We start from the raw sequence: 138,446 nt of genomic DNA, 5'->3' as shown, positions 1-138,446 counted from the left end.
CTCTCTCTCTCTCTCTCTCTCTGCCTCTCTTTCTCTCTTTCTCTGCCTTCTCTCTCTCTTTCTCTCTGCCTTCTTTCTCTCTTTCTCTCTGCCTTCTTTCTCTCTGCCTCTCTCTCTCTCTCTCTCTCTCTCTCTCTCTCTCTCTCTCTCTCTCTCTCACACACACACTCAATCTTGCTGCCTCTCTCTCTGGGTCTCTCTCATGGGCCTGGATCTGGTATACAGTCAGGGCACCATTACTGCCAGTTCGCTATTTGCTTTGGATACTACTGCTATCGAGTATCTCCCACAAATGGCTAATATTTCTTGGTAATTAATAGCAGCCACTGTTGTACTTGTCTCCAGAGGATGCCCTGGCTTTAACGGAGAAAGGATGAGGAGGCAGGCTTCTTCACTCTTTTTAAATGTATCATTTGTACATTGAACCGGGAGCCCTAACTCTAGATCACGGGCTCCTCACCTGAACACTCTGAAATTGTATTGTACGATACAGTACTGATAGACATTTTGGAACATTTGGCTACTTTAGTCTGGTTAGCATTTGCCCAATCGAGAGCACATTTAAAAAAAAAATGTTTTTCTCCCCAATTGGTAGTTCCAATCTTGTCCCATTGCTGCAACTCCCATATGGACTCGGAAGAGGCAAGTGCCATGCGTCCACCGAAACACGACCCTGCCAAGCCGCACCTCATCTTAACATACTGCTCAGTTAACCCGGAAGCCAGCCGCACCAATGTGATGGCGGAAACATTGTACAACCGGTGACCGAAGCCTGCGTGCATGCACTCTTCCCACCACAAGGAGTCACTAGAGAACAATGGGACAAGGACATTCCGACTAGCCAAACCCTCCCCTAACGACACTGGGCCAATTGTGCGCCACCTCATGGTGCTCCCGGTCACGACCAGATGCGACACATCCTGGGATTGAACCCAGGTCTGTAGTGACACCTCTAGCACTGCAATGCAGTCCCTAAGACCTCTGCGCCAATCGGGAGGCTCCAGGCCTAGCTAGTGATATGGCATGTGACCACTGACCAGACCAACTGCCCTTTCCTTCCTAAATGAGTACATACAGTTTAACCTCACCACTTCAGTGCTCTACGTTCTCTACTCTGTGACAGCCCTCCCTTTGTAGTAACACGAAAGAAGTGATTATCCCCAGTATTATGACTGTCCAGTGTGTGTGTGTGTGTGTGTGTGTGTGTGTGTGTGTGTGTGTGTGTGTGTGTGTGTGTGTGTGTGTGTGTGTGTGTGTGTGTGTGTGTGTGTGTGTGTGTGTGTGTGTGTGTGTGTTTGTTTGTGTATGACCATGTTCTAACCCATAGTCACACTGGCACAGCCTGGCACAGAACACTTGAGAAAGTCCTCCTGGGAGAAAAGACAGTTGGAGGGCTGAAGTTAAAAGAAATCCCAGGTAATAGGAACTGACATTCATGTTGGGTCAGGGGTTCATGGGAAGCATTAAGAAGTAGCACATGCAGTATTCCACTCAATTAAAGCTGCATTCATGGAGCACATATTTGTTTAGAACCGAGTTAAGGTGTTTGCCAGCTTGCTGGGAGAAAATTGCCCGAATATCACCATGGAAACACAAAAATGTGTTATCGCAACAGCAACATAACAGAAGTTGGAGTTAATGGCATCATTGATGACTGCAGAGAGTTAAATAACAGTAGAACACACATCATCTTTATTGAGACAGACAAGGTAGAGGCTGGCAGGCTGCACACTGTGAGGTCATTTTGTCCATAAACCAAGTAACTGGTTCACCACTCAACAAAGGAATGTCCAGTTACAATGCAATTCATATAGCCTTCAAGGAGTTGTAGCAGTAGCCTACATCAATATCTCTACTGTGCAGAACAAACTATGTGAGAGAGGAGTGATATGCCAAGTGAGGAAACATTTTATGTCCTTCATGACAGATGGGCTTCCTCCTGCCAACTGGAAGGTCATACCAGGATGGTACAGTACTGTAGGTATACACTGTAGTGTGGAGAGATGATGAATCCATCCATAGACATGTTTAAAACAACCTCACACAGTGCCACTGTGATTGAAGGGACTGCGAGTCAAACTGAGGGAAGCAGGTAATACTAATTACAGGCAGTCTAAAAACACAACATGACAGGCTCCTGATCTTTGTTATGGTGTCCTATTCACAACACAACACTGACTCAGCAACAGCTGATAAGAGCCTCCTGTCTTCAGGTCATCATCATGTGTGTGTGTGTGTGTGTGTGTGTGTGTGTGTGTGTGTGTGTGTGTGTGTGTGTGTGTGTGTGTGTGTGTGTGTGTGTGTGTGTGTGTGTGTGTGTGTGTGTGTGTGTGTGTGTGTGTGTGTGTGTGTGTGTGTGTGTGTGTGTGTAGGTGTATAGGTGTTTGTAGGTGTATAGGTGTTTGTGTAGGTGTATAGGTGTTTGTGTAGGTGTATAGGTGTTTGTGTGTAGTTGCAGAATGTCCGATGTGACACTAGCGTATCTATCCAATCTCCTTCCTGTGTCTAAACTTGCAGAATCGGTCAGATACAGATCTGCCACATCAGTGGAATCTTCTCCTCTCGTCCCTCACTTTTCTTCTGTTTTGTTTCTCTGTTTTCTCACTCTGTACTTTCTCACAGCCAAGATAGAGAACTTTCAAGGTCACTGGCAGAGTAGGAGCTCTTAAAACGCTGAGATTTTGGCGACTGGCTCATTTGACAACGTTTGTACTGTTTGGAGGTTGTTAAATCTTCACATCCGGTATCCCTGACAGTTTGCTGACACTTTTCAACATCAACCGAGCTCCAGAGGCTGTCACTGTCAGGTATTCATCTGAGCGGAACCTTCCAGCCCACCAACACCATGCAGAGGTCAAAGTCACCAGCAGAGGTCACTCTAATGATGATGATGGTGTGTGTGTGTGTGTGTGTGTGTGTGTGTGTGTGTGTGTGTGTGTGTGTGTGTGTGTGTGTGTGTGTGTGTGTGTGTGTGTGTGTGTGTGTGTGTGTGTGTGTGTGTGTGTGTGTGTGTGTGTGTGTGTGTAGATGTTTCTGGTGGGAGGACCTATAGCAGGACGGGCTCATTGTTAAGACTAATAGTATAAACGGAACGGTGTCAAACAAATCAAACACATGGAAACCACATGTTTGACTCCATTCCATCGAGCCCATTGGAGCCATTACAATGAGCCTGTCCTCTTGTAGCTCCTCCCACCAGCCTCATCTGGCGAACGTGCATTAGAAGGAGAAACAACAGGTCCTTGGATAAGACATTATCTCATGGATAAGAAGTTCTCATAGATAAGACATTATCTTATGGATAACACTTTATCTCATGTATAAGAAGTTATCTCATAGATAAGACATTAGCTTATGGATAACACTTTATCTCATGGATAATAAGTTATCTTATGGATAGACTTTATCTCATGGATAAGACTATCTCTTGGATGCGACTTTATCTCATAGATAAGACATTATCCTATGGATAAGACTTTATCTCATGGATAAGAAGTTATCTTATGGATAGACTTTATCTCATGGATAAGAAGTTATCTTATGGATAGACTTTATCTCATGGATAAGACTATCTCTTGGATGCGACTTTATCTCATAGATAAGACATTATCCTATGGATAAGACAGTCTGTTGTACCATTGAATGATATTGGTATCAGTGAAACAGTAAACAGTCAACACACTATTATTTCTCCATAGTTCAATATGTGACACCAGGACACGGTGTTACATCTGTACACATCCCCCCTTTAATCACATACCTTTGGTTCCAGGCACATTCTTTCTGATGACAGAGGCCAAATGTCCTGAAGGAAGGTGATTCACCCTCAACATGATATATTATGCTGCAGTCAAATACCACTAAATAAGTAGTGTTATTTTATGGGGATTCTCCTCTGACATATTTATCCTTTTGATTAAAGGATGGTTAAAGGGTGCAACCTGGTATACAATGGTTGCTTGTTTAACACATTTGATAGTATATGATTCAGTGCTTATGTGTAAACCAAGAAGTTACACGTGGTTTCGTCAGGACAGGGTCAAACATATCCAGAATAGGTTCATTACATTTTTATTGCAACGTCTTAGACTTTCAGTTATGCAAACATGTTCTTGTCAAAATGTGAAGACCCTGGCTATACCTAGTTAGAACCAGTGCCACCAACCAATAACCAGTGAGGATGGTGTGGAGGAGGGTTGAGATAGACAGTAACTAGTGAGGATGGTGTGGAGGAGGGTTGATATAGACAGTAACCAGTGAGGATGGTGTGGAGGAGGGTAGAAAGAGACAGTAACCAGTGTGGATGGTGTGGAGGAGGGTTGAGAGAGACAGTAACCAGTGTGGATGGTGTGGAGGAGGGTTGATATAGACAGTAACCAGTGAGGATGGTGTGGAGGAGGGTAGAAAGAGACAGTAACCAGTGTGGATGGTGTGGAGGAGGGTTGAGAGAGACAGTAACCAGTGTGGATGGTGTGGAGGAGGGTTGATGTAGACAGTAACCAGTGAGGATGGTGTGGAGGAGGGTAGAAAGAGACAGTAACCAGTATGGATGGTGTGGAGGAGGGTTGAGAGAGACAGTAACCAGTGAGGATGGTGTGGAGGAGGGTTGAGATAGACAGTAACCAGTGTGGATGGTGTGGAGGAGGGTAGAGAGAGACAGTAACCAGTGTGGATGGTGTGGAGGAGGGTAGAGAGAGACAGTAACCAGTGTGGATGGTGTGGAGGAGGGTTGAGAGAGACAGTAACCAGTGAGGATGGTGTGGAGGAGGGTTGAGAGAGACAGTAACCAGTGAGGATGGTGTTGAGGAGGGTTGAGAGAGACAGTAACCAGTGAGGATGGTGTGGAGGAGGGTTGAGAGAGACAGTAACCAATGAGGATGGTGTGGAGGAGGGTTGATATAGACAGTAACCAGTGAGGATGGTGTGGAGGAGGGTTGAGATAGACAGTAACCAGTTTGAATGGTGTGGAGGAGGGTTGAGAAAGACAGTAACCAGTGAGGATGGCGTGGATGAGCGTAGAGAGAGACAGTAACCAGTGAGGATGGTGTGGAGGAGGGTTGAGAGAGACAGTAACCAGTGAGGATGGTGTGGAGGAGGGTTGAGAGAGACAGAAACCAGTGAGGATGGTGTGGAGGAGGGTTTAGAGAGACAGTAACCAGTGAGGATGGTGTGGAGGAGGGTTGAGAGAGACAGTAACCAGTGAGGATAGTGTGGAGGAGGGTTTAGAGAGACAGTAACCAGTGAGGATGGTGTGGAGGATGGTTTAGAGAGACAGTAACCAGTGAGGATGGTGTGGAGGAGTGTTTAGAGAGACAGTAACCAGTGAGGATGGTGTGGAGGAGGGTTTAGAGAGACGGTAACCAGTGAGGATGGTGTGGAGGAGGGTTTAGAGAGACGGTAACCAGTGAGGATGGTGTGGAGGAGGGTTGAGAGAGACAGTAACCAGTGAGGATGGTGTGGAGTAGTGTTGAGAGAGACAGTAACCAGTGTGGATGGTGTGGAGGAGGGTTGAGAAAGACAGTAACCAGTGAGGATGGCGTGGATGAGGGTTTAGAGAGACAGTAACCAGTGAGGATGGTGTGGAGGAGGGTTTAGAGAGACAGTAACCAGTGAGGATGGTGTGGAGGAGGGTTTAGACAGACAGTAACCAGTGAGGATGGTGTGGAGGTGGGTTGAGAGAGACAGTAACCAGTGAGGATGGTGTGGAGGAGGGTTGAGAGAGACAGTAACCAGTGAGGAGTGAGGAGGGTTTAGAGAGACAGTAACCAGTGAGGATGTTGTGGAGGAGGGTTGAGAGAGACAGTAACCAGTGAGGATGGTGTGGAGAGGGTTTAGAGAGACAGTAACCAGTGAGATGAGGATGGTGTGGAGGAGGGGTTGAGAGGGAGACAGTAACCAGTGAGGATGGTGTGGAGGAGGGTTTAGAGAGACAGTAACCAGTGAGGATGGTGTGGAGGAGGGTTTAGAGAGACAGTAACCAGTGAGGATGGTGTGGAGGAGTGTTTAGAGAGACAGTAACCAGTGAGAGACAGTAACCAGTGAGGATGGTGTGGAGGAGGGTTTAGAGAGACAGTAACCAGTGAGGATGGTGTGGAGGAGGGTTTAGAGAGACAGTAACCAGTGAGGATGGTGTGGAGGAGGGTTGAGAGAGACAGTAACCAGTGAGGATGGTCTGGAGTAGTGTTGAGAGAGACAGTAACCAGTGTGGATGGTGTGGAGGAGGGTTGTTATAGACAGTAACCAGTGAGAATGGTGTGGAGGAGGGTTGAGATAGACAGTAACCAGTTTGAATGGTGTGGAGGAGGGTTGAGAAAGACAGTAACCAGTGAGGATGGCGTGGATGAGGGTAGAGAGAGACAGTAACCAGTGAGGATGGCGTGGAGGAGGGTTGAGAGAGACAGTAACCAGTGAGGATGGTGTGGAGGAGGGTTGAGATAGACAGTAACCAGTGTGGATGGTGTGGAGGAGGGTTGAGAGAGACAGTAACCAGTGAGGATGGTGTGGAGGAGGGTTGAGAGAGACAGTAACCAATGAGGGTGGTGTGGAGGAGGGTTGAGAGATACAGTAACCAGTGAGGATGGTGTAGAGGAGGGTAGAGAGAGACAGTAACCAGTGTGGATTGTGTGGAGGAGGGTTGAGAGAGACAGTAACCAGTGAGGATGGTGTGGAGGAGGGTTGAGAGAGACAGTAACCAGTGAGGATGGTGTGGAGGAGGGTTGAGAGAGACAGTAGCCAGTGTGGATGGTGTGGAGGAGGGTTGATATAGACAGTAACCAGTGAGGATGGTGTGGAGGAGGGTAGAGAGACAGTAACCAGTGTGGATGGTGTGGAGGAGGGTAGAGAGAGACAGTAACCAGTGTGGATGGTGTGGAGGAGGGTTGAGAGAGACAGTAACCAGTGAGGATGGTGTGGAGGAGGGTTGAGAGAGACAGTAACCAGTGAGGATGGTGTGGAGGAGGGTTGAGAGAGACAGTAACCAGTGAGGATGGTGTTGAGGAGGGTTGAGAGAGACAGTAACCAGTGAGGATGGTGTGGAGGAGGGTTGAGAGAGACAGTAACCAATGAGGATGGTGTGGAGGAGGGTTGATATAGACAGTAACCAGTGAGGATGGTGTGGAGGAGGGTTGAGATAGACAGTAACCAGTTTGAATGGTGTGGAGGAGGGTTGAGAAAGACAGTAACCAGTGAGGATGGCATGGATGAGCGTAGAGAGAGACAGTAACCAGTGAGGATGGTGTGGAGGAGGGTTGAGAGAGACAGTAACCAGTGAGGATGGTGTGGAGGAGGGTTGAGAGAGACAGAAACCAGTGAGGATGGTGTGGAGGAGGGTTTAGAGAGACAGTAACCAGTGAGGATCGTGTGGAGGAGGGTTGAGAGAGACAGTAACCAGTGAGGATAGTGTGGAGGAGGGTTTAGAGAGACAGTAACCAGTGAGGATGGTGTGGAGGATGGTTTAGAGAGACAGTAACCAGTGAGGATGGTGTGGAGGAGTGTTTAGAGAGACAGTAACCAGTGAGGATGGTGTGGAGGAGGGTTTAGAGAGACGGTAACCAGTGAGGATGGTGTGGAGGAGGGTTTAGAGAGACAGTAACCAGTGAGGATGGTGTCGAGGAGGGTTGAGAGAGACAGTAACCAGTGAGGATGGTGTGGAGTAGTGTTGAGAGAGACAGTAACCAGTGTGGATGGTGTGGAGGAGGGTTGAGAAAGACAGTAACCAGTGAGGATGGCGTGGATGAGGGTTTAGAGAGACAGTAACCAGTGAGGATGGTGTGGAGGAGGGTTTAGAGAGACAGTAACCAGTGAGGATGGTGTGGAGGAGGGTTGAGAGAGACAGTAACCAGTGAGGATGGTGTGGAGGAGGGTTGAGAGAGACGGAAACCAGTGAGGATGGTGTGGAGGTGGGTTTAGAGAGACAGTAACCAGTGAGGATGGTGTGGAGGAGGGTTTAGAGAGACAGTAACCAGTGAGGATGGTGTGGAGGATGGTTTAGAGAGACAGTAACCAGTGAGGATGGTGTGGAGGAGGGTTTAGAGAGACAGTAACCAGTGAGGATGGTGTGGAGGAGTGTTTAGAGAGACAGTAACCAGTGAGGATGGTGTGGAGGAGGGTTTAGAGAGACGGTAACCAGTGAGGATGGTGTGGAGGAGGGTTTAGAGAGACAGTAACCAGTGAGGATGGTGTGGAGGAGGGTTGAGAGAGACAGTAACCAGTGAGGATGGTGTGGAGTAGTGTTGAGAGAGACAGTAACCAGTGTGGATGGTGTGGAGGAGGGTTGAGAGAGACAGTAACCAGAGAGGATGGTGTGGAGGAGGGTTGAGAGAGACAGTAACCAGTGAGGATGGTGTAGAGGAGGGTAGAGAGAGACAGTAACCAGTGTGGATTGTGTGGAGGAGGGTTGAGAGAGATAGTAACCAGTGAGGATGGTGTGGAGGAGGGTTGAGAGAGACAGTAACCAGTGAGGATGGTGTGGAGGAGGGTTGAGAGAGACAGTAACCAATGAGGATGGTGTGGAGGAGGGTTGATATAGACAGTAACCAGTGAGGATGGTGTGGAGGAGGGTTGAGATAGACAGTAACCAGTTTGAATGGTGTGGAGGAGGGTTGAGAAAGACAGTAACCAGTGAGGATGGCGTGGATGAGGGTTGAGAGAGACAGTAGCCAGTGAGGATGGTGTCGAGGAAGGTTGAGATAGACAGTAACCAGTGAGGATGGTGTTGAAGAGGGTTGGGATAGACAGTAACCAGTGAGGATGGTGTGGAGGAGGGTAGAGAGAGACAGTAACCAGTGTGGATGGTGTGGAGGAGGGTTGAGAGAGACAGTAACCAGTGAGGATGGTGTGGAGGAGGGTTGAGAGAGACAGTAACGAGTGAGGATGGTGTGGAGGAGGGTTGAGAGAGACAGTAACCAGTGAGGATGGTGTTGAGGAGGGTTGAGAGAGACAGTAACCAGTGAGGATGGTGTGGAGGAGGGTTGAGAGAGACAGTAACCAATGAGGATGGTGTGGAGGAGGGTTGATATAGACAGTAACCAGTGAGGATGGTGTGGAGGAGGGTTGAGATAGACAGTAACCAGTTTGAATGGTGTGGAGGAGGGTTGAGAAAGACAGAAACCAGTGAGGATGGTGTGGAGGAGGGTTTAGAGAGACAGTAACCAGTGAGGATGGTGTGGAGTAGTGTTGAGAGAGACAGTAACCAGTGTGGATGGTGTGGAGGAGGGTTGTTATAGACAGTAACCAGTGAGAATGGTGTGGAGGAGGGTTGAGATAGACAGTAACCAGTTTGAATGGTGTGGAGGAGGGTTGAGAAAGACAGTAACCAGTGAGGATGGCGTGGATGAGGGTAGAGAGAGACAGTAACCAGTGAGGATGGCGTGGAGGAGGGTTGAGAGAGACAGTAACCAGTGAGGATGGTGTGGAGGAGGGTTGAGATAGACAGTAACCAGTGTGGATGGTGTGGAGGAGGGTTGAGAGAGACAGTAACCAGTGAGGATGGTGTGGAGGAGGTTTGAGAGAGACAGTAACCAATGAGGATGGTGTGGAGGAGGGTTGAGAGATACAGTAACCAGTGAGGATGGTGTGGAGGACGGTTGAGAGAGACAGTAACCGGTGAGGATGGTGTGGAGGAGGGTTGAGATAGACAGTAACCAGTGAGGATGGTGTGGAGGAGGGTTGAGAGAGACTGTAACCAGTGTGGATGGTGTGGAGGAGGGTTTAGAGAGACAGTAACCAGTGTGGATGGTGTGGAGGAGGATTGAGAGAGACAGTCACCAGTGAGGATGGTGTGGGTGAGGGTTTATAGAGACAGTAACCAGTGAGGATGGTGTGGAGGAGGGTTGAGAGAGACAGTAACCAGTGAGGATGGTTTGGAGGAGGGTTTAGAGAGACAGTAACCAGTGAGGATGGTGTGGAGGAGGGGTTAGAGAGACAGTAACCAGTGAGGATGGTGTGGAGGAGTGTTTAGAGAGACAGTAACCAGTGAGGATGGTGTGGAGGAGGGTTTAGAGAGACGGTAACCAGTGAGGATGGTGTGGAGGAGGGTTTAGAGAGACAGTAACCAGTGAGGATGGTGTGGAGGAGGGTTGAGAGAGACTGTAACCAGTGAGGATGGTGTGGAGTAGTGTTGAGAGAGACAGTAACCAGTGTGGATGGTGTGGAGGAGGGTTGATATAGACAGTAACCAGTGAGGATGGTGTGGAGGAGGGTTGAGATAGACAGTAACCAGTTTGAATGGCGTGGAGGAGGGTTGAGAAAGACAGTAACCAGTGAGGATGGCGTGGATGAGGGTTTAGAGAGACAATAACCAGTGAGGATGGTGTGGAGGAGGGTTTAGAGAGACAGTAACCAGTGAGGATGGTGTGGAGGAGGGTTTAGAGAGACAGTAACCAGTGAGGATGGTGTGGAGGTGGGTTGAGAGAGACAGTAACCAGTGAGGATGGTGTGGAGGAGGGTTGAGAGAGACAGTAACCAGTGAGGATGGTGTGGAGGAGGGTTTAGAGAGACAGTAACCAGTGAGGATGTTGTGGAGGAGGGTTGAGAGAGACAGTAACCAGTGAGGATGGTGTGGAGGAGGGTTTAGAGAGACAGTAACCAGTGAGGATGGTGTGGAGGAGGGTTTAGAGATACAGTAACCAGTGAGGATGGTGTGGAGGAGGGTTTAGAGAGACAGTAACCAGTGAGGATGGTGTGGAGGAGTGTTTAGAGAGACAGTAACCAGTGAGGATGGTGTGGAGGAGGGTTTAGAGAGACAGTAACCAGTGAGGATGGTGTGGAGGAGGGTTTAGAGAGACAGTAACCAGTGAGGATGGTGTGGAGGAGGGTTGAGAGAGACAGTAACCAGTGAGGATGGTGTGGAGTAGTGTTGAGAGAGACAGTAACCAGTGTGGATGGTGTGGAGGAGGGTTGTTATAGACAGTAACCAGTGAGGATGGTGTGGAGGAGGGTTGAGATAGACAGTAACCAGTTTGAATGGTGTGGAGGAGGGTTGAGAAAGACAGTAACCAGTGAGGATGGCGTGGATGAGGGTAGAGAGAGACAGTAACCAGTGTGGATTGTGTGGAGGAGGGTTGAGAGAGACAGTAACCAGTGAGGATGGTGTGGAGGAGGGTTGAGATAGACAGTAACCAGTGTGGATGGTGTGGAGGAGGGTTGAGAGAGACAGTAACCAGTGAGGATGGTGTGGAGGAGGGTTGAGAGAGACAGTAACCAATGAGGATGGTGTGGAGGAGGGTTGAGAGATACAGTAACCAGTGAGGATGGTGTGGAGGACGGTTGAGAGAGACAGTAACCAGTGAGGATGGTGTGGAGGAGGGTTGAGATAGACAGTAACCAGTGAGGATGGTGTGGAGGAGGGTTGAGAGAGACAGTAACCAGTGTGGATGGTGTGGAGGAGGGTTTAGAGAGACAGTAACCAGTGTGGATGGTGTGGAGGAGGATTGAGAGAGACAGTCACCAGTGAGGATGGTGTGGGTGAGGGTTTATAGAGACAGTAACCAGTGAGGATGGTGTGGAGGAGGGTTGAGAGAGACAGTAACCAGTGAGGATGGTTTGGAGGAGGGTTTAGAGAGACAGTAACCAGTGAGGATGGTGTGGAGGAGGGTTTAGAGAGACAGTAACCAGTGAGGATGGTGTGGAGGAGGGTTGAGAGAGACAGTAACCAGTGAGGATGGTGTGGAGGAGGGTTTAGGGAGACAGTAACCAGTGAGGATGGTGTGGAGGAGCGTTGAGACAGTAACCAGTGAGGATGGTGTGGAGGAGGGTTTAGAGTGACAGTAACCAGTGAGGATGGTGTGAATGAGGGTTTAGAGAGACAGTAACCAGTGAGGATGGTGTGGAGGAGGGTTTAGAGAGACAGTAACCAGTGAGGATGGTGTGGAGGAGGGTTGAGAGAGACAGTAACCAGTGAGGATGGTGTGGAGGAGGGTTTAGGGAGACAGTAACCAGTGAGGATGGTGTGGAGGAGCGTTGAGAGAGACAGTAACCAGTGAGGATGGTGTGGAGGAGGGTTTAGAGTGACAGTAACCAGTGAGGATGGTGTGAATGAGGGTTTAGAGAGACAGTAACCAGTGAGGATGGTGTGGAGGAGGGTTTAGAGAGACAGTAACCAGTGAGGATGGTGTGGAGGAGGGTTGAGAGAGACAGTAACCAGTGAGGATGGTGTGGAGGAGGATTTAGAGAGACAGTAACCAGTGTGGATGGTGTGGAGGAGGGTTGAGAGAGACAGTAACCAGTGAGGATGGTGTGGAGGAGGGTTTAGAGAGACAGTAACCAGTGAGGATGTTGTGGGGGAGGGTTTAGAGAGACAGTAACCAGTTAGGATGGTGTGGAGGAGTGTTTAGAGAGACAGTAACCAGTGAGGATGGTGTGGAGGAGGATTTAGAGAGACAGTAACCAGTGAGGATGGTGTGGAGGAGGGTTTAGAGAGACAGTAACCAGTGAGCATGGTGTGGATGGATGGTTTAGAGAGACAGTAACCAGTGAGCATGGTGTGGATGGAGGGTTTAGAGAGACAGTAACCAGTGAGGATGGTGTGGAGGAGGGTTTAGAGAGACAGTAACCAGTGAGGATGGTGTGGAGGAGGGTTTAGAGAGACAGTAACCAGTTAGGATGGTGTTGAGGAGGGTTTAGAGACAGTAACCAGTGAGGATGGTGTGGAGGAGGGTTTAGAGAGACAGTAACCAGTGAGGATGGTGTGGAGGAGGGTTTAGAGAGACAGTAACCAGTGAGGATGGTGTGGAGGAGGGTTTAGAGAGACAGTAACCAGTGAGGATGGTGTGGAGGAGGGTTTAGAGAAACAGTAACCAGTGAGGATGGTGTGGAGGAGGATTTAGAGAGACAGTAACCAGTGAGGATGGTGTGGATGGAGGGTTTAGAGAGACAGTAACCAGTGAGGATGGTGTGGAGGAGGGTTTAGAGAGACAGTAACCACTGAGGATGGTGTGGAGGAGAGTTTAGAGAGACAGTAACCAGTGAGGATGGTGTGGAGGAGGGTTTAAAGAGACAGTAACCAGTGAGGATGGTGTGGAGGAGGGTTGAGAGAGACAGTAACCAGTGAGGATGGTGTGGAGGAGGGTTTAGGGAGACAGTAACCAGTGAGGATGGTGTGGAGGAGGGTTGAGAGAGACAGTAACCAGTGAGGATGGTGTGGAGGAGGGTTTAGAGAGACAGTAACCAGTGAGGATGGTGTGGAGGAGGGTTTAGAGAGACAGTAACCAGTGAGGATGGTGTGGAGGAGGATTTAGAGAGACAGTAACCAGTGAGGATGGTGTGGAGGAGGGTTTAGAGAGACAGTAACCAGTGAGGATGGTGTGGAGGAGGGTTTAGAGAGACAGTAACCAGTGAGGATGGTGTGGAGGAGGGTTTAGAGAGACAGTAACCAGTGAGGATGGTGTGGAGGAGGGTTTAGAGAGACAGTAACCAGTGAGGATGGTGTGGAGGAGGGTTTAGAGAGACAGTAACCACTGAGGATGGTGTGGAGGAGGGTTTAGAGAGACAGTAACCAGTGAGGATGGTGTGGAGGAGGGTTGAGAGAGACAGTAACCACTGAGGATGGTGTGGAGGAGGGTTTAGAGAGACAGTAACCAGTGAGGATGGTGTGGAGGAGGGTTTAGAGAGACAGTAACCAGTGAGGATGGTGTGGAGGAGGGTTTAGAGAGACAGTAACCAGTGAGGATGGTGTGGGGGAGGGTTTAGAGAGACAGTAACCAGTGAGGATGGTGTGGAGGAGGGTTTAGAGAGAGAGTAACCACTGAGGATGGTGTGGAGGAGGGTTTAGAGAGACAGTAACCAGTGAGGATGGTGTGGAGGAGGGTTTAGAGAGACAGTAACCAGTGAGGATGGTGTGGAGGAGGGTTGAGAGAGGCAGTAACCAGTGAGGATGGTGTGGAGGAGGGTTGAGAGAGGCAGTAACCAGTGAGGATGGTGTGGAGGAGGGTTTAGGGAGACAGTAACCAGTGAGGATGGTGTGGAGGAGGGTTGAGAGAGACAGTAACCAGTGAGGATGGTGTGGAGGAGGGTTTAGAGAGACAGTAACCAGTGAGGATGGTGTGGAGGAGGGTTTAGAGAGACAGTAACCAGTGAGGATGGTGTGGAGGAGGGTTTAGAGAGACAGTAACCAGTGAGGATGGTGTGGAGGAGGGTTGAGAGAGACAGTAACCAGTGAGGATGGTGTGGAGGAGGGTTGAGAGAGACAGTAACCAGTGAGGATGGTGTGGAGGAGGGTTTAGAGAGACAGTAACCAGTGAGGATGGTGTGGAGGAGTGTTTAGAGAGACAGTAACCAGTGAGGATGGTGTGGAGGAGGGTTTAGAGAGACAGTAACCAGTGAGGATGGTGTGGAGGAGTGTTTAGAGATACAGTAACCAGTGAGGATGGTGTGGAGGAGGGTTTAGAGAGACAGTAACCAGTGAGGATGGTGTGGAGGAGGGTTTAGAGAGACAGTAACCAGTGAGGATGGTGTGGAGGAGGGTTTAGAGAGACAGTAACCAGTGAGGATGGTGTGGACGAGGGTTTAGAGAGACAGTAACCAGTGAGGATGGTGTGGAGGAGAGTTTAGAGAGACAGTAACCAGTGAGGATGGTGTGGGGGAGGGTTTAGAGAGACAGTAACCAGTGAGGATGGTGTGGAGGAGGGTTTAGAGAGACAGTAACCAGTGAGGATGGTGTGGAGGAGGGTTTAGAGAAACAGTAACCAGTGAGGCCACACACACACACACACACACACACACACACACACACACACACACACACACACACACACACACACACACACACACACACACACACACACACACACACACACACACACACACACACACACACACACACACACACACACACACACACACACACACACACTGCATTTTGAGTCAGCAGTAATTAGGGCATATCTGGGCATATCTGGCCCCAAAGCCATTTCATGGTGGTTGAAACCAAGTCACCCATGTTCTCATGCACTACCTTATGGATTTTAATCAGCACGAAGTTTCCAGGGTTTTCTACAGATGTATGATCCAGTTTGCTACAAAAGGAAAATAATCCTGCAGCATCAGGAAATGTGGATTATAATTCATTTATATTTTTCACAAGGGAAAAACAAATCTGAATCTTCAGAAGCTGAAAGTGAAAGTTCTCTTGCAACAAGGTGATAAAATTAAGATTCTACATCTGTTATCCACATAAATACATAAATTTTTTGTTCAATTTCCAGGATAACTTTTCTTCAGGTATACAGCAGTAAAAGTATCAAATCCAGGTTTCTGTATGTTGAAACTTGTCATCAAACTACAGAACTCCAAAAAACAATAGTGTTCCCTACATCCAGATGAAACTGGAGTTGTTGTTTGGGGGGTTAACGGGTTCAGACAGCCTGACACAGATAGTATGAAATGAGACAATGTTTGTTTGGCTTTTCATGTATTAAAACCAAATCTCAAATGTAGCTATCAATCATCTCATCATGCACCGCCACCAAGGGGAATAGATTGGAGTTGAGGACAACTTGACCACAAGTTCAAAGTTCAGAAAGTGAGAGATAGAACCAGCAGAGCAGTAAGTGATGGGCTCAGCCAAGAAGCTTGTCTTTCCAGTAGGATCCATATTTTCTTGGAAAATCTTGTGACATGTTGGAAAACTCTCTAGACATGCAGTACTGCCTATTCTGAGAAAGCAGTATTTTTTAAATAGGAAGTGAACAGAAATTCAATGTATTCCAAGAGTCTAACATTTACACCCCACTTTGCAGTTCCAAGAAAGAGACAAGTTTGGATACAAAGCATGCCACTTGCAATTTGTCTCTTTTCTTGTTAGATGTTCAAATAATTCTCTCACCTCTCTCTTTCTCCCCTCTCTCTCTCTCCTCTCTCTCCTCTCCTCTCCTCTCCTCTCCTCTCCTCTCTCTTCTCTTCTCTTCTCCTCTCCTCTCTCTCCTCTCCCCTCTTTCTCTCTCTCTCCTCTCCTCTCCTCTCCCCTCTCTTCTCTCTCTCTCTCTCTCTCTCTCTCTCTCTCTCTCTCTCTCTCTCTCTCTCTCTCTCTCTCTCTCTCTCTCTCTCTCTCTCTCTCTCTCTCTCTCTCTCTCCTCTCCTCTCCTCTCCTCTCTCCTGTTCAGATCTGATGTCTAGTTCTTCCCCTGCTGTGCTCTCCTTGCCTGTCCTGCCTGGGCCTTGCGTGCAGATCCCTGCCTTCCCCTGCTGATTTGAGGTCAGTGTTACTGGACTGTAGCTGCCATATTGGCTAATTTAGTACTGTCTCCGTACTATATTTTGACAAGTACACTGCATCATGAGTAAAGTGGACCGTCAATCTAATGAGTTAGTGAATACACTCTCAGATTAGTTCCAGGCATTCTCTTCACATGCACAGTATGAGCGAGTTGTGATACACCCACCAAATATGACTTTACTCTTTAAGAATCAAGAGGGAAAGTAAGTAACTATTGTCTCAGCACATTCTCAGTGGTTAGATCCCAGTAGTGTTGTTTACATTAAGGGCTGAGTGTGTCAGAGAGGAGAAATACAGCAGAAACACCCCTCTGGGCTTGATTAAGAGGGGCCATGATGAACTCATTGACACACACTGAGGGGATACAGTAGGACATAAAAACACCACAGAGCAGCAAAACAAAGGTCCATATGAGAGAGAGAGAGATCCACAAAGAATTCGAAAACAAATCCAATTTTGATAAACTCCCATGTCTACTGGGTGAAATTCCACAGTGTGCCATCACAGCAGCAAGATTTGTGACCTGTTGCCACGAGAAAAGGGCAACCAGTGAAGAACAAACACCATTGTAAATACAACCCATATTTATGCTTATTTATTTTATCTTGTGTCCTTTAACCATGTGTACATTGTTAAAACACTGTATATATATAATATGACATTTGTAATGTCTTTATTGTTTTGAAACTTCTGTATGTGTAATGTTTACTGTTAATTTTGATTGTTTATTTCACTTTTGTATATTATCTACCTCACTTGCTTTGGCAATGTTAACACGTGTTTCCCATGCTAATAAAGCCCTTGAATTGAATTGAATTGAATTGAGGGGGGGGGGGGCGGCAAGACAGACAGAGACAGAGTAAAGTCAAGGCATTTGAGAGAACTGAACCATATCAGGAGAGGGGGATGGTTAGTAGTGTGAGTGGTGGAGGAGGATGAGGCAGGGAGAATAATTATTAGACCTGCGTCTTACCTTACCTTCTGCCTGAACAGCTCACTGTGATCCCAGGACTAAGAGAGGTCCTGAACAGCTCACTGTGATCCCAGGACTAAGAGAGGTCCTGAACAGCTCACTGTGATCCCAGGACTAAGAGAGGTCCTGAACAGCTCACTGTGATCCCAGGACTGAGAGAGGTCCTGAACAGCTCACTGTGATCCAGAGGACTAAGAGAAGCCCCAGAAACAACCAGTATTGGGTGGCAGTTTAGCGCATGAACCTCACAACACACATGCTAGTACACACACATACACGCACACACACGCATACACACAAACACAATCTTAAATGAGCAGAGCTGAGTTGAGCTGTCAGAACAGCACCTCCATAGCCCTAATCCTCAGTCCATGTCTATCAGAACAGCACCTCCATAGCCCCTATCCTCAGTCCATGTCTATCGGATCAACACCTCCATAGCCATAGCCCCTATCCTCAGTCCATGGCTGTCAAATCAAATCAAATCAAATCCAATTTTATTTGTCACATACACATGGTTAGCAGATGTTAATGTGAGTGTAGCGAAATGCTTGTGCTTCTAGTTCCGACAATGCAGTGATAACCAACAAGTAATCTAACTAACAATTCCAAAACTACTGTCTTATACACAGTGTAAGGGGATAAGGAATATGTACATAAGGATATATGAATGAGTGATGGTACAGAGCAGCATACAGTAGATGGTATCGAGTACAGTATATACATATGAGATGAGTGTGTAGACAAAGTAAACAAAGTGGCATAGTTAAAGTGGCTAGTGATACATGTATTACATAAGGATGCAGTCGATGATGTAGAGTACAGTATATACATATGCATATGAGATGAATAATGTAGGGTAAGTAACATTATATAAGGTAGCATTGTTTAAAGTGGCTAGTGATATATTTACATAATTTCCCATCAATTCCCATTATTAAAGTGGCTGGAGTTGGGTCAGTGTCAATGACAGTGTGTTGGCAGCAGCCACTCAATGTTAGTGGTGGCTGTTTAACAGTCTGATGGCCTTGAGATAGAAGCTGTTTTTCAGTCTCTCGGTCCCAGCTTTGATGCACCTGTACTGACCTCGCCTTCTGGATGATAGCGGGGTGAACAGGCAGTGGTTCGGGTGGTTGATGTCCTTGATGATCTTTATGGCCTTCCTGTAACATCGGGTGGTGTAGGTGTCCTGGAGGGCAGGTAGTTTGCCCCCGGTGATGCGTTGTGCAGTCCTCACTACCCTCTGGAGAGCCTTACGGTTGAGGGCGGAGCAGTTGCCGTACCAGGTGGTGATACAGCCCGCCAGGATGCTCTCGATTGTGCATCTGTAGAAGTTTGTGAGTGCTTTTGGTGACAAGCCGAATTTCTTCAGCCTCCTGAGGTTGAAGAGGCGCTGCTGCGCCTTCTTCACGACGCTGTCAGTGTGAGTGGACCAATTCAGTTTGTCTGTGATGTGTATGCCGAGGAACTTAAAACTTGCTACCCTCTCCACTACGGTTCCATCGATGTGGATAGGGGGGTGTTCCCTCTGCTGTTTCCTGAAGTCCACAATCATCTCCTTAGTTTTGTTGACGTTGAGTGTGAGGTTATTTTCCTGACACCACACTCCGAGGGCCCTCACCTCCTCCCTGTAGGCCGTCTCGTCGTTGTTGGTAATCAAGCCTACCACTGTTGTGTCGTCCGCAAACTAGATGATTGAGTTGGAGGCGTGCGTGGCCATGCAGTCGTGGGTGAACAGGGAGTACAGGAGAGGGCTCAGAACGCACCCTTGTGGGGCCCCCGTGTTGAGGATCAGCGGGGAGGAGATGTTGTTGCCTACCCTCTCCACCTGGGGGCGGCCCGTCAGGAAGTCCAGTACCCAGTTGCACAGGGCGGGGTCGAGACCCAGGGTCTGAGCTTGACGACGAGCTTGGAGGGTACTATGGTGTTGAATGCCGAGCTGTAGTCGATGAACAGCATTCTCACATAGGTATTCCTCTTGTCCAGGTGGGTTAGGGCAGTGTGCAGTGTGGTTGAGATTGCATCGTCTGTGGACCTATTTGGGCGGTAAGCAAATTGGAGTGGGTCTAGGGCGTCAGGTAGGGTGGAGGTGATATGGTCCTTGACTAGTCTCTCAAAGCACTTCATGATGACGGAAGTGAGTGCTACGGGCGGTAGTCGTTTAGCTCAGTTACCTTAGCTTTCTTGGGAACAGGAACAATGGTGGCCCTCTTGAAGCATGTGGGAACAGCAGACTGGTATAGGGATTGATTGAATATGTCCGTAAACACACCGGTCAGCTGGTCTGCGCATGCTCTGAGGGCGCGGCTGGGGATGCCGTCTGGGCCTGCAGCCTTGCGAGGGTTAAAACGCTTAAATGTCTTACTCACCTCGGCTGCAGTGAAGGAGAGACCGCATGTTTTCGTTGCAGGCCGTGTCAGTGGCACTGTATTGTCCTCAAAGCGGGCAAAAAAGTTATTTAGTCTGCCTGGGAGCAAGACATCCTGGTCCGTGACTGGGCTGGGTTTCTTCTTGTAGTCCGTGATTGACTGTAGACCCTGCCACATGCCTCTTGTGTCTGAGCCATTGAATTGAGATTCCACTTTGTCTCTGTACTGACGCTTAGCTTGTTTAATAGCCTTGCGGAGGGAATAGCTGCATTGTTTATATTCGGACATGTTACCAGACACCTTGCCCTGATTAAAAGCAGTGGTTCGCGCTTTCAGTTTCACGCGAATGCTGCCATCAATCCACGGTTTCTGGTTTGGGAATGTTTTTATCGTTGCTATGGGAACGACATCTTCGACGCACGTTCTAATGAACTCGCACACCGAATCAGCGTATTCGTCAATATTTCCATCTGACGCAATACGAAACATGTCCCAGTCCACGTGATGGAAGCACGTGGACAGCGTTGGACAGACCTCAGCGTGGGAGCCTCTTGTTTCAGAACAGCACCTCCATAGCCTCTATCTTCAGTCCATGTCTATCAGAACAACACCTCCATAGCCCCCTATCCTCAGTCCATGGCTGTCAGAACAGCACCTCCATAGCCCCCTAGCATCAGTCCATGGCTGTCAGAACAACACCTCCATAGCCCCCTATCCTCAGTCCATGGCTGTCAAAACAGCACCTCCATAGCCCCCTAGCATCAGTCCATGGCTGTCAGAACAGCACCTCCATAGCCCCCTATCCTCAGTCCATGGCTGTCAGAACAGCACCTCCATAGCCTCTAGTTTCAGTCCATGTCTGTCAGAACAGCACCTCCATAGCCTCTAGCCTCAGTCCATGTCTGTCAGAACAGCACCTCCATAGCCTCTAGCCTCAGTCCATGTCTGTCAGAACAACACCTCCATAGCCTCTAGCCTCAGTCCATGTCTGTCATAACAGCACCTCCATAGCCCTTATCCTCAGTCCATGTCTGTCAGAACAACACCTCCATAGCCTCTAGCCTCAGTCCATGTCTGTCAGAACAACACCTCCATAGCCTCTAGCCTCAGTCCATGTCTGTCAGAACAACACCTCCATAGCCTCTAGCCTCAGTCCATGTCTATCAGAACAACACCTCCATAGCCTCTAGCCTCAGTCCATGTCTATCAGAACAACACCTCCATAGCCTCTAGCCTCAGTCCATGTCTGTCAGAACAACACCTCCATAGCCCCTATCCTCAGTCCAAGACAACATTCCAACACTCTCGACGAACACTTACAGTCATCGGCTGCATCCCAAATGGAACCATATTCCCTATGTAGTACACTACTTTCGACCAGGGGCCTTAGGGCGACTTTGTGTCATTATTAAAAGTAGTGCACTACATAGTGAATGGAGTGTCACTTGGGATGCAGCAGTGTCTGCTACAGCATGACAAATTGAGTATTGTGTCTATCAAGTAGGCAAAAACATGTGTACTACTTTACTGTACTCCATCTAAAGTATTTATACAGTAGAAAGAATGGTGGCCCTGGACAGGAAGTCTGACTGACTGTCTTTCGACTTGACACAAGTCAGGCAGGGTGTAGTTGCCTTGTTACTTTCGAACAGGTGCCTTCCCCACAGTCCAAATGCTTCATTTACCATACTGTGTCATGCTTGTATGAGGAACATCAATATTTTGACCAGCCAGGACCACTGGTGCAGAAGAGGCCATCAATGGGTCTTGCTTGGTTCAACAAACATTAGAACATCTACACCAGTTTGACAGAATCTGAAATGGAATGCCAAGGGGTGTTTTGTGGTCTCAATCTATACGTGTAATACTATCTCTCCTAGACACTGAAGAAGGCTGCAAAGCCAAAACGTCTGTGTACGCTATCCCTGATGCAGTGAAAATTTAAAAAATTACATTGAAAAATGAAGAAAGCTTTGAGACATCTTTTTGAGTGCGGCCCAATCACACCTTTTGTTTGTCTGAATTCCGGGGGTTAAGCACCAGCCAGGCTTATGGGAGAGTAGCTCTCCACTCTCATATCAACCTGCGCTATATTAGCTGCCTCGTGTTTCAACTGACACGACACCAGGCGTGTCCACACAGGAACCTGCCCGTCGTCCTCCCTAACCCAATGAACACAACGACAGATTTGATCAATTTAATGTGCTCCACCAGCATTTAAATCTCACTCCTATTTTCAAATCCAGATGAAATGAATAGTGGGTTGGTTGACGTTGTATCTCAGTGACATCCATGCACTCCGGGCCAGGAGCATATTCAAATCAAATCCCCCAAAAAGATTTTGTCAAATTCGCCGAAACCAACAGGTGAAGACGTTAACATGAAATGCTTCCCAACAACCCAGAGTTTCAAAAACAATAGTAACACAAGAGGAATAAAATACACAAGAATGGAGCTATATACAGGAAGTACCAGTACCAGATCAATGTGGAGCTATATACAGGAAGTACCAGTACCAGATCAATGTGGAGCTATATATAGGAAGTACCAGTACCAGATCAATGTGGAGCTATATACAGGAAGTACCAGTACCAGATCAATGTGGAGCTATATACAGATAGTACCAGTACCAGATCAATGTGGAGCTATATACAGGAAGTACCAGTACCAGATCAATGTGGAGCTATATACAGGAAGTACCAGTAACAGATCAATGTGGAGCTATATACAGGAAGTACCAGTACCAGATCAATGTGGAGCTATATACAGGAAGTACCAGTACCAGATCAATGTGTAGCTATATACAGATAGTACCAGTACCAGATCAATGTGGAGCTATATACAGGAAGTACCAGTACCAGATCAATGTGTAGCTATATACAGGAAGTACCTGTCATGCAGGTAAAAGAGGACCCAAAAGCGACTTAACAGAAACAGAGTTTAATAATGTTCAAAACGGAATAACTGACATCCTCTAGATTTGTAGAGGGGAAAACAACTGGAGAAGCGGCCACAGACTGCAGGTCGCTTCGGGTAGGCGCAGGCCGTAGTCGACTGAGACACCTGCTCACACGCAGCGTCTGATGAAGGCACAAAACACGACAGGACAGGGTGATACACAATCACGGCAAAAAACACGACAGGACAGGGCGAAACGCAATCACAACATGGTGAATACAATACGAGGAACCGACGGAACAGGAACGGATCACAAAGGAATAAATAGGGAGTCTAATCAGGGGAAAGGATCGGGAACAGGTGTGGGAAGACTAAATGATGATTAGGGGAATAGGAACAGCTGGGAGCAGGAACGGAACGACAGAGAGAAGAGAGAGCGAGAGAGTGAGAGAGGGAGGGGGAGAGAGAAGGATAGAACCAAACAAGACCAGCAGAGGGAAACGAATAGCATGGGGAGCACAGGGACAAGACATGACAATAAATGACAAACATGACAGTACCCCCCCACTCACCGAGCGCCTCCTGGCGCACTCGAGGAGGAATCCTGGCGGCAACGGAGGAAATCATCGATGAGCGAACGGTCCAGCACGTCCCGAGACGGAACCCAACTCCTCTCCTCAGGACCGTAACCCTCCCAATCCACTAGGTATTGGTGACCCCGTCCCGAGAACGCATGTCCATAATTTTATGTACCTTGTAAATAGGTGCGCTCTCGACAAGGACGGGAGGGGGGAGGGAAGACGAACGGGGGTGCGAAGAAAGGGCTTAACACAGGAGACATGGAAGACAGGATGGACGCGACGAAGATGTCGCGGAAGAAGCAGTCGCACAGCGACAGGATTGACGACCTGGGAGACACGGAACGGACCAATGAACCGCGGAGTCAACTTACGAGAAGCTGTCGTAAGAGGAAGGTTGCGAGTGGAAAGCCACACTCTCTGGCCGCAACAATACCTTGGACTCTTAATCCTGCGTTTATTGGCGGCTCTCACCGTCTGTGCCCTGTAACGGCAAAGTGCAGACCTCACCCTCCTCCAGGTGCGCTCACAACGTTGGACAAACGCTTGAGCGGAGGGAACGCTGGACTCGGCAAGCTGGGATGAGAACAGAGGAGGCTGGTAACCCAGACTACTCTGAAACGGAGATAACCCGGTAGCAGACGAAGGAAGCGAATTGTGAGCGTATTCTGCCCAGGGGAGCTGTTCTGCCCAAGACGCAGGGTTTCTGAAAGAAAGGCTGCGTAGTATGCGACCAATCGTCTGATTGGCCCTCTCTGCTTGACCGTTAGACTGGGGATGAAACCCGGAAGAGAGACTGACGGACGCACCAATCAAACGACAGAACTCCCTCCAAAACTGTGACGTGAATTGCGGACCTCTGTCTGAAACGGCGTCTAACGGGAGGCCATGAATTCTGAATACATTCTCAATAATGATTTGTGCCGTCTCCTTAGCGGAAGGAAGTTTAGCGAGGGGAATGAAATGTGCCGCCTTAGAGAACCTATCGACAACCGTCAGAATCACAGTCTTCCCCGCAGACAAAGGCAGACCGGTAATGAAGTCTAAGGCAATGTGAGACCATGGTCGAGAAGGAATGGGAGCGGTCTGAGACGACCGGCAGGAGGGGAGTTACCCGACTTAGTCTGCGCGCAGTCCGAACAGGCAGCCACGAAACGGCGCGTGTCACGCTCCTGAGTCGGCCACCAAAAGCGCTGGCGAATAGACGCAAGAGTGCCTCGAACACCGGGATGACCCGCTAACTTGGCAGAGTGAGCCCACTGAAGAACAGCCAGACGAGTGGAAACAGGAACGAAAAGGAGGTTACTAGGACAAGCGCGCGGCGACGCAGTGTGCGTGAGTGCTTGCTTAACCTGTCTTTCAATTCCCCAGACTGTTAACCCGACAACACGCCCATAAGGAAGAATCCCCTCGGGATCAGTAGAAGCCACAGAAGAACTAAACAGACGGGATAAGGCATCAGGCTTGGTGTTCTTGCTACCCGGACGGTAAGAAATCACAAACTCGAAACGAGCGAAAAACAACGCCCAACGAGCTTGACGGGCATTAAGTCGTTTGGCAGAACGGATGTACTCAAGGTTCTTATGGTCTGTCCAAACGACAAAAGGAACGGTCGCCCCCTCCAACCACTGTCGCCATTCGCCTAGGGCTAAGCGGATGGCGAGCAGTTCACGGTTACCCACATCATAGTTGCGCTCAGATGGCGACAGGCGATGAGAAAAATAAGCGCAAGGATGAACCTTATCGTCAGACTGGAAGCGCTGGGATAGAATGGCTCCCACGCCTACCTCTGAAGCGTCAACCTCGACAATGAATTGTCTAGTGACGTCAGGAGTAACGAGGATAGGAGCGGACGTAAAACGTTCTTTTAGAAGATCAAAAGCTCCCTGGGCGGAACCGGACCACTTAAAACACGTCTTGACAGAAGTAAGAGCTGTGAGAGGGGCAGCAACTTGACCGAAATTACGAATGAAACGCCGATAGAAATTAGCGAAACCTAAAAAGCGCTGCAACTCGACACGTGACCTTGGAACGGGCCAATCACTGACAGCTTGGACCTTAGCGGAATCCATCTGAATGCCTTCAGCGGAAATAACGGAACCGAGAAAAGTAACGGAGGAGACATGAAAAGAGCACTTCTCAGCCTTTACGTAGAGACAATTCTCTAAAAGGCGCTGTAGAACACGTCGAACGTGCTGAACATGAATCTCGAGTGACGGAGAAAAAATCAGGATATCGTCAAGATAGACAAAAACAAAAATGTTCAGCATGTCTCTCAGAACATCATTAACTAATGCCTGAAAAACAGCTGGCGCATTGGCGAGACCGAACGGCAGAACCCGGTACTCAAAATGCCCTAACGGAGTATTAAACGCCGTTTTCCACTCGTCCCCCTCTCTGATGCGCACGAGATGGTAAGCGTTACGAAGGTCCAACTTAGTAAAGCACCTGGCTCCCTGCAGAATCTCGAAGGCTGATGACATAAGGGGAAGCGGATAACGATTCTTAACCGTTATGTCATTCAGCCCTCGATAATCCACGCAGGGGCGCAGAGTACCGTCCTTCTTCTTAACAAAAAAGAACCCCGCCCCGGCCGGAGAGGAAGAAGGCACTATGGTACCGGCGTCAAGAGACACAGACAAATAATCCTCGAGAGCCTTACGTTCGGGAGCCGACAGAGAGTATAGTCTACCTCGAGGAGGAGTGGTCCCCGGAAGGAGATCAATACTACAATCATACGACCGGTGAGGAGGAAGGGAGTTGGCTCGGGACCGACTGAAGACCGTGCGCAGATCATGATATTCCTCCGGCACTCCTGTCAAATCGCCAGGTTCCTCCTGAGAAGTAGGGACAGAAGAAATGGGAGGGATGGCAGACATTAAACACTTCACATGACAAGAAACGTTCCAGGATAGGATAGAATTACTAGACCAATTAATAGAAGGATTATGACATACAAGCCAGGGGTGACCCAAAACAACAGGTGTAAACGGTGAACGGAAAATCAAAAAAGACATAGTCTCACTGTGGTTACCAGATACTGTGAGAGTTAAAGGTAGTGTCTCAAATTTGATACTGGGAAGATGACTACCATCTAAGGCAAACATGGGCGTAGGCCTGTCTAACGGTCTGAAAGGAATGTTATGTTTCCGAGCCCATGCTTCGTCCATGAAACAACCCTCAGCCCCAGAGTCAATCAAAGCACTGCATGTAGCACCCGAACCGGTCCAGCGTAGATGGACCGACATAGTAGTACAAGATCTAGATGAAGGGACCTGAGTAGTAGCGCTCACCAGTAGCCCTCCGCTTACTGATGGGCTCTGGCCTCTTACTGGACATGAAATAACAAAATGTCCAGCAACTCCGCAATAGAGGCACAGGCGGTTGGTGATCCTCTGTTCCCTCTCCTTATTCGAGATGCGAATCCCTCCCAGCTGCATGGGCTCAGTCTCAAAGCCAGAGGAGGGAGATGGTTGCGATGCGGAGCAGGGAAACACCGTTGATGCGAGCTCTCTTCCACGAGCCCGGTGACGAAGATCTACCCGTCGTTCTATGCGGATGGCGAGAGCAATCAAAGAGTCCACATCTGAAGGAACCTCCCGGGAGAGAATCTCATCCTTAACCGCTGCGTGGAGTCCCTCCAGAAAACGAGCGAGCAGCGCCGGCTCGTTCCACTCACTAGAGGCAGCAAGAGTGCGAAACTCAATGGAATAATCCGTTATGGACCGTTCACCTTGGCATAAGGAAGCCAGGGCCCTAGAAGCCTCCTCACCAAAAACTGAACGGTCAAAAACCCGAATCATCTCCTCTTTAAAGTTCTGGAATCTGTTAGAGCAATCAGCCCTTGCCTCCCAGATAGCTGTGCCCCATTCTCGAGCCCGGCCAGTAAGGAGTGAAATGACGTAAGCAACCCGAGCTCTCTCTCTAGAGTATGTGTGGGGTTGGAGAGAGAACACAATCTCACACTGCGTGAGAAAGGAGCGGCACTCAGTGGGCTGCCCGGAGTAGCAAGGTGGGTTATTAACCCTGGGTTCTGGAGGCTCGGCAGGCCAGGGAGTAACAGGTGGCACGAGACGTAGACTCTGGAACTGTCCAGAGAGGTCGGAAACCTGAGCGGCCAGGTTCTCCACGGCATGGCGAGCAGCAGACAATTCCTGCTCGTGTCTGCCGAGCATGGCTCCTTGGAACTCGACGGCAGTGTAACGAGCGTCTGAAGTCGCTGGGTCCATTCTTTGGTCGGTTCCTTCTGTCATGCAGGTAAAAGAGGACCCAAAAGCGACTTAACAGAAACAGAGTTTAATAATGTTCAAAACGGAATAACTGACATCCTCTAGATTTGTAGAGGGAAAACAACTGGAGAAGCGGCCACAGACTGCAGGTCGCTTCGGGTAGGCGCAGGCCGTAGTCGACTGAGACACCTGCTCACACGCAGCGTCTGATGAAGGCACAAAACACGACAGGACAGGGTGATACACAATCACGGCAAAAAACACGACAGGACAGGGCGAAACGCAATCACAACATGGTGAATACAATACGAGGAACCGACGGAACAGGAACGGATCACAAAGGAATAAATAGGGAGTCTAATCAGGGGAAAGGATCGGGAACAGGTGTGGGAAGACTAAATGATGATTAGGGGAATAGGAACAGCTGGGAGCAGGAACGGAACGACAGAGAGAAGAGAGAGCGAGAGAGTGAGAGAGGGAGGGGGAGAGAGAAGGATAGAACCAAACAAGACCAGCAGAGGGAAACGAATAGCATGGGGAGCACAGGGACAAGACATGACAATAAATGACAAACATGACAGTACCAGTACCAGATCAATGTGTAGCTATATACAGGAAGTACCAGTACCAGATGAATGTGGAGCTATATACAGGAAGTACCAGTACCAGATCAACGTGGAGCTATATACAGGAAGTACCAGTACCAGATCAACGTGGAGCTATATACCGGAAGTACCAGTACCAGATCAATGTGTAGCTATATACAGGAAGTACCAGTACCAGATCAATGTGTAGCTATATACAGGGAGTACCAGTACCAGATCAATGTACAGCGAGATACAAGGTGTTTGAGTAGAAATGTACATGAAGGCAGGGTAAAGTGACTAGGCATCAGGATAGATAATAATAAGGTATTTGAGGTAGATATGTACATGAAGGCAGGGTAAAGTGACTAGACATCAGGATAGATAATAATAAGGTATTTGAGGTAGATATGTACATGAAGGCAGGGTAAAGTGACTAGACATCAGGATAGATAATAATAAGGTATTTGAGGTAGATATGTACATGAAGGCAGGGTAAAGTGAGGAGGCATCAGGATAGATAATAATAAGGTATTTGAGGTAGATATGTACATGAAGGCAGGGTAACGTGACTAGACATCAGGATAGACAATAATAAGGTATTTGAGGTAGATATGTACATGAAGGCAGGGTAACGTGACTAGACATCAGGATAGATAATAATAAGGTATTTGAGGTAGATATGTACATGAAGGCAGGGTAACGTGACTAGACATCAGGATAGATAATAATAAGGTATTTGAGGTAGATATGTACATGAAGGCAGGGTAACGTGACTAGACATCAGGATAGATAATAATAAGGTATTTGAGGTAGATATGTACATGAAGGCAGGGTAACGTGACTAGACATCAGGATAGATAATAATAAGGTATTTGAGGTAGATATGTACATGAAGGCAGGGTAAAGTGACTAGACATCAGGATAGATAATAATAAGGTATTTGAGGTAGATATGTACATGAAGGCAGGGTAAAGTGACTAGACATCAGGATAGATAATAATAAGGTATTTGAGGTAGATATGTACATGAAGGCAGGGTAAAGTGAGGAGGCATCAGGATAGATAATAATAAGTTATTTGAGGTAGATATGTACATGAAGGCAGGGTAACGTGACTAGACATCAGGATAGACAATAATAAGGTATTTGAGGTAGATATGTACATGAAGGCAGGGTAACGTGACTAGACATCAGGATAGACAATAATAAGGTATTTGAGGTAGATATGTACATGAAGGCAGGGTAACGTGACTAGACATCAGGATAGATAATAATAAGGTATTTGAGGTAGATATGTACATGAAGGCAGGGTAACGTGAGGAGGCATCAGGATAGATAATAATAAGGTATTTGAGGTAGATATGTACATAAAGGCAGGGTAACGTGACTAGACATCAGGATAGATAATAATAAGGTATTTGAGGTAGATATGTACATGAAGGCAGGGTAACGTGACTAGACATCAGGATAGATAATAATAAGGTATTTGAGGTAGATATGTACATAAAGGCAGGGTAACGTGACTAGACATCAGGATAGATAATAATAAGGTATTTGAGGTAGATATGTACATGAAGGCAGGGTAACGTGACTAGACATCAGGATAGATAATAATAAGGTATTTGAGGTAGATATGTACATGAAGGCAGGGTAACGTGACTAGACATCAGGATAGATAATAATAAGGTATTTGAGGTAGATATGTACATGAAGGCAGGGTAACGTGACTAGACATCAGGATAGACAATAATAAGGTATTTGAGGTAGATATGTACATGAAGGCAGGGTAACGTGACTAGACATCAGGATAGATAATAATAAGGTATTTGAGGTAGATATGTACATGAAGGCAGGGTAACGTGACTAGACATCAGGATAGACAATAATAAGGTATTTGAGGTAGATATGTACATGAAGGCAGGGTAACGTGACTAGACATCAGGATAGATAATAATAAGGTATTTGAGGTAGATATGTACATGAAGGCAGGGTAACGTGAGGAGGCATCAGGATAGATAATAATAAGGTATTTGAGGTAGATATGCACATGAAGGCAGGGTAACGTGACTAGACATCAGGATAGATAATAATAAGGTATTTGAGGTAGATATGTTCATGAAGGCAGGGTAACGTGACTAGACATCAGGATAGATAATAATAAGGTATTTGAGGTAGATATGTACATGAAGGCAGGGTAACGTGACTAGACATCAGGATAGATAATAATAAGGTATTTGAGGTAGATATGTACATGAAGGCAGGGTAACGTGACTAGACATCAGGATAGATAATAATAAGGTATTTGAGGTAGATATGTACATGAAGGCAAGGGAACGTGACTAGACATCAGGATAGACAATAATAAGGTATTTGAGGTAGATATGTACATGAAGGCAGGGTAACGTGAGGAGGCATCAGGATAGATAATAATAAGGTATTTGAGGTAGATATGTACATGAAGGCAGGGTAAAGTGACTAGACATCAGGATAGATAATAATAAGGTATTTGAGGTAGATATGTACATGAAGGCAGGGTAAAGTGACTAGGCATCAGGATAGATAATAATAAGGTATTTGAGGTAGATATGTACATGAAGGCAGGGTAACGTGAGGAGGCATCAGGATAGATAATAATAAGGTATTTGAGGTAGATATGTACATGAAGGCAGGGTAACGTGACTAGACATCAGGATAGATAATAATAAGGTATTTGAGGTAGATATGTACATGAAGGCAGGGTAAAGTGACTAGACATCAGGATAGATAATAATAAGGTATTTGAGGTAGATATGTACATGAAGGCAGGGTAACGTGACTAGACATCAGGATAGATAATAATAAGGTATTTGAGGTAGATATGTACATGAAGGCAGGGTAAAGTGACTAGACATCAGGATAGATAATAATAAGGTATTTGAGGTAGATATGTACATGAAGGCAGGGTAAAGTGACTAGACATCAGGATAGATAATAATAAGGTATTTGAGGTAGATATGTACATGAAGGCAGGGTAACGTGACTAGACATCAGGATAGATAATAATAAGGTATTTGAGGTAGATATGTACATGAAGGCAGGGTAAAGTGACTAGACATCAGGATAGATAATAATAAGGTATTTGAGGTAGATATGTACATGAAGGCAGGGTAAAGTGACTAGGCATCAGGATAGATAATAATAAGGTATTTGAGGTAGATATGTACATGAAGGCAGGGTAAAGTGACTAGACATCAGGATAGATAATAATAAGGTATTTGAGGTAGATATGTACATGAAGGCAGGGTAAAGTGACTAGGCATCAGGATAGATAATAATAAGGTATTTGAGGTAGATATGTACATGAAGGCAGGGTAACGTGACTAGACATCAGGATAGATAATAATAAGGTATTTGAGGTAGATATGTACATGAAGGCAGGGTAAAGTGACTAGACATCAGGATAGATAATAATAAGGTATTTGAGGTAGATATGTACATGAAGGCAGGGTAAAGTGAGGAGGCATCAGGATAGATAATAATAAGGTATTTGAGGTAGATATGTACATAAAGGCAGGGTAAAGTGACTAGACATCAGGATAGATAATAATAAGGTATTTGAGGTAGATATGTACATGAAGGCAGGGTAACGTGACTAGACATCAGGATAGATAATAATAAGGTATTTGAGGTAGATATGTACATAAAGGCAGGGTAACGTGACTAGACATCAGGATAGATAATAATAAGGTATTTGAGGTAGATATGTACATGAAGGCAGGGTAACGTGACTAGACATCAGGATAGATAATAATAAGGTATTTGAGGTAGATATGTACATGAAGGCAGGGTAACGTGACTAGACATCAGGATAGATAATAATAAGGTATTTGAGGTAGATATGTACATAAAGGCAGGGTAACGTGACTAGACATCAGGATAGATAATAATAAGGTATTTGAGGTAGATATGTACATGAAGGCAGGGTAACGTGACTAGACATCAGGATAGATAATAATAAGGTATTTGAGGTAGATATGTACATGAAGGCAGGGTAACGTGACTAGACATCAGGATAGATAATAATAAGGTATTTGAGGTAGATATGTACATGAAGGCAGGGTAACGTGACTAGACATCAGGATAGATAATAATAAGGTATTTGAGGTAGATATGTACATGAAGGCAGGGTAACGTGACTAGACATCAGGATAGATAATAATAAGGTATTTGAGGTAGATATGTACATGAAGGCAGGGTAAAGTGACTAGACATCAGGATAGATAATAATAAGGTATTTGAGGTAGATATGTACATGAAGGCAGGGTAACGTGACTAGACATCAGGATAGATAATAATAAGGTATTTGAGGTAGATATGTACATGAAGGCAGGGTAACGTGACTAGACATCAGGATAGACAATAATAAGGTATTTGAGGTAGATATGTACATGAAGGCAGGGTAACGTGACTAGACATCAGGATAGATAATAATAAGGTATTTGAGGTAGATATGTACATGAAGGCAGGGTAACGTGAGGAGGCATCAGGATAGATAATAATAAGGTATTTGAGGTAGATATGCACATGAAGGCAGGGTAACGTGACTAGACATCAGGATAGATAATAATAAGGTATTTGAGGTAGATATGTACATGAAGGCAGGGTAACGTGACTAGACATCAGGATAGATAATAATAAGGTATTTGAGGTAGATATGTACATGAAGGCAGGGTAACGTGACTAGACATCAGGATAGATAATAATAAGGTATTTGAGGTAGATATGTACATGAAGGCAGGGTAACGTGACTAGACATCAGGATAGATAATAATAAGGTATTTGAGGTAGATATGTACATGAAGGCAAGGGAACGTGACTAGACATCAGGATAGACAATAATAAGGTATTTGAGGTAGATATGTACATGAAGGCAGGGTAACGTGAGGAGGCATCAGGATAGATAATAATAAGGTATTTGAGGTAGATATGTACATGAAGGCAGGGTAAAGTGACTAGACATCAGGATAGATAATAATAAGGTATTTGAGGTAGATATGTACATGAAGGCAGGGTAAAGTGACTAGGCATCAGGATAGATAATAATAAGGTATTTGAGGTAGATATGTACATGAAGGCAGGGTAACGTGAGGAGGCATCAGGATAGATAATAATAAGGTATTTGAGGTAGATATGTACATGAAGGCAGGGTAACGTGACTAGACATCAGGATAGATAATAATAAGGTATTTGAGGTAGATATGTACATGAAGGCAGGGTAAAGTGACTAGACATCAGGATAGATAATAATAAGGTATTTGAGGTAGATATGTACATGAAGGCAGGGTAACGTGACTAGACATCAGGATAGATAATAATAAGGTATTTGAGGTAGATATGTACATGAAGGCAGGGTAAAGTGACTAGACATCAGGATAGATAATAATAAGGTATTTGAGGTAGATATGTACATGAAGGCAGGGTAAAGTGACTAGACATCAGGATAGATAATAATAAGGTATTTGAGGTAGATATGTACATGAAGGCAGGGTAACGTGACTAGACATCAGGATAGATAATAATAAGGTATTTGAGGTAGATATGTACATGAAGGCAGGGTAAAGTGACTAGACATCAGGATAGATAATAATAAGGTATTTGAGGTAGATATGTACATGAAGGCAGGGTAAAGTGACTAGGCATCAGGATAGATAATAATAAGGTATTTGAGGTAGATATGTACATGAAGGCAGGGTAAAGTGACTAGACATCAGGATAGATAATAATAAGGTATTTGAGGTAGATATGTACATGAAGGCAGGGTAAAGTGACTAGGCATCAGGATAGATAATAATAAGGTATTTGAGGTAGATATGTACATGAAGGCAGGGTAACGTGACTAGACATCAGGATAGATAATAATAAGGTATTTGAGGTAGATATGTACATGAAGGCAGGGTAAAGTGACTAGACATCAGGATAGATAATAATAAGGTATTTGAGGTAGATATGTACATGAAGGCAGGGTAAAGTGAGGAGGCATCAGGATAGATAATAATAAGGTATTTGAGGTAGATATGTACATAAAGGCAGGGTAAAGTGACTAGACATCAGGATAGATAATAATAAGGTATTTGAGGTAGATATGTACATGAAGGCAGGGTAACGTGACTAGACATCAGGATAGATAATAATAAGGTATTTGAGGTAGATATGTACATAAAGGCAGGGTAACGTGACTAGACATCAGGATAGATAATAATAAGGTATTTGAGGTAGATATGTACATGAAGGCAGGGTAAAGTGACTAGACATCAGGATAGATAATAATAAGGTATTTGAGGTAGATATGTACATGAAGGCAGGGTAACGTGACTAGACATCAGGATAATTAATAATAAGGTATTTGAGGTAGATATGTACATGAAGGCAGGGTAAAGTGACTAGACATCAGGATAGATAATAATAAGGTATTTGAGGTAGATATGTACATGAAGGCAGGGTAACGTGACTAGACATCAGGATAGATAATAATAAGGTATTTGAGGTAGATATGTACATGAAGGCAGGGTAAAGTGACTAGACATCAGGATAGATAATAATAAGGTATTTGAGGTAGATATGTACATGAAGGCAGGGTAAAGTGACTAGACATCAGGATAGATAATAATAAGGTATTTGAGGTAGATATGTACATGAAGGCAGGGTAACGTGACAAGACATCAGGATAGATAATAATAAGGTATTTGAGGTAGATATGTACATGAAGGCAGGATAACGTGACTAGACATCAGGATAGATAATAATAAGGTATTTGAGGTAGATATGTACATGAAGGCAGGGTAAAGTGACTAGACATCAGGATAGATAATAATACGAGTAAGAATAAAGAACAAAAAAGCAGCAGCATATGATGAGTGTGAAAGTGTGTGAGTGCGCGTGTGTATGTGTTTGTGTGTGTTGTGTCGGTATGCGTGTGTGTGTTATGTCTGTGTGTGCGTGCATGTGAATGTGTGTAGTGCATGTGAATGTGTGTAGTGCATGTGAATGTGTGTAGTGCATGTGCATGTGTGTAGTGCATGTGAATGTGTGTAGTGCATGTGAATGTGTGTGGTGCATGTGAATGTGTGTAGTGCATGTGAATGTGTGTAGTGCATGTGAATGTGTGTGGTGCATGTGAATGTGTGTGGTGCATGTGAATGTGTGTAGTGCATGTGAATGTGTGTAGTGCATGTGAATGTGTGTAGTGCATGTGAATGTGTGTAGTGCATGTGAATGTGTGTAGTGCATGTGAATGTGTGTAGTGCATGTGAATGTGTGTGGTGCATGTGAATGTGTGTAGTGCATGTGAATGTGTGTAGTGCATGTGAATGTGTGTGGTGCATGTGAATGTGTGTAGTGCATGTGAATGTGTGTAGTGCATGTGAATGTGTGTAGTGCATGTGAATGTGTGTAGTGCATGTGAATGTGTGTGGTGCATGTGAATATGTGTAGTGCATGTGAATGTGTGTAGTGCATGTGAATGTGTGTAGTGCATGTGAATGTGTGTGGGTTTTGTATATAGTGTGTATAGTCTTGTGACTGTGCATAGAGTCTGTGACAATAGGGTCAATAGTCCAGGTAACCATTTAAATAACGATTTAGCAATATTATGGCTATTTAGCAGTCTTATAGCTATTTGGCAGTCTTATAGCTATTTAGCAGTCTTATAGCTATTTGGCAGTCTTATAGCTATTTGGCAGTCTTATAGCTATTTGGCAGTCTTATAGCTATTTAGCAGTCTTATAGCTATTTGGCAGTCTTATAGCTATTTGGCAGTCTTATAGCTATTTAGCAGTCTTATAGCTATTTATTAGCAGTCTTATAGCTATTTGGCAGTCTTATAGCTATTTAGCAGTCTTATAGCTATTTAGCAGTCTTATAGCTATTTGGCAGTCTTATAGCTATTTAGCAGTCTTATAGCTATTTGGCAGTCTTATAGCTATTTAGCAGTCTTATAGCTATTTAGCAGTCTTATAGCTATTTGGCAGTCTTATAGCTATTTGGCAGTCTTATAGCTATTTAGCAGTCTTATAGCTATTTGGCAGTCTTATAGCTATTTGGCAGTCTTATAGCTATTTAGCAGTCTTATAGCTATTTGGCAGTCTTATAGCTATTTAGCAGTCTTATAGCTATTTAGCAGTCTTATAGCTATTCAGCAGTCTTATAGCTATTTGGCAGTCTTATAGCTATTTAGCAGTCTTATAGCTATTTAGCAGCCTTATAGCTATTTAGCAGCCTTATAGCTTTGGGGTAGAAGCTGTCTCGGTGTCCACCCTATTGAAGGCTTATTTCAGCTGTCTGAAGAGAACACAGCCTTTTGACCTCTGATATGTTTTGCATAGTAGCCTGGTGCAGCACATGAACCCTTTGGCTGGAGACAGACATCTAGAGACAGACTAGAGACAGACGTCTAGAGACAGAGGTCTAGAGACAGACTAGAGACAGATTAGAGACAGACTAAAGACAGACTCGCGACAGACTAGAGACAGACTAGAGACAGATTAGAGACAGACAAGAGACAGACATCTAGAGACAGACTAGAGACAGACTGGAGACAGTCTAGAGACAGACTAGAGACAGACGTATAGAGACAGTCTAGAGACAGACATCTATAGACAGACTAGAAACAGTCGTCTAGAGACAGACCAGAGACAGATGTCTAGAGACAGACTAGAGACAGACAAGAGACAGATGTCTTGAGACAGACTAGAGACAGACGTATAGAGACAGACTGGAGACAGTCTAGAGACAGACTAGAGACAGACGTATAGAGACAGTCTAGAGACAGACATCTAGAGACAGACTAGAAACAGTCATCTAGAGACAGACCAGAGACAGATGTCTAGAGACAGACTAGAGACAGACTAGAAACAGTCGTCTAGAGACAGACCAGAGACAGATGTCTAGAGACAGACTAGAGACAGACTAGAGACAGACTAGAGACAGACTAGAGACAGACTAGAGACAGTCTAGAGACAGACTGGAGACAGAGGTCTAGAGACAGTCTAGAGACAGTCTTGAGACAGACGTCTAGAGACAGACCAGAGACAGATGTCTAGAGACAGACTAGAGACAGACTAGAGACAGTCTAGAGACAGTCTAGAGACAGACATCTAGACACAGACTAGAAGCAGTCGTCTAGAGACAGACCAGAGACAGATGTCTAGAGACAGACTAGAGACAGACTAGAAACAGTCGTCTAGAGACAGACCAGAGACAGATGTCTAGAGACAGACTAGAGACAGACTAGAGACAGACTAGAGACAGACTAGAGACAGACTAGAGACAGTCTAGAGACAGACTGGAGACAGAGGTCTAGAGACAGTCTAGAGACAGTCTTGAGACAGACAAGAGACAGACGTCTAGAGACAGACCAGAGACAGATGTCTAGAGACAGACTAGAGACAGACTAGAGACAGTCTAGAGACAGTCTAGAGACAGACTAGAGACAGACGTCTGGCAGGTTTCAGCTCAATCCCCTTATTTAATTTCTTTCTTCTCATCCAGATGGAACGAGTGAGCAGGGAGGAGAGAGGGGGAGAAGAGGGGGCGGTTAGGGGTCAAAGAGAGAAAAGGAGAAAGAAAGAGAGAAAGAGAGAAAGAAAGAAGGCAAGCAGAGAATGGGTTAATATTGCTTGGAGCTGAAAGGACCCGAGATTAAATTTGGCAACATCACGCACGCACACACACCCGCACGCGCACACGCAGGCAATGTTACAAATAATACACAGTAAGATGCCATAGCATCTTCTGGCCAAAGTACACTCTTGTCTACTTGTTATTATCTGACATTGGCAAATCAACAACTACACAATGTACTCAAGGTCACATCGACCGTGGCGAACTATACTGAAGGCCACATCGACCTTGGCGAACTATACTGAATGTCACATCGACCTTGGCGAACTTTTCTGACCATAAGCTATCTTGACCACATGCTGTCATATTACAGACAACCACAGCTCACAGTGACCCCAGTGTAGCTGGGAGAGCTTCCAGGGAACGTGTTGCAGAGGTGGGGCTAACATCATCTGCCAAATATTTAACCTCAGTTGGTCAACTTTTTATCTCCTCAAAGAGTTGCAGATGTTGCTTTGAGGCAGATAACGTTTGTAATGTAGACACAGTCTTGTCCACTGGTCCTAAAATCAGTCCATACAACTCAAGGCTGGATCACTAGTGTTACTTTATTCATTTAAAAAAAACACCTCCCCACCTGATTACACAAAAACATCAGAAAATACACCAGAATAGTGTATTTCAAAGAGAAATTGTAGCCTACAAATAGATAGGCCTCTTTATTCCCTGTCAATGTCCATGATTGATGCAGGGGTCATCCAGCACATGCAGAACCTCCCCAAAACATTGTGGTCCCAGTCAGTTGGTTTTATTTATTTGCCCTCAACATCGCCTTGTACCCAGCGGTAGAAGTCAGGGACTTGCCAGGACCCGCCCTGTACAATCAACAGCACCGCACGGAGTTGACAAGTGCGCCCTCCCACATCAACGTCGTTTGACATATAACCCCATCGTTACAGGATTCGCCTCTGGCAGTTTTTAAAAAGGCAAGCTCAAAGCCACATATTATACTGTATGTGTAGAAAACGTGCGGGGAGGACAGCCTACAGAGATTGGTTCTTCTACAAGACAATCCCTGCTTTCTTCTTCTTCATTTGGAGACAATTGATGTGCATGCGTAAAACGACAATTGAAAGCCCAAAAGGAGAAGACTCGGGTTATTTCGCGGTGGACAATCTAAACTCGAATATAAATGGACATTTGACATAATAAAGACAGAGTGGGTGAAGAGTGGAACCTTAGCATTTGATACAGTGATTCGGGGACTTTTAGGCACTCAGGCAGTGGCCACCTGTGGATGGTGACTCTTTCAAGGACTTTTGCCCCAAAACCCCAATGATCGAAAGCATTGCAAGCGTTCCATGCAGAACACATAGTAGTTGATTATAGTTGTTTTATGTTTGTAATCGTTTTAATTTGAAACAATATGCTGATTAGTTTTTCACTCCTGGCAACGCTTCTCCTAAGCGAGTCGGGTTGTTTGGGCTCGTTCGTACCGTGCGAACCGTGTGACCAGAAGGTTATGTCGATGTGTCCGCCAGTGCCGGTGGGATGCCAGCTGGTGAAGGAGCCTGGCTGTGGTTGCTGCCTGACTTGCGCGCTCCCCGAGGGACAGTCGTGCGGGGTGTACACGGGGACTTGCACGCACGGGCTCCGATGCCTGCCGAAGAGCGGGGAGGAGAAACCGCTGCACGCGCTCCTCCACGGGAGAGGAGTGTGCGCCAACGAGAAGATGTACAAGCCGCTGCATCCAGGCAGGGGTAAATATGAGTCTTCATTTACTGATTTATCATTTTTTACCGTTTGTATTTCTTTAAAATGTTCAATACATATATATATCTTTATTGGAACTACATCGGCAGATTATCCCATTTGTTAGACACACACACACACACACATATAAAAACACCACACCCTGTAGTTGTAGTGTATTCCAAATATACCACATGTATTGCCAAGATTGTTTGATTGATAACACACAGCTGAGAGCTGAACATCAGGGGTTTTCAAGGGCATCATCTTGGCATGAGTAACCTAGTGCCTGGTACATTAAACAAGGTAAAGAATTACAAACATTACAAACATTTTAGAGCCTCCTGAGCTCTTTAGAGGGCTATTTGAGGGACAATCACTGTGTCTGACACATTGGCACTTAGTCAGCGGATTTCTCAAGTGTCATTTTCTTTCACATGGTTTCCCCCAAACTTTAGTTTTCAGAGAGGGATCAGTGTTTTACCCTCCTCCCCCTCAACTCTCCCTCTCTCCATTGCCATGTCCCCCTCCTCAGCTTCACCTGCAATAAGTCATCTCTACATCTTTCTCTGGCTTGATTTCTTCCTCCAACTCTTTCTCACCTAAGTAATTTCTCTCTCCCTCCTTCACCAATATCCTTTCTCTATCTCACTCTTCCTCCTTTAAATCCCATCTCCTTCTCTCCTTCTCCTCCTTCTCTCGATCTCTCCCTCCATCATCTTTAAGCTGTGCAGTGATTCAGCAGAATGTTAGCCAAGCGTGCCTCTCTGACTGCCAGCCTGCTGCTAGATAAGATATACCACCTCTTCTCATTTCCTGCAGGGTGTGAGAATTTAGAGAGGACAGAGGGCAAGGGGGAGGAGAGAGCGAAAGAGATAAAGACAGAGCAAGACAGACAGAGAGAGATGAAGAGAGAGATGAAGACAGAGAGAGAGTGGGAGGTAGAACGAGAGAGGAAGGGGATAAGGAGTCTTTTAGTTACTACTTAATCTGTGGGATTTCGAGAGAATCAAATTCGCCCAGATCAGGAAATACATCATAACTGAATCCCTCAGTCAGCAGCACTGGCAAGATTAGAGAGGGCCAGATTAGGAAGTGAGGACTTGATTGGGTTTTAAACTAGGCTATGCTGCCTACGCGCCAGCCTCGGGAGAGAAATAGTGTCAGTGGAACCGGTGGACTGAAGAGGGAATTCTCTTTTCTGCACATGCAGCAGCTACTCTTCCTTGAGTCCAACTGAAACATACAAGCACATGACAACGTAAAGAACAGTAATAGACGAGAACAACAGAAGATATTACATTCAACCCCCCCCCCCCAAAAAAATAGTTATATCATATTTAACTTTTATAACTTTTATAATATAATATGTAATTCTTATAACTCTCATATATTATAACTCTTGTAACTCATATATTATATATTAAGACACCAAGACACAACACAAAAACAATTTACATACTATTCATATATACATATTGTTAAATACGGTACAGTTAAATTTGAGATATTATATAGCTCTTATATAATATATAACTCTTGTAAATTTTAAATAATATATAACACTTATATAATATGTAACTCTTATAACTCTTATATATTATATACGTCTTATAACTCTTATATGATATATAACTATTATAACTCTTATATAATATGTAAATCTTACAACTCATAAAAAATATCTAACTCTTTGAACTCTTATATATTATATAAGTCTTATAACTCCTATATAATACATAACTCTTCTGTAATATATAGCTCTTATAACTCTTATATGGTATATAACTCTTATAACTCATATATAATATATAACTGTTATAACACTTATATATTATATAACTATTTTAACTCTTATATAATATATAACACTTATGTAATATATAGCTCTTATAACTCTTATATAGTAAGAACTAACTCTTTGAACTCTTATATATTATATAACTCTTATAACTCATATATAATATATAACTCTTATAACACTTATATATTATATAACTCTTTTAACTCTTATATAATATATAACTCTTCTGTAATATATAGCTCTTATAACTCTTATATAGTATATAACTCTTATAACTCATATATAATATATAATTCTTATAACTCTTATAGGATATATAACTATTATAACTCTTATATAATATGTAAATCTTACAACTCATAAAAAATATCTAACTCTTTGAACTCTTATATATTATATAAGTCTTATAACTCCTATATAATACATAACTCTTCTGTAATATATAGCTCTTATAACTCCTATATAATATATAACTCTTATAATATATTACTCGTATATATTATATAACTCTTATAACTCGTATATATTATATAACTCCTGTATAATATATAGCTCTTATAACTCTTATATATTGTATAACTCTTATAACTCTTATATAATATGTAACTCTTATAACTCTTATATAATATATAACTCTTATAACCCTTATATAATATATAACTCTTATAACTTGTATATAATATATAACTCTTATAAGTCTTATAAAATATATAACTCTTATATAATATATAACTCTTATAACTCTTATATAATATATAACTCTTATATAATATGTAATTCTTGTAAGTCTTATATAATATATAACTCTTATAACTCTTATATAATATGTAATTCTTATGACTCTTATATAATATATAACTCTTATGTAGTATATAGCTCTTATTGTAACGGCGTTCTTCGTTTGTCGAAAGAGAGTCGGACCGAAATGCAGCGTGGTGGTTACTCATGTCTTTAATGAAACAAATGACGATACATGAAATAAATAAATAAATACAAAAACAACAAACAGAACGTAAACCTAATAAAGCCTATCTGGTGAACAACAACACGGAGACAGGAACAATCACCCACGAAATACACAGTGAAACCCCGGCTACCTAAATACGGTTCCCAATCAGAGATAACGAGAATCACCTGACTCTGATTGAGAACCGCCTCAGGCAGCCAAACCTATGCTACACCCCTACTCAGCCGCAATCCCAATGCCTACAAACCCCCAATACGAAACACAACATATTAAACCCATGTCACACCCTGGCCTGACCAAATATATAACGAAAACACAAAACACTATGACCAAGGCGTGACAATAATATATAACTCTTATAACTCTTATATAATATATAACTCTTATATAATATGTAACTCTTGTAAGTCTTATATAATATATAACTCTTATGTAGTATATAGCTCTTATATATTATATAAATCTTATATAATGTATAGCTCTTATAACTCTTATATATTATAGAACTCTTATAACTCTTATATATTATAGAACTCTTATTTTATTTGTATTTTTTAATTATGAATTTAATGTAATATCTTCTGTTATTGGAAAGACACCAAGAGACAACACAAAAACTATTTACATACTATTCATATATACATATTGTTAAATACGGTACAGTTACATTTTAGATATTATATAGCTCTTATATAATATATAACTCTTATAACTCTTATATGATATATAACTATTATAACTCTTATATAATATGTAAATCTTATAACTCGTGAAAAATATCTAACTCTTTGAACTCTTATATATTATATAAGTCTTATAACTCCTATATAATATATAACTCTTCTGTAATATATAACTCTTATAACTCTTATATAATATATAACTCTTATATAATATGTAACTCTTGTAAGTCTTATATAATATATAACTCTTATAACTCTTATATAATATGTAATTCTTATGACTCTTATATAATATATAACTCTTATGTAGTATATAGCTCTTATATATTATATAAATCTTATATAATGTATAGCTCTTATAACTCTTATGTATTATAGAACTCTTATAACTCTTATATATTATAGAACTCTTATAACTCTTATATAATATGTAATTCTTATGACTCTTATATAATACATAACTCTTATGTAGTATATAGCTCTTATATATTATATAAATCTTATATAATGTATAGCTCTTATAACTCTTATGTATTATAGAACTCTTATAACTCTTATGTATTATAGAACTCTTATAACTCTTATATATTATAGAACTCTTATTTTATTTGTATTTTTAAATTATGAATTTAATGTAATATCTTCTGTTATAGGAAAGACACCAAGAGACAACACAAAAACTATTTACATACTATTCATATATACATATTGTTAAATACGGTACAGTTACATTTTAGATATTATATAGCTCTTATATAATATATAACTCTTATAACTCTTATATATTATATAAGTCTTATAACTCTTATATGATATATAACTATTATAACTCTTATATAATATGTAAATCTTATAACTCGTAAAAAAATATCTAACTCTTTGAACTCTTATATATTATATAAGTCTTATAACTCCTATATAATATATAACTCTTCTGTAATATATAGCTCTTATAACTCTTATATAGTATATAAGCTCTTATAACTTTTATATATTATGTAACTCTTATATAATATATAACTCTTACTACTCTTATATAATTTGTAACTCTTAAAACTCTTAATAATATAGCTCTTATAACTTTTATATATTATGTAACTCTTATATAATATAACTCGTATATATTATATAACACTTATAACTCGTATACATTACATTACATTTAAGTCATTTAGCAGACGCTCTTATCCAGAGCGATATATTATATAACTCCTATATAATGTATAGCTCTTATAACTCTTATATAATCTATAACTCTTATAACTCATCTATAATATATAACTCTTATAACTTGTATATAATATATAACTCTTATAACTCTTATGTAATATAACTCTCATAATATATAACTCTTATATAATATATGAGTATGTGCTATAATATATGCTTATAGATCTATCCCTGCTGCATATGGTCTATCTTTAGTCAGTGTTAATATCTTTATGACAGATGAAGTGGGTTGCAGAAATATGCATGTAGAGATATGGACATTTGGATTTGGCAAGACCCAGGGATTCTTGACAGTTTTTTAGGAGCTGTTCGCATTTGTCATTCACAGACAAGAGAGAGAGAGAGAGAGAGAGAGAGAGAGAGAGAGAGAGAGAGAGAGAGAGAGAGAGAGAGAGAGAGAGAGAGAGAGAGAGAGAGAGAGAGAGAGAGAGAGAGAGAGAGAGAGAGAGAGAGAGAGAGAGAGAGAGAGAGAGAGAGAGAGAGAGAGAGAGAGAGAGAGAGAGGTGTAGAATGCTGTATGTTCATTGGATGACCCAGTTTAAAAGTCATGCCTTCCATTGCATGTGCCAAGCATTGACTTGAGAGGTCTGTTGCATTGTCATGATAGACCACACCACCATGTCACAGTTTACATTTAGCTCCCTCTTAGCTCCAGCTACATGCCAGGGACTCTGCAAAAGGAAATCTCCACCTCACATGCAACAACTCCAGTGTACAACCACAGTACAAATCTTGTATACATACAGTATTAACTGATTCATGGCATTCACTTCAAATATTATATTGAGTCAATTCAACGCCATAAATGAGAAAATATATACACAATATTTGTAGTTGTCCAGTTTAAAAAGAGAGAGTGTTGGAAGAGAGGCAAGAGAGAGTGAGATAGAGGGTGGGAGCAGTGGTGTAAAATGCTTAATTATTTTTGGGGCATTTGTACTTTACTTTACTATTGCTATTTTTGACTACTTTTACCTTTACTTCACTACATTCCTTAAGAAAATATTGTACTTTTTACTCCATACCTTTTCCTTGACACCCAAAGGAAGTCGTTACATTTTGAATGCTTAGCAGGACAGGAAATTTGAACATCCCTGGTCATCCCTACTGCATCTGATCTGGCAGACTCACTACACACAAATGCTTTGTTTGTAAATTACGTCTTAGTGTTGGAGTGTGACTCTGGCTTTCCGTAAATAAAAACACTTTTAAAAATGTTGCCATCTGTTTTGCTTAATACAAGGAATTTGAAATTATTTATACTTGTATTGTTGATACTTAAGTATATTTTAAACCAAATACTTTTAGATTTTTACTCAAGGACAATTTTACTGGGTGAATTTTACTTTTAAAGGTATCTTTACTTTTACTCAAGTATGACAGTTGGGTACTTTTTCCACCACTTCAATTCACTCACTTCTCAAGAGAACATCCCTGGTCATCCCTACTGCCTCTGATCTGACGGACTCACTAAACAGAGAACATCCCTGGTCATCCCTACTGCCTCTGATCTGACGGACTCACTAAACAGAGAACATCCCTGGTCATCCCTACTGCCTCTGATCTGACGGACTCACTAAACAGAGAACATCCCTGGTCATCCCTACTGCCTCTGATCTGACGGACTCACTGAACACAAATGCTTTGTTTGTAAATGATGTCTGAGTGTTGGAGTGTGCCCCTGGCTATCCATACATAAAGAAATTAAAATGCAAATGATGCTGTCTGGTTTGCTTAATATATGGAATTTGAAATGATTTACAGTTTTACTTTTGATACCTAAGTATATTTAAAACCAAATACTTTTAGACTTTTACTCAAGTAGTATTTTACTGGGTCACTTTTACTTAAGTCATTTTATGTTAAGGTATCTTTACTTTTACTCAAGAATGACAGTTGGATACTTTCTCCACCAATGAGTGAGGGAAAGAGAGAAGAGTGGCGAATAACTACCTTAACCACTGACTGACCATGTGAGAAGTAGGCACACATTGTATGAGTCAGCTGGAGATTTCTTGATTGGGAAAACCTCAAGGTCTCCTTCTAGTGTTAGGAGTGGCTCTGTCTAAACACGCTGCCTCTCTTCAACTCTTTTCATTCATCTGCACTGATGTGGAAGACCTTGACAGTATCCCACTCTTCCTACCTCCTCCTCTTCATATTCTTCCTCCTCATCCTCTTCCTCCTCTTGCTCCTCCTCTTTTGCTCCTCCTCCCCGTCCCCTCTTTTTCCTCCTCCTCTTCCTCCTCCCCTTCACCTCCTCTTCCTCCTGCTCCTCTTCCTCACCACCACAACCACCATCATCATCCTCTCTGACTCTCTGTCTCCCCAGATGGTTATTCTCCAGAGGAAGCTATCTTAGCAGAGGTTCCAGAGTCCCTGCTGCCCCAGGCCAAGGTGCCTCTGTACGGGGGCAGAGACCACATCAGCAGCCGCAAGGCTCAGGCCATGAAACAGGCTAAAGACCGCAAGAGACAGCAGGCTAAGCTCCACTCTGTCAGCAGCCTTGACTACTCAACACTCACCCTGGACAAACTGCAGCCTGAGTTTGTAAGTTGAACATATATACAGTGTATACACAGACAAACACGCAGACACACACACAAACACACGCACATGCCATTCTTGCCCTAAACTATGACCCTGTATGTGTGTAGGGACCCTGCAGGAGAAAGCTGGACGGGATCATTCAGAGGATGAAAAACACATCTAGAGTCCTAGCTCTGTCTCTATACCTTCCCAACTGTGACAAGAAGGGATTCTTCAAGCACAAGCAGGTACCCATGGACTATTGTATCCTATACTATTGTATTCTATTTTATTCTATTCATTTGATCCTATTCTATTCTATTCATTTGATCCTATTCTATCCTATTCTATTGTATCCTATTCTATTCTATCATATTCTATTCATTTGATCCTATTCTATCTTATTCCATTCTATCTTATACTATTATATCCTATCCTATTCTATCCTATTCTATTGTATCCGATTCTTTCCTGTTCTATTGTATCTGATTCTATCCTTTCTATTATAACCTATTCTGTTTTATTCTATCCCATTCTATTCCTATCCTATTCCATCCTATTCTATTTCATTGTATTCCTATCACATTCTATTTTATTCTATCCTATTCTATTTCATTTAATTGTATTGCATCTTATTCCCTGCTATTTCCTCTCCTCCTGCAGTGTAAACCATCACGTGGGCGGAAGCGGGGGATCTGTTGGTGTGTGGACCGTTTTGGCGTGCAGCTCCCTGGCACGGACTACAGTGGAGTGGACATCCAGTGCAAAGACCCGGAGAGCAACAGCAACAAAAACGAATGAGAGATGGCCAATTTGGTCACCTGACATGAGCCAAGGCCCGCCTCCCTTTACCCCTACTCCTGCAAATCAGATGTACATGCAAAATATGCAAAGGCCAATCAAATCAGGAAAGCAGAGCACAGATACAGTACATACACATGGTTTTAAACTATACATCTACCCATACTGAGATGACCTATAACCTCCCTTTGAAGCACATATAACAATGTTCTCTGATTTAAATTATATTAGATTCTGTTTAAACAACAAAATTTTAAGGCTAAAGAGTAAAGCTCATCTTTTTCACCTACTGTATGTTGTTATCGTGATGTTGACAGGAACTCTTTACTGGGGAGCACAGTAATCTGGGGTCGTATTTAAACGTAACTCTGTTCCCTTGGTCCAAATGTTTGTCCCTTCAGAGCACTTCCCCTACAAGAGAACCTCAGTGACTGAAAGTACTTTATTGTCTGAGTTTGGGTCTATGTCCTTACATGTCTTTCTGAGTGCGATGAGATGAGCTTTTTTCAGTCCTGCTTTTCTTCCACTTTGTCTCCCAGATTGTTCTGAGTTGAGGGTCTTAAGAACTAGTAACTGCTCGTATACAGTAGGTTGTTACAGAGTAGTTACAGTAGCTATCTTAATAAACCCATCAACTGCTACTTCTGATGGGTTGTGTCTCAATATAGTTTCATAGGGGTGACTGTATGAAATGACTGTGTGTGTGTGTGTGTGTGTGCCTCCTATACTTTCTCCTTTAGTAGTCTGTATTGTGCCTTACCTTCCGTGAAGTATATAAAAAAGATCACCTCAAAACCACATCATGACAGTCATTTGCGTGTTTTGTCGTTTATAAACGACAGCCAAGAAAGTACAGGTGCTTTGAAAAGTCCAACACAGGCTCAAATCGCATGCAAATGCTGCACAGCGTTTCTATTGACTTCTCGTAGCCTCCTGTCTGATCACAACACAGTCTTCTGCCTAGGACTCTACTGTATGACCCCTGGAAAGGTGTGGCTCTTTGGGTTTCTATGGAAATCTCAGTGCCTTCTCTCTCTCTCATGACTTTGAATCCAGATTTACATCCAGATTATCAGGCCTTGTCGTTGAACGAGGACATTTTAGCAGTATGTGGATGGCCGTGATGATACTTTTTGATCCTACGTCCCGTTTGTGAACATGATGTTAAATCAGACGTCAACTGAATTTATTGAAGCTCAAAACATTTGCCAGATATTTTGTTGACATTCCTTGAAATAGACATCCCTTTTTTCAGCGTATGGTAACATGCCAATAGCTTTGACAGGGGCTGTGTGTACAGCCTATGCCTGCCACTAGAATGCATAGGAGACGTGGAAAGGTTTCTCAACTCAGTCTTAAGCTTGCTTGTATGAAAGACCATGAAATCTCAAACATTCCATATTCGTGATAAAAAAAGCATGTCGGAAACTAATAGGTAACAGTTTACTTAAAGCCAAACGGTACAATGCTTCTTTGCTGCAATTTACTAACAGGCTGAAATTAGCTGTTTAGTCAGGGTCCATAAGAGACGATGGTAAGACGTTATAACTGGGTCATACATGCTTATGACAATTCTTACAATGCAATAATGCAATAGCTGTTGGCTTTAAGTGAAGTGTTACTAACAAATCTATTTATTCACTGTGTAATTGATATATTTTAACCTTGTCTTTTTTGTAACGACAAAGCATTTATTTAAATAAAGTTATGTATTGATGTATGGGAAAGTTTGTTCTGTCTTTTGTTTGCTCTATGCTGTGGAAGTAGGGTTGCAAAATTCCGGTATCTTTCCCCAAAATTGCCAGATTTTCCAGAATACCCAGTTGGAAGATTTCCAGATTCAGGAGGGAATAAGCAGGAAATCCAGAATCCTCCAACGAGGATTTCTGGCAAACCTGCCAATTTTGGGGAAAGTTACCGGAATTTTGCAACGCTATTTGTAAGCCTTAATGCAAGTTCCCTACTCACCTGCTGCTGGCTTCAAATGATTGTCTACCAGAAGATCCAGTTACCATAGCTACCATACCACATAAAGAAACGTAGAAGAATTTCCATACATACAAAGCAGTGTCTGCCAACTGCCATGAAACACCTGAACATAGGCAATCATGTGGGTTTAGTTGTGAACTGGGTTGTACCATGAAACACCTGAACATAGGCAATCATGTGGGTTTAGCTTTGAACTGGGTTGTACCATGAAACACCTGAACATAGGCAATCATGTGGGTTTAGCTTTGAACTGGGTTGTACCATGAAACACCTGAACATAGGCAATCATGTGGGTTTAGCTTTGAACTGGGTTGTACCATGAAACACCTGAACATAGGCAATCATGTGGGTTTAGCTTTGAACTGGGTTGTACCATGAAACACCTGAACATAGGCAATCATGTGGGTTTAGCTTTGAACTGGGTTGTACCATGAAACACCTGAACATAGGCAATCATGTGGGTTTAGCTTTGAACTGGGTTGTACCATGAAACACCTGAACATAGGCAATCATGTGGGTTTAGCTTTGAACTGGGTTGTACCATGAAATGGGTTGTACCATGAAATACGATGGCTTATCTACACCTAGACCTCCAGTAAGAAAATGAGACACAAGATACCAGGGCAAACGCCCGAATGAATACACAATCAACGTACAGGAAGTTACCATCCATTTAATCATGTACTTCATCTTATAACAAGACGTTCTTTATCACACAACAATTCTACATTTCTATTTGTGTTCCTATTAACGATGAAATCTAAAACGTGTATTTGTGTTTGTAACAACAAGACTTTGTCTATGTGGTTTTCCTACAGTGTATAGAAGACGCATGTGTATTCCAAAGGCTATAGAAGGTAGGTTTCATAGTTTTAGTAGCCTACCAACCTGAAGGCGTAGAACACTGTAAAACAAACAAACGGTAGGCGGAGTTGAGTACACAGCCACCAAACATTTGACATGTTCACTTCCCAGCACCAGAAAGTAAGACACTTGGGCTGCGTTTACACACGCAGAAGATCTGATCTGATCGGTCAAAAGACGAATCGGTGGCAAAATATTAGAATTGGGCTACCAGTGTAAACACAGCCATACAAACATTAAGTAAGACACTAACCCCTTAAAGCGTCAATTTGCCGTATTGTTTTTTGCTTCACCTTTCAAATAAGTCAAATCATTTGTTCATGATAACATCTCTCTAGATACCCTACAACAGATACATTGAATACAAGAGGTCCATAGTGGTGAATACTAATTGCCAAATGTGCATATAATTGGAATTTACGTGCAAATCGCCCATTGACATCAATGCTTGAATTTTACACAAAAGTCTGAGATGGACACACAGATTTCTAGTTAGAATTCAGTCCATAGTAAACATTCTTCTCATTAGACTTTGTTCACCACAGAAAAGCTACGAGAGGAGGGAAAGAGAGAGAGATCAATGAAAATACCAGTTAAACACTGACTTCCTTTGAAATTGCAAAGAAGAATGGGTTTCATCTTTGTTGCCTGTCACATCCTATGTCCTTGCAGTGGAATTTGTTCTCAAGCCAAGACACATTATGGTGGTTACATTGTACGATATCGCTGAGAATTGATTTAATACCAAACAAAACTATACACAGAAACAGACGCACAAACATTTTGATAGCTTACTTAAGTGTTTAGAGTACTGCTTCCTCTGTTGTGTTTTAAGACTCAGGCCGATCAAAGGGAGAATCAGGGCCATACTATTTCTGGGCTGAGGCGAGGGTGTCCATCTCTGGTCCTCTAAGGTACTGGCTGCAGTTTGGGTCTCCCCTCACGGTCGGTGCTGATGGGATGGGCCGACCGGTGTGTGGGTTGACGCACCAGCACTCCCCCCTCTGGCCGTGCAGAGACATCTTACACTGAAACACAGAATGAACATGTGTTTGTGTGTGTGTCTGTGTGTGTGTGGATGCTCCTGGGCCATGGAGTTAGAGTGAGTAGTCACCTGTTCTGTTTGAGATTATACTGCCCCCTCTTGTCACAGTTGGGGATGTGCAGGGTGTAGTCACCTGTTTGAGGTTATACTGTCCCCTCTTGTCACAGTTGGGGATGTGCAGGGTGTAGTCACCTGTTCGAGGTTATACTGCCCCCTCTTGTCACAGTTGGGGATGTGCAGGGTGTAGCCATCTGTTTGAGGTTACACTGCCCCCTCTGTCACATTTGGGGATGTGCAGGCTGTAGTTACCTCTTTGAGGTTATACTGCCCCCTCTTGTCACAGTTGGGGATGTGCAGGGTGTAGTCACCTGTTTGAGGTTATACTGCCCCCTCTTGTCACAGTTGGGGATGTGCAGGACATACAGGTCTTCCAGTGGGCCTCGGTTGTCTCTGAAGGGCATCTTAGATATCCTCTCCAGCACCTGGTCCAGCTCCTGCTGACACTGAATCTACAGTACACAACAGGCAACACCATTCACATGATTAATAGCCTGAGAAATATCAGACCTTGGAACAACAGGCAACACCATTCACATGATTAATAGTCTGGGAAAGCTCAGACCTTGAAGCAACAGGCAACACCATTCACATGATTAATAGTCTGGGAAATCTCAGACCTTGAAGCAACAGGCAACACCATTCACATGATTAATAGTCTCTGACTATTACACTGGGGCCGAGCTCCCTGCCATCCAGGACCTCTATACCAGGCGGTGTCAGAGGAAGGCTCTAAAAATTGTCAGACTCCAGCCACCCAAGCCATAGACTGTTCTCTCTGGTACTGCACTGCAAGTAGTACCGATGCACCAAGTCTGGAACCAACAGGACTCTGAACTTCTACCCCAAAGCCATGAGACTGCAAAATAATTATTTGAATAGTTAACCAAATAGCTACCCGGCATTGACCTTTTTTGCACTAACATTTTTGACTTATCACATACGCTGCTGCTACTGTTGACTATCTGTTAGCTTAATTCTAGCTATATGTACAGTGCCTTGCGAAAGTATTCGGCCCCCTTGAATTTTGCGACCTTTTGCCACATTTCAGGCTTCAAACATAAAGATATAAAACTGTATTTTTTTGTGAAGAATCAACAACAAGTGGGACACAATCATGAAGTAGAACGACATTTATTGGATTTTTCAAACTTTTTAAACAAATCAAAAACTGAAGAATTGGGCGTGCAAAATTATTCAGCCCCCTTAAGTTAATACTTTGTAGCGCCACCTTTTGCTGCGATTACAGCTGTAAGTCGCTTGGGGTATGTCTCTATCAGTTTTGCACATCGAGAGACTGACATTTTTTCACATTCCTCCTTGCAAAACAGCTCGAGCTCAGTGAGGTTGGATGGAGAGCATTTGTGAACAGCAGTTTTCAGTCCTTTCCACAGATTCTCGATTGGATTCAGGTTTGGACTTTGACTTGGCCATTCTAACACCTGGATATGTTTATTTTTGAACCATTCCATTGTAGATTTTGCTTTATGTTTTTGGATCATTGTCTTGTTGGAAGACAAATCTCCGTCCCAGTCTCAGGTCTTTTGCAGACTCCATCAGGTTTTCTTCCAGAATGGTCCTGTATTTGGCTCCATCCATCTTCCCATCAATTTTAACCATCTTCCCTGTCCCTGCTGAAGAAAAGCAGGCCCAAACCATGATGCTGCCACCACCATGTTTGACAGTGGGGATGGTGTGTTCAGGGTGATGGGCTGTGTTGCTTTTACGCCAAACATAACGTTTTGCATTGCTGCCAAAAATTTCCATTTTGGTTTCATCTGACCAGAGCACCTTCTTCCACATGTTTGGTGTGTCTCACAGGTGGCTTGTGGCAAACTTTAAATGACACTTTTTATGAATATCTTTAAGAAATGGCTTTCTTCTTGCCACTCTTCCATAAATGCCATGATTGTTGTCCTATGGAAAGAGTCTCCCACCTCAGCTGTAGATCTCTGCAGTTCATCCAGAGTGATCATGGGCCTCTTGGCTGCATCTCTGATCAGTCTTCTCCTTGTATGAACTGAACGTTTAGAGGGACGGCCAGGTCTTGGTAGATTTGCAGTGGTCTGATACTCCTTCCATTTCAATATTATCGCTTGCACAGTGCTCCTTGGGATGTTTAAAGCTTGGGAAATATTTTTGTATCCATATCCGGCTTTAAACTTCTTCACAACAGTATCTCGGACCTGCCTGGTGTGTTCCTTGTTCTTCATGATGCTCTCTGCGCTTTTAACGGACCTCTGAGACTATCACAGTGTAGGTGTATTTATACGGAGACTTGATTACACACAGGTGGATTGTATTTATCTTCATTAGTAATTTAGGTCAACATTGGATCATTCAGAGATCCTCACTGAACTTCTGGAGAGAGTTTGCTGCACTGAAAGTAAAGGGGCTGAAAAATTTTGCACGCCCAATTTTTCAGTTTTTGATTTGTTAAAAAAGTTTGAAATATCCAATAAATGTCGTTCCACTTCATGATTGTGTCCCACTTGTTGTTGAGTCTTCACAAAAAATACAGTTTTATATCTTTATGTTTGAAGCCTGAAATGTGGCAAAAGGTCGCAAAGTTCAAGGGGGCACAATACTTTCGCAAGGCACTGTACATATCTACCTCAATTCCCAGGCAGGGTGCTCTTCAGAATATATTACGAGTTTGGTTTGGACGGGCTTAAAATGCAGACAGGATTTCTGCTCGTGAAAAACAACGTTGTAAACTTGTAACGCTAACGTTAGCTGTCATGGCACAAGCAAACAACTTACTTGCCAAATACACTCATTGAAAATATATATCTAAAATACTGATTTTGTGTCCGGTGGTAGGAGTCCCATTTCCGCCTCTTGTCCCAACCAATGCTGGTACTGTCAGCAGACATGTGTGCTGGAACACTGGATATATAGTGGGAGGCAAACCGTCGGCCGAGGGAGACTACATGACTAATGACCCAGCAACACCCTCAGACTACTGTTTGAGAAAATAAATAAAACATTCTCCAAAATCATCTACAAAGGTTAAGAGCTGGATTCTCGGAGGAATAATAATCAACAGGAAATGAAATGATCAGCACTACCAAAATATAGAATACAATTAATTCACATGAAAATTAATGTCTCCCTTACAGGTATAACTGAGAGTAAATTATATTTGCATGACTAATTCTATTCATGGATTATTGCCAAAGCACCTGATCACCCTCTTTCTCTAGGTGTTATGGCTTCATCAATAGTAAAACGATTGGAATGTTCATATCTTTGCACTTACAGTCTCTTCTGATGGGTTTTGATGTGTTGCCAAGACTCGCTAATATCTGGGGCAAATGGTTCTATTTTAAACTTGGCATCCGTGAAATACCAAAATCATTATCCTCAAGGAAAATCACTCAATGTGGGAAAATAAGTACTGGTCGTAGTTTATAATAACATCTTGAAATAAAGCATTTATAATAGTTTAGTAAACCGTTTATTCAGGTACTGCTGGAATGTCTACCAATGGCATGTCCATCTTTTTGTGACAAATTACACCGGTCACTCAGAACATTTACGAAGCATTTATAAAGTATAAATAGCGCTCAGTTTAAATGAGGCCACACAAAAACACTTAAATAATGATTAGTAGATGGTTTATAAGGACCGATATTAAACATCTTATGAACGATCGTGTTAATTATTATGACATAGTTATTCATAAATATAAATATGTGAATACCTGGCTTACTAACATTTAAATATGTGGGTGTAATGATGAATAAACGATTTATTAATCCATTATAAATGCTTCATTACAAGGTATTATTATAAAGTACTACCAAAGTCATTTCCTAGGTCAGTTTACAACAGGACACCAGGCTCGACTTCAAGGAAACAATACAGTTTTCAACAGTAGGGTCTTGTACTGTCATGTGTGAAACATTTACACCATCCCCATGGTCAAGTTCAGTACGCTTCAAATGGGGGCAAACGTTGTCAAACGGAGGTGTAATGATGAATAAACTATTTATTAATCCATTATAAATGCTTCATTACAAGGTATTATTATAAAGTACTACCAAAGTCATTTCCTAGGTCAGTCTACAACAGGACACCAGGCTCGACTTCAAGGAAACAATACAGTTTTCAACAGTAGGGTCTTGTACTGTCATGTGTGAAACATTTACACCATCCCCATGGTCAAGTTCAGTACGCTTCAAATGGGGGCAAACGTTGTCAAACGGAGGGCTCTCTTGTCCAATAGAAATGTTTATCTACATTTTCCGATTGAAAAAGCTGACCTTAACTGTCCAAATTGGCAGTAAGACATTGTTAACTGCAGGACACCATCAGGTCTGCTCCAGAAGATGGCAGCAGTGCACTAGGTTCTGTTAAGACTGACTCCTTCCTAAAGGGACATGGACACTGCTAATCATGATCCCAGGTTCACTAACTGTTTTCTATCAGATGCGACCCACTAATGGTCTCGGTTTACCAAGGTAGCGTCTCAAATGGCACCCTATTCCCTTAATATGGGCCCTGGTTAAAAGTAGTGCCTTATACAGGGAATAGGGTGCTATTTGTGATGTAGCCTAACTGTTTACTACTAGATGTTTTACTAACCTGCTTGCCACGGGGAGTTTTGGGGTCCTCCGGCTTGTTACTCTTCATCTTGGTCTTCATCTCCTGTCGGTGCTGGCGCATAGCGTTCTCCTTGGGCCCCAGCCATGGGTTGTCCTTAGTGGCCTTCCTCACCGGGGGGATCTCTGTCAGGCTCGTGTCCAGGAGGTCCACCACCTCCCCTGAGGGACAGACACGCACGCAGACACAGATGCATGCACAGACTCACACACATGCACAAACGCACACACACACACACACACACACACACACACACACACACACACACACACACACACACACACACACACACACACACACACACACACACACACACACACACACACACACACACACACAGTCAAAACAGCACTATGGAAACCAGTTCCATTAAATCAATAAATCGTTCATTACAACACTGTCATAACATTGTCGTTATATTGTCATTACATCACAGAAAGCTCAACCATGTGAATGATTAAGTATATAGCACCTTCCTTCATGAAATGATAAATGATAGGGCCAGCAGGTTGGCTTTAGTACATTTGGCAATGACATGCATGGTGAATCTTTCAGCGGAAATAGATACATCTTTAAAAGTGCAATATTTTGGATCGTTTTCAAAAATATTGTGAAATATTATTATTTGTTTCTTTTTTCCATTTTAACTTCCAAGAATGAGAACCAATAGTGAACATCTGATTCTGTCTGTGTACACTCCAGGTTTATTGGCCACTGAAGAGCTGAAGACATAAGACTTTTCTGTTAACTCTGGGGCACCTTCACTTGCTATGACTAGTGTCCTCCTCACCTCCAATGTCAAGGCATGTCATGAAAGGGCACTAGCTCTTTTTCATGTCCGACTGATTAGAACAAAAGCTTGAACAGCAACCACCCAGAACTAACACACCACACTATCTGGGGAAGGGAGGTAGAAGTCCTTAGCTGTTTGACCAGATAACCTGTGGTTAAACATCAACCAAACAATGCAGGAGGCCTGGCCCTGCGAGTCCACTAGCTGTCCATGCTATTCCTGACAACAGACAGAGCGGTGGCTGAGGGCCCACTAGCAGCTCTCCCAGGGCTCTGGGACCGTCAAAATGGAAGAATAACAGAAATGGCAGGGGGGAGGAAACAGTTGGCTGGACCTTGTTTTGAGGAAATCTTAGATGAATAAACTTTCAGAGTAATGTATTGTTTACAAACTCTCTGTACTGTCAGGCTGTCCAGTGACATACCACTATTAACAACAGAGGGGGGATAGGTTATACGATATAAATAAGATATAACAGGCTTGGCCGGCCCTTAAGTGAAGTGTATTCTACCCTCTGACGTTTACAATCCAGTAGATATATAATAAGTAATACCTACATGTTTCAAACAGACCACCATAGTCCCTGTGCCTAAGATAGCGAAGGTAACCTGCCTAAATGATTACCGCCCTGTAGCACTCACGTTGGTACCATGGAGTGCTTTGAAAGGCTGGTCATGGCTCACATCAACACCATCATGCCAGAAACCCTAGAACACTCCAATTTGCATACCACTCCAACAGATCCACAGATGATGCAATCTCTATTGCACTCCACACTGCCCTTTCCCACCTGGACAAAAGGAACACCTATGTGAGAATGCTGTTCAATGACTACAGGTCAGCGCTCAACACCATAGTGCCCACAAAGCTCATCACTAAGACAAGGACCCTGGGACTAAACACCTCCCTCTGCAACTGGATCCTGGACTTTCTGGCGGGCCGCCCCCAGGTGGTACGGGTAGGCAACAACACATCTGCCACGCTGATCCTCAACACTGGGGCCCCTCAGGGGTGCATGCTTAGTCCCCTCCTGTACTCCCTGTTCACCCACGGCTGTGTGGTCAAGCACAAATTTAACACAATCATTAAGTTTGCTGACGACACAACAGTGACAGATCTAACTTCAGCTCTCCTCATGAGAGGATCAGATCTAAACATCTAACTTCATCTCTCCTCATGAAACTATCAGATCTAACTTCATCTCTCCTCATGAAACTATCAGATCTAACTTCATCTCTCCTCATGAAACTATCAGATCTAACTTCAGCTCTCCTCATGAGAGGATCAGATCTAAACATCTAACTTCATCTCTCCTCATGAAACTATCAGATCTAACTTCAGCTCTCCTCATGAAACTATCAGATCTAACTTCAGCTCTCCTCATGAAACTATCAGATCTAACTTCAGCTCTCCTCATGAAACTATCAGATCTAACTTCAGCTCTCCTCATGAAACTATCAGATCTAACTTCAGCTCTCCTCATGAAACTATCAGATCTAACTTCAGCTCTCCTCATGAAACTATCAGATCTAACTTCAGCTCTCCTCATGAAACTATCAGATCTAACTTCAGCTCTCCTCATGAAACTATCAGATCTAACTTCAGCTCTCCTCATGAAACTATCAGATCTAACTTCAGCTCTCCTCATGAAACTATCAGATCTAACTTCAGCTCTCCTCATGAAACTATCAGATCTAACTTCAGCTCTCCTCATGAAACTATCAGATCTAACTTCATCTGTCCTCATGAAACTATCAGATCTAACTTCATCTGTCCTCATGAAACTATCAGATCTAACTTCATCTGTCCTCATGAAACTATCAGATCTAAACATCTAACTTCATCTCTCCTCATGAAACTATCAGATCTAACTTCATCTGTCCTCATGAAACTATCAGATCTAACTTCAGCTCTCCTCATGAAACAATCGGATCTAACTTCAGCTCTCCTCATGAAACTATCAGATCTAAACATCTAACTTCAGCTCTCCTCATGAAACTCTTTGTGCTCTCAGTGTCCTTTGCAGAACAGAGGGCAGAAGTCAACTGGAATCAGGTGTGAGACATGCACAAAAACACACACACACACACACACACTTATACACCCCTAAACACACACAGACACAGACACACACAAATTAAGTTGTTTTCATATATTAGATAATCCCAACTGTCTCAAACTGTAATATACTGTTTCCAGCTTCATGGAGGAAACCTGAGAAGGTTTGAGTCTATTAAATACCACACACACACACACACACACACACACACACACACACACACACACACACACACACACACACACACACACACACACACACACACACACACACACACACACACACACACACACAGACACACGGAGACACACAGAGACACACAGAGACACACAGAGACACACACGGACAGGGTCAGGACCCCACTCTAAGGGGGCCCCATTCCTGCAGTACACTCTGTTCCACCAATCCACAGAGGTGGGCCTGGGCTTTGCAACGTCAACAGAGCTGCAACTCCATTGTTTTTACTTTGTTGTCTGGTCCACTGCTTGAATTAATACAGCAGACAAAAGGGATGAGTGGCTTCCTTGCTTTTTGAATAGCTGATGTTTGTCAAATTCCCAGAACAGCACAAAGGAGAGAAGGTTCATGTCTGACATTCTAGACTCTAGTAAACTGAGCAGATGGCCCATGGATGGAGAAGGGGAGACTGGATAGGTCAAACCAACACACATTCATGGTTCAAATGATCCTTTTAATTCTCCCCTTTAATCTCAATGTGACTTATTGTGTAATAAATTAATATTACCTCACTCTAGGGCCAGCATAGTGATAATGATACTGTATTTCCCCGTGTTTATGTGTATATATAACGTATCACCTTCACAATTGACTGTACAGTTGTGGCCAAAGGTTTTTAGAATGACACAAATATACATTTTCACAAAGTCTGCTGCATCAGATTGTATGATGGCAATTTGCATATACTCCAGAATGTTATGAAGAGTGATCAGATTAATTACAATTAATTCCGAAGTCCCTCTTTGCCATGCCAATGAACTGAATCCCCCAAAAACATTTCCACTGCATTTCAGCCCTGCCACAAAAGGAACAACTGACAGGCATGTCAGTAATTCTCTCGTTAACACAGGTGTGAGTGTTGACAAGAACAAGGCTGGAGATCACTTTGTCATGCTGATTGAGTTAGAATAACAGACTGGAAGCTTCAAAAGGTGGGTGGTGCATGGAATCATTGTTCTTCCTCTGTCAACCATGGTTACCTTCAAGGAAACACGTGCCCTCATCATTGCTTTGCACAAAAAGGGCTTCACAGGCAAGGATATTGCTGCCAGTAAGATTGCACTTTAATCAACCATTTATCAGATCATCAATAACTTCAAGAAAAGAAAGTCCAGCAGCGCCAGGACCGTCTCCCAAAGTTGATTCAGCTGCAGAATCGGGGCACCACCAGTATAGAGCTTGCCTAGGAATGGCAGCAGGCAGGTGTGAGTGCATCTGTACGCACAGTGAGGCGAAGACTTTTGGAGGATGGCCTGGTGTCAGGAAGGGCAGCAAAGAAGCCACTTCTCTCCAGGAAAAACATCAGGGACAGACTGATATTTTGCAAACGGTACAGGGATTGGACTGCTGAGGACTGGGGTAAAGTCATTTTCTCTGATGAATCCCCTTTCTGATTGTTTGAGGCATCCGGAAAAAAAGCTTGTCAGGAGAAGACAAGGTGAGCGCTACCTTCAGTCCTGTGTCATGCCAACAGTAAAGCATCCTGAGACCATTCATGTGTGGGGTTGCTTCTCAGCCAAGGGAGTGGGCTCACTCACAATTTTGCCTAAGAACACAGCCATGAATAAACACATCCTCCGAGAGCAACTTCTTCCAACCATCCAGGAACAGTTTAGTGATGAACAATGCCTTTTCCAGCATGATGGAGCACCTTGCCATAAGGCAAAAGTGATAACTAAGTTGCTTGGGGAACAAAACTTTGATATTTTGGGTCCATGGCCAGGAAACTCCCCAGACCTTAATCCCATTGAGAACTTGTAGTCAATCCTCAAGAGGCGGGTGGACAAACAAAAACCCACAAATTCAAAAACCCACAAACTCCAAGCATTGATTATGCAATAATGGGCTGTCATCAGTCAGGATGTGGCCCAGAAGTTAATTGACAGCATGCAGAGGTCTTGAAAAAGAAGGGTCAACAATGCAAATATTGAATCTTTGCATCATGTTACGCCCTGGTCGAAGTATTTTGTGTTTTTCTTCATGTATTTGGTCAGGCCAGGGTGTGACATGGGTTTTTGTATGTGGTGTGTAGCTTAGTGGGATTGTAGCTTAGTGGGGTGTTCTAGGAAAGTATATGGCTGTCTGAAGTGGTTCTCAATCAGAGACAGGTGTTTATCGTTGTTGTCATGCCTTGGTCTTAGTATTTTGTGTTTTCTTTAATTATTTGTTCAGGCCAGGGTGTGACATGGAGTTATTGTATTGTCGTATTGGGTTTTTTGTAGGCATTGGGATTGTGGTTGATTAGGGGTGTGTCTAGTATAGGCTTCGCTGCCTGAGGTGGTTCTCAATCAGAGTCAGGTGATTCTTGTTGTCTCTGATGGAGAACCGTATTTAGGTAGCCTGGGTTTCACTTTGTATTTCGTGGGTGATTGTTCCTGTCTCTGTGTAGTTTCACCAGATAGGCTGTAATTAGGTTTTCACGTTCCGTTTGTTGTTTTGCATTTGTAATAGTTATTTCATGTATCGCTCTTCATTTATTAAAGACATGAGTAACCACCACGCTGCATTTCGGTCCGACTCTCTTTCAACAAACGAAGAAGGCCGTTACAGAATCACCCACCACACACGGACCGAGTGGCGTGGTAACAGGCAGCGACAGCATGATCAGCGAAAGGAGGATGAATTATTCGGAAAATGGACATGGGAAGACGTTATGGACAGCAGAGGTATGGAGTATACTACATGGGAAGAAATAGACAGGTGGGCGGTCGACCCAGAGAGAGTGCCGGAGCCCGCCTGGGATTCGCTGGAGCGGTGCGAAGAGGGCTATAGGAGAATGGAGTCGAAGAGAAAGACACGGCGGCGCAGAAGGAAACCCGAAAGTCACCCCCAAAAATGTATTGGGGGAGGGCTCAGGGAGAGAGTAGCAGAGTCAGGAGTCAGACTTGAGCCTACTCTCCTTGTTAATTGTGAGGAGCAGCGATCAAAGGACTTCTGGACTTGGGAGGAGATATTAGACGGAAAAGGACCCTGGGCTCAGCCTGGAGAATATCGCTGTCCCAAGGAAGAACTGGAGGCGGCTAAAGCGGAGAGGCGCTGGTATGAGGAGGCAGCACGGCGACGCGGATGGAAGCCCGAAAAGCAGCCCAAAAAAATTATTGGGGGGGGCTTACAGGGAGTATGGCTATGCCAGGTAGGAGACCTGCGCAAACTCCCTGTGCTTACCAAGGGGCTAGTGAGACCGGGCAGGCACCGTGTTATGCTATGGAGCGCACAGTGTTTCCAGTGCGGGTGCATAGCCCGGTGCGGTTCATACCAGCCCTTCGTATTGGCCGGGCTAGAGTGGGCATCGAGCCAGGTAAGGTTGGGCAGGTTCGGTGCTCAAGAGCTCCAGTGCGCCTGCACGGTCCGGTCTATCCAGAGCCACCTCCACACACCAGTCCTCCGGTAGCAGCTCCCCGCACCAGGCTTCCTGTGCGTGTCCTCGCTCCAGTATCACCAGTGCCAGCACCACGCATCAGGCCTACAGTGCGCCTCGCCTCTCCTGTGCTGTTGGAGTCTCCTGTCTGTTCAGCGCTATCAGAGCCTTCCTCCTCTACAGCGCTGCTGGAGTCTCCTGTCTGTTCAGCGCTATCAGAGCCTTTCTCCTCTCCTGCGCTGTCGGAGTCTCCCGCCTGTTCAGCGCTATCAGAGCCTTCCTCCTCTACAGAGCTGCCGGAGCATCCTGCCTGTTCGGAGCAGCCTGAGCCGTCAGTCTGCATGAAGCAGCCAGAGCTGTCAGTCTGCAAAGAGCTTCCAGTCTGCAAGGAGCTGTCAGTCTGCAAGGAGCAGCCAGTCTGCAGGGTGCTGTCAGCCTGCATGGAGCAGTCAGAACTGTCAGTCTGCATAAAGCAGCCTGAGCTGTCAGCCTGCATGGAGCAGTCAGAGCTGTCAGCCTGCATGGAGCAGTCAGAGCTGTCAGTCTGTATGAAGCAGCCAGAGCTGTCAGTCTGCAGGAAGCAGCCAGAGCTGTCAGTCTATAAGAAGCAGCCAGAGCTGTCAGTCTGCAAAGAGCTGTCAGTCTGCAAGGAGCTGTCAGTCTGCAAGGAGCTGTCAGCCTGCATGGAGCAGCAAGAGCTGTCAGTCTGCAAGGAGCTGTCAGTCTGCATAGAGCAGCTAGATCCGCCAGTCAGCCATGATCTTCTAGATCTGCCAGTCAACCAGATTCTTCCAGATCTGCCAGTCAACCAGAATCTTCCAGATCCGCCAGCCAGACAGGATCTACCGGAGCCTACTACCTGCCTGAGCTTCATCTCAGTACTGGGCTTCCTCTCAGTACTGGGCTTCCTCTCAGTACTGGGCTTTCTCTCAGTACTGGGCTTTCTCTCAGTCCCGAGCTGCCCCTCAGTCCCGAGCTGCCCCGAAGGGGAGGCACTAGGACATTAATGGAGTGGGGTCCACGTCCCGAGCCGGAACCGCCACCATGGACAAACGCCCACCCGGACCCTCCCTATGGTTTTGAGGTGCTTCCGGGAGTCCGCACCTTAGGGGGGGGGGGGGGGGGGGGTTCTGTCACGCCTTGGTCTTAGTATTTTGTGTTTTCTTAAATTATTTGTTCAGGCCAGGGTGTGACATGGAGTTATTGTATTGTCGTATTGGGTTTTTTGTAGGCATTGGGATTGTTGTTGATTAGGGGTGTGTCTAGTATAGGCTTGGCTGCCTGAGGCGGTTCTCAATCAGAGTCAGGTGATTCTTGTTGTCTCTGATGGGGAACCGTATTTAGGTAGCCTGGGTTTCACTTTGTATTTCGTGGGTGATTGTTCCTGTCTCTGTGTAGTTTCACCAGATAGGCTGTAATTAGGTTTTCACGTTCCGTTTGTTGTTTTGCATTTGTAATAGTTATTTCATGTATCGCTCTTCATTTATTAAAGACATCAGTAACCACCACGCTTCATTTCGGTTCGACTCTCAACAAACGAAGAACGCCTTTACAGTTGTCTCTGATTGTGGGTGATTGTCCTGAGTGTCTTGATGTCCTTGTTCGATGTATGTTGACACAAGTATAGGCTGTTTTTGGTTTTCGTTTCCTTTATTGTTTTGTAGTGTTCGTGTTTAGTCGTGTTTACGTTTGTTTAAATAAACATGGATCGCAATCGACACGCTGCAGTTTGGTCCAACTCTCCTTCACCATATGAAAACCGTGACACATCAACTTAATGTAATTGTCAAAAAAAGCCTTTGACACTTATGAAATGCTTGTAATTATAATTCAGTATTCCATAGTAACATCTGACAAAAATATCTAAAGACAATGACGCAGTAAACTTTGTGAAAATTAATATTTGTGTCATTCTCAAAACCTTTGGCCACGATTGTACAGTAAAGCACTTTGGGGAGCTGTAGTTAAAAAGAGCCAGCTCCATAACTGCTTCCCATTATCCTTTACAAGGCCTGCTAGGACTCTCCTCCTAGAATCACACAGTCAGCACAGAGCAAGTGTGTTTACCTCACAGCCAGGCTATCTGGCCTGAGAGGCTCCTCCACAGCATGAAGCTAGCTGGGGCTGGGCAGGTCCTGACACGTAGACACTGGCTGCACCCAGCCAGGCATCTATCCACCCCTGAACTGACTGACTGCAGGCTAAACCTGAGACTCTGGATGTGTCCCAACCAACACTGTATCCCTATGTGTCTCTGGTTTAAAGTAGTGCACTATATAGGGAAAATGGAGTATTTTGCCATTTGGGACACACACACCTGGCTCAGGAGGACAGAGAGACAGGGAGACGGAGGCAAGCCAGAGCCCATCGAACCTGCAGGGCAGCACGGACAATTACAGCACACACATACAGAGAATAGAGAGAGATGGTGCCCATCTTTCCCATTCCTTTGGGATTGAGGCCTGTAGACGTGACCTTGACATTAGACCACTTTTGAGGTCTGAAAAGTCCAGATGAACTTTGAAGTGTGAACATATCCATATCTCCTTTATTAACAGAGACGATAGGACACCAGATTAGGGTTGCATTTCCAGGACTTTCAATAAATTCTCTGGTTTGCCCGAAATCCCGTTTGGAGGCTCCCCCGGAGTCAGGGGGGAATAATCAGGATATCCAGAATCCTCCAACCAGGATTTCTGGAAAACCAGGGAATTTATTGAAAGATGAAAATGAATTATGCAACCCTACACCAGACATGTGATCCAAGTCATGGCACCAATGTAACAAGTCAACTGGCCTTGATACACAAACCACCAGGATCAATTCCTAAGACAGTAGCTCTGCCTGCAGCCATCGGGCTAGCCATGAACAACAGCTCTTGGGTGATTGCAGCAGCCAAATGCATTGGCCTCCTTCTGTACACACATACCCAGCACTTAAATCTCCTTCAACTCCATTATCTTCGGTGAAGAAACATCAAACCATCTGTCGAAGCCAGCCCTATCCCCTGCAAAGCCCTTTCACAGGTCCCTTTCCAACCCCACTCAGCTCAGTAACATTTCAGACATAGCTTGTGTTTTCTCCAAGCACCGAAGAGAGAGAGGGAGGGAGGGGAGTGGAAGGAGGGAGGGAGCCAGCGAGAGAAAGAAAGAAAGAAAGGGGGAGAGAGAGAGAGAGAGAGAGAGAGAGAGAGAGAGAGAGAGAGAGAGAGAGAGAGAGAGAGAGAGAGAGAGAGAGAGAGAGAGAGAGAGAGAGAGAGAAAGAAAGAATGAAAGGGAGAGGGAGAGAAAAACAGAGTGAGAGAGAAAGAGAAAGGGAGCAGGTTTATTCTGGAACGCATCTGAGGCACGCTGAGATTCTTAGCATGGCTTCGGGTGAAGTTGCAGCCCCAGGGGTGGATGGCAGTGATGCCTGTGTTTTAGAGAAGCAGGAGGGATTATCAGGGGCTATTTCGGGCCTGCGGGCACCGTCTATATTCCTGGGCACCCCGGCAGTGGACCCATGCAGGTACAGATGAATACCCCTCGTTAGGGAGCCGTGTTATTCCACCGCCCAGTTGCAGCCAGATGGTCAGGATCTGTTTTCCTTGTAAAGCTTTGAGAGTTTTTTTTGTTGGACTTTTGTTGGGTTGTGGGTGGGGTTGTGGGTGGGGTTGTGGGTGGGGTTGTGGGTGGGGTTGTGGGTGGGGTAACCCTCCCTCTGTTGGATAAGTGGCAGCCCAACGATGTGATCCTGATGGGAGGATGAGTGATGAACCTTGGTGTGTCTCAAATAGCACCCTATTAAGTTAACCTTTATTTTAGCAGGGTCTCTTTTGCAAAGGAGTGCACTACTTTTGACCAGGGCCCATTATAGGGAACTATTTGGGACGCTACCATTCTCTTAAATATATATTTTTAATAGTATGTCTTTGTATTCACGTGATGTATTATTGACTATGACGTGTCTTTAGGTAATAATATGATATACTCCCCGTCTGCCTGTTGTGGAATCAACTCGCCCCAACGTCTCTATTTACATCATTCTCTGACACATCACAGTAAACCGACTGTAGCTGTGCCACTTGATATTGACAATGAGAGGCGTAGGCTGGTGGGCTAATAAAGATGCCCATCCACCACAGGGTTCAGGTAAGGAGGAAACACAGGGTGCACCACAGACACTGAGGAGGGTTTTCATATCACGTCTTCCATGGATGAAAGGCTACATGCCAGTCATGCATTAAGGCCTGTATAGCATGAGATGAGTAGCATGAAGGAATGCATATAGGCTGCTCTGCATTTCCCAGTGATCCAATCTTGGAGAATGCAGAACACGTTTTCCTTGGTTATAACGTGTTCACATAATAACAGTAAGAAGTCAGCTTTATGCGACAACTCATTGCATTTGTGTGTATTACGTGTGTTCTGCCAGATGAGAAAGACAGGTAAGTTAAGAGATGATTCTTTTGATACATGAGCGGATGTGACTGTTAAACAATGCTTTTTTAGTTTGAATTATAAACTGATCCTATAAACTCCTCACAAACTCTTTATTAAACAAGCCCTTTATTAAACAAGCCCTTTATTAAACAAGCCCTTTATTAAACAAGCCCCTTATTAAACAAGCCCCTTATTAAACAAGCCCTTTATTAAACAAGCCCTTTATTAAATAATAATAATAATATGCCATTTAGCAGACGCTTTTATCCAAAGCGACTTACAGTCATGTGTGCATACATTGTACGTATGGGTGGTCCCGGGAATCGAACCCACTACCCTGGCGTTACAAGCGCCATGCTCTACCAACTGAGCTACACAAGCCCTTTATTAAACAAGCCCCTTATTAAACAAGCCCTTAATTAAACAAGCCCTTTATTAAACAAGCCCTTTATTAATCAAGTCCTTTATTAAACAAGCCCTTAATTAAAGTGAAGTGTTACTGCTATTAATTATCCCAAGATTTACTGTGTTTCAACAAGCAGGAAATGTGATGTAGCTACCATGGCCTGAGTTGTCATAGATTGTGGTTTCGCACGTCGGCCTATTTAGACAATGAAAACGTGTAGGAAACGTGTGTAACCGGGGTTGCTTTTTGCATAATCTCGTGGACAAACCAGATTGTGTCTAGAAGTTTATATCACTCTGTATACTGGGATGCTTAAACCTGCAAGAAAGTGGTTAATAAGGGACTGTTTGAAAGGGAGTCATATAAACATTGCCTTGTTTTTTTTTACAGGTAACATACTGTGAATTCTGTCTGAAGTACATTATAGAACTGTATACCCCAGGTGTACATGATAGTACTGTGTAACCCAGGTGTACATGATAGTACTGTGTAACCCATGTGTACATAATAGTACTGTGTAACTCAGGTGTACAAAATAGTACTGTTTAACCCAGGTGTTTAGTTTAGTTTATTTTATTTTTACAGGGACAGTGCACATTAATCAACGTTTCAGTAAAAGTGCCGGTTTTAGCCAGCCGGCTAATTTTCAACCGCAGTCCCTGGGCAGGTTATTAAAAACAATTACAATATAGACAATAGCACCATAGAACAAGCAAGACATAGCAACATAGGACAAGCAAGACATAGCATACAGACAGAGCAACATAGAACAAAAAGCAGCAAAACAAAATTCATAAAAGCAACAAAGTGTTTCCACACCTCACAAGCTATAGACAACAGACAACATGGAAAGCGGCAACACACAGCTAGGGACCATGTTCACAAATCTGATTGACCTTTAGCCAGGTCTTCAAGCATTTTGTGAAAGTGTGATATGTTGTGCAGTCATGTGTGTCTGATGGCAGTGTATTCCAGACATGGGAAGCTCTCACAGAGAATGCAGATTTACTAAAGGTGCTTTTCCTTAGGGGAACTATACAGTCACCTCTCATGGCAGACCTTGTGGATCTGCTGCCATATGTCTGGGTTTTCTGTTTAACAAAAATATTGAGTGGAGGGGGAGCCAGGCCATTAAGGATCTTGAATACAAGACATGCGTCGGTGTATTGCACAATAGTACACAATAGTACTGTGTACATAATAGTACTGTACATAATAGTACTGTATAACCCAGGTGTACATTATAGAACTGTATAACTGTATAACCCAGGTGTACATAATAGTACTGTGTAACCCAGGTGTACATAATAGTACTGTGTAACCCAGGTGTACATAATAGTACTGTGTAACCCAGGTGTACATAATAGTACTGTGTAACCCAGGTGTACATAAAAGTACTGTATAACCCAGGTGTACATAATAGTACTGTATAACCCAGGTGTACATTATAGAACTGTATAACTGTATAACCCAGGTTTACATAATAGTACTGTGTAACCCAGGTGTACATAATAGTACTGTGTAACCCAGGTGTACATAAAAGTACTGTATAACCCAGGTGTACATAATAGTACTGTATAACCCAGGTGTACATTATAGAACTGTATAACTGTATAACCCAGGTGTACATAATAGTACTGTGTAACCCAGGTGTACATTATAGTACTGTGTAACCTAGGTGTACATTAAAGTACTGTGTAACCCAGGTGTACATGATAGTACAGTGTAACTCAGGAGTACATAATAATACTGTGTAACCCAGGAGTACATTATAGTACTGTATAACCCAGGTGAACATAATAGTGCTGTGTAACCCAGGTGTACATTATAGTACTGTGTAACTCAGGTGTACATAATAGTACTGTATAACCCAGGTGAACATAATAGTGCTGTGTAACCCAGGTGTACATGATAGTACAGTGTAACTCAGGAGTACATAATAATACTGTGTAACCCAGGAGTACATTATAGTACTGTATAACCCAGGTGAACATAATAGTGCTGTGTAACCCAGGTGTACATTATAGTACTGTGTAACTCAGGTGTACATAATAGTACTGTATAACCCAGGTGAACATAATAGTGCTGTGTAATCCAGGTGTACATTATAGTACTGTGTAACTCAGGTGTACATTATAGTACTGTGTAACTCAGGTGTACATGATAGTACTGTGTAACCCAGGTGTACATTATAGTACTGTGTAACCCAGGTGTACAGAATAGTACTGTATAACCCAGGTGTACATAATAGTACTGTGTAACTCACGTGTTCATTATAGTACTGTGTAACCCAGGTGTACATAATAGTACTGTATAACCCAGGTGTACATTATAGAACTGTGTAACTCACGTGTTCATTATAGTACTGTGTAACCCAGGTGTACATAATAGTACTGTGTAACTCATGTGTACTGTTAGAGCCGATTTGGACATATTTGTATAAAAGACTGAACATACGGAGCTCCATGTATATTTGTGTAAATATATTAAATATTCATGTATATGATGAAATATTAGGTACGTACCTTTATGATTTATATTTATCTGATTGAGATATATTCATTTGTTAGTGTAATTCAGTTTTTGCCCCCCCTCTTGCCCATTCATTGTATTGTGGTAAGTGTGTTAGGATAAAGGCAGGAAGTTGGGCCTTCGGGGGAGGGAGTCCTTGCTAGATGCGGGAGCGGTATAGTTTTTTGAACATAAAGACATACATACAGACAGGTCATGTTATGTATTTTCCATATCAAGTATTCTATGCTTTAAGTTGATTGGAGAATCATTTATTTGTTAGATATAAGAAGAATAAAACTTTTTATTGCACCATTTCCCTGGATGTCATGGAATGTTTGGCCGTTTGGAAACCTTGAGTGTGGACTGTATGCATACCAAACAACCCCGCTTCAGGCTTGGGCAGTGGCTATGGTAAAGAGGAAAGGAAGTCACTACATGTACATTATAGTACTGTGTAACCCAGGTGTACAGAATAGTACTGTGTAACCCAGGTGTACAGAATAGTACTGTGTAACCCAGGTGTACAGAATAGTACTGTGTAACCCAGGTGTACATTATAGTACTGTGTAACCCAGGTGTACACAATAGTACTGTGTAACCCAGGTGTACAGAATAGTACTGTGTAACCCAGGTGTACAGAATAGTACTGTTTAACCCAGGTGTACAGAATAGTACTGTTTATCCCAGATGTACAGAATAGTACTGTGTAACCCAGGTGTACAGAATAGTACTGTGTAACCCAGGTGTACAGAATAGTACTGTGTAACCCAGGTGTACAGAATAGTACTGTGTAACCCAGGTGTACAGAATAGTACTGTGTAACCCAGGTGTACAGAATAGTACTGTGTAACCCAGGTGTACATTATAGTACTGTGTAACCCAGGTGTACATTATAGTACTGTGTAACCCAGGTGTACATTATAGTACTGTGTAACCCAGGTGTACATTATAGTACTGTGTAACCCAGGTGTACATTATAGTACTGTGTAACCCAGGTGTACAGAATAGTACTGTGTAACCCAGGTGTATATTATAGTACTGTGTAACCCAGGTGTACATAATAGTACTGTGTAAACCAGGTGTACATTATAGTGCTGTGTTACCCAGGTGTACATTATAGTACTGTGTAACTCAGGTGTACATTATAGTACTGTGTTACCCAGGTGTACATTATAGTACTGTGTTACCCAGGTGTACATTATAGTACTGTGTTACCCAGGTGTACATTATAGTACTGTGTAACCCAGGTGTACATTATAGTACTGTGTTACCCAGGTGTACATTATAGTACTGTGTTACCCAGGTGTACATTATAGTACTGTGTTACCCAGGTGTACAGAATAGTACTGTGTAACCCAGGTGTACAGAATAGTACTGTGTAACCCAGGTGTACATTATATTACTGTGTAACCCAGGTGTACAGAATAGTACTGTGTAACCCAGGTGTACAGAATAGTACTGTGTAACCCAGGTGTACAGAATAGTACTGTGTAACCCAGGTGTACAGAATAGTACTGTGTAACCCAGGTGTACATTATAGTACTGTGTAACCCAGGTGTACATAATAGTACTGTGTAACCCAGGTGTACATTATAGTACTGTGTAACCCAGTTGTACATAATATTACTGTGTAACCCAGGTGTACATTATAGTACTGTGTAACCCAGGTGTACATTATAGTACTGTGTAACCCAGGTGTACATAATAGTACTGTGTAACCCAGGTGTAGATAATATTACTGTGTAACCCAGGTGTACATAATAGTACTGTGTAACCCAGGTGTACATGATAGTACTGTGTAACCCAGGTGTACATTATAGTACTGTGTAACCCAGGTGTAAATGATAGTACTGTGGGTTAGGTGTACATAATAGTACTGTGTAAACCAGGTGTACATAATAGTACTGTGTAAACCAGGTGTAACCCATCCCTTACATGCCAGGCTGGTGAATACATAGAAACAGTCAGAGTAGAAGAGAAACAGTTTGATCAGAGAAATATAGGATGGCGTCATGGCAATTCACTGTACTGTAGGCTAGGACTGTGGCATCTGGCTGTAGCAAAGCAGACTGCAAGTAGCTATTTCAGGAAGAGTTCCACCATAGAAATAGTATTAGAACACCACTACCTCCTAAGACCCAACTTATCTCTGGCTACATGTGCAAGTGTAGGTTACTCCACGTGCATTTCTAGTGCTACTGTCTGTGGTGACCTGGCCCTAATCCATTTCAACTTTTCAGGAATCACAGGTTCTCCTTCATAATCTAATCAAATGTTACATTTGGCAGATGGGGACATTGACATTAGGTTTAGTAGAAATCACAGCATACTGAACGAGCTTCAACAAACACTCCATGACTAGTTTACAGTGGTTGGGGTCAAAGTACAAAGTCCAAATTTCCAATCAATGTGGCATTATTTTACTTCTCTCTCCTCTCTCATGTTATCCAATTCAATAGGAATGTTTTGGGATTTCTGTGTAAAACACAAGCTGGGAATGTTATTTCAGGGTATAATCAAGCATACAGTATGTCTTACAGTATAGGCTTGCTTATACAGTGTATGTTATACAGGAATAATATTGATAGGTAAGGGAGTCTATTGGATTCCAGCAAGGGTCCAATAAATCAACACATGGAGGTCAATAAGTCAAACTAGTCCAGTGTAGTTCTGGTTGTTGTTGGAGACTGATGGACGATACTACCTGCAAACGTTTCTTTCATTTGTGATTAGGACATATAGCCCAAAGCCAAATATAGGCTTATAGCATTTGCAGTTCAATTCGGTACATATTAAAGGCAAAAGTACCTTGATAAAATTGTGTTATAAAAGTGTTATACCTGTGTAATTACAAATAATTCAAATAAATAGGCGTTTTAGAGAGGGTTAATTACAGTGTCAATGTTTCTATGAGCAAATGGACGCCAAAATAATTAGCTTAGACTGCTGCGAATGAAATAAATCACAATACGGTCCACGCTAAGGGCTGTAAACCATCCCAATGACAGAGAAATTACAGATTAACGCCTACTAATGATCGTACTTCCCTAACTTCCTCTCTGTTCCATTATAACACTGTAAATGTATCAAGCTTGTTGAAACTGACCGCTAAATTGCTCCGGGTGCTCCTGGCTCCCCGTGGGCTCGGTGACCACTTTGTGTCCGCACAGCCCCAGCCCCTGGACCAGCTGCTCGAGAGGCAGATCGGAGTCCGGCTTCGGGTAACACCGGAGTCCGCTGGAGCATCTCGGGGTGTACACGCCGCATAACTCGCCCTCTTGCCGGGCGCACACCGGGCAGCAACCGCAGCCCGGTTCGCGCACTATCTCTGCACAGGTCTCGGTGAGCTTCGGGCACGCAGCCTGACGTTCGGCGGTGCAACTCGGGCAACGGAAGACCATCTCCGTGAAAGAAACTCCCACGAAAGCCACCGACAGCAGCAGCAAGCTGCAGCCTGAATACGATATCATCCTCGGCGTGGAACGTCTTGTCATTTAGTGAGGCGATGGAACGCAACTCCAGGTAAAATAACTGTGCCTGGGAACAGGTGAAGCCAGCGGACGGGTTGAGTTCTGCAGGGTCCTACCAACCGCAGGTTAATTGACAGCTCGTCAGACCAGTGGTGCGGTGCGTATGGAAGAGCAGCAGGCAAACCCCAACAGGCAATTTTGTGCTATGACGAAAATATTATATAGCCTCTCAAGTTTTCATGCACAACTATACATAAGACCAGTCCAAATTACTTGTTATTTTGTAATCAACTTACATGATGTCTGAGGCCAAATGTTGATGTTGATGAGGCCTGTATATAGATAGATTTGGTGATTTATTACAACAAGCAGAAATAACTGTCAGACAAACCCAAACACACATAGGATACACTGAAGTGATGCCCTTTAAACGTTCTATTTCAAATAAGTCTGATCAATGGAAACTAAGAAATGTAAGTTCTAGATACTATCCGCATTATAGGCTATGCAGCCTATTTCTAATAGTACTATTGTTGGAAATGTGCAAAAAATACACTGTACAATAGGGAAAGGCAAGAAGAGAATGTCCTATGTGGTAGTATCATGCAACTCAATGGAGGAAAACGAGGCAGCATTCCCTTGGCTGGGCCTGAGACTGAGAGAGGCAATATTCCATACTGTAGCATGTTTATTTTTATCAGCATGCACCCTCTTCCAGAAAATAAATAAATAAACAAACATAAACAACAAGCATTCCTTCCATGTCCATGGACACTTAATGAAAGCCCTGCCCAGACGCTGCATGCCATTCCCTACCTGGTGGGCGCTGTGTATGTTGCCTATTGATCAGCTGGGGCCAGGCGCTGAGGTGTCGTGCTTACATACCAAACAAGCTCCCATTAACCCGTCCAGTGAGTGCTGTGGTTGCCCGGGAGACTAATTGCTGTTTATTTAAGGGCACAGAAATAAACATTGCATATATACTGTAACCATACTCTCCAGCCAGGCAGGGAGTCACAGATATAAATGTGGATTATTTTGTTTTGTGGGTGCCCTCTGATTTCATGGTATTTCACCTATTTATGGTCGGCATCCCGGCTCGGCCTTGAGGGCGGACGCGAGGAGAAAGGGCCCTTCTGAAGGGGCCAGTATCTTGGGGGGCATCTGGATGATGCTGGGGGTGTTTGCGTAGAACCTCATATGTCATTTTATAAAAAGCTACATTGGGGAGGAGAAGCAGAGAAGGCCTGGTTTATAAACAAGGCCTGGGGCTAGAGTTTGCCCAGTGTCTGGGGACGGTCACCAGGTAATGGGGTAACAGGCCACAGTATCTGGCCAGTGGTTATTGCAATGCCATTCCCATCAAGTTCAGCAACCTAAAATTCCCCCCAGAATTATTAAGTCAATATACACACTAGATAAAGTACAGGTCCACATTGATAGTGAGCGCTGGGTGAGATCTCCTCATACAGTGAATGAATACATTATCTGTTTCTATGCATATGTAAAGAGCTATAGTTCATTTCAATATGTGTATGTAGACATTTCACTGTTATTCCACACCTGTTGTTAACGAAGCATGTGACGAATAACATTTGATTGATATGAAGTGAAACATTACTATAATGACTATATTAGAACAGTATCCTGGCTATAATGACTATAATGACACTGAGCAGAAATCCCTTTGATTAGAAAATGGCATTTTTCAGATATTGGCCTAGTACAGTTGGATGACCTGTTTATATTTGTATATATTAGAACAGTATCCTGGCTATAATGACTATAATGTATTAGAACAGTATCCTGGCTATAATGACTATAATGTATTATAACAGTATCCTGGCTATAATGACTATAATATATTAGAACAGTATCCTGGCTATAATGACTATAATGTATTAGAACAGTATCCTGGCTATAATGACTATAATGTGTTAGAACAGTATCCTGGCTATAATGACTATAATGTATTAGAACAGTATCCTGGCTATAATGACTATAATGTATTATAACAGTATCCTGGCTATAATGACTATAATGTATTATAACAGTATCCTGGCTATAATGACTATAATGTATTAGAACAGTATCCTGGCTATACTGACTATAATGTGTTAGAACAGTATCCTGGCTATAATGACTATAATGTATTATAACAGTATCCTGGCTATACTGACTATAATGTATTAGAACAGTATCCTGGCTATAATGACTATAATGTATTAGAACAGTATCCTGGCTATAATGACTATAATGTATTAGAACAGTATCCTGGATATAATGACTATAATGTATTAGAACAGTATCCTGGCTATAATGACTATAATGTATTAGAACAGTATCCTGGCTATAATGACTATAATGTATTAGAACAGTATCCTGGCTATAATGACTATAATGTATTAGAACAGTATCCTGGCTATAATGACTATAATGTATTAGAACAGTATCCTGGCTATAATGACTATAATGTATTAGAACAGTATCCTGGCTATAATGACTATAATGTATTAGAACAGTATCCTGGCTATAATGACTATAATGTATTAGAACAGTATCCTGGCTATAATGACTATAATGTATTAGAACAGTATCCTGGCTATAATGACTATAATGTATTAGAACAGTATCCTGGCTATAATGACTATAATGTATTAGAACAGTATCCTGGCTATAATGACTATAATGTATTAGAACAGTATCCTGGCTATAATGACTATAATGTATAAGAACAGTATCCTGGCTATATACTGACTATAATGTATTAGAACAGTATCCTGGCTATAATGACTATAATGTATTAGAACAGTATCCTGGCTATAATGACTATAATGTATTAGAACAGTATCCTGGCTATAATGACTATAATGTATTAGAACAGTATCCTGGCTATAATGACTATAATGACTATAATGTATTAGAACAGTATCCTGGCTATACTGACTATAATGTATTAGAACAGTATCCTGGCTATACTGACTATAATGTATTAGAACAGTATCCTGGCTATAATGACCATAATGTATTAGAACAGTATCCTGGCTATAATGACTATAATGTATTAGAACAGTATCCTGGCTATAATGACTATAATGTATTAGAACAGTATCCTGGCTATAATGACTATAATGTATTAGAACAGTATCCTGGCTATAATTACTATAATGTATTAGAACAGTATCCTGGCTATAATGACTATAATGTATTAGAACAGTATCCTGGCTATACTGACTATAATGTATTAGAACAGTATCCTGGCTATACTGACTATAATGTATGAGAACAGTATCCTGGCTATACTGACTATAATGTATTAGAACAGTATCCTGGCTATACTGACTATAATGTATTAGAACAGTATCCTGGCTATAATGACTATAATGTATTAGAACAGTATCCTGGCTATAATGACTATAATGTATTAGAACAGTATCCTGGCTATAATGACTATAATGTATTAGAACAGTATCCTGGCTATAATGACTATAATGTATTAGAACAGTATCCTGGCTATAATGACTATAATGTGTTAGAACAGTATCCTGGCTATAATGACTATAATGTATTAGAACAGTATCCTGGCTATAATGACTATAATGTATTAGAACAGTATCCTGGCTATAATGACTATAATGTATTAGAACAGTATCCTGGCTATAATGACTATAATGTGTTAGAACAGTATCCTGGCTATACTGACTATAATGTATTAGAACAGTATCCTGGCTATAATGACTATAATGTATTAGAACAGTATCCTGGCTATAATGACTATAATGTATTAGAACAGTATCCTGGATATAATGACTATAATGTATTAGAACAGTATCCTGGCTATAATGACTATAATGTATTAGAACAGTATCCTGGCTATAATGACTATAATGTATTAGAACAGTATCCTGGCTATAATGACTATAATGTATTAGAACAGTATCCTGGCTATAATGACTATAATGGATTAGAACAGTATCCTGGCTATAATGACTATAATGTATTAGAACAGTATCCTGGCTATAATGACTATAATGTATTAGAACAGTATCCTGGCTATAATGACTATAATGTATTAGAACAGTATCCTGGCTATAATGACTATAATGTATTAGAACAGTATCCTGGCTATAATGACTATAATGTATTAGAACAGTATCCTGGCTATAATGACTATAATGTATTAGAACAGTATCCTGGCTATAATGACTATAATGTATTAGAACAGTATCCTGGCTATAATGACTATAATGTATAAGAACAGTATCCTGGCTATAATGACTATAATGTATTAGAACAGTATCCTGGCTATAATGACTATAATGTATTAGAACAGTATCCTGGCTATAATGACTATAATGTATTAGAACAGTATCCTGGCTATAATGACTATAATGTATTAGAACAGTATCCTGGCTATAATGACTATAATGACTATAATGTATTAGAACAGTATCCTGGCTATAATGACTATAATGACTATATTAGAACAGTATCCTGGCTATACTGACTATAATGTATTAGAACAGTATCCTGGCTATAATGACTATAATGTATTAGAACAGTATCCTGGCTATAATGACTATAATGTATTAGAACAGTATCCTGGCTATAATGACTATAATGTATTAGAACAGTATCCTGGCTATAATGACTATAATGTATTAGAACAGTATCCTGGACTATAATGTATTAGAACAGTATCCTGGCTATACTGACTATAATGTATTAGAACAGTATCCTGGCTATAATGACTATAATGTATTAGAACAGTATCCTGGCTATAATGACTATAATGTATTAGAACAGTATCCTGGCTATAATGACTATAATGTATTAGAACAGTATCCTGGCTATAATGACTATAATGTATTAGAACAGTATCCTGGCTATAATGACTATAATGTATTAGAACAGTATCCTGGTTATAATGACTATAATGTATTAGAACAGTATCCTGGCTATAATGACTATAATGTATTAGAACAGTATCCTGGCTATAATGACTATAATGTATTAGAACAGTATCCTGGCTATAATGACTATAATGTATTAGAACAGTATCCTGGCTATAATGACTATAATGTATTAGAACAGTATCCTGGCTATAATGACTATAATGTGTTAGAACAGTATCCTGGCTATAATGACTATAATGTATTAGAACAGTATCCTGGCTATAATGACTATAATGTATTAGAACAGTATCCTGGCTATACTGACTATAATGTATTAGAACAGTATCCTGGCTATAATGACTATAATGTGTTAGAACAGTATCCTGGCTATACTGACTATAATGTATTAGAACAGTATCCTGGCTATAATGACTATAATGTATTAGAACAGTATCCTGGATATAATGACTATAATGTATTAGAACAGTATCCTGGATATAATGACTATAATGTATTAGAACAGTATCCTGGCTATAATGACTATAATGTATTAGAACAGTATCCTGGCTATAATGACTATAATGTATTAGAACAGTATCCTGGCTATAATGACTATAATGGATTAGAACAGTATCCTGGCTATAATGACTATAATGTATTAGAACAGTATCCTGGCTATAATGACTATAATGTATTAGAACAGTATCCTGGCTATAATGACTATAATGTATTAGAACAGTATCCTGGCTATAATGACTATAATGTATTAGAACAGTATCCTGGCTATAATGACTATAATGTATTAGAACAGTATCCTGGCTATAATGACTATAATGTATTAGAACAGTATCCTGGCTATAATGACTATAATGTATTAGAACAGTATCCTGGCTATAATGACTATAATGTATTAGAACAGTATCCTGGCTATAATGACTATAATGTATAAGAACAGTATCCTGGCTATACTGACTATAATGTATTAGAACAGTATCCTGGCTATAATGACTATAATGTATTAGAACAGTATCCTGGCTATAATGACTATAATGTATTAGAACAGTATCCTGGCTATAATGACTATAATGTATTAGAACAGTATCCTGGCTATAATGACTATAATGACTATAATGTATTAGAACAGTATCCTGGCTATACTGACTATAATGTATTAGAACAGTATCCTGGCTATACTGACTATAATGTATTAGAACAGTATCCTGGCTATAATGACCATAATGTATTAGAACAGTATCCTGGCTATAATGACTATAATGTATTAGAACAGTATCCTGGCTATAATGACTATAATGTATTAGAACAGTATCCTGGCTATAATGACTATAATGACTATAATGTATTAGAACAGTATCCTGGCTATAATTACTATAATGTATTAGAACAGTATCCTGGCTATAATGACTATAATGTATTAGAACAGTATCCTGGCTATACTGACTATAATGTATTAGAACAGTATCCTGGCTATACTGACTATAATGTATGAGAACAGTATCCTGGCTATACTGACTATAATGTATTAGAACAGTATCCTGGCTATACTGACTATAATGTATTAGAACAGTATCCTGGCTATAATGACTATAATGTATTAGAACAGTATCCTGGCTATAATGACTATAATGTATTAGAACAGTATCCTGGCTATAATGACTATAATGTATTAGAACAGTATCCTGGCTATAATGACTATAATGTATTAGAACAGTATCCTGGCTATAATGACTATAATGTGTTAGAACAGTATCCTGGCTATAATGACTATAATGTATTAGAACAGTATCCTGGCTATAATGACTATAATGTATTAGAACAGTATCCTGGCTATACTGACTATAATGTATTAGAACAGTATCCTGGCTATAATGACTATAATGTGTTAGAACAGTATCCTGGCTATAATGACTATAATGTGTTAGAACAGTATCCTGGCTATACTGACTATAATGTATTAGAACAGTATCCTGGCTATAATGACTATAATGTATTAGAACAGTATCCTGGCTATAATGACTATAATGTATTAGAACAGTATCCTGGATATAATGACTATAATGTATTAGAACAGTATCCTGGCTATAATGACTATAATGTATTAGAACAGTATCCTGGCTATAATGACTATAATGTATTAGAACAGTATCCTGGCTATAATGACTATAATGTATTAGAACAGTATCCTGGCTATAATGACTATAATGTATTAGAACAGTATCCTGGCTATAATGACTATAATGTATAAGAACAGTATCCTGGCTATACTGACTATAATGTATTAGAACAGTATCCTGGCTATAATGACTATAATGTATTAGAACAGTATCCTGGCTATAATGACTATAATGTATTAGAACAGTATCCTGGCTATAATGACTATAATGTATTAGAACAGTATCCTGGCTATAATGACTATAATGACTATAATGTATTAGAACAGTATCCTGGCTATACTGACTATAATGTATTAGAACAGTATCCTGGCTATACTGACTATAATGTATTAGAACAGTATCCTGGCTATAATGACCATAATGTATTAGAACAGTATCCTGGCTATAATGACTATAATGTATTAGAACAGTATCCTGGCTATAATGACTATAATGTATTAGAACAGTATCCTGGCTATAATGACTATAATGTATTAGAACAGTATCCTGGCTATAATTACTATAATGTATTAGAACAGTATCCTGGCTATAATGACTATAATGTATTAGAACAGTATCCTGGCTATACTGACTATAATGTATTAGAACAGTATCCTGGCTATACTGACTATAATGTATGAGAACAGTATCCTGGCTATACTGACTATAATGTATTAGAACAGTATCCTGGCTATACTGACTATAATGTATTAGAACAGTATCCTGGCTATAATGACTATAATGTATTAGAACAGTATCCTGGCTATAATGACTATAATGTATTAGAACAGTATCCTGGCTATAATGACTATAATGTATTAGAACAGTATCCTGGCTATAATGACTATAATGTATTAGAACAGTATCCTGGCTATAATGACTATAATGTATTAGAACAGTATCCTGGTTATAATGACTATAATGTATTAGAACAGTATCCTGGCTATAATGACTATAATGTATTAGAACAGTATCCTGGCTATAATGACTATAATGTATTAGAACAGTATCCTGGCTATAATGACTATAATGTATTAGAACAGTATCCTGGCTATAATGACTATAATGTATTAGAACAGTATCCTGGCTATAATGACTATAATGTGTTAGAACAGTATCCTGGCTATAATGACTATAATGTATTAGAACAGTATCCTGGCTATAATGACTATAATGTATTAGAACAGTATCCTGGCTATACTGACTATAATGTATTAGAACAGTATCCTGGCTATAATGACTATAATGTGTTAGAACAGTATCCTGGCTATACTGACTATAATGTATTAGAACAGTATCCTGGCTATAATGACTATAATGTATTAGAACAGTATCCTGGCTATAATGACTATAATGTATTAGAACAGTATCCTGGATATAATGACTATAATGTATTAGAACAGTATCCTGGCTATAATGACTATAATGTATTAGAACAGTATCCTGGCTATAATGACTATAATGTATTAGAACAGTATCCTGGCTATAATGACTATAATGTATTAGAACAGTATCCTGGCTATAATGACTATAATGGATTAGAACAGTATCCTGGCTATAATGACTATAATGTATTAGAACAGTATCCTGGCTATAATGACTATAATGTATTAGAACAGTATCCTGGCTATATAATGACTATAATGTATTAGAACAGTATCCTGGCTATAATGACTATAATGTATTAGAACAGTATCCTGGCTATAATGACTATAATGTATTAGAACAGTATCCTGGCTATAATGACTATAATGTATTAGAACAGTATCCTGGCTATAATGACTATAATGTATTAGAACAGTATCCTGGCTATAATGACTATAATGTATAAGAACAGTATCCTGGCTATACTGACTATAATGTATTAGAACAGTATCCTGGCTATAATGACTATAATGTATTAGAACAGTATCCTGGCTATAATGACTATAATGTATTAGAACAGTATCCTGGCTATAATGACTATAATGTATTAGAACAGTATCCTGGCTATAATGACTATAATGACTATAATGTATTAGAACAGTATCCTGGCTATACTGACTATAATGTATTAGAACAGTATCCTGGCTATACTGACTATAATGTATTAGAACAGTATCCTGGCTATAATGACCATAATGTATTAGAACAGTATCCTGGCTATAATGACTATAATGTATTAGAACAGTATCCTGGCTATAATGACTATAATGTATTAGAACAGTATCCTGGCTATAATGACTATAATGTATTAGAACAGTATCCTGGCTATAATTACTATAATGTATTAGAACAGTATCCTGGCTATAATGACTATAATGTATTAGAACAGTATCCTGGCTATACTGACTATAATGTATTAGAACAGTATCCTGGCTATACTGACTATAATGTATGAGAACAGTATCCTGGCTATACTGACTATAATGTATTAGAACAGTATCCTGGCTATACTGACTATAATGTATTAGAACAGTATCCTGGCTATAATGACTATAATGTATTAGAACAGTATCCTGGCTATAATGACTATAATGTATTAGAACAGTATCCTGGCTATAATGACTATAATGTATTAGAACAGTATCCTGGCTATAATGACTATAATGTATTAGAACAGTATCCTGGCTATAATGACTATAATGTATTAGAACAGTATCCTGGTTATAATGACTATAATGTATTAGAACAGTATCCTGGCTATAATGACTATAATGTATTAGAACAGTATCCTGGCTATACTGACTATAATGTATTAGAACAGTATCCTGGCTATAATGACTATAATGTATAAGAACAGTAGCCTGGCCTGATGCCTGGGCACACCCTGTGTTTGTATTTTGATGAATTGTGACCTGAAAAGTTTACTGACTCACATGTTATATTTTACTAGTGAGGTTTCACCCTCTCTCTCACTCTCTCTGACATACAGTCCAGTATAGTACAGTACAGTACAGTACAGTAAGCTGCTACAACAGATCCAAGAAAGCTTTAATCCAACCTGCCGAAGCCTTCTAACAGGCCTGATTTGTTTAAGGCTACAAGTAAACAGTACTGGTTCACTTGCAACAATGAAAACAAGCCCTTGGAATGCAGTGAAGACAAAAGGGACAGTGATATGGTCCTTTGACCTTGTTCTGGAAGAAGAAAAGCCTTGACTTGACATGTCCCGATCCTGAATCATCCCTCCGTTCTCTGCCAATTATGAGCCAATAGAGGAATTGTTTTACAACCATGTTGTATTTACATGCAGCCTATTGTGCAAAAGGCCACAAAGGAGGAGGAGGTTTCCCGTAGCCTGGTCACAGATATTTTTGTGCTGTTTTGCTAACCCTTTTGGTCAGTGTCACACCAAAAAATAGCCTAAACAGATGTGGGACTAGGCTAGTTTCGAAGCCAGGTTCCAGGAGTTCCAGGCTAGGTTTCAGGCTAGGTGTCACGAATCCCGCCGAAGATGGTGCCTCTTCCTGTTCGGGCGGCGCTCGGCGGTCGTCGTCGCCGGCCTACTGGCTGCCATCGATTCCCTTTTTTGTTTCTGTTAGTTTGGTCTAATTGGTTACACCTGTTTTGAGTTTAGTTTTGTTTGTGGGCTATTTAAGGGCACTAGGCCCGCCGGGCTTGTTTTCTGTTCATGGTGTTGGATTATTTGTGGATTCTATTTTCCAGACAGTTTAGTCCTGTTTGTTTGGACTGGGTATTTTATGCGCCCTTGTGTTTGGCATGTCCATTTTCACTGTCTTTGGAATAAAGATCCACATTCTGAACTACCTGCTCTCTGCGCCTGACTCCTCCACCCACTACTCCAAGAAGCCGTTAAACTAGATTCTAGGCCAGGTTCCAGGAGTTCCAGGCTAGGTTCCAGGAGTTCCAGGCTAGGTTCCAGGAGTTCCAGGCTAGGTTACCTGTGCTTACTGGGGGATGGTCAGGTATTGTTCTTCCATTTTGAGAGCAGCGTTTGGACAGTGAAGGAGCATGGTTTATTTAGTGTGTTGATTAGACTTAATTGACATTCATTTGACTGAGTCACTGATTGGATAAATAGAGAAATGTTGAGGATTGTGGAAAACTTTTTCTCAGATCTATGCGCCAATATAAATGTAATCCAACACTTCATACACACAAAGACATCTAAACATCTAAACATAACCTAAGCATTGTGTATTTGTTTACTTCTGTAACCATATGATCATACACTGAGAATCCCAAACAGAAGATGGCAGACTGAATGGTCTAAACTGAAATGGAAAATCAAGGTCACACAATTAGAGTTTTTTTTAGAAGGCATTTCCACCATAAAAATGCAACCAACTAATCCACAATGTTTAGTTGGTCCACGTTTTCCATAACATTAATCATGTTGCTTGATTTTAATGCAATCCCAAAAATCAGAGAATTTGAAACAGTCCCAACATGCTTTCAGTGTATGCTTGGTCTGCAGAGAACCTTTCCTGCCAGAGCATCTCAGGGGATGGAAATGTTTACCAAATTACCGTACATAAATCCTTACATGGAAACATCCCCAGTCCCGAATGGAAAAAGATTGTCTTGTGTGTGCGTGTGCGTGCGTGTGTGCGTGTTGCCTAGCAACAAGACGAACGGTACAGGCTTAAATTAGAGAAACCACTTGGTTTTGGACATTTGGTATAAAAGGTGGAAACTTAAAGGATCCCCGCAAAGGCAGTGGTAGTAGGCCTATTTGTAAAAATGCTTACTTTACTTAATTACTCACAATTACAGATTTGTTAAAAGTCTTTAGTAGGCTAAACGATACTATTTTGCGTGCCTTGCATAGTTACATCTGGCTACTTCTTGCAGTGTTGAAAACTGTGTATTGTCCTTCCACTCCATTGTAAAGATAACCTCCAGAACAGTTTAAAAGGGCGATAAAGCATACCAGAAAGATGTGCTGAGTGTTCTCAGAATGCACTTAATAAAGATGAACAAATGAGCAAATTGGAAATGCTCCATTGCGTTGTCACTGTCATAAAGTCAATATTGTTGATCCCTTATGATTTGATCCTGCTTCTTAAGGTAGGGAGCCATCTAGTGGTGGCTATGGCTAAGAAATTAGACAATCTGAAATCTGAATCATATTTTGAACATGCACGCTCGTTTTTTTGTTGTTGAGATGTCTCGCTCATTTATAACATTTCAATATCCACTGATTGGCACAAGTTACGAAAACGCCTGTTTCAGCCTTTTGAAATTTGGTTTCTCCGGGCCACTGTATATTTTTCTCGAAACTTCCTCACGTGACATCAGTCCAAGTGAAGATGTCAACATCGACAACCGAGTACACTTGAAGTTATTTGACTGATGTTTTTGTCGTATTGCTGGAAATCGGAAGGGAATGTCGATGTTGACCACTGCTTGACTGTCACATAAGATAGGTAAGGTATGTTGGTGTCTCAAGAAATAGTCTGGAATGCTATCCAAGACAAGCTACACCAGCTAGCTAGAGATAGATTCGTGTTGGCTTTGTGAGTAGCCCAGTTTAACGTTCACAAACATCTGCAGGTTCTGCATTGCAAAGTACTCTACATAGCTAACTAACAAGCTAGCTGGTATTTAACCAGTATCCTACAAGTTAGCTTCCATCATCTCTATACTGTAAGTTGAGAACGTTTTTTTATTTGATCAATTTCTGCTATTGTTTGGGTTATTTGCACGTGTCACATTTCCCCAGAATCATCTGTCTCGGTCTTCTCGTCTATTTTTATGGTGCATTGTTTACCTGCAGGATGGCTGGATGTCACAGTGGCCAATCCACCCTTGTCAACAGCTTGGCCACTCTGCTTCGGAATCATGGTATAGTAACACCACCACCTACATATTCTAGATATAGCCCCTGTTATCCCAGACTTGCTAATCTGTTCTTTTGACGTTGTTCGAAATTATTAGGGCCTCATAGCTATACTGTAGCTACATGCTTCATATATTTTATGTTGCATTATAACTGCTAGTTTTAAGTGGTGTGTTAACATTGTCTCTCCTCTCTCCAGGTACATCTGTACTGGACGGCAGCAGTACCCTGACTCTACAGGCAGACTCTCTGCAGCACCTAGGTCGTCTGTTTGAGCAGTACCTCCTCTCCAGGACTCACCAACATGGCTTCCTGGCTCTGCCCTCACACCCTGCTGACACCACCTCCCTACTGCAGCTCCAGTTCCTGTTCGACGTGCTGCAGAAGACTGTCTCCCTCAAGGTGTGTGTGTGTCCTGCTCTATTTGTGAACAGTTTAAAAAAAATAGATGTATGCATAACTTGCTCAGCACTTCATAAACATAAATGCTCCAAGTAAAACTGAATTAAGTGGACATCTGAGGGAATTTCATTGAGCCACTAGGTGGCGCTTTAGCATTCTGTATAATGTTCTTTGGCCTTTGGTTTTTCATTCCTAGCTCATCAATCCACCTGGGTCGAGGCTTCAGTCAGTGGTCAAGATCTTTCCTTTCAAGTCTCTCAAGTCCTTAGAGGTATGGGAGGAAAATGTGTGCGCTTCTCCTTTGTAACAAAACAGTATACATGTTGTATATAGATGAATCTAGCTTACTCTGGGCCTGTTGTTCTGTCTCCCAGTTGAAGCGTATCCCCCCTCACTGTCTGGAGGACCTGAGGGGAGTCTACTCTCAGTTAGAGGTCTTCGCCTGCTCCAAGAGCCTCAGTTCCCTGGAGGTAACACACACACACTTCACCGTTTTCTCTTTCTGAATAACAGACCCCTTTGTGTTGGAGTTTGAGCCAGTGTTATTGTTACAGGAGCTACTGTCTCTGTGTGGAGGAGACCTCAGCTCTGCACTGCCCTGGCTGGAGCTGCACACCCTCAACTTCAGCTACAACGCTATAGTCTGCCTGGATGAGTCACTGGTAAGACATGCTCCTGCTCTCTGGTTTATTTATTCACTGACTTTCACATTTTGTTTTTAATGTGTATCACTTTTTTGGCCATGTTTTAATGTGAGTCACTCTGCCTTTTTTAGAGTTTACTGAATGTTCTGAAGTCTCTGGATCTTAGTCACAATAAAATCCAGGAGAGTGCTGACTTTCTCAAGGTATTTCTGGATAGGTTTTGTGTCTGTGTGTTGAGAGGGGTCAGAGTTGGAGACATGCAGTAAGTTACTGCACTGGACTATCTCCATATCTACTGTCTCTCTCCTCCTCCTCTCTCAGCCTCTGAGTGAGCTAGAGCACCTCAACCTGGGCTTTAACAATCTCCAGAGAGCACCAACGCTGGGCTTGAGCTCCAGAGCCAAACTCCTCACTCTCATCCTCAGAAACAACGAGCTGGAGACCATCAACGGTACTGTAACACCTCTGATAGCATGACCAGATGGTGTCTATAATGAATGATAGTAGTGGTGGTTTCTCTACGGAAAACGGGATATATATAAAAAAAATTTACCACAGCCCTAATATTGATATTATCCCTAAACGTATGCCAAAAATCATCAATACCAAATAGTTAGCAATAGTATTCCATCTGCAAATTCCCTCAAGACTACTTGTTATGCATGACCCCTTGAACTGACCTCTATCAGTATTGGAACAGCGAGGGACTTCAGACAATCAAAGCCTTGTACAAGACAAGGACATCAGCCAATCAAAGCCTTGGATCTGTTTACAGCCTTGTGTCCACAAAGAGTTGGGGGCTATAGATAAACAGGAAGCTAGGAATATATTAATATACTGGCATACTCCAGCGTTTGTTTGCCAGTACTGCCTATCTGCCCATCTCTCTCCCCCAACCGACTCCCTATTGTTCAGTGTGCTCTCTAAGTCTCTGTTAGTCTTGGATGGCTGACTCTGCCCCCGTCTCAGTATGAGATGCCTAGATGTCTGATTTGTGTGTGTGTGTGACTGTGACCCTATGCAGGAGTGGAGCAGTTGTCATCCCTACAGCACCTGGACTTGGCTTACAACCTGCTACTGGATCACTCCCAGCTGGCTCCTCTGTCTATGCTTCACAGTCTCAACATGGTGAAGGAGAGAGAGAACTTAGAAGTGTGCTTATCAGTAGTTTACTGTGTGACAGCCTCAGTGTTATCCCATACCCGCTGACCTGTAGCCTCAGTGTTATCCCAGACCCGCTGACCTGTAGCCTTAGTGTTATCCCAGACCCGCTGACCTGTAGCCTCAGTGTTATCCCAGACCCGCTGACCTGTAGCCTCAGTGTTATCCCAGACTCGCTGAACTGTAGCCTCAGTGTTATCCCAGACTCGCTGACCTGTAGCCTCAGTGTTATCCCAGACCCGCTGACCTGTAGCCTCTGTCTCTTCTTAGCTGAATCTTAAGGGCAACCCACTGTTCTTCCAGAAGACCCACAGAACCCGCACTGTCTGCCACCTCTCCCCCAAGGCTGCCTACCTCAGAGTGAGTGAGAGGGGGAGGGAGAAAAATCGGAAAGCTGAATTTGCACCCAGTCATTTTTTAATGATTCTGTCTCCTCCTCGAGTTTAATATATTGTCTCCCCCTCTCTAACCTCTAGCTCAGACTGGACAGCAGCCCTCTCTCCTCCTCAGAGTTGTCAGTGAGTAGGCCACTCCTGTTGGTCAGCAGGCATATACTCAACACTTCTCTAGTCTTGTTGGGTCACTTGTTGATGTGCACTTTAAGTTCATTCGTGGGATTCGCCACTTTTGTACCAGATAGTCTTAACATGGGACCTCCCCCCACCTTCAGGTGCTACCCAAACCGGGACAGCTGATTGGACAGCTCCAGTCCCAGGCCTCACCCTTGATCACCAGGGCTCCAGAGCGGGGTAACCAGGAAGTAGTGTCCAGCGGGGGCGGGGAGTTGAGTGACAGCCTGTCGGTCAGCGAGGTGGGAGTGACACGACAATGCAAGAAGAAAGCCAAAGTAAGTCCGCTACATAGCTCACTGAGAGGCTGTACTCTGTGTACCTCTTAAAACCCTGACCAGCTAGAAGAAATACATGTTAATAGTTTTAACTAACCCTCTGATAGGATAAATATCCTACGGGGTAAGGGGGCTAGGGGTACCTACGGGGTTAGGGGTACCTACTGGGTAAGGGGGGGCTACGGGGAGTACCTACCTATGGGGGCTAGGGGGTAAGGGGGCTAAGGGGGGGGGTACCTATGGGGGCTAGGGGGTACCTACGGGGTAAGGGGGCTAAGGGGTGTCTATGGGGCTAGGGGGTAAGGGGGCTAGGGGGTACCTACGGGGTAAGGGGGCTAGGGGGTGTCTACGGGGCTAGGGGTACCTACGGGGTAAGGGGGATAGGGGGTGTCTACGGGGTAAGGGGGATGGGGGGTGTCTACGGGGGATAGGGGTGTCTACGGGGTAAGGGGGATAGGGGGTGTCTACGGGGTAAGGGGGATAGGGGGTGTGTACGGGGTAAGGGGGATAGGGGTGTGTACGGGGTAAGGGGGATAGGGGGTGTGTACGGGGTAAGGGGGATAGGGGGTGTCTATGGGGCTAGGGGGTAAGGGGGCTAGGGGTACCTACGGGGTAAGGGGGCTAGGGGGTGTCTACGGGGCTAGGGGTATCTACGGGGTAAGGGGGCTAGGGGGTGTCTACGGGGTAACGGGGGGGCTAGGGGGTGTCTACGGGGCTAGGGGGTAGGGGGGGCTAGGGGGTACCTACGGGGTAAGGGGGATAGGGGGTGTGTACGGGGTAAGGGGGATAGGGGGGGTGTAGGGGGATAGGGGTACGGGGTAAGGGGGATAGGGGGTGTCTACGGGGTAAGGGGGATAGGGGGTGTGTACGGGGTAAGGGGGATAGGGGGTGTCTACGGGGTAAGGTCCATTTGGAATGAACAAATCAATACAGGCAGAGGAGAAGGAACATGTTTGTATAATATATATATCCATCTGTGTTGTTTCAGAGTAAGGTGAGGGTGAGACGGGCTAGCATCTCAGAGCCCAGTGACTATGACTATGAATCCAGACCACAGTCCTCTATACAAGGTAAAAATGTATATATATATATATATATATATATATATATATATATATATATATATATATATATATATATATATAATATAATATAATATAAACCTCCTCTCTCTCCCCTCAGACATCGTTCTCCCTCACCAGAAGGAGATTGAACGCATGGACAGTTTCAGGGACCAACTGGGTGAGGATTGGCTGCGCTACCAGCATCACCTAGAGGGGGCGCCAATCACCACCCTAGACAAGGCGGACAGACCAGCTCCTCCACACCTCAACAACAGTCTCTGTGCCACCCCCTCCCCAACCAACAACAGCCCCATCCAGGCAAGCCCCGCCACCTTTAAGCCCCCTTCTCCAGAGCTGGAAGTCCCGGATGTTCTACCCCCACCGCTGCTCTCGTCTGAGCCCAAGGAGGAGGCCTCAGACTGGGATGCAGATCTGGAGACAGAGTCCACCCTCCAGTGGCCTGACCACAGCCTCGGGCACACAGAGTCCACCCTGGAGACTACTATGGCAGAGGGACTGGTTCAGGGGTTAGAGGAGCCACCGGTGACATCCACGGACACCAGAGAAGAAGAGGAGGAGGACTTGGGAGGTAGGAGCACTTCAGAACTAGCAGTAGCACACCTGATTCAAGTAGACAACTTATCATCCAGCCTCAACTAGTTCAACCAGCTGTGCTAGAGTGGGAATACAACCAAAATGTGCAAAGTCTGGGGGGTTCCAAAGAAACTGATTGGGCAACGCTGAGCCAACCTTTGACCTCTCTTTCGTCTGTCTCCAGTTGACCTGTGTCACCCCCTGCTTGTGGGAGTACTATCATCATCTGAAGAGGAGGAGGAGGAGGATGGACTGAGGATGAAGAACAGGGCCCAGTGTCCTGTGTTCCTCAGGGTCAAGCCAAGACACGTCCTGGAGGTGGACATGAGCAGGGGTCAGTTGCAGGCCCGGCTAGAGTTGGACAGTCTGGGGAGGTTCACCATGTCCCAGGTCACCTGGACTGAGAGGGTGAGGAGCGGGAGTGATGATGGGGAGGGAGGGAGGAAAGAGAGGGAGGGATGGATGGAAGGAGAGGAAAGGTGAGTAGGGATGGTGGTGGAGGGAGGCATGGTTGGGGAGGGGAATTATGCCGAGAGGAAGGGGGGTGATTTATTTATTTTATTTTTGTTGTTGCCTGAAATGATGAAAGAAGTATTTGTTCTAAAGATAGTTCTCTCTCTAGGAGGTGGAGCGAACTCTTCCTGCTGTAGAGCTTCACTTCCGTTACATCAGCAGAGAGAGGAGGAGGAGACGCTATGTTATGCTGGATGATGACCCCCAGGAGGCACTGCAGGTAACACAATAGGGATGTGACAAATGGAAAATGTTCTTACCGGTTAAACAGACATTTTTTAAAATCAGTTTTCCATTTTAAACTCTATCATGAATTCACAATGCAGCTACTCTGCTGCTAGCAACGCTTTGGGTCTCCCTGTACGTCCCTTTCAGATGGTAAAGCATTGCACCTGTACTATCATTACTGCACCTCAACTCCACCTCTCAAAGTCTGCATTTCCTTCTCATTTAACTTCTGAAAGTATTGCCATACAGGACTACGCTGCTGTCGCTTGTCTTTCTCTGCCATTTTGCGAACTGTTAACGATGATGACGCAGTGTTGGAGAGTGTCGACTCCAATAGAATTGATACCTCGACTCCTTGCACGTCGACTCCCGGTGTTGACTCCCATTTCTGAGTTTGAAGATTGTCTCCTAAGATTCAGTATTCTTGGAACAGGAGAGACTGATAAGGAGAGACTGATAAGTTGGCGTACTTCTGAGAACACAAACACTCATCTTTCATAGCGAGGGACAGACGGAGAGAGAGGAGAGGGGCACAGTATTTGTAGGTCGGCCACCAGGCAGACGGAGTCAGAACCGTGCGCTAGGCCTATCTGCAATCAAAAACAGCATTCTATTGCGAGATACTGCGTCTCGCAATTACTTGGCTTGCAACTTGCATCAATGAATGGGTCAATGAATGGGTTAGGATGTTCTACTGGCTGCAGACCGGAGACTGATCACACACATCATTACCGAAGAGAAAGATCAGGGGTGTAGTAATTCGTCCAAACAGTTGTAAAACGTCCACAAGGCTGTGGTTAGTACTCCATGGACGTTGCAAGCCTTGCTCATTATGCCCAATGAGATCAATCTTGTTGTTTGTGTGTTTTTTTAACGTAAGCAGCCATTGGAATGTTCTGTTTTCTGAATGTTCTGTTTTCTTGTTTGGACTTGCATGTGGGTACAATACAAATTTGAAGTAGCCTGTCATCATACAACTGTTCAATCGGAAAATACAAGGACCGTTATTAAAGTTTCAAAGAATGTCTTGGAAAATACATGATTGTAAATACGGCGGGGCGGGTGTTGTTGCTAGGCACTGACAGAGGTCCTGTCGCGGGTGGTGGAGGAGAATGAGCGGCGGGTCGTGGAGGGTCGTCCCAGCTGTGTCTGCCTGCAGTGTCTCCGCTGTGGGTCAGAGTTCACACAGCAGGGAGGGAAGGAGCAGGAGGACAGAGGGAGATTGAGAGGATGGACAGGACTGGAAGAGCAGGAGGAGAAGAAAAACAAGTGCAGAGAAGATGGATTGGGTGAGAGAGGCACACTCGTACAGTAACACTCATGCACGCATGCTAGGGACCGGCACAGTTATTCAAATATTACAATATCCAAACCGATGTCAATTATTTATTTTATTTTACCTTTATTTAACTAGGCAAGTCAGTTAAGAACAAATTATTATGTTCAATGATGGCCTAGGAACAGTGGGTTAACTGCCTTGTTCAGGGGCAGAACGACAGATTTGTACCTTGTCTGCTCTGGGATTCGAACTTGCAACCTTTCGGTTACTAGCCCAACGCTAGGCTACCTGCTGCCCCAATTGGTTAGTATTCCATTTTTTTTCTTCTCTCTCCCTCTGTGCAAAACACACACACACACACACAGACCAGCACATATACACACACACAGACCATCACACACACAGACCATCCACACACCATCACACTCACCCCACACACAGACCACCCCACACGCAGACCATCACATGCACACACCACACACAGACCATCACATGCCCATTATTTTGGTTACCATGGCTAGAAGAAGATATCCGAGTGACTTTGAAAGCGGTGTCTCAAAGGAGCACAGGGGGTTTAAAGGGTGTGTGTGTGTCTGTCACCAAATCTCAACCCAATTGAAAACGTACTTAGGGCAGGACGATTTATATTGAATGAATTTGATTAATTCAAATGTATGTTTTCACAGGATATTCCAAATGCCTGTATTGCAAGAATCAAGTTTTTATTTGAGTTTTTATGAGCAGTTTATCTCTGCTTGTTCTGGTGTATTTTTGGTCTTGTGTCCTTCGCTCCTCTGTGCTGTGTTCACCTTCCTATTTACACCAGAGATCTATATATAATGACAAGATGCTTATGTCTCCACCCTAACAATTCAGAGTCCTTATACAAAATTTAGGGAGGCAGGCGACAAGCTTCAGTCCAAAATAAGGCCATAGAAACACAATTTTGGCGAGAGTGAAACCTCTGTTTACACACACCAAGCCCCTCTCCCCTCCCCCAACAACAAAGATGAGATCACTTCCTCCTCTGATAAGCAGTTACAACTCGCTATTTGCGTTTGAGGCTTAGTCTAACATAATCTGTTATGTGGAAACCAAAAACACATTGAGACATTATTTTACTGTAATAGAGAAGTTGACCTGTCTCAACTCCTCAAAGTGTGCAGAGCAGACGCTATTAAAACAAGAGCATTGATGAACATTGATTGTGGAACATGAATGGTCAGTTTGGTACCATGTTCCGCTAGCAGCATTTTATTCAAAGATCGTTATACATGCTGTCTAGTCTTTTATAAATGAGCAATAAGCATAAAGCACAATTACTTAAGGAATTGGCAACTCGTTCTTATTCTGAGAAATAAGATAGGCCACTTGATTTCAACATCTGAACAAAGTGGACAGGCTAGCATGCTGTTCAAACAGTTGGAGATGGACAGAAGGGTGTTTTATAACAATTTGACTGTTCTACCTTGTTGGCCAGCAAATAAACTCAGCAAAAAAAGAAACGTACCTTTTTCAGGACCCTGTCTTTCAAAGATAATTTGTAAAAAAATAAAAATAAAATAGCTTCACAGATCTTCATTGTAAAGGGTTTAAACACTGTTTTTCATGCTTATGGTTCAATGAACCATAAACAATTAATGAACATGCACCTGTGGAACGGTCGTTAAGACACTAACAGCTTACACACGGTAGGCAATTAAGGTCACAGTTAGGACACTAAAGAAGCCTTTCTACTGACTCTAAAAAAGACCAAAAGAAAGATGCCCAGGGTCCCTGCTCATCTGCGTGAACGTGCCTTAGGCTTGCTGCAAGGAGGCATGAGGACTGCAGATGTGGCCCGGGCAATAAATTGCAATGTCTGTACTATGAGACGCCTAAAACGGCGCTACAGGGAGACAGGACGGACAGCTGATCGTCCTCGCAGTGGCAGACCACGTGTAACAACACCTGCACAGGATCGGTACATCCGAATATCACACCTACGGGACAGGTACAGGATGGCAACAACAACTGCCGAGTTACAGCAGGAACGCACAATCCCTCCATCAATGCTCAGACTGTCCGCAATAGGTTAAGAGAGGCTGGACTGAGGGCTTGAAGGCCTGTTGTAAAGGCAGGTCATCACCAGACATAACCAGCAACTACGTCGCCTATGTGTACAAACCCACCGTCGTTGGACCAGACAGGACTGGAAAAAGGTGCTCTTCACTGACGAGTCATGGTTTTTGTCTCACCAGGGCTGATGGTCAGATTCACGTGTATCGTCGAAGGAACAAGCATTACACCGAGGCCTGTACTCTGCAGCGGGATCGTTTTGGAGGTGGAGGGTCCGTCATGGTCTGGGGCGGTGTGTCACAGCATCATCGGACTGCGCTTGTTGTCATCGCAAGCAATCAAATCAAATTTGATTTGTCACATACACATGGTTAGCAGATGTTAATGCGAGTGTAGTGAAATGCTTGTGCTTCTAGTTCCGACAATGCAGTAATAACCAACGAGTCATCTAAGTAACAATTCCAAAACTACTACCTTATACACACAAGTGTAAAGGGATAAAGAATATGTACATAAAGATATATGAATGAGTGATGGCACAGAGCGGCATAGGCAAGATGCAGTAGATGGTATCGAGTACAGTATATACATATGAGATGAGTATGTAAACAAAGTGGCATAGTTAAAGTGGCTAGTGATACATGTATTACATAAAGATGCAGTAGATGATATAGAGTACAGTATATACGTATACATATGAGAAATAATGTAGGGTATGTAAACATTATATTAAGAAGCATTGTTTAAAGTGGCTAGTGATATATTTTTACATCAATTCCCATTATTAAAGTGGCTGGTGTTGAGTCAGTGTGTTGGCAGCAGCCACTCAATGTTAGTGGTGGCTGTTTAACAATCTGATGGCCTTGAGATAGAAGCTGTTTTTCAGTCTCTCGGTCCCAGCTTTGATGCACCTGTACTGACCTCGCCTTCTGGATGATAGCGGGGTGAACAGGCAGTGGCTCGGGTGGTTGTTGTCCTTGATGATCTTTATGGCCTTCCTGTGACATCGGGTGGTGTAGGTGTCCTGGAGGGAAGGTAGTTTGCCCCCGGTGATGCGTTGTGCAGACCTCACTACCCTCTGGAGAGCCTTACGGTTGTGGGCGGAGCAGTTGCCCTACCAGGCGGTGATACAGCCCGCCAGGATGCTCTCGATTGTGCATCTGTAGAAGTTTGTGAGTGCTTTTGGTGACGAGCCGAATTTCTTCAGCCTCCTGAGGTTGAAGAGGCGCTGCTGCGCCTTCTTCACGATGCTGTCTGTGTGGGTGGACCAATTCAGTTTGTCTGTGATGTGTACGCCGAGGAACTTAAAACTTACTACCCTCTCCACTACTGTTCCATCGATGTGGATAGGGGTTGTGTTCCCTCTGCTGTTTCCTGAAGTCCACAATCATCTCCTTAGTTTTGTTGACGTTGTGTGAGGTTATTTTCCTGACACCACACGCCGAGGGCCCTCACCTCCTCCCTGTAGGCCGTCTCTTCGTTGTTGGTAATCAAACCTACCACTTGTGTCGTCCGCAAACTTGGTGATTGAGTTGGAGGCGTGCGTGGCCACACAGTCGTGGGTGAACAGGGAGTACAGGAGAGGGCTCAGAACGCACCCTTGTGGGGCCCCAGTGTTGAGGATCAGCGGGGTGGAGATGTTGTTACCTACCCTCACCACCTGGGGGCGGCCTGTCAGGAAGTCCAGTTGCACAGAGCGGGGTTGAGACCCAGGGTCTTGAGCTTGATGACGAGTTTGGAGGGTACTATGGTGTTAAATGCTGAGCTGTGGTCGATGAACAGCATTCTCACATAGGTATTCCTTTTGTCCAGATGGGTTAGGGCAGTGTGTAGTGTGGTTGAGATTGCATTGTCTGTGGACCTATTTGGGCGGTAAGCAAATTGGAGTGGGTCTAGGGTGTCGGGTAGGGTGGAGGTGATATGGTCCTTGACTAGTCTCTCAAAGCACTTCATGATGACGGAAGTGAGTGCTACGGGGCGGTAGTCGTTTAGCTCAGTTACCTTAGCTTTCTTGGGAACAGGAACAATGGTGGCCCTCTTGAAGCATGTGGGAACAGCAGACTGGGATCGGTATTGATTGAATATGTCCGTAAACACACCAGCCAGCTAGTCTGCGCATCTCAACGCTGTGCATTACAAGGAAGACATCCTCCTCCATCATGTGGTACCCTTCCTGCAGGCTCATCCTGACATGACCCTCCAGCATGATAATGCCACCATGCACAGAATGAGCAGTATGGCTGATCTCCTGCAAGACAGGAATGTCAGTGTTCTGCCATGGCCAGCGAAGAGCCCGGATCTCAATCCCATTGAGCACGTCTGGGACCTGTTGGATCGGAGGGCTAGGGCCACCCCCCCCCCCCCCCCCCAGAAATGTCTGGGAACTTGCAGGTGCCTTGGTGGAAGAGTGGAGTAACATCTCACAGCAAGAACGGGCAAATCTGGTGCAGTCCATGAGGAGGAGATGCACTGCAGTACTTCATGCAGCTGGTGGCCACACCAGATACTGACTGATACTTTTGATGTTGACCCCCCCCCCCCCCTTTGTTCAGGGACACATTATTCCATTTCTGTTAGTCACATGTCTGTGGAACTTGTTCAGTTTATGTCCCAGTTCTTTTCTTTTCAATTTAAAGTTTTATTAAGTTTTCTTGTTTTTCAATCAACCAGCAAAACACATTCCACATTCACAGATGTGACAGGCTTTAAAAATAATAATAATAATAATAATAATAAAATAAATAAATAATAATACATTTGAAAAAATAAAAATACAATTAAAATGAATGATAAAGTCAAATAAAAGCATTTATTTTTCTTAATCTATTTATTTTCCTTGGTGCATACATACACACACACACGCACACGTACTCAAAAACTAAATTAAAATAAAAACGCACAAAAAAACATATAACACTTCCAGCAGCACTATCAAGGTTCTTATCAGCTATTTCAAGCATTCGCTGAGACGATGGGCCAATAATTGATTTTTAGGTTTTACAGTACCTTACACAACATGTATCTGCGCATTTCCCTAGTCACCCCGTTCACTCTGTCCAGTTTGAAATATAGTTGAATAGTGGAGACCAGAGTCTATCAAACTATGTCCCAGTTCTTGAATCTTATGTTCATACAAATATTTACTCATGTGAAGTTTGCTGAAAATAAACACAGTTGACAGTGAGAGGACATTTCATTTTTTTGCTGAGTTTAGATCCAAGTTGGTTAGACATGAAATATAAATATAAAGATTAGCTGGCTACTCATAATAATGTGGGCTTGTGCTTAAGTGATTGTTTACAGTGCCTTTGGAAAGTATACAGATCCCTTTTTCCATACAGCCTTATTCTAACATGGATTAAATTGTTTTTTTTCTTTTTCTCATCAATCTACTCGCAACATCCTATAATGACAAAGCACAAACAGTTTTTTTGTTGTTGAAATGTTTGCTAATTTATTGAAGAAAAACAACAACATGACATTTACATACAGTACCAGTCAAAAGTTTGGACACCTCATTCAAGGGTTTTTCTTTATTTGTACTATATTCTACATTGTAGAATAATAGTGTAGACATCAAAACTAAGAAATAACGCATATGGAATCATGTAGTAACCAAAAAAGTGTTAAACAAATCAAAATATTTAATATTTGAGTTTCTGCCATTTCTGGGGCGGGTAACTCTAATGAACTTATCCTCTACAGCAGAGGTAACTCTGGGTTTTCCTTTCCTATGGCGGTCCTCAGGAGAGCCAGTTTCATCATAGCTCTTTATGGTTTTTGCAACTGCACTTGAAGAAACTTTCAAATTCTTGAAATGTTCCACAGTAACTGACCTTCATGTCTTAACGTAATGATGGACTGTCGTTTCTCTTTGCTTATTTGAGCTGTTCTTGCCATAATATGGACTTGGTCTTTTACCAAATAGGGCTATCTTCTGTATACCACCCCAACCTTGTCACAACATAACTGATTGGCTCAAAAGCATTAAGAAGGAAAGAAATTCCACAAATGAACTTTTAACAAGGCACACCTGTTAATTGAAATGCATTCCAGGTGACTACCTCATGAAGCTGGTTGAGAGAATGCCAATAATGTGCAAAGCTGTCATCAAGGCAATGGGTGGCTACTTTGAAGAAACTCAAATGTAAAATATATTTTAGTTTAACACTTTTTTTGGTTACCACATGATTTTATTATATTTAATAGTTTTCATGTCTTCTATTATTCTACAATGTAGAAAATAGTACAAATAAAGAAAAATCCTGAATGAGTAGGTGTGTCCAAACTTTTGACTGGTACTGTAAGTCTTCAGGCCCTTTACTCAGTACTTTGTTGAAGCACCTTTGGCAGAGATTACAGCATCGCGTCTTCTTAGATATGACGCTAGAAGCATGCCACACCATTCAGAGACTTGTCCCGAAGCCACTCTTGTGTTGCCTTGGCTGTGTGCTTAGGGTCATTGTCCTGTTGGAAGTTGAACCTTCGCCCCAGTCTGAGGTCGTGAACGCTCTGGAGCAGGTTTTGTTCAAGGATATCTCTGTACTTTTGCTCCGTTCATCTTTTCCTCAATCCTGACTAGTCTCCCAGTCCCTGCTGCTGAAAAACATTCCCACAGCACGATGCTGCCCACCACCATGCTTCACCATAGGGATGGTGCCAGGTTTCCTCCAGATGTGACGCTTGGCATTCCGGCCAAAGAGTTCACTCTTGGTTTCATCAGACCAGAGAATATTGTTCTCATGGTCTGAGAGTCTTTTAGGTGCCTTTTGGTCAACTCCAAGCGGGCTGTTATGTGCCTTTTACTAAGGAGTGGCTCCCGTCTGGCCACTCTACCATTAAGGCCTGATTGGTGGAGTGCTGCAGAGATGGTTGTCCTTCTAGAAGGTTCTCCCATCTCCACAGAGGAACTCTGGAGCTGTAACAATCGGGTTCTTGGTCACCTCCCTGACCAAGGCTTTTCTCCCCTGATTGCTCAGTTTGGCCGGGTGGCCAGCTCTAGGAAGAGTCTTGGTGGTTCCATACTTCTTTCATTTAAGAATAATGGAGGCCACTGTGTTCTTGGGGACCTTCAATGCTACAGAAATGTTTTGGTACCCTTGCCCAGATCTGTGCCTTAACACAATCCTGTCTCGGAGCTCTACGGACAATTCCTTCGACCTCATGGCTTGGTTTTTTCTCTGACATGCACTGTCAACTGTGGGACCTTTATATCAATCGAATTTACCACAGGTGGACTCCAAGTTGTAGAAACATCTCAATGATGATCAATGGAAAGAAACAAGATGCATCTGAGCTAATTTATGTTAACAAGGTATTTCTGTTTTTTAGGCACTGCATGAGACCTGTGTTCATTTTCTGTAATGCCTGCCACAAGAAGTTAGTCATTATTAGTGAATGTGTGTTATGCTTAGTTCTGGTAAACATTTTAACAAATAGGACATGATGTGGGTCTTGGTTGTGGAAGGCTTATATTTAGCCTAGGTATAATTTCACAAACCTGAATTCATTTGATTATTACTGACTGTTTGAAATGCAGTGTATTTGACCTTTTTAATTGTACAAAAAAAATATTAATTAGAGAATATAGATTAAAAAATCAAGTTATATATCGTTACTCAGCCCATGAGTTTGAAAATTTTGAGGTGATTTGTAGGCCATATCGCCCATCCCTACACTTATCGGAGATTCTGGACCGGCGTCTGAGACAGTGTTTTTCTACCACCATCAACAACACTAAATGATGGAATGTCTCATGGATGAATGGTGTCACATCCCTCTAATAGAGTTCCAGACACTTGTAGAATCTATGCCCAGGCGCATTGAAGCTGTTTTTGCACATCGTGGTGGCCCAACGCCATATTCAGACACTTTATGTTGGTGTGTCCTTTTATTTTGCTCATGTTCAGTCATCTCCATCTCTCTGATAGAGATCTCCAGGTCTGATCTTAAGGACAGGGCTCTACTGGCAGCGTGCAGGATCACCTTATCTTCCTGCCCTGACAGACGTCACGCAGATGTGGGCGGAGGTCCGATGACAAGTCGTTCTAAAGCCTCTTGAAGTTACTATGGCAACAGGCATAACGGCTATGGTCCAAGCGACCACATTTCTTTCCTTATAAATTGGCTGTCAAAACTTTGTTGAAAGTGATTGTGAGGTTCTTCTATCTATATTCTTCTATCTATCAACTATTTTAATCAACTCTCTAAAGTACTAATTTACCAGAACAAATCACTCACACGCCAAATGTAGCTTTTCATTCCTGTTTTGTCTTTTATCGCTTGACTGCTGATCCCACAGACGACTAACTAACCGATTGAATTAGCGGAGACAGATAGCTTGAAGCACTTGGTATCAGCTTAGCTCTCATCTCCTGGTCTTCAACAACCCAGACCTGAAATGACTACATGCTCTGACATGCCCAGAGCTCAGGGAGATTTCTACAGTTTTTGACAGTTGTAACTTGTAGTTGGAATGTAGTTCGTCATATTCCTTTTATATGCTGAGTACGACATCTACACCAAGGGAATGCTGAAGTATCTAGTCATTATCTCTGTTTTTAAAGAGCAGATTATGGACAGAATTTTGTGTCTTTTTGTGTACAGAAATGAAACCATTACAGCATACACTAATTTACCAATACGTACGAATTCACACTGAAGTATAACACTTGAAACCATGTATTTATTTTCTGTTAATTGTCAATTTACACAACGTCTTCAGGAAGTACCGTCATCTGTCCTGAGTGTGGTAGTGATCATGTGGTCCAGCTGGCTGGCCAATCGGCTCCCTCCACCAGTACGCCCGTCCATGGTTCCCCATGCCAAGACGGGACTGACCGACACTTTACCTTCAACCACAGAGATACACCTCTACCCAATCACCCTGGTAACAAGGTTTGAGATTTTATAGTCTATGATTTATTTAAATATGTTGTTGTATGATGAACATGTTTTTAAAGTCTAGGGCAGTGGTTCCCAAACTTTTTATAGTCCCGTACTACTTCAAACATTCAACCTCCAGCTGCGTACCCCCTCTAGCACAGGGTCAGCGCACTCTCAAATATTTTTTATTTTTTGCAATCATTGTAAGCCTGCCACACACACACTATAAGATACATTTAGAAAACATAAGAATGAGTTTTTGTTACAACCCGGCTCGTGGGAAGTGAAAAGAGCTCTTATAGGACCAGGATGATGATGATGATAATAAAAAGTAATTTTGCTCTTTATTTAACCATCTTACATAAAACCTTATTTGTTTATTGAAAATTGTGAAGAACTCGCCACAGGTTAATGAGAAGGGTGTGCTTGACAGGACGCACACAACTCTGCTATGTTGTGTTGTATTGAAGAGAGTCTGTCTTAAATCATTTTCCACACACAGCCTATGCCTGTGTAGTTTTCATGTTTGTGGGGGCTGTTAATCCACTCTCTCATAGGTACTTCGTTGCAAAGGGCATCGGTGTCTTAACAGTGCGATTCCCCAAGGCAGGATACTCTGAGCGCAGCCCAATCCAGAAATCTGGCTAAATTACATTTACACAGAACCGCTTGTTGCAATTTTGACGAGGCTCTCTTGTTCAGATATCGGTAAGTGGACTGGAGGCAGGGCATGAAAAGGATAATGAATCCAGTTGTTTGTGTCGTCTGTTCCAGGAAAGTACCTGCATAATTGCGCACCCAACTTGCTTAGGTGCTTCACAATATCACATTTGACATTGTCCGTAAGCTTGAGTTCATTTGCACGCAAAAAATCATACAATGATGGAAAGACCTGTGTGTTGTCCTTGTTAATGCAGACAGAGAAGAGCTCCAACTTCTTAATCATAGCCACAATTCTGTCCCGCACATTGAATATAGTTGCGGAGAGTCCCTGTAATCCCAGATTCAGATCATTCATGCGAGAAAAAACATCACCCAGATAGGCCAGTCGTGTGAGAAACTCCTCATCATGCAAGCGGTCAGACAAGTGAAAATTATGGTCAGTAAAGAACTTTAAGCTGGTCTCTCAATTCTTTTTAATTTTTTTAAACGTGTCAATACTTTGCCCCATGATAACCAGCACACCAGTATGTTGTAAAAGCGGTACAAGGTCACTGCCCATATCATTGCATAATGCAGAAAATATTCCCTTGGCAGCAAGAGCCTCTCTGTGGATGCTGCAGTGTACCCAAGTAGCATCGGAAGCTGCAGTGTACCCAAGTAGCATCGGAAGCTGCAGTGTACCCAAGTAGCATCGGAAGCTGCAGTGTACCCAAGTAGCATCTGAAGCAACTGCTTGCACGTGCATGTCTTCCTTAATTGACCCCCCACAAACGTAACAGGTCAGAGGAGCTGTGCCAGGCCCGCCACGTCTGTTGACTCATCCAGCTGTAATGCATAGAATTCACTGGCTTGTTTGTGAAGCAGTAATTGTTTCAAAACATCTCCTGCCATGTCACTGATGTATCGTGAAACAGTGTTGTTTGATGAAGGCATTGTCTCTAGTTTTTTGGGACTTTTCCCCAGCATTGTTCCAGCGATATCCGCGGCAGCAGGAAGAATTAAGTCCTCCACAATAGTATGGGTCTTGCCTGTACTAGTCACTCGGTAGCTCAACATATAAGACGCTTCTAGCCCCTTCTTATTAATGATATCTGTTGCTTTTACTAATCATACGTCTTAATTCTCGCTCAAACTCCTGTGGCTTATTTTTCAAATAGGCATGTTCTGTTTCTAAATGTCTGCGTGAGATTGACGGTTTCATCGAGTTGTGAGATAGTACTTTTGCACATATAACACACTGTGGCTGAGGAAAGGCACTACTCCCAATACAAGTGAACCCCAAATCAATGTAGTTCATTATATTTGCGCCTCTTCGATGGTCCAACATCCCTGTTTGTTGTTCGGTGCTCTCCCGAGTAAGGGGTCAGTAGCTCTTCGGCTGCATCAGATTCACATCTGTCAGTGTCCATGCTACCTGGGCTAACAACAAATGTAGAATTACTGATTCCAGCATTGGATGTGCTCGTGGAAGCAGAACAAATTGTCGTCGACTGGTGCAGGTGTAGGACTGCTGGTAGTAGCAGTACTACCAGTGGAGCTGGTATGTGTCTCTATGGACGCGGGCCTTACTTTTCTAAAACACCACCAGCAAACGGAATGAGCAGCAGCTACGTTTTGGCTACATACGGACCGTTAGTGTAATTCCCGTGAGAGAGTAACCGTTAACCACCAGCAGCAAACGGAATGAGCAGCAGCTACGTTTTGGCTACATACGGACCGTTAGTGTAATTCCCGTGAGAGAGTAACCGTTAACCACCAGCAGCAAACGGAATGAGCAGCAGCATACGACCGTTAGTGTAATTTGAGAGAGTAACCGTTAACCACCAGCAGCAAACGGAATGAGCAGCAGCTACGTTTTGGCTACATACGGACCGTTAGTGTAATTCCCGTGAGAGAGTAACCGTTAACCACCAGCAGCAAACGGAATGAGCAGCAGCTACGTTTTGGCTACATACGGAACCGTGAGAGAGTTAACCACCAGCAGCAAACGGAATGAGCAGCAGCTGGCTACATACGGACGTTTTGGCTAACACCAGCAGCAAACGGGACCGTTAGTGTAATTCCCGTGAGAGAGTAACCGTTAACCACCAGCAGCAAACGGAATGAGCAGCAGCTACGTTTTGGCTACATACGGACCGTTAGTGTAATTCCCGTGAGAGAGTAACCGTTAACCACCAGCAGCCAGCGGAATGAGCAGCAGCTACGTTTTGGCTACATACAGACCGTTAGTGTAATTCCCGTGAGAGAGTAACCGTTAACCACCAGCAGCAAACGGAATGAGCAGCAGCTACGTTTTGGCTACATACGGACCGTTAGTGTAATTCCCGTGAGAGAGTAACCGTTAACCACCAGCAGCAAACGGAATGAGCAGCAGCTACGTTTTGGCTACATACGGACCGTTAGTGTAATTCCCGTGAGAGAGTAACCGTTAATCACCAGCAGCAAACGGAATGAGCAGCAGCTACGTTTTGGCTACATACGGACCGTTAGTGTAATTCCCGTGAGAGAGTAACCGTTAACCACCAGCAGCCAGCGGAATGAGCAGCAGCTACGTTTTGGCTACATACGGACCGTTAGTGTAATTCCCGTGAGAGAGTAACCGTTAACCACCAGCAGCCAGCGGAATGAGCAGCAGCTATGTTTTGGCTACATACGGACCGTTAGTGTATTTCCCGTGAGAGAGTAACCGTGATTGGATGTTAATGATTTGACTAGGCTACCTGTATTTGACAATGTGTTATCTCGCTGAACATGAGCTCGTTACATTTTTTTGGCAGTGAAACGAGGCTACTCGGGCGAGGGGGGGAACTCACCCAAATGTATAGCCCCGTTGAAAAATCTAAATGGACTGTTTGAAAATGTTTTTAAAAATGTGAATCACATTTTTATTTGGCGTACCCCTGACGGCATTGCGCGTACCCCAGTTTGATTACCCTAGACCAAGTATTCCCAGTCAGTTTGATTACCCTGGACCAAGTATTCCCAGTCGGTTTGATTACCCTGGACCAAGTATTCCCAGTCAGTTTGATTACCCTAGACCAAGTATTCCCAGTCAGTTTGATTACCCTAGACCAAGTATTCCCAGTCAGCTTTCAGGCCCCGCCGTAGTGTCAATAAATCTCCAATATTCCCCCTCCCTCTGTTTTTAGGACCCCACCATGGAAGGTCCTTCCTCTGCCAGGGTCAGCCACTTCGGCAGCCCTGCCATAAAGGCCTCACCCCAGGACACTATCCAGACCAGCATCTCCATGGACCCCACCTCCTTCTTCTCAGCCAAGGGAAGCTCCTTCTCCTTGGGGGAGACCTGGGAGGACCAGAGCTATGACCGGAGCCTGTCCCAACCTGCCAGCTTCTACAGTACAGAGGGCCAGAGTAAAGGAGGTATAGCAGGGAGCTACAGTTATACTGTTAGTGCTACCTCACCTGGACCCCAGGATCAGCATGCAGAACAAGCCAGTCCAGGTGGTCATAATATATAATGTTGAATACTTCTGCAATAACCAATGTTATTGCTAAGATATAACATCTGTGTATTGTCATGGGGAAAGGCAGGAACAAAATAACATTGTTTGATTGGGTCCTTTGGTTTTTATCAGCCATCAGATGAAGTCATAAAATGGATATTATCCTTAAATAAAAGTGATGACATGACCTGGATTTGAACCTTTTTATTTAAAGATTTTTCATCAAATGGCCCCCTTTTTTCCCTTTATGTTAGTCGGTCCAGCACCATCCTCAGACAATTGCTTTCATGTTTGGTGTAATTCACATTTCTGGAAAAGGCTTAAAATAAAGGTTCAAATCCAGGTCATGTGAGATGATTGTCCAAAACACAGGGCCCCAGTTATAGGAGACAAGGAGGAAATGCATATTTAGATTTTTCAAGAAGGAGTGTAACACAACAATCCATAGGAGGTTATTTGACGTTGGTGACAGTCTTCCAGGCTGGCCCCTTGGGTCTCTGTCTGTGGGTCTTACAGTAACATCTCATATGGTTTAGTAAGACCGTTACTATTAGAACTGATGGGAGAGGAAGGAATGCTTTAGCCTCCACAGAGAAGACAATGGAATGGAGAGAGGAGAGGGGGTATAAATGCTGTATATACACAGTATAATAGACCTTTATATTTCCCTCTGTGGTATACTGTAACAGACAGATGCTGAATGACTGACAACATGGAATCCTTGTTTAAAAACCACACGCCACTGCAGAGTCCCATCCCAAAGCACTTCATCAGCCGCTGAGCTGACGCTAATTTGAGACAACTGAGAGGATGAAGACGCATCTATTTTGTTGAACAAGTCCTTTAGTCTAACACCAGTTTACTACATATAGATGAAAAACAACTCTGATCTGATTTCCATGTATTTGGGACACATTGATCTGAATATCGCTCATCAAAAAGGGAATGTTAGACTCGTTGAGATGAACTGAGTGGAAAGACTCAGGTGTAAATGCAACATTTGAATACTCTTGTTTTAGCTATAGACACTTCTGCTCAGTGATATATGTAGCATTGGACCAGATTCAGAGAGGCCTAGTGAATGATGGCCACAAAGTCAATAGGCCAGTTTCCTGGCAGTTAGTTACTATCTATTGTCTCTGGGGTGTATGTGTGTCACCTTGCACTAAATGGACCAGCAGCCCTATGCCAAGTTAGATTTACTATACAGTGACAACATAAACTACAGTTTAGAGACCGTTTAGATTTAGTAGGAGGGAGGCTTAAATCTATATGTTCATTTATGAGATACCCATCCCTTTTATCAGTTTGTATTGTGATCTGACAAGGTAATAACTGGAAAATATATTTGTTTAAAAGGGGAAGTAGGGAGACTACATAGCCAAAATGTTATTGGGTCTGTTAGCTGTTGCATACTAACTACTGTTTGTAAACTATTGCTGTATGTCTGTGTTGGTTATGCTAAGCTAACTGCTTTACCTTTTGTGTCGGTTATGCTTAGCTAACTGCTGTCACTGTGTGTTGGTTATGATAAGCTAACTGGTGTCCCTGTGTGTTGGTTATAAGCTAACTGCTGTCCCAGTGTGTTGGTTATAAATGTTACCCTAACACTATTCTGACCTGTGTGTCTGTAGGCCAGTTGGACCTTCTCTCAGAGGACTATGAGGCGGTGGACCATCGGCTGAAGCTCTTCCTAGATGTGGAGGTGTTTGAAGAGGAAGAGGAGCTCCACTCCTTTCTCAAGGTTAGCAGAACCAATGTTCTGACAACGGTTAACAGTTCAGTGACCTGGCTGATTCTAGTCACAGCAGTTCTGCTCAGAAGTTCCATGAACTGCTAACCCAGCCAAAACCGGTCGACTCCAGCTCTTGTGATCTGCTCCTGGCTGCTTTTGTGCCCCTGGCTGTTCTCTGGCTGTACTGTTCACACCCCCCCCCCCATCTCTTCATCGCCACCCCCACCCACCACACCATGACCTTGGATGAGCTCCTCCATGTGTAATGCATGCTGGGAGCCCTGTGGAGCGGAGGGGTATTGGTTTACTGCTCAGGACACCTGGACGAGGAGCCAAGAGGACACAAGCAACCCCAGCAGGAGACAGGAGATCCAGCTCATAACATGCTCATTCATCTGATGTTTATTTATCTTGTCACTCGTGCTTCTCTCCCCTCTGGCTCTCTTTCAACAGCTCAGCTGTTTTATTTTTGGGCCTACTCAGTATTCAATGAAGATTGATGTGACTTTGTTGCTAGACCTTACTCTAGGTGTTTTTTAAACAGGAACCGATCTGTTCTTATACAGTCTGTTTAAGAAGAGCTCTGAATGCATTTTCCTCAGGGACAGTTATTTGCAGCAGTTAAGTGTTGTACACACGTTAAAGATTCCACATCTTATCTTTGTTGTAGGTGTCGACCGTGATGTTTGGTGATCCGGTGGAGTTCCCCTCGTTCCTGGTGGTGTCTGATCAACGCATCTACTTCCTGGAAGTGACATCCGACATGGAGTAAGTTAACCACCTGACCTGTCACACTGAAGAGCATCACACAAGAGAAGGCTGGAATAAAAATAAACATTCAAGTACCCATTCTGTGGTCACAGTGCTTGTCATGAAGGTATTGTCTGTAGAGGCATTTGGTCTGTAGATTACAGTTTATTCTATAAAGCTATATATGACATTTATAGGGACAGAAGCAACAGGTGTGGTAGGGAGCAGACCAACACTATAGGATCACCACAGCTTTATGCAACCCACCACATCCCAATACTAACAGACTTTCTGGGCCACATCTTCAAACCCATTACAGCCCTGGTGTAGGGCCACCACAAAGACATCTCCCCAGCCACTGCTCCCATGTCCTATATCAGTGGCTCCGCGTTCCCTCTGATATAGTGCGAACACTATATCAAGGACTTTGTACGCCCTGTATCAATGGCTTTTTTTTTCTCATCAAAAGCATGTTGGCTTGCCTCCGCTTCCTCCCAGGAGTGTGAGCAGTACGGTGTTGGACAGGCCTGAGTCTCATGCTGCGACGGTCCCTATAAAGTTACTGGGATTCTGACCCCAGAAGGCCACACCCCTGCTATCCTGAGCACTCCCTGGAAGTTGTGTAACGGCCAAGTTTGGTTGCGCAACAGTGTGATATTCTTATGATGACCTTTCACTGCTTTTTAAAGGTGCAATCTGTGACTTGGTTGTCTGTGGGTGTCTGACAAATTGCAGAAACAAACAATGCTCAAACAAAAACATATACACCTTAAACGTGAGTAGACTCAAGGAAACAAAGGTAATAGGCTGGGATATATGCATTTAAAATAATACTTTCACACTTTCCCATCTTCATTGTTCTTTTCCTTGCAGAGGGCAGCCTTGTGATTGGCTGCAGAAGAGGGACAGCCGTGGAATCACAGAACTGAGTTACCTGGAGGTGGGACTGGGCTCCCAGAGTATCCACATGGAGTTTGAGGACGGGCCTGTGGCCTACACCCTGCTAGTACGGGACAGCGTGCGTTGCAAACGCTTCTTCAGCCTCTTCACAGGCAAGACACAGACACACACACACACACACACACACACACACACACACACACACACACACACACACACTGCACATGTGTTGCATGCATCTGTATCTCATGAATTAAGGGCCTTCCTCCTGGGGATATTAGAGTGGAGCGTACTCGTTCTTAGGACAATATGTCCCTCTCTTGCTCTCCCTCTGTCTCACTCTCTCCATCCGCTCTCTCCTCTCTCGTCCTCTCTCTTTCTCGTCCCTCTCAGTATGTTATTCACATGCTCCTCTGCTCACAGTGACTACACCCTGCCTAGCCTGTCAGCAAGGCAAGACCAGAAGCAGAGAGAGAGGAAAGCTGAGTTTTATTAGATCAACACTCCCCTCTCTGACTCTCACAACTACTCCTCACTACTTCACTAGAGCACTCTTTTAATGGAGTCCCTTTGGTAGCAAGGGGAAGCACCATGGCCAAACGGTCTTCAGCTAAGGCTCTGTGGACCTGAGTCTGTCCTGTCTTATCTGTGGGGACTCCATGTTTTCATTCAGTCGTATCAATAATCCAGTCATTATTTGACTGTTTTCCAGATCGGCTCTTTAGCTAATCTGGTACGGTCCAGATGTTGTCAGATTTTTATTTGGAATTCCCTCTGCCTCTGAAAGTGATGGCATGGTCCAGATGTCCTCAGATTCTTATTCAGAATTCCCTCTGCCTTTGAAAGTGAGGGTCCAGATATGAAGATTCATTTCTGACCTCAAAGGGGGTCATATTGTCAGTGAGTCTATGTTGTGTAGAGCCATTGTACATCCTAGAGCATAATAGACCTCATTGGAGTTCTCTTCTTCTCTTCCAAGTCTATGCTCTAGGTTGCCTAGAGGTGGTCCTTTTCTTGTACTGTGAGGCCTGTTGGAAAAATTGTTTTGGAGGTTATGTCCTTGTCTGGATTCGTCAAAGATGATTTTTCTCCTTCCTCTCAACGACTGAGGACGGGTCCAGCTTTTCAGTCACTGGGACCACATAGCCGGCTAGGCCAGTCCAATTCTGGGCTTGGACTCTGTATTGCAAAGCTGAACGGCCCCATAGAGAGAGGCTGTCACAGGGCTCTGCTATAGCCTGCCAGTTGGATCATCTCCTATACGTCTTAAAATATCCTCTGTTGTGTTCCTGAGGAAGGAGGAGGAGGAACAGAAGAGTTGAGCCTGGTTGTAGGCCTGGTTCTGAGGTATGTGCTACAGACAGACATGGCTGGTCCTGTCCAGTTGGCAGAGGGAGAGAGGGGGTGGGAGATAAATAACTAGGTGCCTTTTCAGTGCTCCACTCGTTGGTATGAGGCTTTGGCACAATCCTTCCTCTCTGGCCTTCACTCCTATTCTGCCCCGCTCTTCCTCCCCTTGAGGAAACTGGAACTATTTATTATGTGCCTGAAAACTCGGTCCAGAGCTCTGATATTGCCCCCATAACAGCTGTTACAATATTTGTCTCAGGGAAAGAAACAAAGGATACCTTTACTATAACAAAAGCAGTTTTCAGACGGGGCTGGCATTCCCAGAACAGATGTGGTCACGCATGGCTTGGTCGGTGGTGAGGGCTACAAACATGGAGAAGGATAGGGTCTGGAACTGTGAGGAAACTCGCATGTGGTTTTACTACCCCAAAGAGAAGAAGCTAGTAGGGACAGATCTGTCCACTGCTCACTTGGTTTGAAAATGTTTTATTGAAATTAGGAAGAAGTCTTAACTTGATATTCCGGAGGAGTCAGTACAGGTCACCAAGTCAATCAAAGACTTGTCTGAACAATGTTTCGACCTTTGCTAATTTAAATGCCCTTATTGCCCCCGTACAGACCTACAGTGGGTAAAAATATGTGGTCGGTCTGGTAAGTAGTTTGGTGAGGTTTGCGATGCTTGTAAATGGTCATGGAAGAAGTGTTTTGGTTTGGTTGTGTGGGTTGGATCCAGACACTGCATTCCTGGTAACGGAAAACTGTTCCTGTCTCCTTCACTAACTATCAAGTTAAGGGGTAGTGCTCTCAAATTACAAACGGACCTCATCTATGGATACCAGGGAACATAATCAACATTTTATGATTTTTTTTTTTTAATCAGCAACAGCAATTGGCATATTAAGTGATATACAGAAATCTCATAATTAAAATTCCTCTAACATGTATATTATACTGTTTTAAAGGTAATCATCTTGTTAATCCCACCACAGTGTCCGATTTTCAAATAGGCTTTACAGTGAAAGCACCACAAACGATTATGTTTGGTCACCACCAAGCCACAGAAAAACACAGCCATTTTTCCAGCCAAAAAGAGGAGTCACAAAAGGCACAAATAGAGAGAAAATTAATCACTAATCTTCCAGTGATTTTGCATAGCCACATCGATTCCACAGAAATACTCATCATAAATGTTGATGATAATGCTTCCCAGAGTTGTGTCAAGTTGGCTGGATGTCCGTTGAGTGTGAAAAACCCTGCAGCGTTGCAGTTATTGACACACTCAAACCGGTCCTCCAGGCACCTACTACCATACCCTGTTCAAAGACACTTCAATTTTGTCTTGCCCGTTCACCCTCTGAATGGCACACAGACACAATCCATGTCTCAGGGCTTCTTTAACATGTCTCCTCCCCTTCTACACTGATTTGAAGTGGATTTAACAAGTGACATCAGTAAGGGATCATAGCTTTCACCTGGATTCACCTGGTCAGTCTAGGACATGGAAAGAGCAGGTGTTCCTAATGTTTTGTACACTCAGTGTACACCGTCAGGAGAATGCACAAGGGTATGTTTAGACTAAGAGGGTGATGTTTTGACTCCCGCACGTGCAGCTTAAAGATAGCAGAAGTAGGTATTGCTCACAAGATGTTATTCTCTGGGATAATTAAACCAAAATAGGCCCTAACTTGCCCTGTTCTGTCCCACCTTGTCCTGTCCTGTCCCACCTTGCCCTGTCCTGCAAGCTCCACCTTGTCCTCTGCTCCAAAAGGAATTTAGTGTTATTGAGTTGAGGCTAAATCTCTGCATTGCTTCACCTTGAATAATGTCCTGAATAGAGGTGTGTGTGTGTGTGTGGTCTCTTATTGGTTCACTAGAACCCACCAGAAGATAAGCGGTTAAAGGGGATTTCAAAGAGGGACAACAATACCGTCCCTTTAATGGTTGTCCTTTTTAATCCAGCACCATGCTTCGTCCCGTAGGCTTCACTTTAGATGTTCGTCCTGGTCTGGAACGTTAGTGTGGCAGATCAGTTTCCTCCGGGAAGAAAGGGAAAGAAACAATGGCAAAAGAATTGAGGTTGAATCTTATACAGGCATTGGGAGCCAGAATAGGCCACTGGTGCCATGCAATGTCTTTTATTTCTCATCCCTGTTGTTGTTGAACTTGGACATGGATAGGGGCAGGGTGTTCCTACTCTGTTTTTCTTCATATTTGTTGTTTCACTCTTTTCAGTGTGTCTCCCTTTTAAACTCAACTTCCCTTTAAATTCTACCTATTTAACCTTGGCATTTGCCTGTGGCCCTGTGTTCCCCTATTGTTAACACCCCACAGGGAAGTATTTTGTCGCTGTGAGTGTGACCTAGCACATTGTACTACTGTACCTTTTCCAACCTGTGTTTTTCACCTGCTGCCATGGAGATGTAATTCTAGATCTGAAATCAGAGACCTATCAGCTTTCTAGTATTAACCCACCACAGACTGTAATAGTCTAACATTAGCTCTGTCTATTGTTCCTAGGGCTGCAAAGCTACCGGTAGCTTACCAAAGTTACCGGAATCTTCAGTAATTTTGGTAATTTAACAGAATCTATGGCAATCTTTCATAACCTTGGTCATTTATACTAGAATGCATTTTTTTTAAATAATGTTTTAATAGTATTCATTTTTTATATAAAAAAACAGTTTCTATTAGATAGACTATATGGTTCAAGAGAAAATAGCCTAATTAATGAAAACAGCATCTGATCAACAAAGCCATTATTTTCAGTTAACTCTTCCAACTATTGACTTTTTTCACAGCTGCCACCAGTTTGACGCTGAGATATTGGCAACAAATACATAGTCAAATAAGTGTGTAAAAAATGTCAATATATCAAATATATTTCATGCTGAAATCCTCATATTAAACAATGGTATTCACTAAGTTTATGGTTATATTTAAGATAATGTTTTCAGCTTTGTCATTCAATTATTTTTGTGAAAATCATCTTATTAAATTAGTTCATATATTTTACATGTGACAAGGCCACACAGAGGGCCAGTGATTATTAGACACCTGTCACATCTGAAGTACCCAAAACGACCACTAGATGTATTGTGATAGAGTACATAAAATCCTTGAAAGATACCAAAATTCTTTCCAATTTTCCAGTAAGATACCCTCCCTTTGCAACCCGAATTGTCTCTAGTCCTCATCTGATCTCCTTGGGTGTGACTCTCTTACTCTCTGGCTGTATTTATGTAACAGGATAACCCTGTTACATTTACACAGGCAGCCAATTCTGATCTCTCATTTTTTTCAACATTTTTAATATTTCACCTTTTTATTTAACCAGGTAGGCCAGTTGAGAACAAGTTCTCATTTACAACTGCGACCTGGCCAAGATAGAGCAGTGTGACAAAACAACATCACAGAGTTACACATGGGATAAACAAACGTACAGTCAATAACACAATAGAAAAATCTGTATACAGTGTGTGCAAATGAAGTAAGGCAATAAATAGGCCAATAGTGGCGAAGTAATTACAATGTAGCAATTTACACTGGAGTGATATGTGCAGATGAGGATGTGCAAGTAGAAAAACTGGTGTGCAAAAGAGCAGAAAAACAAAAACAAATATGGGATGAGGTAGATAGTTGGTTGGATGGGCTATTTACAGATGGGCTGTGTACAGCTGCAGTGATCGGTAAGCTGCTCTGACAGCTGACACTTAAAATTAGTGACGGAGATATAAATCTCCAACTTTAGTGGGTGTTGGCTTTGGGGATGAACAGTGAAATATACCTGCTGGAGCGCGTGCTACGGGTGGGTGTTGCTATGGTGACCAGTGAGCTGAGATAAGGCGGAGCTTTGCTAGGTAAATACTTATAGATGACCAGGAGCCAGTGGGTTTAGCGGCAAATATGTAGCGAGGACCAGCCAACGAGAGCATAGAGGTCACAGAGGAGGGTAGTATATGGGGCATTGGTGACAAAGCAGATGGCACTGTGATAGACTACATCCAGGTTGCTGAGTAGAGTGTTGGAGGCTATTTTGTAAATGCCATCGCCGAAGTCAATGATCGTTAGGATAGTCAGTTTTACGAGGGTATGTTTGGCAGCATGAGTGAAGGAGGCGTTGTTGCGAAATAGGAAGCCAATTCTAGATTTAACTTTGGATTGGAGATGCTTAATGTGAGTCTGGAAGGAGAGTTCACTGTCTAACCAAACACCTAGGTATTTGTAGTTGTCCACATATTGTCCACAAGTCAGAGTAGTGATGCTAGTCGGACAGGCGGGCGGGTGCGGGCAGCGATCGGTTGAAGAGCATGCATTTCGTTTTACTAGTATTTAAGAGCAGTTGGAGGCCACAGAAGGAGTGTTGTATGTCAATGAAGCTCATTTGGAGGTCAGTTAACACAGAGTCAAAAGAAGGGCCAGATGCATTTATTTTTATTTTATTTTATTTCACCTTTATGTAACCAGGTAGGCATGTTGAGAACAAGTTCTCATTTACAATTGCGACCTGGCCAAGATAAAGCAAAGCAGTTCGACAGATACAACGACACAGAGTTACACATGGAGTAAAACAAACATACAGTCAATAATACAGTATAAACAAGTCTATATACAATGTGAGCAAATGAGGTGAGAAGGGAGGTAAAGGCAAAAAAAGGCCATGGTGGCAAAGTAAATACAATATAGCAAGTAAAACACTGGAATGGTAGTTTTGCAATGGAAGAATGTACAAAGTAGAAATAAAAAATTATGGGGTGCAAATGAGCAAAATAAATAAATAAATTAAATACAGTTGGGAAAGAGGTAGTTGTTTGGGCTAAATTATAGGTGGGCTATGTACAGGTGCAGTAATCTGTGAGCTGCTCTGACAGTTGGTGCTTAAAGCTAGTGAGGGAGATAAGTGTTTCCAGTTTCAGAGATTTTTGTAGTTCGTTCCAGTCATTGGCAGCAGAGAACTGGAAGGAGAGGCGGCCAAATAAATAATTGGTTTTGGGGGTGACTAGAGAGATACATATACCTGCTGGAGCGCGTGCTACAGGTGGGAGATGCTATGGTGACCAGCGAGCTGAGATAAGGGGGGACTTTACCTAGCAGGGTCTTGTAGATGACATGGAGCCAGTGGGTTTGGCGACGAGTATGAAGCGAGGGCCAGCCAACGAGAGCGTACAGGTCGCAATGGTGGGTAGTATATGGGGCTTTGATGACAAAACAGATTGCACTGTGATAGACTGCATCCAATTTGTTGAGTAGGGTATTGGAGGCTATTTTGTAAATTACATCGCCAAAGTCGAGGTTTGGTAGGATGGTCAGTTTTACAAGGGTATGTTTGGCAGCATGAGTGAAGGATGCTTTGTTGCGAAATAGGAAACCAATTCTAGATTTAACTTTGGATTGGAGATGTTTGATATGGGTCTGGAAGGAGAGTTTACAGTCTAACCAGACACCTAAGTATTTGTAGTTGTCCACGTATTCTAAGTCAGAGCCGTCCAGAGTAGTGATGTTGGACAGGCGGGTAGGTGCAGGTAGCGATCGGTTGAAGAGCATGCATTTAGTTTTACTTGTATTTAAGAGAAATTGGAGGCCACGGAAGGAGAGTTGTATGGCATTGAAGCTTGCCTGGAGGGTTGTTAACACAGTGTCCAAAGAAGGGCCAGAAGTATACAGAATGGTGTCGTCTGCGTAGAGGTGGATCAGAGACTCACCAGCAGCAAGAGCGACCTCATTGATGTATACAGAGAAGGGAGTCGGTCCAAGAATTGAACCCTGTGGCACCCCCATAGACTGCCAGAGGTCCGTACAGCAGACCCTCCGATTTGACACACTGAACTCTATCAGAGAAGTAGTTGGTGAACCAGGCGAGGCAATCGTTTGAGAAACCAAAGGCTGTCGAGTCTGCCGATGAGGATGTGGTGATTGACAGAGTCGAAAGCCTTGGCCAGATCAATGAATATGGCTGCACAGTAATGTTTCTTATCGATGGCGGTTAAGATATCGTTTAGGACCTTGAGCGTGGCTGAGGTGCACCCATGACCAGCTCTGAAACCAGATTGCATAGCAGAGAAGGTATGGTGAGATTCGAAATGGTTGGCAATCTGTTTGTTGACTTGGCTTTCGAAGACCTTAGAAAGGCATGGCAGGATAGATATAGGTCTGTAGCAGTTTGGGTCAAGAGTGTCCCCCCCTTTGAAGAGGGGGATGACCGCAGCTGCTTTCCAATCTTTGGGAATCTCAGACGACACGAAAGAGAGGTTGAACAGGCTAGTAATAGGGGTGGCAACAATTTTGGCAGATAATTTTAGAAAGAAAGGGTCCAGATTGTCTAGCCCGGCTGATTTGTAGGGGTCCAGATTTTGCAGCTCTTTCAGAACATCAGCTGAACGGATTTGGGAGAAGGAGAAATGGGGAAGGCTTGGGCGAGTTGTTGTTGGGGGTGCAGTGCTGTTGACCGGGGTAGGAGTAGCCAGGTGGAAAGCATGGCCAGCTGTAGAAAAATGTTTATTGAAATTCTCAATTATGGTGGATTTATCAGTGGTGACAGTGTTTCCTATCTTCAGTGCAGTGGTTAGCTGGGAGGAGGTGTTCTTTATCTCCATGGACTTTACAGTGTCCCAGAACCTTTTTGAGTTAGTGTTGCAGGAAGCAAATTTCTGCTTGAAAAAGCTAGCCTTGGCTTCTCTAACTGCCTGTGTATAATGGTTTCTAGCTTCCCTGAACAGCTGCATATCACGGGAGCTGTTTGATGCTAATGCAGAACGCCATAGGATGTTTTTGTGTTGGTTAAGGGCAGTCAGGTCTGGGGAGAACCAAGGGCTATATCTGTTCCTGCATACAGAATGGTGTCGTCTGCGTAGAGGTGGATCAAAGCGACATCACTGATATATACAGAGGAAAGAGTCGGCCCCAGAGTTGAACCCTGTGGCACCCCCATAGAGACTGCCAGAGGTCCGGACAACAGGTCCTCAGATTTGACACACTGAACTCTATCTGAGAAGTAGTTAGTGAACCAGGCGAGGCAGTCATTAGAGAAACCAAGGCTGTTGAGTCTGCCGATAAGAATACGGTGATTGACTGAGTCAAAAGCCTTGGCCAGGTGGATGAAGACGGCTGCACAATTGTTCTTTTGACCAATCACATCAGAGCATTTTCAGAGCTGATCTGATTGGTCAAAATACCAATTAGTGGAAAAAAATATCAGAATTGGGCTGCAGGTGTAAACCCAGCCCATGTCCTGTGTGATTTCCAGTAGGTTACATACAGTTACATACAGTGTAGAGTTCGAAGTGAGGTGTTCTGTCTGTGTAAGCTGATTTTACTTTCAATCAATCAATCAACATATTTATCGTCCCAGTTCATTGAAATTTAATTGTGCTGATGTTCCAATACACCGCATGGAAAAACCATAAAACATGAATTTACTCTATTTAAAGGGATACTTTGGATTTTTGGCAACTTCTCCAGAGTCAGATGAACTTGTCTATACCATTTTTATGTCTCTGTGTCCAGTATGAAGGAAGTTAGTTAGTTTCAACAGCATATGCTAAGTAACGTTAGCGCAATGACTGGAAGTCTATGGATATCTGCTAGCATGTTACCTCCAGTCATTCTGCTAACGCTAGTTAGCAACTTCCTTCAAACTGCACGCAGAGACATAAAAATGGTATCCACGAGTTCATCTGACCTCATTACTAAAATCTCAAAGTATCACTTTAAATCGAGTTGAGAGAACCATTGATAGGGACTCATCACTAAACTGAATTTGTATTTCCTATTCTTTTTCCCCTTGCTCCACTCTCTCTCTCCCTCAGGAGTGGTGCGTGAGTTGGCTACCAAGTCAGACAGCAAGCTTAAGTCTATCTCCACCACCAGGCTCAACCCACAGCATCATCTCTGGTACGAACTGCCCAGATTTATGTTATAATTGCCCTGAATGACTTGCATGTGTCCTGGATATGTTGTCATATCCTCACCATCTCCACTCTATGGTATTGAGCCAAGCCATAGGCCCATCTGTCTCTTACCCCCACTGTGACAGTGACAAGGCTGTGGTAACTTCTGTCTGGTGTTACTAAACCTCCACATTGTCGAAAATTGGGCTCTAAATTAGTGGCTAAGCCACATTCTAATGTCTTACATGTGTTTGCCTCAAGATGCTAAGAAAGCGCTAACGATGCATTACCTTTTAACAAGAGAGCTGATCCTGCAGTGCCATGTCCTTAGGGGCTTCATCCCAATACTGTGAAGTGGCTTCCTCCCCTATGATTTTCTTGTGTCCTTGCTCACCTGAAAGGAGCCTTCCCTTGTTTCTGTGGTAATGATGGAACACGCTGTACATTCACTGAGAAAATTAATGGCTCAGTTAGTTATTATACTGTCCTTTTTTTGTGTAGCTGAAAACCACAGCTACTCAGGGAACAGACTCACTGTTTGAACAGGACCGTAGGATGACTCAGGACTGTTTAATTGTTTATCATGCCTACCATTTCTGTGTAGCTTTTATAATCACACTATCGTGGGTATAGTTGGAATAACTATTAACACATGGTCACTTTAAAGTCAACAACAGACTTAGAAACCACAAAATACTACACAGAATTAGTATTACCTCTGTCTGCTCATTTTCGAAAACAAATTCACCCAGGGGGCTATTTTGAAACCATAGACCAAAGTCGTCTTTATGTGTCTGTGATACAGATATGTCTATTTTTCCTGATTCATATCTCCACACTTTTGAGATCTACCCCGTCTCAAAAGCACTTAGATTCAGAGTCTGATGTGGTGTATGTGCCTGATGTACAATGTGACGTTGTGAATATTAATATGGTTGTCTCTTATGTAAGCCTTTCCTCTGTCTCCCCAGGCCCCTAGTGTGTGAAGACATGCAGACTGATGTGGAGGACGGCCAGCTACAGTTCTTCTACCTCCTGTCCTTTCTACATCAAGGTACATTAGAAGTGTGTGTGTGTGTATGTATACTGAACAAAAATATAAGCACAACATGTAAAATGTTGGTCCCATGTTTCATAAGATGAAAAAAAAGAACCCAGACATTTTCCATATGCACAAAAAGCTTATTTCTCTCATTTTGTGCACAAATGTGTTTGCATCCCTGTTAGTGAGCATTCATTTGCCAAGATAATCCATCTACCTGATAAGTGTGGCATATCAAGAAGCTGATTAATTAAAACTTCTTAGGGCTAGGCCCCTTTTTCTCCACTTCCTGTCTGAATGACGTGCCCAAAGTAAACTGCCTGTTGCTCAGGCCATGAAGCCAGGATATGCATATAATTGGTACCATTGGAAAGAAATTTGTAGAAATGTTAAAATAATGTAGGAGAATATAACACAATAGATATGGTACAAGAAAATACAAAAAAAACAACCAGAATGTTTTTTTATATAGACTATGCTCTTACAATGGCAAGTATAAGGGTATACTCAATTCTAGTCTATGTTCAAGGTTTCAGGCTTGTAACTTCCAAAACGAATAAGAAATATTAGTTTTAGTATAGGGACACAGTCTTGGGAATTCGTGTTTGCAGGTGCCTTGAAGATGAGACGCACCCGCTAAAATTGGTTTCCCATTGAACATACTTCTTTCCTTAAGACATATTATAGTTTGATTATATTTTAGGGTATCTGAGGAGTAAATAGAAACTAATTTAGAGATTTTCGGATTCCTTTCTCTGCATGTTGAATGAGTGGATTACTCAAATTGATGGCGCCAACTAAACAGACTTTTTGGGATATAAAGAAGGATTTTATAGCTGGGACCCTTTGGATGACAAATCAGAGTTACATTTTCAAAAAGTAAGTGAATATTTCATCGCTATTTGTGAATTTATGAAACCTGTGCTTCAAACAATTGCATGGCATGCTTTCGCCGTAATAGCTACTGTAAATCGGACTTGTGCAGTTTTATCACACGACACAATCCCACAGGAATTCATGCTTTCGACCAATATATTTATTTGTATTTTTTATTTTACCTTTATTTAACCAGGCAAGTCAGTTAAGAACAAATTCTTATTTTCAATGACAGCCTAGGAACAGTGGGTTAACTGCCTGTTCAGGGGCAGAACGACAGATTTGTACCTTGTCAGCTCGGGGGTTTGAACTTGCAACCTTCCGGTTACTAGTCCAACGCTCTAACCACTAGGCTACCCTGCCGCCCCAATATAAGACACTTGTATGTACCTAAATGTTTAATATCCATAATTTGTATGATATTTATTTGAATTATGCGCCCTCCAGTTTCACCGGAAGTTGTCCAGCTAGCGGGATGCCTAGCCCTAAGAAGTAGCATGCTCACTACACATGTGCAACTTGTGGTGGGGACAATTAAAGGTCACTTCTAAAAATGTGCAGATTTATCACACAACACAATCCCATAGATGTCTCATGTTTTGAGGGAGCGCGCAATTGGCATGCTGGCTGCAGGAATGGCCACCAGAGCTGTTGCAGGAGAATTTAATGGTCATTTTTGTACCATAAACTGCCTCCAACGTCATTTTAGAGAATTTGTCAGTACGTCCAACCGGCCTCATAACGGCAGACCACGTGTAACCATGCCAGCCCAGGACCTCCACATCTGGCTTCTTCGCCTGGTGATCGTCTGAGACCAGCCACCCGGACAGCTAATGAAACTGAGGAGTATTTCTGTCTGTAATAAAGCTCCCAGTGGGTGGGCCTGGCTCCCCAGTGGGTGGGTCTAAGCCCTCCCAGGCCCACACATGGCTGCGCCCCTGCTCAGTCATGTAAAATCCATAGATTAGGGCCTAATTTATTTATTTCAATTGACTGATTCTGTTTTTGAACTGTAACTCAGTAAAATCATTGAAATTGTTTTAATTTTGTGTTTATATTTTTATCTATTGTATGTATGCATGTGTGTGCAATGCATAATTCTTCATGTTTCTCTGTGTAATTGAGTGTATCTGTGTGTCTCTCCCTGCCTGTGGGTGCAGACTTTGCATCTGTAGCCAAGCATGGCTGCAGGCTATGGGCTGTGCAGGTGGAAAGAATGTTAACTACTGTAATTGTAACATGCACTGACCTGCCTCTGCTGAAGTTTTAAACTGGGTTCAGGAGGATGGAGGATTCGTTTTAAACGGGGTTTAAACATCAGGAAGATGAGGAATTGAATTGGAAATATATCCATTGACATAGGAAAGTGTCCACCCATTTGTGTCCAGCTACTTTATATCCCTGGACTTCAGTGGACTGGTGTGGGGAGAATGAGGGAGGACTATTACGTATATCACTTCCTACCCAGTCCTCCCACTGTCTCTCCCTGTTGGAGATCATGGTAGTCTAGTCAGACCCAGTGTTGCATGACTCTCTCTCCCTGTAGGAGATCACTGTAGTCTAGTCAGACCCAGTGTTGCATGACTCTCTCTCCCTGTAGGAGATCACTGTAGTCTAGTCAGACCCAGTGTTGCATGACTCTCTCTCCCTGTAGGAGATCACTGTAGTCTAGTCAGACCCAGTGTTGCATGACTCTCTCTCCCTGTAGGAGATCACTGTAGTCTAGTCAGACCCAGTGTTGCATGACTCTCTCTCCCTGTAGGAGATCACTGTAGTCTAGTCAGACCCAGTGTTGCATGACTCTCTCTCTCTCTCTCCCTGTAGTCTAACTTTAAGCGTCAGCTGTCAGAGAAGCTTACTGATCGCTGCAGCTGCACACAGCCCATCTGTAAATAGCCCATCCAACCAACTATCTACCTCATCCCATATTTATTTTTGTTTTTCAGCTCTTTTGCACACCAGTTTTTCTACTTGCACATCCTCATCTGCACATATCACTCCAGTGTAAATCGCTATATTGTAATTACTTCGCCACTATTGGCCTATTTATTGCCTTCATTTGCACACACTGTATACAGATTTTTCTATTGTGTTATTGACTGTACAATTGTTTATCCCATGTGTAACTCTGTGTTGTTTTTGTCGCACTGCTTTGCTTTATCTTGGCCAGGTCGCAGTTGTAAATGAGAACCTGTTCTCAACTGGCCTACCTGGTGAAAAAATAATAATATATCAAATCTAGTCAGATCCAGTTTTGCAGGACTCTTATTTATCCCCCTATATCCCTGGTGATTGACTGTCGACTGATCAAAGCTGGACAGTTCCTTCCTGGTTTAATGGAGTAGATCAACACTGAGAGGAGGAGATGAAGAGGGGGAGAGAGAGGCAGCTGTTTCCCGGTGGGGGTGCTAGGGAGATGAGAGCTCTTTGTCTTATCTCACCACAGTACCGGCGTCCCACTGATATGGCTCTTCCCATGACTTCTTTGGGACTGTGGGGCAGTGTTGAGTAGCTTGGATGAATAAGGTGCCCAGAGTAAACTGCCTGCTACTTAGGCCCAGTTGCTAATATATGCATATTATTAGTGGATTTGGATAGAAAACTCTCTGAAGTTTCTAAAACTATTTGGATGATGTCTGTGAGTATAACATAACTCATATGGCAGGCAAAAGCCTGAGAAAAAAATCCAACCAGGAATTTGGAAATCTGAGGTTTGTAGTTTTTCAAGTCATTGCCTATTGAATATACAGTGTCTATGGGGTCATATTGCACTTCATAAGGCTTCTACTAGATGTCATCAGTCTTTAGAACCTTGTTTGATGCGTCTACTGTGAAGGAGGGGGAATGGGAGGGAGCTGATTGAGTCAGAGGTCTGCCAGTGTGCCATGAGCTGACCACTCGCGTTCATGTGAGAGTTAGCTTGCGTCCCAATGTATTTCTACAGACAAAGGAATTTTCCAGTTGAAACATTATTGAAGATTTATGATAAAAAACATCCTAAAGATTGATTCTATACTTCATTTGACATGTGTCTACTGACTGTAACGGAACTTTTTTACCTTTTGCCTGCTCGCGCCTCATGAATTTGGATTACTATGCTAAACGCGTGAACAAAAAGGTATTTGGACATAAACTTTATTGAACACATCAAACATTTTGTGGAACTGGGATTCCTGGGAGTGCTTTCTGATGAAGATCATCAAAGGTATGTGAATATTTATAATGCTATTTCTGACTTTGACTCCACAACATGGCGGATATCTGTATGGCTTGTTTTGGCCTCTGAGCGCTGTACTCAGATTATTGCATGGTGTGCTTTTTCGGTAATGTTTATTTGAAATCTGACACAGCAGTTGCATTAAGGAGAAGTGGATCTAAAATTCCATGCATTACACTTGTATCTTTTAACAATGTTTATGAGTATTTCTGTAAATTGATGTGGCTGTCTGCAAAATCACCGGATGTTTTGGAGCTACTTAACGTAACGCGCCAATGTAAACTGAGATTTTTGGATATAAATATGAACTTCATCAAACAAAACATACATGTATTGTGTAACATGAAGTCCTATGAGTGCCATCTGATGAAGATCATCAAATGTTAGTGATTAATTTTAGCTCTTTCTGCTTTTTGTGGCTCCTCTCTTTGGCTGGAAAAATGTCTGGGTTTTTCTGTGACTAGGTGCTGACCTACAATAATCGTTCGGTGTGCTTTCGTCATAAAGTCTTTTTGAAATCAGACACTGTGGCTGGATTTACAACAAGTTTATCTTTAAAATGGTGTGAAATACTTGTATATCTGAGGAATTTTAATTATGGGATATCTGTTGTTTTGAATTTGGCGCCCTGCACTTGTTGAGGTGGGACGCTACCTTCCCAAATACCCCAGAGATGTTAACCAGACGGTAAAACACTTTGAGACCTGCCTTAAGACCCCCTGTTAGATAAATACAATACAAGTGAAACTATTTAGATGCAAGTATATGATTATAATCTGTACGGGGGGGTTAAACATTTATCCAAATGCATATTGTCTGTGTGTTATATTCGTTCTCTCTGCCAGAAGACTGTGTGACCCCTCTGACAGTGCTGGCCACCCGGGAAACCCTGTACCTGCTCAACGAAGACCACCAATGGAGCAAGAGCTTGCCCCACCCATCAGCCAATGAGAACAGGGAACCCTGCAGTGGGCGGGTCACTGTTCAGGAGACCCAGCCAATCAGCTGTGTCAGCTCTGTCCATCTATGGTCGTCTGACCCGTGCAGAATGGACATCAAGCTTTACGATGAGGTGAGACTGAGGGAGGAAAGAAACATGTGATTGGTCTTAAATTAGGAAGGACTTCTTCCAAGTTCTCAAGGGTAAGCTGGATAAGCTAAATGCTATCATGAGCAAAGCTGGGCACACATTTGTATGTTTCTTAGACATTTTTCAGGATGAAATCTCTTGAAATGCACCATCCTGTTTTCAAGAGTGTGCAGATGAAAACAACTAACAAACGAACAATACTTAGTAAGAAGAAGAATGTGGCAACTACTGTCTAATAACAATGAAATCTCATTTTATTTGTCACGCGCCAAATCCAACTGTGAAATGCTTACTTATGTAGCTCCCTTCAGTAACCACGAGCACAACCGTTCCTTGATTTTAACTGGCGGCTTTATTCTGTAGTCTTAGTCAGAAATATCACCTTCCGTGAGAACTATAAAGTAAATGAAAAATACAGTTAAGCACACTCTTACAACCTTATCTTATGAGTGACTTATTAGCTTGGTGTAACTCTGAAGTGCTTACATGCATAACAGTTTAACCGGCGTTATAACAGGTTCAGATTAAACACGAATAAAGGAAAAATACCTCATTGGCTGCTTATTACAGAAGGGAGGAAATCAAACTTCACACTTATTATTCCTGGCATGAATTCACACTTCATCCTAACATACATGCTTCAACCTTTATGAACTACACCCGATGACATGAAAACTTGTGTGTGTTGCTACAATAAGGATCCCCGTTACAACAGTATTAGCTACGTAGTTCCGCTTGTAATATTTCCCCCGCACAGCGGACACGTAAACAATTCAAACAAAAGACAACATAACCTCTAAGTCTTAACTGTCAGTTACAACTTACAAGCCCTTAACCAACAAGGCAGTTATAAGAAAAATAAGAGTTAAGAAAATATTTACCCCGATAAACTAAAGTAAAAAAAGAAAATGTATAACACAATAAAATAATAATAACAAGGCTATATACAGGGGGTTTCGGTACCGTGTCAATGTGCGGGGGTACAAGTTAGTCGTGGTAATATGTACAGTTGTCACGCCTTGGTCTTAGTATTTTGTGTTTTCCTTATTTATTTGGTCAGGCCAGGGTGTGACATGGGTTATTGTGGTGTGTTTTTTGTCTTGGGGTTTTGTGAGGTGTCTAATTAGTCTATGGCTGCCTGAGGCGGTTCTCAGAGTCAGGTGATTATCGTTGTCTCTGACTGGGAACCATATTTAGGCAGCCATATTCTGAGTGTTTTCGTGGGTGATTGTTCCTGTCTTTGTGTTTGCACCAGATAGGGCTGTTTCGGTTTTCACTTTTCATTATTTTGTAGTTTCCGCTTGTATTGTTTTTTTCCTTCATTAAAATTATATCATGAATCATCATCACGCTGCATTTTGGTCCGATCCTTGTTCTACCTCTTCATCAGAGGAGGAGATAGAAGAACGCCGTTACAACAGTACCAGTCAAAAGTTTGGACACCTACTCATTCAAGGGTTTCTTTATTTTTACTATTTTCTACATTGTAGTTCAAAATATATTAATAACACATATATAATCATGTATTAACCAAAATAGTGTTAAACAAATCAAAATATATTTCATATTTGTGATTCTTCAAAGTAGCTACCCATTGCCTTGATGACAGCTTTGCACACTCTTGGCATTCTCTCAACCAGCTTCACCTGGAATGCTTTTCCAACAGTCTTGAAGGAGTTCCCACATATGCTGAGCACTAGATGGCTGCTTTTCCTTCGCTCTGCGGTCCAACTCATCCCAAACCATCTCAATTGGGTTGTTGTGGAGGCCATGTCATCTGATGCAGATCTCCATCACTCTCCTTCTTATTCAAATAGCCCTTACACATCCTGGAGGTGTGTTGTGTCATTGTCCTGTTGAAAAACAAATGATAGTCCCACTAAGCTCAAACCAGATGGGATGGCGTATCGCTATGCTAGCCATGCTGGTTAAATGTGCCTTGAATTCTAAAATCACCAACAGTATCACCTGCAAAGCACCATCAAACCACCTCCTCCATGCTTCACGGTGGGAACCACACATGCCGAGATCATCCGTTCACCTACTCTGCGTGGCGGTTGGAACCAAAAATCGTAAATTTGGGCTCATCAGACCGGAGGAAAGTTTTCCACTTGTCTAATGTCCATTGCTCGTGTTTCTTATTATTGCTGTCCTTTAATGGTGGCTTCTTTGCAGCGAATCGACCATGAAGGCCTGATTCACGCAAAGGGTGGCTACTTTAAAGAAACTCCAATGTAAAATACACACTGCTCAAAAACATAAAGGGAACACTAAAATAACACATCCTAGATCTGAATGAATGAAATATTCTTATTAAATACTTTTTTATTTACATAGTTGAATGTGCTGACAACAAAATCACACAATTATCAATGGAAATCAAATTTATCAACCCATGGAGGTCTGGATTTGGAGTCGCACTCAAAATTAAAGTGGAAAACCACACTACAGGCGGATCCAACTTTGATGTAATGTCCTTAAAAACAAGTCAAAATGAGGCTCAGTAGTGTGTGTGGCCTCCACGTGCCTGTATGACCTCCCTACAACACCTGGGCATGCTCCTCATGAGGTGGCGGATGGTCTCCTGAGGGATCTCCTCCCAGACCTGGACTAAAGCATCCGCCAACTCCTGGACAGTCTGTGGTGCAACGAGCGAGACATGATGTCCCAGATGTGCTCAATTGGATTCAGGTCTGGGGAACGGGTGGGCCAGTCCATAGCATCAATGCCTTCCTCTTGCAGGAACTGCTGACACACTCCAGCCACATGAGGTCTAGCATTGTCTTGCATTAGGAGGAACCCAGGGCCAACCGCACCAGCATATGGTCTTACAAGGGGTTTCAGTATCTCATCTCGGTACCTAATGGCAGTCAGGCTACCTCTGACGAGCACATGGAGGGCTGTGCGGCCCCCCAAAGAAATGCCACCCCACACCATGACTGACCCACCGCCAAACCGGTCATGCTGGAGGATGTTGCAGGCAGCAGAACGTTCTCCACGGTGTCTCCAGACTCTGTCATGTTTGTCACGTGCTCAGTGTGAACCTGCTTTCATCTGTGAAGAGCACAGGGCACCAGTGGCGAATTTGCCGATCTTGGTGTTCTCTGGCAAATGCCAAACGTCCTGCATGGTGTTGGGCTGTAAGCACAACCTCCACTTGTGGACGTCGGGCCCTCATACCACCCTCATGGTGTCTGTTTCTGACTGTTTGAGCAGACACATGCACATTTGTGGCCTGCTGGAGGTCATTTTGCAGGGCTCAGGCAGTGCTCCTCCTGCTCCTCCTTGCACAAAGGCGGAGGTAGCTGTCCTGCTGCTGGGTTGTTGCCCTCCTACGGCCTCCTCCATGTCTCCTGATGTACTGGCCTGTCTCCTGGTAGCGCCTCCATGCTCTGGACACTACGCTGACAGACACAGCAAACCTTCCTGCCACAGCTCGCATTGATGTGCCATCCTGGATGAGCTGCACTACCTGAGCCACTTGTGTGGATTGTAAGACTCCGTCTCATGCTACCACTAGAGTGAAAGCACCGCCAGCATTCAAAAGTGACCAAAACATCAGCCAGGAAGCATAGGAACTGAGAAGTGGTCTGTGGTCACCACCTGCAGAACCACTCCTTTATTGGGGGTGTCTTGCTAATTGCCTATAATTTCCACCTGTTGTCTATTCCATTTGCACAACAGCATGTGACATTTGTCAATCAGTGTTGCTTCCTAAGTGGACAGTTTGATTTCACAGAAGTGTGATTGACTTGGAGTTACATTGTGTTGTTTAAGTGTTCCCTTTGTTTTTGAGCAGTGAATTTAGATTTGTTTAACACTTTTTTGGTTACTACATGATTCCATATGTGTTATTTCATAATTTTGAGTCTTCACTATTTTTCTACAATTTAGAAAATAGTAAAAATAAAGAAAAACCCTTGAATGGGTAGGTGTTTTAAATTAAATTTTGACCGGTAGTGTAGATATTTACAAATGTCGTCACATGGTGATGTTTCTATTAGTTAAGAAAACAGTTTGATCTTATCATTTGAAAAAGGGCTTTCTTAAATTCAATGTGTGATTTCAATGTCCTGATTTCTATAGGTAAATTATTTGTCAATTGGGTTTTCCTTTTAACAAATATACACAGCACGACAAAACATGTTTTAAGTTGATCCATTTAAAAAGAAATTGGTTCTAATGCAGTTGTCTTCTGTTTGGGAGTGGCAGTCCATTTAGTGATTCAGACATTGTGCAATGATGTCTTATTATAGCATACAAGAATGAATCTGCAAAGATTATGACATCGAATTCGCAAAGTAAGGTCTTGGTTGTGATTTGAAAGATGTCACTATAGTCTAGGATAGGAAGTAGCAGATGGTTTACTACGGTCTTTCTAATGGATACAGTAAAACAACTCTATAAGCCTGGGTTACAATACAGAGTTGTTTTTCTAGAAATCTATATGCTGTTCAAAAAATAATTCGAGAATCTATTCTCAAACCCAGATATTTCAAACAATCAACACTTCCAAGCATTGTTCCATCACTTCCCCATAAAATTAAATTGCCAGTATTGTCAGCAACTCATTCTTTGCCATGTACCAAACCGCATGATATAGGTGTGTGTATGCATTGGTGTCCACATCACCAATGAACTATCATGGTCCAAACATACCAAGACAGTCGTGAGGAGGGCATGACACAACCTTTTTCCCCTCAGGAGACTGAAAAGATTTGGCATGGGTCCTGAGATCCTCAAAAGGTTCTACAGCTGCACTATTGAGAGCATCCTGACCGGTTGCATCACCACCTGGTATGGCAACTGCTCGGGCATCTGACCGTAAGGTGATACAGAGGGTAGTGCGAACAGCCCAGAACATCACTGGGGCCAAGCTTCCTGCCATCCAGGACCTATATATAATAGGTGGTGTCAGAGGAAAGCCCAGAAAATTGTCAGACTCCAGTCACCCAAGTTATTGACTGTTCTCTCTGCTACCGCATGGCAAGCGGTACCGGAGCACCAAGTCTAGGACCAAAAGGCTCCTTAACAGCTTCTACCCCCAAGCCATTATGAATTGTTCAGCAGTCTAAAAATCGCCACAGGACAATTTACATTGACCCCCAACCTCCTGTACACTGCTGCAACTCGCTGTTTATTTGTTACCTATGCATAGTCACTTCGCCCCCACCTACATGTACCCCCGCACACTGACTCGGTACCAGTGCCACCTGTATATAGCCTTGTTATTGTAATTCTTATTGTTACTTTTTATTTTAGTCTACTTGGTAAATATTTTCTTCTTGAACTGCAGTGTTGGTTAAGGGCTTGTAATTAAGCATTTCACAGTGAAGTCTACACTAGTTGTATTCAGCATTTCACAGTGAAGTCTACACTAGTTATATTCAGCATTTCACAGTGAAGTCTACACTAGTTGTATTCAGCATTTCACAGTGAAGTCTACACTAGTTGTATTCAGCATTTCACAGTGAAGTCTACACTAGTTGTAATTCAGCATTTCACAGTGAAGTCTACACTAGTTGTATTCAGCATTTCACAGTGAAGTCTACACTTGTTGTATTCAGCATTTCACAGTGAAGTCTACACTTGTTGTATTCAGCATTTCACAGTGAAGTCTACACTAGTTGTATTCAGCATTTCACAGTGAAGTCTACACTAGTTGTATTCAGCATTTCACAGTGAAGTCTACACTAGTTGTATTCAGCATTTCACAGTGAAGTCTACACTAGTTGTATTCAGCATTTCACAGTGAAGTCTACACTAGTTGTATTCAGCATTTCACAGTGAAGTCTACACTTGTTGTATTCAGCATTTCACAGTGAAGTCTACACTTGTTGTATTCGGCGCATGTGGCAAATAAAGTTTGATTTGAGTGTCTGTATGTGTTTCCTGTGCAGATAGTGAAGGAGGAGAAGACGTGGTCGTTGCACTCTGACAGTGCAGAGCTGGTGCAGGGCCTGCTGGTCTGGGTCAGAACACAATGGGAGAACATGTTCGGAGTCAAACTCGCCATCACCAACCTCACCCTACCAGCCTAAGGGAAAACACCCACCCTTCCAACTGTGTGTGTGCGCATGCCTGAGTGTGAGTGTGGGTCTGTCTGTCTTCACTGTCAGACTTGACCCTCAATAGGACAGTATGTTTACCTGGTTTGAAGCCAACTATGATTTCCTCATGTTTGTTCACTTTTACAAAAGCACTGATCTGTTAACGCCTCATCTGAATCCCGTCCATTTTCTAACCCTGCCAGTATAGCCAGCCAGGGAGAGTATAGTCAGCCAGGGAGAGTATAGTCAGCCAGGGAGAGTATAGTCAGCCAGGGAGAGTATAGTCAGCCAGGGAGAGTATAGTCAGCCGGGGAGAGTATAGTCAGCCGGGGAGAGTATAGTCAGCCGGGGAGAGTATAGCCAGCCGGGGAGAGTATAGCCAGCCGGGGAGAGTATAGCCAGCCGGGGAGAGTATAGCCAGCCGGGGAGAGTATAGCCAGCCGGGGAGAGTATAGCCAGCCGGGGAGAGTATAGCCAGCCAGGGAGAGTATAGCCAGCCAGGGAGAGTATAGCCAGCCAGGGAGAGTATAGCCAGCCAGGGAGAGTATAGCCAGCCGGGGAGAGTATAGTCAGCCGGGGAGAGTATAGTCAGCCAGGGAGAGTATAGTCAGCCAGGGAGAGTATAGCCAGCCAGGGAGAGTATAGCCAGCCAGGGAGAGTATAGCCAGCCAGGGAGAGTATAGCCAGCCAGGGAGAGTATAGCCAGCCAGGGAGAGTATAGCCAGCCAGGGAGAGTATAGCCAGCCAGGGAGAGTATAGCCAGCCAGGGAGAGTATAGCCAGCCAGGGAGAGTATAGCCAGCCAGGGAGAGTATAGCCAGCCAGGGAGAGTGCCTTGTGGTGTTGCCAGTCCTGCTACGTTCTAATGCACCTTGAATATGTGAAAGGGGTGAGGGGGAATCATGTGTTTCTTTCAGTGGGGTGAGGACAGGATAAGGAGGGAGAAAGGGGTGAGGACAGGATAAGGAGGGAGAAAGGGGTAAGCAAAAATGTGAGTTGGGGGGTAATTGTGTGTGTGTTATGAAGGAGGTTAGTCCATTCCTCTGAAGCTCAGTGGACTGTGACTTCATCAGGAGTCCCGGAACTGGAACAGTGAGTCGTGACATCACACGCTCGGCACAAGGCTCTCTAGCCGTCCCGTGAGGCTCCGCTCCGGACACCTCTGATGTGACACCTCTTGGTTCTTTTCAATCAGGGACTTTTGATGTCTCTATGCACTGTGATTATGTAAAGGAAAAGGGCAACCCAAGTGAAGAGTTGCAGCCAAGGCAATGAACCAGGACAGTATCTGTGTTCTGTATCCTTGGGAAAAGTGCAGAATACACATGATAGGGAATGTGAAAGGGAAGGGTTCTGACTGACCTGTTTTAAAGTGGGAGATGTTAGTTGGTTTGTGGCTGTCTGTTAAAATGTATAGTCTTATGCTAATATCTCTAGTGCAGTTTAACTATATTGTGAATACTATTTTTGATGTAGAAGTGGACGATAAACAGATGTGTGTAACTTAATTTATTTACCGTCAGCAAATCAATGACAAAACTATAGCTTTTTGTACATTAAATAAAAATGCATATCTGTGGTACAATACATCCTCTTATGACACTGTATTTCCACATGTCCAACTCTTTCATTTTTACAGTGAGAAAGTTCCAATAGCTACTTTTCCCTCTGTAATCATGTAGTTCCAGAGGGGTTTTTCATTGTTCTCACACAGTCAGCCCAACGTCAACCACAACCGCAGCAATGCACCCATTCCCGTCGTCACGTTAATCCTCCAGGCATCCACGTGACCACACACACAACTACCAATAATCATCACTTTCTGCCCCATCAGACCCCCTTGCGGTTCTTCAATGAAACATTTGGACAATTCCTAAGATTTTATTGTGTAATACAAGAACATTTCCACACCAAGTGACATTTTTCATAGGAGGAATACAAATTCTGAAAAGTTACACAAAGCTTTGAAATAGATTCATGTGTACTATAGGCTTAACCTTCACACTGATAGTCTTGTCTATCCATTCCTGGATAGGAAGGAAGCACTTTAAAACCCTCTAGATGTTAAATGATTTCCTTTCAGGGAGAGATTGGTCAGGACCAAATCTCCAAAGAGAAAGCAGCACAACGTCCAGGAAAAACTCCCTAGAAGGAGGCAACCTAGGAAGAAACCTGGAGAGGAATCGTGCTCAAAGGGGACGGCAGTTCTCTTCTGGCTGGGCCGAGTGGGGAGTTAAGAGTACATGTGGCCATTCATTCCAGAAGTTCAAACGTTCCTAGATCACCAGCAGGGTCATATAATAACCATGGTGGCTATAGGGAGGGCAACAGTTCAACAACTGGGGGAGTCAATGTCAGTTGGCTTTTCATGACCAGGTGTTCTGAGATGAGTGAATCAGAGTCGCAAGACACTGACCCTGTACAATGTTACACCTGGACGGAGCCAATCAGGCAAGATATAACCCCACCCACTTTGCCAAAGCACAGCCCCCACACCCCTGTACACACATATTCAACGTTTTCAAGTAGTTCTTGTTTTCTCAGTAGAGCATGGTGCTTGCAATGCCAGGGTTGTGGGTTCAATTCCCATGGGGGACCAGTACGAAAAAAAAGTATGAAAACGGATGCACTTGGTACTATATATCAGTCTGGACAAGTGTCTGCTAAATGACTCAAATGTGAAATAAAACATCTGCGATGCACAAATCTACTAATCAACCCACCACATGGCTAATGAAGAACTTTTATTTGATGTCCTCCCCCCTCCAGTGGTTCCAAATGGTAGGGAACACAGGAGAACACAGCACCAGATGAGTAAAAGATCAGATCTGTCTGGCAGGCACATATGTCAAACTGTTAAGGCTTAATTTGTACTGATCAACAGTTGCCCAACGGAGACACTAATTAAACTCTGCCTAAAAGACCCAGAGGTGAAAGACTAACATTCACGTGGAGATGAAGATGTGGGGACATTTTCTCTGCTTGCGTGAGAAGGATTGGGATAGTAGTGTTAAATATCACAACATATACACTTCCTGCAACATTCTTGGGGCCCTTGACACAGCTCTGGCAATGCTACTCAAGCGTTGCCCACCCCTGGGAGGAAGACAGCAGTGTCCCAGTCCTGCTGTCACTGCCATGCAGGGAGGGGGCTTTCTTCTGTTTGTTTTTCCAGAGTAAAGACCAACAGTTCCTTATTGAGCACTGTGAATGACACCAAAGAGAGTCAACATACCACCTGTAAGTAGTGAATATACCCCCCCCCGAAAAAATATTGCAGTTAGCGTGCAGTATAACTACAGTATGCTGCAAATACTGCACTCAAAATAAAAATAAATTACTGCAGTAATTTCGCAGTGTAACTGCAGTTAGAATGCAGTCGAACTGCAGAACACTGCAGTTATTCTGCAATTTCTGTGTATAAAATACCACAGTTGACTGCAGTTGCTGCACTTTTACTGCAGTTTCAAAACTGCAATAATTTTTTGGAAGGGCTTTGTTGATGGCAACGAGCCCTTCCTGGCTGTGAAGATGGGATGGGACTGTTCAGGAAATGTGTTAAAGACCCACTGGGCAAAAACTGGTTGTATCAACGTATCAACCTACCAACAAAGAAATCTAAGTGAAAGCCTATTGGATTTGTAAAAAGTAATCAGCACAAGGGAAATTCCTCCTAACTTATAACATAAATCCAATAACATGGTGACATGCTTTGTTGATTTCTTGTGGAATTCACATTAGTTGACAACTCAACCAAATGTAAATCAAAACTAAACATTGAACTGATGTCTTTACCCAGTACCCTTAATAAAAAAGATTGCAGTCAGAATGCAGTTTAACTGCAGTACAATGTAGTATAACTGCAGTTAAAGTGCAGTCTAACTGCAGTATGCTGCAAATACTGCATCTGTTTTTTTACTACAGTAATTTTGCAGTGTAACTGCAGTTACAGTGCAGTTTAACTGCAGTTATTCTGCAATTACTCTATCCAAAATACCTCAGTCAACTGCACTTTTACTGCAGTTTCAAAACTGCAATATTTTCTTGGGAGGGTGTTTTAAAGAGATTCAGTAGGAGTGGATTAAGCTTTTGATTATCACACCTACGGCATAATAAACCAGCGATAGTAAACAACATTAGCGGACCTGTTTTGTCTTGCATGACGCCCACATGTTTGACGTAGGTACTCTGTATTGTTCCAATAAACTCCAGCAGCACTTACCCTATTAAATCTGTCTCCTGTTATTTCAAACAAGGTTTTTGTTTGGCAAATAAGCTTGTGATAGATGGGTTCCGGGTTTGTGGACGTTACAGTGGGACAGGTCTATTACCATACCATATATGGCAAACATCGGATGTTGGCACCACTATGCAAGCTGTTATGTGTGAATTTAAAGGTTTTAACAGTGGAGGAATGTGTACACACAGCCCATCAGCATGTGCGCTGAGACCAGCCAAAATACCAAGCTTGAGTTCAGGCAACAGGTGCTTCGACTCAAGATTGGTATTTTCTATTCTACTTTTATCACACTCACTTGGAAGGTATGCTTTTGGGTTTAAGATGCTGTAGACGTTGAATCACTGGCATCTTGCTATGTATGACACACGATACACAATCTTATCAATCAGTGGAGGCTGCTGAGGGGAGGACGGCTCATAATAATGTCTGGAACAGAGCATATGGAATAGCATCAAACACATGGAAACCATGGAAACCATGTGTTTAATGTATTTGATACCATTCCACTTACTCCGCTCCAGCAATTACCACGAGCCCGTCCTCCCCAATGAAGGTGCCACCAACCTCCTGTGCTATCAATAAGGATATTGTTAATTTACCACACGAGTGACAGAAATGCATATTCCATTTCCCCAGTAGACTTCCAATACATATTAGACATAGCTACATAACTAGAGTGGACATTCTTTGGCCATTTGGACACAGGCACACAGCTGGGCTGATGTGGAATACCACAGCCATTCTCTCACAGTGTTGAGCTGAGAGTTGATCTGGCTCTGGTCCAGCTCTACAACTGTATGATAGGGACACCAGGGAGCATGTTATTATAGCATACTCCTTCTCCCTATCTACACAACCAACAAGACAGGGAGCAGCTGGAGCAGGATCTATCTCACACACAAGGAGCGCTCACAATCAAAAGATTGTTCTTTAAATGCTCTCTCTCTTACCCCCCCCCCCCCCATATATATTTAGCATATTTCATTGCCCTGATGATAAGTAGCCTAAATTGTGACATGTGTATAACTAACTACCTCATAAAGTTAAGCAGATCCTTAACTGCACCTACTTATTGTGTTTTTTGATTGTAGAGATAAATATCTGTCTTTCTTTGTTTAATTAATCTAAGGAAAGCAATACAATTATACAAAAAAGTGTGAACTAAATTACAGTATACAGCAAACAGTATCTAGTCAGCTATTATATCTCAAGTTTCAGATAAGGGCCTCCTAAACGGGGCAGGGTTACGTGGAGGTATGGTAGGAGGAGAAAAGGGATTTCGGGACTCTTTTGTCCTGCATGAATGTGTTTGGGGCCCAGACATGGATGCAGGGGTCACATGGTCCTACAAAACACCGAATGGGTTAAAAAAGAGGGGGTTGTAGTTTATGAAAGAGCGGCGGAGGAGAAAGAACAGTTGTTGATAGTTTGGAGAGGCTACGAGGGGAGTTAAAGCTGAAAACAAGAAGGACAGTTTCGAGCCTTAAAGGTGAGTTTTTGCGAGGGGAACCATAATCATTGGAGACGTTTTTTTTCCCAAGTTCACAAACGCTCAATGTAACTTTACTCCCAGTTTAATTTACTAGTGTCAATTTGTTTTTTCCACAAGTTGTTGCCTATCAATTCTTCAAAGTTTAACGATACTTTTTTGTCCCCTAAATTACCACCGTTGTGTGCGCGCCGTCAGCAAAGCTCGTGTGAGCTTTAGCTTTTCTTGGGCAGTTTGACTCAAGGCTCTTAGGTTTGCTACTTTTGTAATCATTTAATCTAAATTCAGAATTGACAATTAAATGTTTTTTTCGGAATCAAGTTTTCTAATCTTGTTAGTTGAGTGTATCAACAAATTACGGGCCAATGCTTATGATGGCTTTTTCCATCACTTTTTTTCTTTTACCAAACGCCTTCCAGCCATGATGTCAAGGTTTTTTAAGGCATTCATTATCTTGGTCATCTTAATCTTAAAATCAGTTATTTTTATCAATTAAGATATCAACCCCTCGTTAAGTAGTTTTTTTAACACGCGTGTAGCCAATTTAGTCGCAAATGAAACGCTTGAAGGTGAGTTAACAAGCCTAATCTAAATTCTCCGGCTCATTGGCCTTCTACACAGTCCACTTCATACAGTCACCGTTCTATAAGTGACATAGTGAAGTTCAATGACTGGCGTTTGTAGGTTTATTGGTTGCCATGTGTGACCGACAGCATGCAAGTCAGTGGTTTCATGCATGTGCCCTCGGCCTACACCATTGGGCCATCTCTGTTTTTGGTTAGAGGCCAATGAATGTTAACACGCTGTACCATGACCGGATACCTTCACTACCAGGCCTTCTGCACTGCTCAACTCCCATCCCCCTCTCTACTTCACTGACTTGTAATTAACCACATTCCTTTGTTGGCTCAGTAGCCTAGAATGAGCTTTGGTCCAGATGAAAATGAGCTTCTCTGTCTTGGTCAGCTGTTGATTTTGATGACTTGAGAAGTGTTTAGTGGGCTTATTTGCCCTCACACGCTCAACTGTTTTTGTGTGTGAGCCTTTCAAATATCACCCACATGTTAGCCTATCAGGTGGCCACCTTTACTGGTCCATTTAGTCTAGTGTTCTCTTGCTGTTTGGGTTTAATTTAAATGCCAGGCCTAGGTTGTCCAGGTTGCCTTGGTGGAAGAAGTTTGCATCGGGTTAGAAGTGATTACATTGGTCTTGGAACCGGTTGCCACCTGGGCGTGAGCCAGGTACCCAGCTCTAGCATCTGAAGATGTCTCAAAACCAAGGTGATGTAGGTGAACGCATGGAGTAATGAGTAGGATTCTGTTTTCACGTGCAAAAGTGATTTATCAAAATCAATGCTTTATCTGCCTCTCCAATAAACTACACTGAACAAAAAATATAAATGCATGAAAAGTGTTGGTCCCATGTTTCATAAGATGCCGGAAATTTTCCATATCCACAAAAAGCTTATTTCTTTCAAATGTTCTGCACAAATGTTACATCCCTGTTCGTGAGCATTTCTTCTTTGCCAAGATAATCCATCCACCTGACAGTTTGTGGCTTATCAAGAAGATTAAACTGCATGATCATTACACAGGTGCACCTTGGGATGGGGGCAAAAGGCCACTAAAATGTGTAGTTTTGTCACAACACAATGCCATAGATGTTTTGGGGAGTGTGCAATTGGTATGCAGACTGCAGGAATATCCACCAGAGCTGTTGCCAGAGAATTGAATGTTCATTTCTCTACCATAGGCCGCCTCCGTTTTTGAGAATTTGGCAGTACGTCCAACCAGCTTCACAACCGCAGACCACGTGAATGGCGTCATGTTGGTGAGCGGTTTGCTGATGTCAACATTGTGAATAGAGTGCCCCATGGTGCGGTTATGGTATGGGTAGGCATAAGCTACAGACAATGAACACAATTGCATTTTATTAATGGCAATTTTGAATGCAGACATACCGTGATGAGGTATTGAGGCCGATATGCGTCTGTGTCCAACCAATGCATATCTCTATTCCCAGTCATGTGAAATTCATAGTTGATTTCAATTGACCGATTTCTTATGTGAACAACTCCGTGAGATCTTTAAAATTGTTGCCTTTATATTTTTGTTCAGTCTAGTTTTTTTTTAAATGGAACACTTCC

At 43.0% G+C, this 138,446-nt stretch overlaps 4 protein-coding genes across 12 annotated transcripts in view; 3 read left to right on the top strand and 1 right to left on the bottom strand.

The window, feature by feature from the left end:
* The first annotated feature begins 38,387 nt into the window (after window positions 1–38,387).
* On the top strand, window positions 38,388–48,925 carry LOC124008727 (insulin-like growth factor-binding protein 5). The gene is made up of 4 exons (XM_046320243.1): window positions 38,388–39,199; window positions 46,208–46,425; window positions 46,533–46,652; window positions 47,068–48,925. Exons 1-4 carry the CDS (start codon window positions 38,866–38,868, stop codon window positions 47,203–47,205), a joined length of 810 nt encoding a protein of 269 aa, XP_046176199.1. The 5' UTR covers window positions 38,388–38,865; the 3' UTR covers window positions 47,206–48,925.
* Window positions 48,926–49,851: 926 nt separating this feature from the next.
* Window positions 49,852–73,170, bottom strand: LOC124007896 (insulin-like growth factor-binding protein 2-A). Of its 2 annotated transcripts, XR_006834032.1 has the most exons (5): window positions 72,663–73,170; window positions 55,751–55,929; window positions 51,472–51,612; window positions 50,854–51,086; window positions 49,852–50,608 (listed from the first exon to the last, which is right to left on the bottom strand). XR_006834032.1 is itself a non-coding variant. In XM_046318743.1 (4 exons), exons 1-4 carry the CDS (start codon window positions 73,048–73,050, stop codon window positions 50,928–50,930), a joined length of 867 nt encoding a protein of 288 aa, XP_046174699.1. In that variant the 5' UTR covers window positions 73,051–73,170; the 3' UTR covers window positions 49,852–50,927. The 2 variants fall into 2 exon arrangements, 1 of the variants encoding a protein (XP_046174699.1); XM_046318743.1 differs by having other exon boundaries at window positions 49,852–51,086.
* An 11,986-nt stretch (window positions 73,171–85,156) lies between these two features.
* On the top strand, window positions 85,157–132,161 carry LOC124007616 (serine/threonine-protein kinase 11-interacting protein-like). 7 transcript variants are annotated; one of them, XM_046318244.1, is made up of 27 exons: window positions 85,164–85,464; window positions 85,592–85,684; window positions 85,815–85,882; window positions 86,077–86,279; window positions 86,476–86,550; window positions 86,654–86,749; window positions 86,834–86,941; window positions 87,055–87,126; window positions 87,245–87,374; window positions 87,948–88,051; window positions 88,355–88,444; window positions 88,561–88,602; window positions 88,755–88,931; window positions 89,920–90,001; window positions 90,114–90,584; window positions 90,774–90,997; window positions 91,212–91,322; window positions 92,406–92,619; window positions 101,392–101,564; window positions 105,365–105,677; window positions 107,314–107,423; window positions 108,085–108,182; window positions 109,038–109,216; window positions 118,217–118,301; window positions 119,269–119,351; window positions 124,278–124,504; window positions 130,423–132,161. In XM_046318244.1, exons 3-27 carry the CDS (start codon window positions 85,816–85,818, stop codon window positions 130,561–130,563), a joined length of 3,675 nt encoding a protein of 1,224 aa, XP_046174200.1. In that variant the 5' UTR covers window positions 85,164–85,464; window positions 85,592–85,684; window position 85,815; the 3' UTR covers window positions 130,564–132,161. The 7 variants fall into 7 exon arrangements, with proteins under 7 accessions (XP_046174205.1, XP_046174204.1, XP_046174203.1 ...); XM_046318248.1 differs by lacking the exon at window positions 85,592–85,684 and having other exon boundaries at window positions 85,162–85,464; window positions 124,278–124,575; window positions 130,423–130,560; XM_046318246.1 differs by lacking the exon at window positions 85,592–85,684 and having other exon boundaries at window positions 105,365–105,596.
* Window positions 132,162–136,067: 3,906 nt separating this feature from the next.
* LOC124008513 (gap junction gamma-1 protein-like) overlaps window positions 136,068–138,446 on the top strand; it is an 8,165-nt gene continuing 5,786 nt past the window's right edge. The window contains exon 1 of one of the 2 annotated variants that reach the window (XM_046319839.1): window positions 136,068–136,300. The gene's annotated coding sequence lies outside the window, so the exon portion shown is untranslated. The remainder of the gene's footprint in view (window positions 136,301–138,446) is intronic. The other variant, XM_046319840.1, reaches the window with a different exon arrangement.

Source organism: Oncorhynchus gorbuscha, linkage group LG21 (genome assembly GCF_021184085.1).
Source record: "Oncorhynchus gorbuscha isolate QuinsamMale2020 ecotype Even-year linkage group LG21, OgorEven_v1.0, whole genome shotgun sequence".
Classification (NCBI taxonomy): domain Eukaryota; kingdom Metazoa; phylum Chordata; class Actinopteri; order Salmoniformes; family Salmonidae; genus Oncorhynchus; species Oncorhynchus gorbuscha.
The sequence above is the reverse complement of the archived record's forward strand: the minus strand, read 5'-3'. Positions and strand labels throughout refer to the sequence as shown.

What these genes read in the sequence shown, in the direction of transcription:
- LOC124008727 (XM_046320243.1), top strand. Translation starts at nt 38,866, where the DNA reads ATGCTGATTAGTTTTTCACTCCTGGCAACGCTTCTCCTAAGCGAGTCG. An exon ending in GCCGCTGCATCCAGGCAGGG is followed by an intron (nt 39,200 to 46,207) that starts GTAAATATGAGT and finishes CTGTCTCCCCAG; the next exon opens with ATGGTTATTCTCCAGAGGAA. An exon ending in GATTCTTCAAGCACAAGCAG is followed by an intron (nt 46,653 to 47,067) that starts GTACCCATGGAC and finishes CTCCTCCTGCAG; the next exon opens with TGTAAACCATCACGTGGGCG.
- LOC124007896 (XM_046318743.1), bottom strand. Translation starts at nt 73,050, where the DNA reads ATGACAAGACGTTCCACGCCGAGGATGATATCGTATTCAGGCTGCAGC. An exon ending in AAACTCCCCGTGGCAAGCAG is followed by an intron (nt 51,613 to 55,750) that starts GTTAGTAAAACA and finishes TGTGTACTGTAG; the next exon opens with ATTCAGTGTCAGCAGGAGCT. An exon ending in GGCAGTATAACCTCAAACAG is followed by an intron (nt 51,087 to 51,471) that starts GTGACTACACCC and finishes TCTGTGTTTCAG; the next exon opens with TGTAAGATGTCTCTGCACGG.
- LOC124007616 (XM_046318244.1), top strand. Translation starts at nt 85,816, where the DNA reads ATGGCTGGATGTCACAGTGGCCAATCCACCCTTGTCAACAGCTTGGCC. An exon ending in AGAAGACTGTCTCCCTCAAG is followed by an intron (nt 86,280 to 86,475) that starts GTGTGTGTGTGT and finishes TTTCATTCCTAG; the next exon opens with CTCATCAATCCACCTGGGTC. An exon ending in AGAGTGCTGACTTTCTCAAG is followed by an intron (nt 87,127 to 87,244) that starts GTATTTCTGGAT and finishes CTCCTCTCTCAG; the next exon opens with CCTCTGAGTGAGCTAGAGCA.